The sequence below is a fragment of the Pinus tabuliformis genome, chromosome 9 (assembly GCF_031772625.1).
Source record: "Pinus tabuliformis cultivar Carrire ecotype Pingquan chromosome 9, CPIR1, whole genome shotgun sequence".
Taxonomy (NCBI): domain Eukaryota; kingdom Viridiplantae; phylum Streptophyta; class Pinopsida; order Pinales; family Pinaceae; genus Pinus; species Pinus tabuliformis.
In genome coordinates, this window is record NC_142307.1 from 181378709 (window position 1) to 181522887 (window position 144179).

Here is a 144179-nt window from a genome sequence, read left to right on the forward strand (position 1 = left end):
TCATGGAGATAGATGTTGTGGTCCCCGACAATCTCCAAGAAATAATTTCACAAGAAGAAATCATGAATTCTTATTCATGAATAAAGTTGAATGCTTCAAGTGTCATAACATTGGGCATATGGCACGTGACTGTAACTTAACATGGGCTCTTACACAAGCTAGACCCATGCAAAAGAAGAAAGTTACACAAGTATGGAGAAGGAAGGAAATGCAACCTGAAAGCTCCTTGAACTCCCCAGTGGATCTAAATTTGTTTTGAGAAGAGTCTGCCAAAAGAAGACAAGCACACATTAAAGGGGAGCTTGAATTTTTTTTTTGCTGAACTGTATTAACAGTCACTCTTTGATGAAGACCTTTTCATAAGGGAAAGATATGAAGTTAAATCTGCCATAGAAGCAGAGAAGAAAAGTATGCAAAGCATGGATACCCTCACAGCAGTGGGAAGATAGAACATAAAACAACAGTTTTGAATTTTTTGTTATGGAGCACATGCATTGAAATGCATAGCAATGGAAGGTAGTTTCCTTCTATGTAATGTGAGAGAACATACTCACAGCAGAGTGAGTACAATACACAGCAAAAAAAATATAATGTTTTTCTTCATATGCAATGCAACATGCAAAGAAATGCATAAAGAAAAATAGGGACAACAGATTTTTAATGCACATGGGTGAATGATAATGTGTGTGGCAGCAGAAAAATGAAAGGAATTGCACAACAGTGCATTGTGTAAATAAAAAAAAATGAATGAAGACTAAGATTGTGTGAAGCAAGGGTGTAAAAAGAAAAGGCAACAGCCCGTGTTAATTTTTTTTGTTGTGTGGAGAATGCAGTGCAAAACAGCGTGAGGATGATTTCTCTCTATGTGCAAGTAATGGAGAGTAAAGAGTTAGTGTATGGGCACACAACAGTATGATGAAACAAAAAGCAGCCACAGTGCAAATTGCAGAGGCAACGCAGCAGCGAATAAAAACCCGGGGATGACAAAGTTTATGGTTATGGGTATGGACAACAGTGCATAAGAAAAGGCAGCAACGTGATGGCAAGAAGGAGAAGCACAGTAGTGCGAAGAAAATGAAACCAGAACTAAGAGAGAATGAAGAAATGTGTTTTTACACAGCAATGCAAATAAGAAAATGCAGCAGCATGAAGTTTTTGTTGAAGAAATGAAAGGTAATGGACAACAACAGAGGTAAAAGATTTTTTTCTTTACAGCCGTAAATGTATGTGTAATGAATGTGTTGTTCATTGAATTGAAATGCAACATATGCAACAGAAGTGAATGTAAGAAATGTTTACACACAGCAGTGTAAATTTGTAAGGTGGGACAGAGTAATTGTTCCAGAAAAAACAGAGTATTATGTCTTTGAAGAATGCACAGCAATGCAGAGTTTGTAAAGAAATGTAAGAGCAGTGCAGGTGTAGACGCAGTAGCGTGGAGCAGACACAGCAGTGTGGGGTAGACGCAGCAAAGAAGATGGCACAACAGTGCAGCAGAGAATATGCAGCAGCATAAAAGAACAATGTAATGAGTATGCACAACAGTGCAATGAATTTTTATTGTTTTGAAACTGCATCTAAGGCAGTGTTTGGCAGTAATCCCTCCGTGAGAGGAAGTGAAGTTCTTGGAGAATCCCTCTATCAAGAGGATGATGCTTTTCAGCATAGTTATTGGTGAATCCCTCAGTTAAGAGGAAGATGCTCTTTAGCATAGTTTGGTAAATCCCTTCGTCAAGAGGAAGATGTCTTTGTAACAGCAGTGTTGGTGAATCCCTCTATGTGAGGAAGTGTTTGGGTATGACAGAATGCCCAGCAGTTGAAATTAAAGGGGAGTGTTGGAATGTTAATTCCAACTGCAGGCTGCAGACACCGTGCAGGCAGACGTGGGCAGCCGACTCAGCAGGCTCGTACAGCGCTTGAAACCGCTCCTCCAAAACCACCTATCGATCTCGGACCGCCTTCCTGCAGAGAGTGGTTTCCGTACACAAGGGCCCGAGAAAATTTTGTGCAGACGCGTGGCTCTCAGCATACGTAAGCAGAAGTCACTTTCTCGGGCATTAAAGTTCGGTAGCAAACTGGCTTCCGATATTCTTGTCAACCGTCCGATTTTCTCCATCTACCTCCGCCGTCGATCTCCAAAGCTGCATACGGCCTGCGGCAAATCAATGGTTTGCGTGGTGTGTTTGGTTTTCCTTGTTTGACCGCCACTCCTGTCTGCAAAATGATTTAAATGGAATTTATTATGGTTCATAAGTTTTGGCAGAACATTAATTTTCAACTACACGGCGGTATGGGCATACATTATATGTGTCATATTTTTTAAAAGAAGCGTTGACCATTATAAAATAATAAAAAAAACATATCAAATGAAACTGGTAGTGTGTTGTGGTTGTATTGTTGCACACGGGAAAATTGTAAAAACGCAGCAGAGAATGTCAAGGTTATATAGCAGTGCATATATGTAAAAGAACAGGAAGCAGCAACAAAAAAAAGGTCAAGGATAAATGCACAACAGTGCAATGTGTAAGTGTGCAACACCATGAAAGAGCAGGGAGTAGCATAGAATTTTTTTTTGTGTTGGCCATCGTAAAAAGGAAGGAGGAGCGAAAAAAAACCATGTATTAATGCACAACAGTGCATAAAGAAAAATGGTGGAGTGCATGAGTTTTAAGTAAGTTTTTTTTTTATTGGATTTGTATTGAAATGCAAAAGAAAAGAGGCGCAGAGGTATTTTTGAAATTGTGAATGTAATGTAAAAGTTTATTGCATATGTAAAAGTTTGTTTTACATCAGTATGTGTAACAATAATTTTACACCAACAAAGTGAAAAAGGGTTTTACTGCAGTAAACCCAGCACAGTGAATTCTCAGGTGGAGACATAGTTTTTTTTTGATGGGTGAAAGTAATTTTGGTGAATCCCTCTCAGCAAAGATGATGAATATGTATCAGAGTTGGCTGAATGTATTTTTGGTAAATCCCTCTGAGTGAAAGATGATGAAGTTTGTATCAGGCTTTATATTTTAATCAATAGAAATTTTTTTATGGTTGTGTAAAACTCTGTTCTGAGAATTTTTATTAAAAGCTTCCCTGTGCAAAAAGATCCTGTGGAAAGGTAGAAAGAGAGCATTGCCTCTGTGGTGTTTGTTTGTTTGGTTTTTGGTATTTTCCCATTTGAAAAATATCCAACATACAGTTCGTGGCAATCTAAAAACCACTTTCTATTTGCAGTGTCGGTTTGCGGTAAGCCAGAAACCACATGTAAGAGTGAAGTGGGACAGAGATTCATGTTGGCATGGTTTAGGGTTAGCTAAGAAAACACTCCGCCTGGTTGAGTCGGGTCTTTGGTGAGCCTTAGTGGCTGGAGTGCCCTAGTGGCAAGTTTGTAGCCCATAGTGGCTGGAGTGCCTTAGTGGCAGATTTGTGGCGCAGAGCGGTTGTGGTGAGCCTTGGTGGCTGTGTTTAGCCTTGGTGGCTGAGAGCCTTGGGTGGCATGATTGAGGGTGATCTGATAAAACCCAAATCATGGTTACGGGTAATCCGATAAAACCCATGATTATATTGGAGGGGGATTTACAAGTACAAGTATAGTTGTGCAGTTATAATGGTTGGAAGAACCATGTATGCGAAGGACATATTACAAGACTAGCGATTGCAGTGGTTAGTACCCATGCATTCGGTGGATGGTTGCTTCTTTATATGGACATCAACATATTCTTTTTGGTATATTTGACCACAACTAGATTTTACAGATTGATATGGAGACAAGTACTCATTAAGGGGGAGTGTTGGAATATCTAATTCCTACTTGTCTCAGTTGTGATTCTTACTAAGTAAAGGAGTATGTTCCTAGTAGTTAGGATCTATTTCCTAGATTGGTGTGTGGTTGAGATAATCTCTCAACCAACAGATTGTGTGTCCAAGATAGTGTACCTATCTTGAGACAACACTTCTTGTATATATGTAATTGCATTTGATTAATAAATTAATCTGGATTCTCATATTTTATAAGTTGGGAATATAAGAGGACATCTATCTAGTAAATTTAGACTCCCACATGGAAGTAGTAAATATCAAACACTATTCACTCATTTCATAATTAAGTAGTCTTTAAGTGCCATTTTTTGTAAAGTGTTCCCGTCTAATTTGTTAAATTACAAGTTAATTCATTGAAATCACAAATTAATTTTTCACCATCCAAATGTCCTTGGGTTTTTGAGGGTGCTGAATCCATATACAGTCAAAAAATCCTTTCAAATACACAAATCATGACCACAAAATGTTTTCTCCTAATTTCAACCATAAATCCACCAAAAACTCCAAAAAATATACTTAAAAACTACGCCCTTAATAATTCAGTTACTACTTTTACACTTTATATATTAAATAATATAAATCCACCAAAAACTCCCAAAAATATACTTAAAAACTACTCACCTAATAATTCACTTGCTACTTTTTCATTTTGTATTTTAAATAATATTTTATTCATATTACATGCTTCACGATTTTCTTACATACATGACAGCATTGTTATCAATACTACCTTTTCATTTTGTATATTAAATAATATTCTATTCATATGGCATCCTTCACGATTTTCTTAGATACATGACAGCATTGTTATCAATACTTTGGTATGAGTGTTGATCTATCTTTTTCTTAAATATATGACATAATGACATACTTACCTGTGCAGGGTCAATTGATGATCAAGAAGGTCGATGGCCCAGGAATGCCACCTCCATTGCACTAGGGACGGAGTTTACCTAGCATTTCTCACTAAAGAAAGTGAACGTCAAAATTTGTGGCAGCGGAGGCTCGCCTTCGCGTCGTCGCCCTGATCTTTTATCAATTGTTTGAGATGAATGTTGGATCTATCTTTCTCTAAAAGAGAAAGAAGTTGTTCCAATTTCTATTTATTTCTTATATATATGACGGCGTCGTCGCCCTAATCTTTTATCAATTGTTTGACATGAATTGGATCTCTCTCTCATAAAGAGAAAGAAGTCGTTTGAAAATAGAAAGGAAGTGCTGTGCATGTGCCAAATGCACCTAGACGGCATTTCGGAGATGTAAGTCCACTGGATTGGCAAGTGTTTGAACCTATTACGTAGCATTCAACTTTTGTTTATCTTTAAGTTCTTGGAATGCAGAAAATCCGAATTTTCTTGGTGCAATTTTCAATTTGAAAAGAAACAAAAAGGAAATAAGAAAAACGAAAGTACAACAAACTATGAAGGATGATCAATGGAATATTTATGGATAAGGCATACGAATATTGGTTAGATCAACGCGTTACCATTTTTATACAAGAGTTTTAATTTGAGATAAATTTGAACGATAAGTATATTAACAGTAACATGTTGCGTTGTCAATTAATCAAAGCATGGAAATAAATATGGAAACAAATATATAATATGTTGTCAATTAATCAAAGCATGGAAATAAATATGGAAACAAATATATAATATGTTATAAATCATTAAATAAATCAAACAATAAACCTATACATATATAATATGCTATAAAACATTAAATGAATCAAAGCGTCCCTTCAAAATTTGATTAATGATGAATATATTAACACTGAATGTTACGCTGCCAACTAGTCAAACTAGTTAAAGAATCATTGCTGATAAGGCATTTGTATGTTTCGTCAATCAACACGGGAATGTTGGGATAACTGGAATTGTCTCTTTTCATAATAATGATAATTAATAAATTACCATTTACCTAAAAATAAATTAATAATTTACCTTGACTAAAACCTAAAACCTAAAAGATGTTAAGCTCTCAATTATAAAGCTAGAGATTAACCACTGCTAAATGCATTATAAAGTTAGAGATTTACCACTGCTAAATGCATTATAAAGCGAGAGGTTAACCATTGTAGCGTAGCGAGAGGTGTAGTTTCGAACATTTCCTTTTATAATAAAACGAACTATACGGGGGTTATACAATTTTTTGAAATAATAAAACACATATAGATATATACTTTCTTTATTAATTCTCTCTATTTCTACTTTGACGGTGAAGTGAGGTGAGGGGCATTTAATGAAAGTAAAAAAAGTAATCGATAAGCTTTGATTAAATTTGGAATTTAATGAAAGTAATACAAGTAATCGATAAGCTTTGATTATATTTCCATTTTGACCGTGAGGTGAGGTGGATTTAATGAAAATTGTTGAGCTTAATCCTCTCTATTTCCACTTTGACGGTGACGTGAGGGGAATTTAATGAAAGTACTAATAAGCTTTGATCATATTTGTATGGCACATGCTCCTTTTTCCTAAAGTCGGGCGATTAATGGAGGTAGTCATATTATATTTATGAGTATTTACCAAATATTGAACCGATTCATCTTCGAAATAATTTCAAATTGTAATTTGAAGAATGTAAACCGATACTTCAGCATCCTTCACCCACCCGATAAGATAGGATTTGAGTGGCCGTTACCCTCACATGAGGCCATATAAATTCAACAAACAACGATAAAATTTCCTGGGGTCTCTTTTTTCATGTATAGAGTGCATTCTATAATAGGTATTCTGTTTTAAAATTTTATATTTTCGATTAAACATTTTTTTAATTTTTGAGAAGATTTTTCAGCTAAAATTTTATATTTTCGATTAAACATTTTTTTAATTTTTGAGAAGATTTTTCAGCTCAAATTATAAATTATATTGGAATGTAAAATTTTTATTTATTTTTTTATAATAAAATTTTAGATTTTAAAAAATTTCGTTTAATTATATTGGAGAAAATATAGTTAACCTGTTTCAAACTAACTAATACGGAACAAGATAAAAAACCAGATTTAAATATATACATAATATAATAAAGTATTTAATTTATTTAAATTAAAAAATATATCTAACTTTTAATAATAAATAATCGTTAGATTTTCCACCATAAATCTACAGAACAAGATAAAAAACTCGATTTAAATATATAAATGATATAATAAAATATTTAATTTATTTAAATTCAAAATATATCTAACTTCTAATAATAAATAATGGTTAGATTTCCCACCATAAATCTAGGAAATGATCCACAAAATACATCATTTAATAATTTAAATGCTTATAAATACACTAAATAAATAAAATAGAATTTTCTACTTTCGTTTTATAATTTTAATTTTTTAATTATTATATTAAATAATAAATTAATATTATTAAAAAAAATTATATTATAACTAATTTAAATTTTAAATAAATTTAATTTTAAAATTATAATACATAAATTAATAAACTATTACATCATTCAAAGGTTCTATTAGGTCACACCATATGCAGCTTGATAAAATTTGATACGTGCACAAAGTTTAAAGCTGTCCTCCACTAAACTTTAGTGTGGACAATCTATTTTTGAAAAGCATTCAGGTGATACAAGGCTCCAATAATAATCTATTGACAACTTTAAGTAAAAAAATTGTATGTCACAAGCATTCAAACCGGATTAAGGCAGCTCAAAGGGACCCGAGAGCGAGCAAACTATAAATTACAAAATTTAAAGTAACTAAGTAACTCAATTTACCATTTGCTAACGAATGTAATTACATTGAAATTTCAGTCAAGTAGAATTGACAGTTTGCTTCCCAAGAAGAATTGACAGTTTCAGGCTACATACATTGCACCCAACAAGCAATAGAAACGATCACCACTTACATGTCCACAATCTATACTTTGCTTCCCACTAAAAGAGCCTTCAAATGACCCATTGTCTCTGTCCTGATCGGAAGTTGTTTATGTTATATTTGGTTTTTTTGGACTAAATATTAACTAATACGTTATTAATTGGTTCGCTATTTTTTCATTTTATTTATTAATACTGTATTATTTCTATCAAATAAATAAACAAAATGTAAATGTAATAAATTAATGATTATCAGAATATCAGAGATTCAAACCTTCCCGCGCATAAACCGCTGGTCTCATCTAGGCTTCCTTGCGAAGATTAATTTCACTGGCAGTGCAATTCATGTGTTCTCTCATAGTTACTTCACTGCTAAAACACCCAGTAAAAATCGAACAAAAAGAAACTTGTGGAGTATTATTAAAATCAAAATAGTTTACAAGTATCACTAAGACTAAAAGACCAGAAATTTTCAACTCTGCCCTGTTGTCGATGCGAAAACCAAACAAAACACGACGCTGTTAAAGTAGCTATTATTATATACACAGTCATTTACTAATGGGCGGCCATGAGTGATATCTAATCATGCCGAGATATCTGACTTTAAACTGTGAGATGACCCCACGGGTTTTGAAGGAACGAAATTAACATTACGATTTCCCACCGCCACTCTCTCGAAGCCCTTCTCGATCACCTATAAATACGAGACCTATGAAATCATTTCATACCTACGCGGTACCTCTCTCCCGCAAAGATGGACGTTCAATTCATTTCCAAGCTATTCTTGCTTTTCATTGCTGGCAGCATTTGTGCTGCAAATCCATCAGTTGCCTCATACTATAAATCCCCACCTCCGAAACCATACCCTTACAAATCACCTCCCCCTCCATCTCACATTCCATCTCCAGTACATTATAAGCCGCCCCCTGCACCCACACCCGTTCCCAAGCCCCCAGTAGTGGAGAAACCACCGCCCGTGCATAGCAAACCTCCTCCTAAGGCGGTGCCAGTTTCTCCTCCATACAAGTACAAATCTCCACCTCCTCCCAAGGTGGAGATTTCTCCGCCAAAACCAACTCCTGCTCCATATGCTAAGCCTCCCCCAGTTGAGAAGCCCCTTCCTCCTCCTTCACCACCAAAATCATGGCCAACTCCTCTTCCTCCCCACCACGAACACCATAAACCTTCTCCAGTGACCAAACCACCAAAAGCTGCTCCAACCCCACCAGAAAAACCATACGGATACAAATCTCCTCCTCCTCCCCCAACTCATGTAGTAAGTCCTACTACCCCCAAACCAGTACCTACTTTGCCTCCTCCCCATCCCAAAGCACCCGTCTATCCCTCACCACCTGCACATCACTACTCTTACAAGTCTCCTCCTCCTCCGTATTAGTTTCTATGATGCAACTTCTGAATTATATTCGGCTATTAAGGTAAGAAGCTTACTGGAAATGAAATGCCAGCGGCAGTTTACTTTTTGGTTTGTCTTGTTTAAACGATCCATCAGATTCTTCAAAAATCTGTTTATGATATTTAATAGGGACCTAATTTGTCATCAATGTTATGCTTTATCTGTCTCATTCTTGGGTTCTCTTTATTTGCCGTAAAGTACATCATTTGCATTGGTCTTTTCTATCAGGAAAACCAGTCCACTTACAAAGAACATACATATTGCAGGTCCGATGTATGCTATTTAAAGTGAAGACTTCTGGAGGAGAAGAGGCTGAAGATAATGCTCTTTTATGTGTAGTAACGCATAAGTTAGCTTAGTGAAAAATTAATGGATAGACAGAGCAACCAGATGATCTGAATGTTCTGAATTCTGCTATGATTGTACTAGCTGTTACATTATTATGATAATAATAAAGGCGAGTAATGTTGTGCTATTTCGTTTGTTTAGTAACCTAAAAACAATCCTGGGGTAAAGCCTTAAAGCAGTTATGTTTACCGAGTGCTTATGTCATTTGTCTACGTCAATCTGTTGTCATATCATATCCAAAATACGTTTATCAGATGGCATATAATTGGCAGATCCGAGTTTATTATGGAGGCTAAAAGTGTTTTTTAATTGAATCATAACTAAACGCATCTTATACAAATATGTATACAAATATTTTCACATTGCTCCATTAGGTCATGAGAATGGATTTATTTTTTTATTTTTTTTATTTATCATTATTTTCAAAGATTTCAATCGACAAATCTATTCAACATTTAAAAATAATTATTGGCAAAGATGGATTCATGACATTTTATCCTTTAGTAACAGTTTATTATTGTTTTTTTCATTTGTTTTCTCTTTGTTGTGTTTAGTTAACTAATAAATTGGATTTGGATGTTGTTTTCTTGTTTCTTATTGTCCATTACAATGATGGTATTTAGTTTTTAATTGGTATTCCGTTTTTTAATGAGTTTGTGCTGATAGTGTTAACAAAATTTTGAAGAGATTTGTGCTATGTTTGGATCATCTTTTGTAATTATAACAAATTAAGGGGGAAAATTGTACTATATAATTGGTTTTTTTCTAAATTAAGTTTATGAGTTTGGTATATTTTCTATTTTGACATTTAATGAATATATTTTTTATTGATATTTTGATATTTTGATATTCAATGTATACATTTATCATTGATTTTTATTGGTTGATGATGGTAATTTATGTTTGAAGTCTTTATTTTGGTTCTTTAACAACATGTATCTCAAGAATTTATGAAGTAATTGTTAGAATTGGTCTTTTTTTATAGTGTTTGTACTTCATTGTTTAACGGAGTATTTCTTGGCTCTCATCTTCAAATTTTCAGTCCTTCCTAATTGAGTCTAGCTTCCATTTAATGGATCATTTTGAGGTCTACAGTTTTAGCTTCCATGTTTACCTCAGGAGTGTCATCTTTCTTCATTTAGGATTTTCTCATAAGTCTTTCAATGTGTTTAATGTCTTGCTTTGTGTTTACTTCCAACTTTTCACTTAAACAAATGTTATTATTTATATTATCTAATATTTATTTTCTTGATGTGCCAATTATTGTGAGTTGTAAAAGTTCATTTAGGAGTTTTAATTGTTATAGTTATTTTTAGTTAACTCTAACCCTTTTCCATTGTTATAAATAAAAGTCTTTTTTATCTATTTTACAATTTGAATAATACAAAATACTCCTATTTTCTAAAGTTACTTTTATTTATAATATGGTTAAATAAGGTAAGGCATGAAATAATCATATTACGGTTCATTTGAAGATCGGAAATTTACATACATCGATACAACTCGAAATTCAACTCCCACATTATTTCAAATTATAATTTGAAAAATATAAATCGATACATCAACAATTCTTCATCCACCCCATTAGACGATTTGAGTGCCCCTTCCCCTCACTTTGTAACTAACTACTTGATAACATTTAAATTTAACCTACAATGCCAAAAATCATTTCCAATGGGCTTTCTTTTTTTATTCCCTATAAAGAAATCAATTATATATATTTTAACTTGTGTAACATATAATATAATTTTAAATTTTATAAATTGGAAAAAAAATTGTTAAAAAATAATAATATTTATATTGTATTTTCATTATATTTAAATATATAAATAATATAATGATTTATTAATTTATTTTTTATTATTTCATAATATTTGAAACAAAAGAGCATTCAATTTTTAAATGAAATTTATGTGGTATTTGTTAATTTTCTGCAATAAATTTCAAAAATGATAAATAAGATACATCATTTAATGTCTATGTTATATATATATATATATAATTTAAATGATTTAACTAGAAATTGTATTAGATGCTATATATATATATATATATATAATTTAAATGATCTAACTAGCAATTGTATTAGATGCAAAAGAAACCCTTTAAGTAAGTAGCATATGGAAGAAGAACGTAGATGAAGCTAGATGTGATACCTTATGTGATCTAAAGGTGCATAAAGTTTATTCTAAAAGAGCTATCGACACTATGCCTAGCTGTGAAAATATCCATTCAAGAAGTATATGTATGTTTTTTTAATTATGTGAAATAAGAATTTAGTTTTTTTGAAATGATCAATTGTGTTTTAGGTTTTAGAAGTAATAGTAATTTTTTTGTACATTTCAACCTAGAAACATGTGTATGTGTGTGTACTCACGGGTGCAATAAGAATTTAGATTGATAGGTTATATTAGGCTTTAGAAGTTAACAATACTTTTATGTACATTTCAACCTAGATGGTTTTTAGATCCATGTACCTCATTTTTACTTTGGTTTAATTTTATTGAATTTTTAAGTTCAGAGAAAATTGGCATCAATTTTATAGCATATTTATACACAAAGACAAGTGTGTTTAGTGCAACATATGTGATAATTGGCTTTTTAACTATTAATCTCCAACTTGTTGATTGGAGAATCATTTTGAGGTTGGAGGAGATAATCACAACCCAAGAAAAAGCACAAAATCTCATACTATGGACTACTACCAAGAAGAGAGTGTTTCAAAATTAGCTCAACACCCAGGCTGGCCAACATTGCATCTTGTTGAACTCCTTTTGCAAAAATATAGAAGATATGTCGACCCTATTCAAGATATTAATACAATATACAAGCCTTCGACTGCATACTTGTCTGAACCAGTATACTTCATTGTATTGGAGGATGTATGGATACCATCTTAGGCTTAGCCCCACATCGGAAGGTTAATACAAATCAAATGACAACACACTATTGAAATTGTTTCTAAAGGGATCTAACAAGTGTTCACCATAAGATATGAACCAACATTCAAATGGAAGAGGCAACAAAAATATGGTTGGTGAATCAACAAATGTTACAAAGAAATGTCAACATATTAAGCTAAGTGAGAGTCCAAGGCATCTCGCATAAATAAAAGTCTACCCCTTTAGATATCATTAATAGTTTATTATTTAAGATTTTCCTTAAATAATGAAAAATACCATTCATAAATAGCATCCAAAAAGAACTATTCTCATTACCAATTGAAATCCAAATTCACTATGCAACTCTAAGGACACTAAACATTTCAATAAATAGTTTCACTCAGAAAATTAAAACCAATATTAATCCTTTGAAAAAAATGGTTTCAATAAATGTTATATGATTCACAATCACTTTCTCAAATAACAAAACCATGTTTCAAAATAAGTATGGCAAGAGGAGCCATTAAGTTAGTAATTACATTACATTTTCATGTTAGTTTAGTATCCTTTCATTCCAAATGACAAAGACACAGAAGTGTGGAGGACCAATATCACAAGAGGCTCTGAATAATATCACATGTGAACGTTAATTTTAAAGAAAATTATACCCCAAAGTGTGTGAATTCAATATTCAATATCTAAAGTATACAATAGAAACCAAACATTGCTTGTTTTCCTCTACAAACACATCAAAAATGCATACACTGGCTAAAATATTTTCCTTTCTGTTGATGGTGCTAGATACTGCCAACATATAGGGGGTATCCCTAATGTGGAGTTCGCATTAGATCTCACACTGTTTGGAGTAGGAGCCCCATTTGGAGCATCGACATGACCTCCATAACACAAAAGTTCGTCTTGGTTTCAATGTATAACAAAATACGTTATATACGAAAACATTGAATAAGCAAGTAAGTTGACATTGTGAAGCACCAATTACAGGATGTAAAAGGAAACCTTCATGAGGGGCCATAACAAGTGAGTCTCTAAGAGGAAATTAATAGTACTATCTATTAGTATCCTATAATTATAGTAGTGATAAAACAAGTTTTGTCTTTTGAATTATTTTGGCAAGTGTACATAGGTATTGCTATGATCTTGTAGAGATTAAGTTATTTGTCTTAGTATAGAATAAAAGTTTCACTATTGAATGTAATTATGTCAAAAAGTGTGAAGGATCATGAAGATAATCACTAATATCCTTAGAGGTCGAGTTAATTAAGTCTAGGTTCATGTTTCACAAAAAAATCAAGAGTAAGGTCATGGTGTCATGTCTTGTCATCATTGGCATAGATTTGTAGGGTCACTTGAGTCAGTTAGAATGTCAAACCAAAACTTGTCCTAACATCACATTGGTACAACAGTTAGGAGCATAGTGTTGTGCTTCAGACAGATGTTGCATTTTATGATTGAAGTTTAAATTTTGTCATCATCAGTCTTGAAATTCGAATTTAGCCACCTTGGGAATTCAAGTGCTTGGGTAACTTCCATATACATCATATAATCATTCATGTTTCCATCGAGAGGGTGTTGAGCATCACTAATGGTTCGCTGCGCAAAGGAGGCAGGGGAAGCCCTACACTCACAGACATGTGCTGCATTTTTCTAAGTTAGTGGTTAAATCACTTATCTAGGAAATTCATCATATTTTTAATGAGTGGAGGTTTGAAAAGAAGTATCAATGATGTTAACATCATCGGAAGGTTGTACATATTGTTCAGAGAGCTCAATGTTGTTCAAGACCATGAAGAACAGGTCACGCTGCTCTTTCTCACTCACGTTGCGCTTTTGTTGTAAGTGAAAATTTGGGGTTGGGAGCTTGGCGTGATGAAAGAAAGTTTATAAGAAGGAATTTGATGATTTCTAGGCCATTTCACACATGAAAAAGTCATCAAGAAACTTAGGGAGTGATTGGAGCAACATCAACCATCAATGCGCTATGAAATTGTGTTGTGGTTTTGCTGCAAGAAGAGATTTTGAAGTTTGAAGGTTTTTGTACAACCTAGAAGATTCCTCATGGGTTTAAAAAGTTGTATGGAACATTCCATGCCATCCAAATAATGTCAGGATGTCATATGATGGCTGAAAGATAGTAAAATCTTGGAGTGATGTGCTTATGAATTGCACTTTCACATAGTCACCATATTTTCACCATATCTCTTAAACCTTGTACCTACTTTCCATGAAATTTTTACAGTAGATGAATGGGGGTGAGATTAATAAGCTCACTTAATTTGAGGTCAAAATGATTCATAGTTCTCAAGAAATTAGCCACCATCATCCACATACTTATTTAGATATTTTCAAGATCAGTGACTTGGGTTTGGCTCAAAATTTTTAGAATGGTTACATTGACATTAACATGTTGTCAAAAAATTAGCTCAAAATGACTTACCATTTAGGAGATATTAAAAAAAGACAATTGCTGCACTTTTACGTTGTGCTTTTGGACAGTCAATTGTTTAATCATTAGATTCGACTTCAAAGCTTCTGTTGACAGTTCTGGACTCGCCAAAATTCAAGGAAATATCTCTGGTAAGAAGTCCAAACTAGACCCCAGCCCGTATGGAGTAGGAGTCCCAACAGTGGGTGGTAACGTAGTGCCTTGACCACAATAGCGTGCAGAGATAAGTGTGGTGAATTTGGTCGGAAGCAAGTGTGTGACCTTGCAACGAGTCAAGTGAGATGAATGGGTGTTCTAACACATGGAGGGGAAAAGGAAGTGTGCCCCTTAAAAGCCCGTAATAGTACATAGCCTAAAATAAACACACGAGAGGAATGACATCACAAGCTGGAAATCAAAATATTCCACAAACCAAAGTGATAGGTTAATCCAACAACACGCATTTAACAAGATTCATACAATTACATACAAAGTAGTTCATAAGAAAATGTGTAATTTAAACATCATACATTGCTAAAGCAACCAGAATAATCCAACTACAATAACAACATATGCATGAAAACATGTTGGCTCAGTTTTTATTATTATAAGTGGAAGTTTCGTCCATATATAAACCATTGATAGCCACTAGCCCCAATAGTGGAACATTACAATCAAGAACACCTCCTTCTCCAAAGAAGTATACTCGACCTACGTTGTGGAGAATCCAGGGCTCATCACAACACTCCCAAACCATTTCTACGCCTAATCCTAGCCAAAAAATTGGCTCCCAAAAGCTCGTTCTATGAGTTATGAGGTTTTATTTATAACAAAGGGCGGGGTGACCCTTGACATTGCCCTTTGACTCTTTCACTACCCTCATGACTCTTCAACTTCTTTACAAATAACTCATTACAGTACATATTTATTGTTCACATTCCACTAATGACACTTGGAATTTCACTTACAACATATTTACAAATAATATACATTTTCCACATTTGCCCATGTGAGACAAAATAGGCTAGAGATAACGTAACAAGACAAAACACTATGACTCAGAAGTTTAGGGACAAACCAACTCAGCAACATCCACTTGATGACTCTTGTTGATGTATTGATACCAAGCTTGGTACTATGCAATGGTGTCCCCATACTGCTTGATAGTGTCTTTCTGATAACAAACTCTTGCCTCCATAGCTTGTGTGTATATGGTCTTGGAACCCTTTTCCAACTCATCCTGAAGCATGTGCAACATGGTCTTGACTATTGTAGGACCACCAATGTACTTCTGAATTTTCTATGCGCTCAGATCCATGTCATCGTTGGTGGGCTCTCACCTTAGCTACTACATGTACTTGTCGATCTCTAGTCAGACTTGGTTCTTCTCCTTGGCTACCATGAGTGAATCGAGTGACAGGATCCCATGTTTTCTCACCATGACATCCAAACCCTTAAATAATCATGCATATGAAGCCTGTATGTTATTGATGAAAGGCCCAAGCTGCTCATAGTTTTTGATCTGCATCTAGATCTTTGCTTTATCTGGCTCTGCCTATAGCTTCATCATTTTGGGCAAGTGAAACAAGGCTCCCTTGTACCACATTTTCCATTATTGCACATCAGTGATAACATGTATGCCCCTGAGATTTTGGAAAATATTTCTGCTCTGCCGCATGAAACCAAATAGAAGGATATCTGCCTTATTCATGGTGATAAATCCGTCATAGAGTTTTCACATGGTGGCCTTAAGAGTTGATACTTCAGCCAGTATTGCTTTCCTCATCTCTGCCATTGCGGATCCTATAGATTTCTCTGCCTTCTACCTAACCACTTGCAAGTTCTTTTGCATTTTTTCATTTTATACTAATAATAACTTAACATTTGAGCACATGTCTCCTTAATAATCCATAGTGGCATCAGCCATGGCGACTAGATGCTTTATGACATCTAGAACTATCACCCTTTCCTTCATAAATGTGGGTGACGTGTGATCATCTGAGAAATGATTTCTCCATGCTTGTATAATCTTCTGTTGCAAATCATCAAATGATAGATTGTAAACATCCATCACTGGATTGCCATCAAGGAAAACAACCTCTCCTTTCTCACTCAGGATTGGTTCTGATACTGGAGGTGGCAAACTGACAGGCGACCTCAGATGCTCATGGCATGAGGTCAATATCTTAGTCTTGTGGCTCTTGTCCTAACTCCAGGTCCATTTCTTCAACCATTTGCTCAATATATTGAGCAAGCCCTTGATCCTACATCTGCTCACCCTCTTCTTCATCTACTAGTTTTTTTGACTCGTCAACCTGTATGGGCACATTTTGCTATATCATCGCGTGTTGACCTTATTCTTTTTCTTGTTTATGCTTCTCTTCCCTCTCTCTCCTTCTTAGCTCATGTTCTTCCTTCAACTTCTTCTTCGTTTCCTACAACTTCCTTTCTGCTTCCTCCAACCTTTTCTTCTCTCTCTCCCTTCCCTCTGCTCTTTTCATGTGTTGTTGCCTCTTTTCCTTCACTGCCAAAGTTGCTTTCTCAATGAGAGGATCTTCTTTGAAATTGTTGCTTTGCTAAGCCTCTGGGTTCTCAACAATTTTCCTCTTACCCTTGTCCTGCATCGGTCTGCTGCTTATTGCTATTGTTGTTGTTGCTTCCTATGGTGCTGCTTTCTACAGAGAAGCTTTCCATGTTGTGGCTATACTGACTGGTTAATTGAGCTTGGATTAGTTGTGACAATATTTCCAAGAGTCCTCCTCTGCCCAATGTCATGTCCCATGGATCCATGGATAACACACCCTCACATGGTGGTTCTTTCATATCTCGTGGGGATCATACAGATTGTAATATCTAGTGCCAAACTAAAACTTCGCTATCTCCTTAGATTCGACCTCTACATCTTTCAAGCTCTTAATCTCATAAAATCTAATCCGCAAAGGAAGAAGAAGCCATGGTGCCTTCTTCCTCATATGTAGCCCCGTTGATAACCCTATGGAGATGTGATATGCGACCTCTTGCATGACCAACTTGTCTATGGCATATCTTGATAGAACATATGGAGGCTTCTCTCTGCCAAACATCCTAATGAAGTTGTCACTGGGTGATGCATATCAATTTTCAATGTTAAGTATTACCTCCATCACTTCTTGGGGCATACAATGTGGATCCTACTCAAAGATCAACTTGAACATCAGGATGATGAAATGGTCAACTAGCCTTGCCATAACTCCTCGGTAGTTGCACTCAGAAAGCAACTTGAAATAAATATTGATGACATTCTCCTGTGGTGTCCATGTCCAACCCATGCCAGGAAACTAATGTTGGGCATAGATTGCATCAAGTAAATACATGTACATGTAGAATCTCGCTTGCTCATCCTTGGATGGATTTTGGGCATTAGTCACATGGATTTTCAACTGATGAGCCAACAGATCTGACCACTTGAATGGGTTTCCATCATTCACCAACTTGTCTAACACAACCACCCAATTTTGTGGAAAAGTATCCGTGCTCTCTTGACCGTAAAATCGGCATGCAAAGAGGATCAAGAATGGGTAGGCCTTTCTAAGTGACTTCATCTTGTAAACATTATTGGGTGTTGATCTAAACTTCGATGGTTATTTCACCCAGTGATTTATAATATCTTTGGTGTTTATAAAGTTGTTGGTGGCATAGAAAAGTGTGTCCATGTGGTTCACCAGCTGAGGTAAGTGATACATCTGATGATAGTCCTCTGTCCTAAAGGTAGAAAGCTATATCCTAGAAGCACTGCTCAATGTCATAGTCTCGGATCTATGTGTGAGACAATCCAGTGGATGATGTCCGCACATGAGAAGGAAGAGTACCTGCATGCAACCTGATATAAGCCTAACCGATGGATATTGACATACACCTGTCGATCCTCTAGATCTTCCTTGAAGTCCCCTGCAAATATATCATTGATTTCCTACCATGTTAACTTCATACCCTTCTCAATGAAAAACTGAGTGTCTGCATAAACTGGAAAATTCACTGACACCTGCTCAATTGCTTCCCAGTACTACTCTCGACAGTATCCTTTGATGCAACTCTCTTGAAATACATGTTACTTGTAACTATCAGAGAGTTGCTCAACAACTGATGTACCTAGAGATAGAGGACACTCATGGCAAGAAAATATTAGTGTGAAACCAAAATCACTTCAAGAACATACCAAACACAAACTAGGCAATTGTTGGAAGAGTTATGTAATCCTGGTTCTCAGTGGTGATTGACTACCAGCTGGTTATGTGCATTCTGTAGTCCCAACTGCCAATGGGGAGGGCTTGCTGACTAGAATTACACAATGCGCAGTTCAGTCAGGCTTAGGCCCGCTGAGGCTGTGCATTGTGCAATCCCAGTGGCCAAGGCTCAGGATTGAAACCTAGAACTACACAGTTGGACCCAGTCCTTGATAGCCTCTGTACAATTCTTGGAGCCAAGGCAAATCCTTTAGATCTAGAAATGCGCAGTGCATGCCAAGGAGAAGTAAGGTTCGGGGAAAGGAAGCCTAGATCTTCCCAATGGGAACATGAAAATGAGAATATTTGAAGGTAGAAGTGAAGGTAGATGCAGATCTGAGTGAATGATCATCCATGAAAATAAAACAAGTGTTGGAATCAATTAGGCTGAAGAACAATGAAGCATGTGGAGAGAGTCGCCGCAATAGTGATCGTTAGTGTAAAAACTGGGTAATGCATGTGACACTTGAGAAAGGCAATGAAAAACTTAAAACAACACTTCTACAAGATAAAACAAATCAAAACTTCGGTGATCATTCAATAAAATGGGTAAAACAACACTCTCATAAGCCAAGCAAACAAAAGCGACAGAAAAAGTAGCAAAAGACTAGAAAAGCTAGACTTACATGGAAAAGTTGTGATGATTATGCCGAAGGTTCCTAGATCTCCTCAGGAATGTCAAAGCTCCAAGATCGAATGTGCAAATTAACTCTAGTAGCATCCATTAAATATATTTGGTTGATTTATGGTTTATGACGTGAAGGCCAAAAATATAGGAAAAAGTGATACTTGGTGGCAATTTCCAAACATAACTCAAGTACCACGTTTGACTGCTAAAATAGATCCATATTTTCTAGGGATGCTTTTTCACTTTTTCATTTTTTGGGAAAAATCTACCATGCATGCTCGAAGAGATTGCACAGTTCCAGGGAGAACTGGACATCTCACTATCTCATGCACTCGACAGCTGATGAGGGAAAGCTTCTACACAATTTCTAGGTTGAGCAGCTCAGGATGCCTCTCATGCTCTACACAGTTTTCCAGCTGAAGGATGGTTATCCACTGGCTCTACGCAATTCTGGAGTTGAGGGCTCACTGCTCACTCAGACTGTGCAATTCCTAAGAGCAAGGCTATTTTCGCTCAAGGATTGCACAGTTCACTAAGGCAAGCCTAGAACCAGGTTGAAACCAAGTGAAGAGATTGACTTGTGGGTTAGATAGTAAAGCAAGTAAGAAAACACAAGTCGTAAGAAGAAGTTAAAGCTAAATCAAAGCACAAGTATCTAGTTTAGTGTAAGATGCATTGTTGTGATTTTAGTTAGGGGGATCCAAAATGAAGCATAGGCAAAATTTTAGGGGGAGGTTGTAGCCTCTACAACATTGGAGACACAATGGTAGAACTCCAACTCTTTTTATGGACCTTGTATCATATAAAGAGATTATAACTCATCTGGAAGTATTATTTGATTCTTTAATCGTCATGGCTTCTTCACTGTGTTTGAAAATGATATATTACAGAGTAATGGGGCACATAACATATATTGCATAAATATAAACACAGATAACGCATAAAACAAGAGAGATACAAATATATGTGGTTCACCCAATTTGGGCTACATCCACGGAGAAATAGCCAATCCTTCCTTTTATATTATCTAAAAAATGAAGAGATACAACCTACATCAGATCCGTTGTAATACCCTCTTCACTCTCAATCTCCTCTCTCTCCCTCGCTCAAAATGCATATCTACATAGTTGCAATACAATTCCCCCATATATAGCAAGGGGTTTCCTTCTAGGGAAAAAAACCCTAAATTAAAAATAACTTCTATCGTCAGATCTCCGCCTAATGAACAACCCAAATTGACTACGAAATTACAACATTTTACAAGGCTATTTTACATCTATGTTTAGTCGTTGCCCTATCATTGGACCCCCTAGGTGGTGTTCATTTTACAAGCAGCGTTGCCGCCACATTAAGAAATGGGGTCCAATGTGGCGATACCTCTGAATAAAGAAGATAATCAGGCTCCACAACCAACACACTAGCTTAAGTTAAAGATGTAATCCCTACCATTCTCTTTATCAGTAGCACACATACCAATCCAAATCAACTAAGTTGTTTCGATTGGGTATGAGGGGTATATTGATGCACAAGTAATATAGACTGTCAAAGTTTTAGTTTCATCTCTCCTGTTACTCCACTTCCAGTAGGCTTGGACAGTAACCCAGCGGAGTCACTTCAGGAACACAAGCATTTATCCCCTACCAGCAAGCCTAGATAGTACCCTAGTGGAGTTACTTGCTTCACCTCTCTGCGTAGGAATCCTTTCTCTTCTTTCACCTTTATTTTATTTTTCATTTTTCAAAGAACTATGCATAGGCAATTATTTATTTTATCGGGTAGAAAAGGGATCTTGACTTATTAAGAGCAGAAGAGGTTGTCCCTTTAGATAAGGATTTTTTTATATACCTCTAACATACTTGTTAGGGTTTTCCCCTTCACCTTACTCTACTTGGCTAAGTTGATAAGGGTTAAACCAAAGATATAAAACCGATTAGAGTAAGTGGTACTAGTTAAAATTGCAAGCGTTGTGATTTCCCCAAGAATCACTCTGAAAGGAACGCATTTCACATCAAGGTCTCATCGACTAGAAGAAACACAAGATCTTCATAAAGGGAGGGAATAGACAGATAACCAAATGTTGATAGTTGTACAAGTCCTCTTTTATTTCACCCTTCTTGTCTCAAAAAACCAAACACAGTTTCACGGGGAAACTAAAACTAAGGTTGCATAAAACAAACAAACAAACGAGCAAAGGAAGGAGGAATAACAAAGCAAGCAAACAAAATAGAAAGAAAACACTACTCCTATTCCTAAGCTAAGCAGAACATGGGCCAACTCACGTGAAGTGATATTTCCAATGTAGCTACCAACACATTGGTTGACCCATGTAAGTGATGGCATGACTAACAAGAAAGATATTCAAGAAAACCAATAAATAAGAAACATAAAGCAATGAAAACCAAAAAGTTTGAAGTTTGAGTGCGTCTATAGAGAATAAACGATTGAAAGCACATGATAGGCACCTTGCAAACGTATTATGGTGTTGTGTCACATTGCGCATGGACGACAAGGATGTACACTCTTTCGAATGTGACAAATGAGCAAACATGAAGAAGGAAGAAAATTTTCATTTCGCAACAGTGCTTACTACGTATGACTCCTCCACTTCATGAGCGATAGGATCATGTGATTTTGGTGGAGGATATGAAAAATGTAAACTAAATTGATTTTCAATGTAAACAAGAGAGTGATGAGGAGCATAGAGAGATTCAACAGATTTCTGATTGGAAGTGGAACTGACCTCAATGCTATGAGAAACTGGCATAACCATCAGTTAGGGATGAAGTGCCTTGATAGCTTGAGGGGTTTCCACTTCATCAGAAGATGGATCATCAAATATTGGTGGCTTAGAAATATCAACAGTAGGTGAATTACAATTGTGATTAGATGAATGAGTGAAAATATCATGACATCTATGACCAAAAAATTCAAGATAGAAATAAGCATCCTCATGATCAAACAAATCATACATATGGGTAGATGAGAAACAAAAATTTTCACCCTCTAAATTTCCATAAATTAAAGATGAGAGGTCAAGTGGATTTTGGGAGATAGATTTTCCTCTCTGAAATCAAATGACAGACTGACATTTCGCATGTTCAGTGAATGATCAGAAGTGGAAACATCCAGGGATAAATATTCACAATCAAAAATGTTAGAATTGTGGAAGATGTCGGGATAAAGCAAACAAGGTGTAGACAGAAGGAGTTCATCCTTCACCACAACTTCTTGCTCATATTCCCACACATACTCATAAAAATGATAGCACGAGTTGGCTTCTCAACACCAAATCTGTCCATAACTTGATCCTCATGAGCATCACATGTAGAATCTCGAATGAATGAACACAACACACCAAAATCCAGAGGATCAACAGAACCAATGGACAGAGATCAAAGGGATGAGACCACGTGAAAATCATCAGGCTTGCAGTCCAATTCTTTGTAGAAATCTAGAGAAAGTGGGGTGGGAGGAGGTGACAATTCAACAAGTAGGTTCACAACTTCTCCCACATCATCCTACGGAACTAGAGTTGTTTGATGAGAAGAGGACAGAGAGTCACTTGTGACAACAACATTATCCGTCTAAGATTTAGAAGCTCTAATACCGAGGTATGCTGGGATGAGCTCAAAATATTCTCACTCGTGTGTATTTTTCGAGATATGAAGAAGATATTAAAATCTTTCAGTCAAAAATTTCCAATCAAATTCATCTTCTGGAAATTAAAAATAGTAATGATGGAAGCGTTCATAAAAGTGCGCAATAGATTCGTCAAGTGCTTTTTGTAATTTTAAGATTTTGTGATTAAGTGCTTTACAATCATAAATGAAAAAAGCATGACCTAACTCTCTAAACATATGGTTGAAATAGAGGTTGTGGGCAATGTGAGACACCATTTCTTAACACACCCTTCGAACATGTAAGCGAACAACCCATAGGAAATGTCATCCGAGGGGACTTCATTCCTGTCACAGAAACCCAAAAAGGAAATTTTGTGAGTTAACATGGATGTTCCATTTTCACCGTCATATTTAAAACATGACAATTCATCTATGACATCCATCGACACATCGAAATCATGAGCGTGAGAAAAACATGTCGAGGTTGAGATTGTGATGTAAGTCATGAATGATGTGCAAAGATTCAAAATAGACTTTAAGGGATCACATTTTCATCTAGCCCTCCTTCTAGCACCAGAAATGTTGACGGTGTTGGACATGTCAACATTCAAGGGGATGCCCCTGGTAAGAAGTCCCAACTAGACCTCAGAACATTTGGAGTAAGAGTCCTAGCAGTGGCTGATAATGTAGTCCTTGAGCGCAGTAGCGCACAGAGATAAGTATGATGACTTTGGTCGAAAGCAAGTGTGTGACCTTGTAGTGAGTCAAGTGAGATGCATGGGGGTTATACTTCTAAAACACAAAGGGGAAGAGGAAGTGTGCCCCTTAAGCCTTTAATAGTGTGCAACATAAAAGGAACACATGAGTGGAATGACATCATAATTTGGAAAGAGGAATAGTCCACAACCAAAGTAACCTGTTAATCCAACAACATGCATTCAACAAGATTCATACAATTGCATACAAAGTAGTTCATAAGAAAATGTGTAATTTAAACATCATACATTGCTAAAGAAACCATAATATTCCAACTACAATAACAACATATGCATGAAAACATGTTGGCTCAATTATTATTATTATAAGTGAAAGCTCCATCCATACATACACCATTTACAACCAATAGCCCCAATAGTCGAACATTACATTCAAGAACACCTTCTCCTCCAAAGAAATATACTCGCTCTACATTGTGGAGAAGACAAGGCTCGTCACAATGCTCCCAATCCTTTTCTAATCCTAAGCCTAGCCAAAATCTTGGCTCCTAAAAGCTTGTTCTATGAGTTACGAGGTTTTATTTATAACAAAGGGTGTGGTGACCCTTGACATTCCCCTTTGACTCTTTGACTACTCTCATGACTCTTCAACTTCTTCACAAATAAATCATTACATTACATAGTGATTATTCACATTCCACTAATGACACTTGGAATTTCACTTACAACATATTTAAAAATAATATACATTTTCCACATGTGCCCGTGTGAGACAAAATAGGCTAGACATAACCTAACAAGACAAAACACTATGACTCAAAAGTTTGGGGAAAGACCAACTTGGCAACATCCACTTCATGACCCTCAGTGACGTACTGATACCAAGCTTAGTATTGTGCTATGGTGTCCCCATATTGCTTGATAGTGTCTTTTTGATAGCGGACTCTTACCTCCATAGCTTGTGGGTATATGGTCTTGGAACCCTTGTCCAACTCATCCTAAAGCATGCGTAGCATGGTCTTGACTACGACAGGACCACCAATGTACTTTTGCATGTTTTTTGTGCTCAGATCCAAGTCATCACTGGTGGCCTCTTGCCTTAGCTACTCCATGTAATTTTCGATCTCCAGACTTCAAGATTGGTTCTTCTCCTTGGCTATGGTGAGTGAACCGATTGAAGGAATTCTATGCATTCTCACCATGACATCCAAACTCTTAAAAAACGTTGCATATGAAGCTTGTATGCCATTGACGGGGCGAGTTTCTCATAGTTTTGGATCTCATTATCTATTCTTGCACATGGGCAATAGCGACACATATGTCCCTAAGAGTTTGGATAGTATTTCTGCTTCTCCGCTAGACACCATATAGATGGACAACATCCTTGTGTATGGTGACAAATCTGTCATAGAGTTTTCACATGGTAGCCTCAAGAGTTGATACTTTAGCAACTATCACTTTCCTCATCTTTGCCATTTCAGGTCCTATAGATTTCTCTACCTTCTTCCTGGCCACTTACAATTTCTTTACCATGCATTCATTTTCTACTAATAAGAACCTTACATTTGAGCTCGTGGCTCCTGCATAATCCATAGTGGCATCGACCATGGTGACTAGATGATTTCTGACATCTGGAACTATCACCCTTTCCTTCATAAATGTAGGTGACGCATGTTCATGAGGGAAATTCTTTCTCCACGCCTGTTCAATATTCTGTTGCAACTCATCAAATGAAAGATTGTACACATCCATCACCGTATCATCATCAAGGAGATCAACCTCTCCTTACTCACTCAAGATTGGTTCTAATACTGGAGGTGGTAGAGACTGAGAGGCGACCTCGAATTCTCTTGGCATGAGTTTTGCATCTTGGTATTGTGGCTCTTGTCCCAACTCCATGTCCATTTCTTCAACCATTTTCTCAATCTGTTGAGTAAGCTCACGATCCTTCATCTACTCCTCAACCTGTATGGGCGCAATATGATAGGTTATCATGCATGGTCCTTCTTCTTGTTCCTGTTTCTGCTTATTTTCCCTCTCTCTCCTTCTTAGTTCTTGTTCTTCCTTCAACTTCTTCTCTATTTCCTACAACTTCCTTTTTGCTTCCTCCAACCTTTGCTTCTCTCTCTTCCTCTGCTTTTCTCTCTTTATGCGTCGTTGCCTCTTTGCCTCTGTTGCCAAAGATTCTTTCTCAATGAGAGAATCTTCTTTGAACTTGTAGCTTTACTCAGCGTTTAGGTTCTCAACAATATTCCTCTTACCCTTGTCCTACGTTGGTTTGCCATTTATTGTTGTTGTTGTTGGTGCTTCTTATGGTGTTGCTTCTTGGAGAGAAGCTTTCCATGTTGTGGCTATATTGACTGGTTCATTAGGATTGGAGTAGTTGTAACAATATCTCCAAGGTTCCTCCTCTTTCCAATGACATGCCCCGTGGATCCACAGATAATACAACCTCGCACAATAGTTCATGAAAATATCATGGGGATCATATGGATTGTAATCTCTAGGGTTGAATGCAAACTTCACTATATCCTTAACTTCAACATATGCATCTTTCAAGCTCTTAATCTCATACAATCCAAACCACAAAGGAAGAGCAGGCCATGGTGCCTTCTTTCTCCTATGCAGCCCTACTGATAACCCTATGGAGATGTGATATGTGACCTCTTGCATGACCAACTTGTCCATGGCATGCCTTGGTAGAAGATGTGGATGCTTCTCTCTACCAAACATCCCGATGAAGGTGCTACCAGCTAATGTACACCAATATTCAATGTTAAGTATTGCTTCCATCACTTCTTGGGACATGCAAGGTGGATCCATTTCAAAGATCCACTTGAAAATTGAGATGATCCCTTGATGCAGCTCTCTTAAAAGCCATGCTACCTGTAACTATTGGAGAGTTTCACAACAATTTTTGTACCTAGAGACAGAGAGGATAGTCATGGCGAGAAAATTTTAGTGTGAAACCAAAAGAACTTCAAGAATATACCAGACAACAAATTCGACAACTGCTAGGAAGATTTTCACAATCCTGGTTCTTAGAGGTGACTAACTACTAGTTGGTTTTGTGCATTGCGCAGTCCCAGCTGCCAGTGGGGAGGGCTTGCTGATTGGAACCGCGTAATGCATGGTTCAGTTAGGCTTAGGCTAGCTTAGACTGTGCATTGTGCAATCCCAGTAGCCAAGGCTCAAGACTGGCTCCTGGAACTATGCAATACGTAGTTGGAGCGAGGCTTTGGAAGCCTCTGTACAATTCCTCGAGCCAAGGCAGAGCCTTGAGATCCATAAATGCATAGTGGATGCTAGGGAGAAGTAACATCCAGGCTGAGGAAGCCCATATCTGCCCAATGGGAACACGAAAATTAGCATATTTGAAGGTGGAAGTGAAGGTGGGTGCAAATCTAAGTGAATGATGATGCATGAAAATAAAACAAGTGCAGGAATCAATAATACTTAACAACAATTAAGTGTGTGGAGAGAGTTAAGGCAATGTGACCATTGGTGAAAAAATAGGGTAATGCATGCGACACTTGGGTAAGGCAATGAAAAACTTAAAACAACACTTCTACAAGACAAAAAAAATCAAAAAACCAGTGGTCATTCAATAAAATGGGTAAAATAACACTCTCACAAGCCAAGCAAACAAAAGCGACAAAAAAGCATTAAAAGACTAGAAAAGCAAGATTTACCTAGAAAAGCTATGATCATTGTGCCAAAGGTTCCTAGATCTCCTGGGGAATTCCATAGCTCCAAGATAAAATGTTAAAATGAGCTCTAGTGGCATCCATTAAACAAATTTGGTCGATTTAGGGTTTATGACCTGAAGGCCAAAAATCTAGGAAAAAGTGACACTTGGCGAAAGTTTCAAAAAATAACTCAAGTGCCACCTCCGACTGTTAAAAATAGGTCCCTGTTTTCTAAGGATGCTTTTTCACTTTTTTCTTTTTTGAGAAAAAATTGCCATGCATGCCCGGAGTGTTTGTGCAGTTCCCAAGAGAACTGAACAACTCACTAGCTTATGCACCAAGGAGTTGTTGAGGGAAAGCTTTTGTGCAATTTCTGGGTTGAGTGGCTCAGGATGCCTCTCATTCTTTGCATAGTTTCCCAGCTAAAGGCTAGTTTTCATCTGGCTCTATGTAATTTTGGAGCTGAAGGCTCACTGTTGGCTCAGACTACGCAATTCTCAAGAGCAAGGCTAGTTGCCCTCAAGGATTTTGCAGTTCACTAATGCAAGCCTCGAACTAGGTTGCAACCAAGTGAAGAGATCGTCTTGTGGGTTAGACAGTAAATCAAGTAAGAAAACACAAGTCATAAGCAAAAGATAAAGCTCAATCAAAGCACAAGTACATGGGTCAGTGTAAGATGAATTGCTATGATTTTAGGAGGGGGGTCCAAAACGAAACATAGGAAAAATTTTGGAGGGTGGTTGTAGCCGCTACAACAGCTTCCAAAACTGATTTTAAAGATGTTGATAAGTGCCTTGGATCCTTAGGATGTTGAATATATATATCATTTTAAATATTTAAGGTTTTGGTTATGCATTAAGTTGAGGCTTACAGTAGGTAAACTGCTTCCTAGTTTTTAGCATAGTAGGTCTACATTAGTTGCATATAGCTTATTACCATTTCTCCTTTGGGAAATTCAATTATGCTAGGTGGAATATTAATTATTTTGATGTATATATTTTGTAAATATCATAGTTCAAAGGGTTGGTTAGGTTTAGAAGGAGAGACATTGTCACTGCACTTTCTAATATATTTTTTAGTGAATGAAAAGACAGAAGTCTAATTTTATAGGGATTCTTGTGTCAGTTTTCTTTGGAGTGTGCTTATTTGTTGGGAATGTGTTGTAACGATTGTAACTATTGTCTCATCTTTGTGAACTATTCCAGATGATACTAGATAGACCTATCCTTACTTATCAGTTATAACAAATGTCACATCCTTTTTGGACTATTCCGCTGGATATTAGACGGTTATTCCCATGTTCATTGGTTGTAACAATAGTCACATTCGTTATGGACTATTCCACTGGATGTTGGATAGTCGTTTCTCACTCATGTGTGTCTCTTCCTGGGTGGTACTATTACCTCTCACTTTGAGGCTCACTTCCCCCCCCCTCTTGTTGCAGTAAGAGAACCTAGACAAAATTGCGTTGCACACTCACCCAACACACTCACCTTTTTGTTCGAAGACACCATTTCATTACTCTCTTGTGTCAACAACTACAACTAAGGTATATATCTGAGAACTTGGAAACCGGGCCTTTATACCAAATGAGACTCCTACGCCAAACAGTGTGAGGTCTAATTGGGACTTCGTATCAGGGAGATCCCCTTGGTTGACGAATTTTTAGCACCGTCAACAAAATGGCACTGGCTAGAGGACAAGTTATGCCCATAGATTTTAGTTTGAGTCTCTTATTTAAAATGGCTCTTCCCCAAATAATAATCCCAGGATGTTTTTCTAAAGAGATTAATTTTACCATCCTTGTAGAAGTTATTCATGACCTGTCGAAATTTAAGTTTGATGGTGAGGGAAAATCAACTTTTCATGAACATCTGTTTCAAGTGCTATGGCTTTCTGTTTGTCTCAGAATATGTTCCAAAGATGTCATCGCTAGATTACTCACCCTCACATTCGAAGGTCGTGTTAATCAATGGTGTCATACATTACCCATTTCTTCTATCCATTCATTCGATCAGCTTGGCAAGATGTTGTATAAAGCTTTTAATAAGTATAACCACCAAGATGTTTGTGAAAGAATCCATCATTTAAGAATGAAGCCCGATGAATCAATTGAGGATTTTTCTCATCAGTTTCTTCACCTCTGTTGTGAAATTATTAAAAATAATTGAACTCGCTGTTACACTAAAATTTGTCACCATGACTATTTGCAGTCAGTATGGCTCCATCAATTGTCATATTGTCCTCCTTGGCAAGTCTTATACCTCTGCTACTCATGTCAAACTCCAAGAAAGAGAGAAAGTATTTAAAAAATCATTATAACTCTGGTTACGCAGTTTCTCTTATCCTTACCTGCGTGTACGCACCTCAAGTTCATAACACATGCATACTTGTACGCTCTATCTGTAAAGGGGTGGGTGCGTACTCCTGTAAAGGTCAAAAGGCACAAGTTTTACTTCAAAAAACTTACTTGTGGTCGATTCTAGAGCATTCTAGAAGATGGTTTGATGTGGATTGAGCGCCTCCAGATGGTTCATGCATCCCAATGAAAGAGGAACTTATCCCATCAAGAGGGGAGCTATCCCATTGAAAGAGGGGCTTATCCCATTGATGGTGGACCTGATTAACTTCCTCCAAAGCACTATAAATACAGGCATTGGGCCAGAGGGAGGAGAGGTTGAAAGCTGAACATTCCTAAGGGTAGATGCTGCTGAAATTAGGACTCCCTTTCAGAGCTTGAGAGGAGAGATTCCAATCCTTTCTTAGCTTCATTTGGAAGTGGGTGAGCTGATCAAAGTAAAGGAGAACTCTTGCTGGACCCTGGGAGGGACCTGCACAACACCAAGGCACTGGTTGTAATGGTTTCTTATATTTCCAATTAATACAATTAAGTTCATTTTTCTCAACAAGTTGTTATATATAATTTGTTTCATAAACTCCTTGGTCTTTATGATGAATATGTTTTATTATATGAGTTATTCAGGTGCTATGTAATCGTTTGCTTGTTAGTGAATGCAGGCTTCAAGGAGAAGGAGCTCATCTGGATCGGAGAGGCTGGACTACAAAAAACAAGCGTTGGACTAAAGGTAAGCCTTAAACACCTGGTTTATTTTATTTTAAATGCATATTTAGGGAAAGATAGTGCTTGATTGTTTTGTTTGTCACTAGAAAGCCTTAGCTTCTAGGGAGGTCGGTTTTGTCCACAAAATTGACTCTTTCCGTATGACAAAATGGCGACCATACTGGGGAATCCATGGATTTGATTGACTTCTCTTTTGATTGATACTTTGATTTGAGAAAATCTGATTTCTTTCTAGTTTTTGACTGATTGACTGTGAATTTGGGTGGAATAGCTTAGGGTTGAGTTAGTTTTTATTTTTCTTGATTTTGAGAGCAGTACGCACCCTCTGCGTTAAGCACAGTGCGTACCAGTACGCACTTTTGCTTTGTACACAGAGCATGGCCGCACCTGTGCAAACAGGTTGCCTGCGTACCCTGTCAAAAGTCTAGAAAATTTCAATTTTTTCCTTTTTTCCCATTAGATTTTGTTTATAGCTTGTTAATTGCTGCCCAGATCCACTCGTTACCTATCAAAAGTTTTCATCTAAGCTTGTTTCATTAGCGTCAAGGGTTTTAGTGAAATTCATAGAAGTTCTAGCCCTAGGTTTGATTTTTGCGTTGGTCTTGTAGTGACTTTGGCTTTAGAAGTTATAAAAACCTTGGATATCCCTAGTCTTTCCAGTCTTCTTAGGAGTCAGACCTTTCGTAAAATCCACCTTTGTGAGAAACCTACCGTTGTGTTGTCTCTTTGCGGAATTTCGAGAATGCTTGTTGGTTAAGCTGCGAATTTCATTCTTAAGAAAAAGAACAAAAACTTTTTATTTTTGTTTTTGACTAGTTTATGATTCTGCATGAATTAGTCCTTGGTTGGATTGTAATTGAGTAAAACATCCTGGAATTATATTTTGTAGGCTTTTACCTCATTAGATTTGTTTTTTAGGTAAATTTCTCTTAGATTTTCATAGATCTTAAAATTGATTTGATTGTCATAGATCTTGAAATTGATTTTTGTTAAGTAGTTTTACATGCTTTGTTAAAATAGGAAAAAATACAAAATCTCTTTTGAGGAAAGTTTGTTTTAGTAGCGTTTGAAGTCTTTGAAAAGAGAAAGGAAGTTTTCGTGAAATAATTAGTGGTCATGTGTTGTGTGCTTTGGAAAAGATAAAGAGACTGTTTCTTTGATTTTCATTGCCAAGAAAGTTGTCTTTATAAATTTTGCATTCTCCAACTCTCTTAGCTAGGGAATTCATTGAAAAGGAAAGATTGTTTTGCTTCATCCTAGGTGCATCTTTTTAGTGGATATGAGTCGAGTCTACATGCCATCAGTTTCATCTCCGCTACCTTTTGTCCTAAAGAAAAGCCATAAAAATTAATGCTTAAAGTAAAATCAACTTAGTAACTTTTTATTTACTAGGGCTCTGAAACACCAATATAGATCAGGCTAGTGTCTTGGAGTAGGAGAGTAATTAGCTCTCCAAGACGGTAAAACCAAACAATTAGCTTATCTTGTGGTAGGATAAATCCAACTGTTTCATTTGTACTCTGGGAAAGCTCCTCTTAAAGGAGAAGCACGAGATCGTGTCCGAACTAGTGAGGGAATCAATCCTCCTTCATTGGGAACGACGCCAGATACGCACGTACTACAAACGGTAAACCTCAGATTAACCATTGTCGAGGAGCCTGGGGTCACTTGTTGGTAAACCTTGGATTATTGTCAAGGAGCTGACAAGGGGATTGAGCTTGTTACTCTGCCCTTGCGTGCTATCGGATCGTAGACTGTTCCCCCAGGTATATTTGTTGCTGTTGGTGACCTTAGTGACTATTATCTTTAGGATTCTTCCTAAGGTGACGGTGGAGGGAAGATCCCACTGTACCTGGAGCAGACGTCGGCTAGACTCACTTGGATTTTCTGGGGGGTTCACTTCACTCGAGACGGTTAAAGTGGAGGAACTTGGTCTAGTCTATTCATTAAGTAGGTTGCCGGGGTAACTGTTCCACCCACCACTTCTGTACTGAATTCGGCGATGTTGGTTTTCATCACGAACTAGTGTTTTCGGTCCGGAAGGTTACTGTTTGTGTGTGGTTTGACGCCCTAGATTCTTTAGGCGTGTGATTCGAATTTGTTTGGTTCTTTAGAGACTTTAGGCAGTTTGCTTTGAGATTTTACTTTGTTTGCGTGTGCAGTAGTTAAAAGTTTTTAGCTGTGGCTGAATTACCAAGAGAGTCCCGTAGACTTCGGGGCCAGTCTCCTGAGCTTGTAACCGTGGCTGATTTGTTGAGGAAGTCTTGTAGACTTCGGGGCCAACCACCTGAAGACGTCCCGGGCCATTACAAATGTTTGAAAGTCCTCGTAACTCCTAGTGGCGGCAGTAAAGTAGGGTCACATGAAGAAGGAGAGTCTTCGTTGGTTGTTCATCCTGATTACCAAACTCTAGAAACAGGTTATAATCCTGAATTTGTTTCGATTTCCGAACTTGCTAGTAGTTTTTCATCTACTAGTGATATAGGTGAAGAACCCGAGATATCTGAACCTGTTACTCCAACATCGGGGTTAGTCTCTCCAACTTCTAGTGCTCCTAATTCACCTAGGGTAGAAAGAGTCATCACCGAAAATCTTCCTTCTGGTTTGATAGCTATTGAAGAGCTTGCTCTGGAAGAAGAAATAGGCATCCCTATCCCTGAGAATCAACCTACTATTGATCTAAGGGAGCGTGAATCCATTTTTTACAGTCCACCTAGAAGTACTACTTGGTATCTTTCTTTAACTAATTATTTGGACAACTCAGTGTCAAGTTTTTCACCACCTCGTGTTTCTTATCCACCTAGGGGTATTTATACTCCCGTAAATATGTCAGGTCAGTCGTCCATGTTTACTCAATCGCCTGAATCTTTCTTGTACGACGGTCCTTCTGTTCCTGTTGGGTATCAGTCTCTGTCTGGTACTTTTTCGGGAGCATCTCCTCAACCCATTGAACAAAGGATGTTCACTGGAAGCAATGGTGCAAAGCCGTTGAGTGTAGAAGACATTCTTATGATGTTAGGGTCTATTCCCACTTCTCAACCTCAAGGTGGCCAGTTACCGCCTAGGGGGCAGCCTCAATTAACGCCTGGGGGGCAACCTCAAGGTACACAATTTGCATCTGGGGGGCAACCTCAAGGACAGTACGTGCCTACGGTACATTACATTCCTCAAGCTCAACCCCAGACTCAATATGTACCCCAAGGTCAACCCCAGTATCAATTTATACCTCAAGGTCAACCCTAATATCAGTACATGCCTCAAGGGTATCTACCTCAAGTTCAGTACTCGAGTCAAGGTTTCCAACCACCCCAAGGTCAATCTTATGTTCAAGGTATGGGAAATGTACCTTTCACTTATCAATCCTACCCTCAACCCGGTTATGGATCTCAATATCCTCAACCTGTTATGGGTCAATACCCTAGAATAAACATAGTGTGGGATCCATGACAAGTTCAACCGGTGTTGCAGCCAAGTGTACAGTTGTCATCTCAAACTGGACAACCCTTAGTTTCTGGTTCACCCCAGCAACCAGTCCAGTCTAATATTCAAACTTCTGTACCTTCGGTAGTTTCTCAGTCTGGGCCTATTTCGCCTCGTACTCCATCTCAAACGACTGCTGCAACTGCCGCAACATTTGTTCCATCTACCACACTTACTTCTGGAGTATCGACAGCTCCGGTTTCTACTGTCCCTGTAACTACTCCTCAGACATCTTTACCATCGTCTGGATCCACGATTCAAACTACGGTTCAGATGCCTGTAGGACAACCTGGTTTAAGTACGGTTGTCACAAGTCAACCACAGTTCACTTATCAACCGTACCAGGGTCAGTACCAATTCGGTCCTGCTGTCCAACAACCAGTTTACCAGTATCAACCGTATCCTGGGTACACTTATCAACAACCACAACAACCCCAGTACGGTCCGGTTAATCCTGGTTTTCCAGGAGGATACAATATCCCGAATGCGATTCCTATTCCTAGTTATCTTGGATATCCTCCTCCTAGGGCTGGTATTGTGACCCAGAGTTTTAGGGGTCCTAATCGGCAGCTACCGTTTATCGCAACTTTGGATTTACCAGACTTGTCGCGCCTAACGAACGATCCAATCAATTATCTTCCGTTTTGGCCGCCAATGCCGAATAAGTTGCCCAGTGACATTCCCAAGTTCGAAGGTAAGTCTGGAGAGGACCCGTCAAATCATGTGATGACTTACCACCTCTGGTGTGCCTCTAATTCCATCTCGGATGATTCGATCCGCTTACGTCTTTTCCAGTGCACTCTCATTGGTCTTGCGGCCAAGCGGTACATTGAGTTACCATGGGCCTCTTTTTATAATTTTAGCCAGTTAGCTACCTCGTTCTTAACTCATTTTCAGTTGCCGGTCAGATATGATAATGGCACGGAGTTACTAACTTCATTAAAACAATCGACGTCCACTTATATTTCCGATCATATTCATGAATGGAGACGTCGAAGGCGGTTAGTGAAATTTTTTATCCCGGACCAGATCTTAGCTGAATGGTTTGTTAAATCATTGTTACCGAAGATTATTGAAGGCGTAGCTAAGGCCAGAGTAGTTACTGAGGAGCAAGTGATTGCTCAAGCGCAGTACCTTGACTTAGTTTATACTCAGTCAGGTACGTTACACGAAAAGATCCCAGATCTTCCTAAGTCAAATCAAATCGCTGCTGCTCCGTCAGGGTCTCATGCTGCTGATGGCATGATTGGTACGGTGAACACTAAAAGCAAGAAGAAATCTTCCAAGAATTCTTCTCCTATTATAACCTTACCAGACTCCCCGACGGGAGATTCTTCTGCTGAACTCTCCGCCGACATTCACGCTGTAGAGTCATCTACGGCTAAATCAAAATCCGGTGGGAAGAAGAAAGGCAAGAAGAAGAATAAAGCAGACAAGACTCCAAAGGAGAAAATTGAAAAGGCGGAATCCAATGATGAAAAGCGCAAGCCTCGTTATCCATGTCTCATTTGTGAAGAAGAACACTTTACAAGAGACTGCCCTCATCGAGCAGAGGTTGCGAAGATCGTCAAGGGTTCCCAAATTCCTGCTGTCTTGAAGGATCCATTTCCAAAAGATAGCAAAATGATAGGTTCTTCCTCGAGTGCCACTGAAGAACCCATTTTGATGATGTCTCATGTAAGGATTGCGACTCGATCGCAAGATTATGGTAGTAAAAGTCCTGTTGATGGCAAAGAAGAAGAATCTTCTCATTCTAATCCATCAACCTCAGCTCCCGGTTCCGATCCACTACAGATCGAGAAACCTAACCTAGACTTAGTAATCAAGCCGCCCGCCAAGGGTGTACTTCGAAGGTCTGCTTTCAATCCACATGCGAGGGCGGCCCAGAATTATAACATTGTTGAGGACTTAGCTCTTTCACCCTCAGCAATGTCGGCTTTGGAAGTGCTGCAATCGTGCCCAGTACAGCGAAAATTAATTCTCTCGGCTATAGGAGCTGTTGATGTTCAGGACCCAAATCTAATAATCTTTGATCTAGAAAATAGTACACCGCGTTTGCCTCATCAAATGGCTTTCCAGATCCTAGTGATAGTCAAAAACAGGCCTATTCATCGGACTGTAATTGATGAGGGAGCTTCCATGTGTATTATGTCGATGCAGTGTTGGAGATCGCTTGGTTCTCCTTCACTAAATCAATCCCCGACAATTCTTAAGGCCTTTGATGGCCATGGGTTCCATCCTTTTGGCATTCTACAGGATTTGCCTATAGGGGTTGAAGGAAAAACCGTTAGTCTAGATGTGGAGGTGGTTGATGCCCCTCTAGACTACAACCTTCTCTTGGGTTGAAGTTGGACTTACGCTATGACAGTGGTCGTTTCATCGGTCTTCCGAGTAATAAAGCTTCCACATAATGGCAAGATCGTAACCATAGACCAGCTGACTTACTTTTCATCCGACCCAACCTCTTCAGAGAGTATCCAGCATGTCAGTAAAACGACTATCCCATATAAGGATGTTGGTGTAGGATTAGTTAAAGATGTCGGTTTACTGGGAACTTTTCCTTTTCCTCCACTCAACGCATCATCTTCATTTGCGACCGTTCATATGATTACATCTTACACTATTTATTACGACGATCCTTGGATCGTTCCTTCTGAATCTGAAATAGACTCATTTGGTAATTCTATGCCGTTGAGTCCATATGAAATTGCCTATGAAGCCGTGCAGTCTTTTACCGACCCGTGTTCAACCAAAGTCGACCAAATGAATGTGGTCCATGAGGAATCACTTTTCACATCAACCTCAGAGTTAATAGCGTTTCCCAAAGTTGTGTCATCTGACGAACAACTTCGTGAAGTCCTGTGTATAGATGACTTACCATGGGACGATCTCCATCATAGATCTTCGTTTTTACCCGAGGATGATCGTTTTGAAAATGATTTCTCATCAATTTTTACAGCTGAATATGTCAAGGAAGCTCAAAATCCCATGCAACATCCTGATTCAGAGTTGAATTTAGGAAATATCTCTCGAACTATTCCCATTGACATTTCGGTTAAGCCTGGAATTGTTGAAAACATTCATATAGGTGCCTCGTGTACAGATGACGAAATTCAAACATACAAGGCCCTATTTCAAGAATTCTGCGACATGTTTGCCTGGTCCTACGAGGAAATTCCAGGAATTGATCCCGCGATTGTTGTTCATGAGATCAAGACTTACCCGGACGCTAAACCCATCCGGCAACGTTTGCGTCAGATTCACCCACGAAAAGCTGCTGCAATGAAAGCAGAAGTTGAAAAACTGTTGAAAGCAAGTTTCATTTATCTGATCCCGTTAACGGATTGGGTATCGAATATTGTTCCGGTTAACAAAAAATAGGGAACAATAAGAATATGCATTGACTACAGGGACATTAATCGAGCTTGTCCAAAGGACACCTACCCAACACCCTATATCGATCAAATCATTGATGATTGTGCCGGCAGTGAAATATTTTCCTTTATGGACGGTTTTTTCGGTTACAATCAAATCAATATTCTACCTGCCGATCAACCAAAAACGGCTTTTCAAAGGGCGATGTCTTATGTGTTTCATGACATCAAACACATTGTGCAATCGTATCTCGATGATTTTCCCGCTGATTCATTACATCGAGCTGACCACCTTGTCCATTTACAAGCAATCTTCATGAGGTGTAGGCATTATCGTATTCAGTTGAACCCACACAAATGTGTCTTCTGTATAGAAGTGGGACGATTGCTAGGATTTGTAGTTTCGAAAGCCGGCATTCGCGTCGATCCCTCGAAGGTAGAAGCTATCATAAAATTGCCTCCTCCTTCGAGTCTTCGCCAACTCCAAAGTTTGCAGGGGAAAGCAAACTTTTTACGACGATTCATTCCTAACAATGCCGAGGTTACAAAGGGTTTTACACGGTTGTTGAAATAGAACGCTCAATTCTCTTGGGATGAGATAGCTCAAAAATCTTTTGATGCACTCAAACACGCGTTAACCCATGCACCGTTGTTGCATCCTCCCAACTACAACCAGGATTACTTTTTGTACCTCGCCGCCGCTCATTCCACCATTGGAATGGTCTTAGTTTAGGAAGATGAATTCGGAACGGAACATGTGATATATTACCTTAGTAGGACGTTAAATCCCACTGAGCTAAAATACTCACATGTGGAGAAATTGGCATTGGCAGCCGTTCAAGCTGTCCAACGTTTTCGTCACTACATTTTACTCCGTAAAACTACAGTCATTTCGGATTGCAACCCTATGATCTACATTTTGACTAAACAATTGCTAGGGGGCAAGTACTCCAAATGGATTGTTATCCTGCAGGAGTTCGACTTGGAGTTTGAGAAGTCTAAGTCTAAGAAATCTTTAGTTTTTACAGAGTTAATGTGTGACTTCCCGCGTGCTGACACAGAAACTGTGGCAGAGGAGCCCATTGCAGACGAATCTTTGTTTCTCATCAGCACTTTAGATCCGTGGTTTGGGGATATCATCATCTATCTCCAGACCCAATCCTTTCGGCCCGAAGCTTCAAAGTCGGAACGTCGGAAAATTTGATTCCAGTCCCAACAATACAAAATTATTGGAGATACTCTCTATCGATGTGGGGCGGACTCTATTTTTCGACGTTGCTTAACTCACGAAGAGGCTGAAAGGGTTCTAAATTACTGTCACTCTAGAGCGTGTGGCGGTCATATGTCTGGGTATGCCACAACCCAAAAGATATTGCGCGCTGGCTACTTCTGGCCGTCCTTGTTTAAAGATTGTATTACTACGGTCCAAAAATGCCACAACTGTCAAGTGTTTGATCGAAAGATGCGTGCTCCACCTGCTCCTCTCCACCCTATAATTTCCGTTGGTCCTTTTGCCAAATGGGGTATCGAGTTTATTACACGTAACCCTCACTCGGCCGGGGGGCATGTGTATATCATCCTTGCGGTAGATTATTTTACTAAGTGGGCCGAGGCGATGCCTACATTCGAGGTAGACGGCAAGACAGCTGCAATTTTCGTATTCAATCATATAATTGCTAGGTTTGGTTTCCCATAAGCGATAATCACTGACCATGGGCGCCATTTTCGAAACATTATGATGATAGAACTTACAGGCCAGCTTGGTTTGCGTGACGATAGTTCAACTCATTATTCTCCACAAGCAAATGGTCTGGTTGAGTCCATCAACAAAGTTTTAGTTATCATGATCCGACGAATTTGTCACTGCAAATGGCCATCGAGTTACTTCCAGCTACTTCCGAAGAGGAGAAGCGTTTATTATACTTAGCTCAATTAAATGAGAATCGATGTGATGTCGCATTGGCGATCGAGACTCACGCAAAACGGATGAAAGCTCAGTATGATCGAAATGTGACCCATCGAAATTTTTCGGAAGGAGACCTACTGTTATTATATGATCAAGATAATGATAAATTAGGTGCTGGAAAATTCGTTCCTATGTGGCATGGGCCCTATATTGTCAAGCGAAAGCTAGCAAAAGGGGCCTATGAGCTGGTAGACTTTGACGGGGACTCTTTGGGTAAACCCAGAAATGGACTTTACCTAAAGAGGTATTATGCTTAAAAGATGGATATGGAGATTTAAGTTAGGTTAGTTTCTCTTTCTAGCTGGTGTGTTTGTTAGTTTAGACAGTGTGCTTAGCTTAGAAAGCGTGTTTTCGTCGTTATTTTGGCTTATCTTGGTTTTACTCTTGATGATGCAGATGTCGATGCCTCTCCAAACATACATTGGTTTCGCTGATGGTGCTTGTCGTAGTATACAGAATATCTCTTCCGCAACTTGGGTTATCTATTCGCCCTCCGACGAGTTAGTTTCTATGCATGGGGTGAGCCTCGGTCAAACAACAAACAACATTGCCGAATACAGTGCAGTGATTGAGTTATTGTCTGAATCTATTTCATTTGGGATTCGGAGTTTGATAGTGAGGTTAGATTCTGAACTCGTTGTATTACAACTTAATAGAGTATATGCCATTAGAAATCCAGTGTTATTAAGGTTATTTTTGAGAGTGCGTCTCTTGGAACGTGAGTTTGATTACATTGAATATCAACATATTCCAAGGTCTTTAAATACATTGGCAGATGCAATTGCTTCTCGAATGTTAGATAGACATTTGCAATAATCATACATGTAAATTTAAAACCATTCCATAACATGATTTACAAAATAAGCCGGTAATAATGATATATATAGATAGAAGTGTGTCAAAAATACGTCGTCTTCGATCATAGGTTGAAAAACACCTTATGATCGGTAAAAATGATAAGTACAAAAAACCAAAATGTCACATGTGTCTACAAAAACGACCATCCAATCACTGGTGATGATCTCTATATGACACCACTGCACGGGCTACCCTACACAAGAACCTCCTAAAAGGTCCTGGGACCCCGACTACATAGCGTTGAAGCCTGATAGGAATATCATCTATGGTAGTCTCCGGTATGTCTGCTGTAAGACGCTCTAGGTCATGCTCCAACTCAGCTAAAGTCTCTGTGGCCTCGTCCTGTGGGGCCGGTGCCGCTGCAACTGGTAGTCTCCTCTCGAAAGGCCGGAGATTGGCTGGACGACATGGGCCTACATCTGCATTTTGAAAATTACTACTATCAGTTTTGAGACGATATAAAAACAAACAAAAAAAAAAATAGATAGTTTAAAAACTTGTGGAAAATGAATTACCTGTATCATCCCATTGTTCTCTCGGTGGAAGAATCATGTCCGGATCTCCACGAAAGTCAACTCCGGCATAAGGAAAATCCTGTATAGAAAAGACCTGGTCCTCTAACCAGTGAAAGTACTCTGCAGTAAATCGAACAACCTCCGTTCCCTCATCAGGATGACGGGCCATAACCGCAACCCATCACATCAATTTGGGCTCTCGAGGAAGCCCAGCACCAACAGTGAGCTGTTGTGGGATCAGCATCGGAACCCTCTCTAAGCCAAAATTCACAACTAAAGGCCCATAACCAAAAGTCTTCAGCTGTCCGTTTTTGGCTCGAGTCAGTTGGCATTTTACGTTGGCCAACACGGCATCACACCAGTTGAAAATGGTACCTCGATAGCAATCAATCGCCATCCGCATCTGGGATCCAGTGGCAATGTGAAAAGCGGCAGCCCCGCAAAGTTTGCTAACTGTAAAGGCAATCACCATAAGTTCAGGGCGGGATATAGTTTTGATCTCTATCCCCTTCTCCTGGTTCTGAGTGTTACACCACTCTAGTCAAAGACTAGCGATGGACTGGCCACCCGGCCTAGTCCCGAATAGAGTCAAGTGTTCGCCTCTCTTGGGCAAACCAGTGAGAAAGTAAATATCTGAGGGCTCTATCTCGAGCTGGTGCCCTCCAATATAAAAAAATTGGTCCTGAACGTTCCACCTTTCTACCAGCCACTCTAGAAATCTCACTTGGGCCCTCATGCCAGGTATGGCCCAGTATTTATAAAGGCTGCATGCCTTCAGAGCATCAATTGACGGTTGATGATTAATGGCAGCCAAATCAACATCTTCGTGCTCTCTCTCGCGCCAATCAAGCATGGTGAACAATCTACACACCAGAAAACATCCATTAGAATCCATGAAATCAAAAAAATTTGGTTCATTTTGGAGAAATTGGGGTTTGAAAACTCGTTTTGCGGGGTACGCACCTCGCCTTTAGGAACAGAGCGTGGGTACGCGGGTTCCCTTAAGGAAAGGTGCGTACGCCCGACATTTTCCCAACTGAGAAAATGTCGGGGTACGCAGGTCCCTAGTGTGACACCTGCGTACCCCAAGGAGCGGTTCTTGAAACCCCAAAGCCTCCAAAAAAATAAATTAGGGCCTAAAAAAGAATTCTAAACGGATGAAAATGAAGAGGAGGATGTTGTAGAATACCTGAAAGAGACGACGTTCAGTTTCGACAGTTGGATTCTCCGCAATGTCCATGGGAAGTTTCTTGCCAAAAGCCCTTTTACTCTCCTCAACAGTAAAATGGTAAAAATGAATTGGTAAAATCCCTTTTTATAGGTTTTTTGGGTAAATAAATGGTAAATTTGTTTATTTTTCACCATGAAAAGGTATTTTTCAAAGTATTTTTATCTATCGTCAACAGGTATGAGTAATGTGTTGGTTTTTGTGCAGGATAAAGGATTTTCAGGGAAAATTTTAATTTTTTACAAACAAAAACATCAGAGTCATCTTTAAGCCCTTTTCTGACTCCTAAAACATGAAAAGATTGCTGAGCGTTTCTTTTACACTCGTTAAAACGGAATTAAAAGACGGTCCTCTTATAGCCCTTTTCTGACCGTAAAAACATGAAAAGATTGCCGGATTTTTGTCGTTTCAAATTCGATATTGGAAATAAAACGACGTGTCTTTGATCGCTTTTTACTTTTCAGGTCAGAGACACTAATCATGAAAGTACTCCTTGGTCGTAAAGATCAAGCGGTTCTCTCAAGTATTATTTTATACTTTTTCAGGCTTGGGAGACACAAACTTACGAAAAAGGTCAACCCTGGAGTCTTCTTAAGTTTTTCAAACTCTCTAAAATTGAAAAACGCCGAGTTTCTCCTATACTGGACTCGTTAAAATTTCACAGTAAAGGACTTGTTCGATTACAAACAGGAACAGACCACTCCTTCTTAGGGTTCGAATCTAAACTAAGTTGGACTCATCCGAAGGATGAGCTTACAATCAAGCAAATGTTATCCTCCTTAAGCTTGTTAAAAAATAAAGAGGCACTTGCCAGAAATGGTGGGCGAAAAGAGAGAAAAATGAGCCTATTTTTTATCCTTTGTCTCAGAGAAACCTTATCACCGCTCTTGAACACGACACTTTTCATTCACCTGGGTTGGGAAATCCTTTGCCTCACAGTTGATCAAACCACATTGAAAGTCTTCAGCCGGGTTCCGGGTATTAACTTTGGGTCAATTGTCACCAAGCCATCTATTGTGTCGTTATGTGTTCAAGAGGTCACTGCAAATAAAACATTCATCTGCAAAATACCTGTCATCCATCTTGACCATCCCTGAGTCAGTCCTTACAGCTACATTTCTTCAACTTGATCTATGATTTCGTGTTGTGGGCTTGCCTACGACGGATCGCTTTCTATCGACATCAGCACATTATCTAGAAAGATGATCTAGGAATTGTCAGTACCTTGGAATCTGTATGCATCAATGGCAGGTTTCCTGCCTTTAACGACAGTTTACATCATTGACTTTCGATCGAAGGATTCCGTGACATGTTCGACATCAACACATTCATTCACATCTCATGGATTGTACTGGGTACTTTGAGAACCATTGACATCACTGGTGGTCTCTCTCACACTTGTTAACAGTTTACATCATTGACTGGTAATCAAGTGGTTTCTACCATGTTCGACATCAACTCATTTATTCACATGGATAGAATCGTACTATTTCGGGAAGTAGAAATGAAGACCCTGGATCTAGTTTCCGCCATCCAGGCTGCGAGGAGTTTTGTATTCATTATATAGTAGACTAATTATAAACAGATGGCTACGTCCATACTGTGTCTACATGAGTCTATGATTATGATGTACTGCGAAATCATTCCTATATCAGAGCAGTAGTTAGTTTGTTAATTAAAGTTTTTGATCTGAGTATGGGAATGCCTACCTCAACGATGATATGATCTCATACATGTATTTTTTGTTGAATATTTGCAGGTTCCGACTGGGCTCTCCACAAGATAATCCTTGAAATGATAAAGTACTTCACCCTTCCTAGATGATATAAAACCCTAATCTACTACAGGCATCGCGCTTTAGGGGGCAATCTGTTACACTAAAATTTGTCACCATGACTATTTGCAGTCAGTATGGCTCCATCAATTGTCATACTGTCCTCCTTGGAAAGTCTTATACCTCTGCTACTCATGTCAAACTCCAAGAAAGAGAGAAAGTCTTTAAAAAATCATTATAACTCTGGTTACGCAGTTTCTCTTATCCTTACCTGCGTGTACGCACCTCAAGTTCATAACACCTGCGTACTTGTACGCTCTGTCTGTAAAGGAGTGGGTGCGCACTCCTATAAAGGTTAAAAGGCGCAAGTTTTACTTCAAAAAACTTACTTGTGGTCGATTCTAGAGCATTCTAGAAGATGGTTTGACATGGATTGAGCGCCTCCAGATGGTTCAAGCATCCCAATGAAAGAGGAACGTATCCCATCAAAAGGGGAGCTATCCCATTGAAAGAGGGGCTTATCCCATTGATGGTGGACCCGATTAAATTCCTCCAAAACACTATAAATACAGGCATTGGGCCAGAGGGAGGAGATGTTGAAAGCTGAACATTCCTAAGGGTAGCTGCTGCTGAAATTAGGACTCCCTTTTAGAGCTTGAGAGGAGAGATTCCAATCCTTTATTAGCTTCATTTGGAAGTGGGTGAGTTGATCAAAGTAAAGGAGAACTCTTGCTGGACCCTGGGAGGGACCTGCAAAACACCAAGGCACTAGTTGTAATGGTTTCTTTTGTTTCCAATTAATACAATTAAGTTCATTTTTCTCAACAAGTTGTTATATATAATTTGTTTCATAAACTCCTTGGTCTTTATGATGAATATGTTTTATTATATGAGTTATTCAGGTGCTATGTAATCGTTTGCTTGTTAGTGAATGCAGGCTTCAAGGAGAAGGAGCTCATCTGGATCGGAGAGGCTGGACTACAACAAACAAGCGTTGGACTAAAGGTAAGCCTTAAACACCTGGTTGCTTTTATTTTAAATGCATATTTAGGGAAAGATAGTGCTTGATTGTTTTGTTTGTCACTAGAAAGCCTTAGCTTCTAGGGAGGTCGGTTTTGTCTGCAAAATTGACTCTTTCCGCATGACACTCGCATTTCATCTCTCCTTATATGGTGAGTCTGAACCTCCTATTTTCCCTTCTTCCCCAAATCTTGTGGATCATGAGGCACCTTAAATCATAGAGGAGGAGCCTCTTAACCCTTTTGTTCCTTGTCCTCCTCCTTTTTCAGTCCCAATGTGGGTGCTTCCTTGCGGTGGTCATAAAACTCGGAAATCTGTGAATCAAATCTCCAGCCCATCTTCTCATTCTTCTCCCACTTTAATGGAGGAAATTCCATAATGGCTTATGAAGCCTAAAATGAATACTCACTCCTCTGTTCTGCAAAATGATGTCATCATTCACAACTCTAATATCAAGGTTGATCCATATCTCTATTATCCATTATCTTCTTCACATCCTGACTCTTTGTAACATGACCCACTTGATCAATTTTCTTCACCCGCTAGTTCTTCACATTCTATTGATTCTCAAATTGCTTTCTTAAATTGCGATTAGGTACAAGGTAGTCACATTACGCATGTAAATGAGAAGAAGGGTGAGGACACTTTCAATTTTTTCTCTCTGCTTCGAAATATTTCGTGTCAAAATAATGAGTTTCCATTCTTGAATGACTCTCAATCTGCTAATCTTGGTGGAAAATCTAGTACAATCAATCCTTTCAACCAACCCCCAACCTTGGGCATTAATCATTCCAGTGATGATAACTTTGTTTCCGTATTTTTTGACGAATGCCCAAGCACATCATATGATCTTTCAGTTCCTCATGAAGATTTTAATTTAGATCTAGAATCTGCTTCGGTCAAAGAAGATGTTCATATTGAAACTTCCATTTCACCTCACTATACCTTGTGTCCTGTCATTCATAACACATCCACTTGCAATGGAGATACTACGTGTTCTTTAGTTTCTTCATCTGAGGAGTTATCCCCTCGATTGACACAAGGCGGTGAGGTTGTCCATGATGAAATTGAAAATAGTCAAATCATAGATAAAACTTCCCACCCCTCATCATCTCCTCTTTTGCATGAATACAACTCTTCAAATCAGCTTGCTCATGAGATCTCACCAATTCATTTATCTTCGAAAGTGTTATCAGAAGAGCTTCTTCATTTGAGAAATCTAGTTGTTGAAGTTGAAACATCCAGTAAAATCTGTGACAGAGATGATTGTTATCTTATGATCAATGGTCATACTGAAATAAATGATAGTAGTTATCCTCAAACCATGCATGATCTGGTTCAAGCTTCAAAATTTGATTCTACAATCGTAGAAAGTTTCGGGACCTGCTAGGGAGTCAAGGCACTTCAACATCCATTGATGGCTATGACAGGATCTCGTGACTCTGGTAAGCCCCTTGAACTGAATCATATATGGTTTCTCTCACACAACCCATCTATCTGCATGGTTTCACTCAATATGCATTTCTGTGTGAAAAATGTTTGGTATTTCTGGTGTAATCTTTCGAATTTTCAAGATTTTACTTCTAACCAAATTCAAGAATCTATTACAGTTCATTTGTCTTCATGAAATATCTCACATCAAACTCGGGTTGGGAATCCCAATCTCTCATAAAGTCATGGAATTGTGAAGTTGATCATCTCAAGGACTATCTTTTCCCGCAAGAATCATACTTATCGAATTTATCCCTTAATGGTAAACTTCTCAGTCTTCTTGTGAATATTATATTGAAAATTTGTCCTCTCATCATACTAGAAATCTCTTGGAGTGATAATGAACGTACAAGTTCTCACACGAATCAAGTTCTTCTCAATTCACCATGTCTCAACTAGTCTCATGCATTCGTGGTACTAGCATCCCATTTAAACTCTTTTGATGACTATGATTCTTGTACAATTTATCACCAGTTACTGAAAAATGGTATGTCATATATGGCTTGTAAGGAACTTGGTTCGATTGTTTAGAGCATTCATAAGATTTTTCAAATTGTTTTTTCTTTATTTATTGCAAACTGGGAATCTGATGCTTCAAACAACTCATCTAACCAATTCTCTGTCTTTAGTTGTTGTCATTCATCTTGTCATTTTCCCATCAATGCATCCAACAACAGATGTTTCACACCCTTTGGTATTCATTGTTCAACATCTCTCTATTCAAATTTGTGTAAGGCAAGAGAGGCACTTCAGCCTTTGTTGTTGGTTATGGTAAGTCCTCACTATCTTGGCATGACTGCTGAGAATGATCAGATCTATTTTCCCTTACAAGATTCCCATTGTGATCCTGCTTCTTGAATCAAAAATTCATCTTTTCAAAGTTTGTGAGGTTTTCAAGAGGGCCATCATGAATTTTATGATCCAATCACTGAATGGTTGGAACAATCTTACCTGACAAGCTCTATAGCAAACAACAAGTTTCGATCTTTCCTCACACCTGCCAAGGAGCTCAATGTATATGAAGACATATCCTCAAGAAGCTTATGAGGTTTGTTGAGAAATGGTATTCATCGAAAAGGTAAACATGTGAATTGGATAAGGGCAATGGGTGTGACACACCTTTCAACCCATAGGCAAGGCCTTCCTTTTCTTGTGCAAGTTTTTCAAGTTTTTGTATTTTTCGTTGCACATCACTTTATATATGTTTTAATCAATCATATCTTTGTGGATGCAGGTCGAGAACGACTACAGTGGCCTCATTGGAAATTTCATTACACGTAACCCCAACCTTCTAGCTGTTAGGTTAGAAGTAGGATTAGTTGCATCATTAGTATTCCCTTTCTTGCACTCAGTTTCCATACTATGTCATCATTTTCTTATTTTGATTCTACATCATGTCTGATTTAGCCATTTTGTTTTCTTATCTTCTAGTTTTGTTTCCTTGTTGTGTGTTTATTTCATCTAGTCTTGTTTTCCCTTCTTGCTGATTTTTCCTTTCTCTTTCTACACGCAAATAAGTGTTGTGCCTGGACCTATTTTGGCTTCTTATTATGTGTGTGGCTGAACTATAAAGAGCCTTGTGACAATTCAACATTTGGCCAGTCCTGTGTATAATTTCCTTGTAATTGGTTGTATCTTTTGGCTGATGAAATTCTTATGGAAAATGTGATCCATCCATAAGGAGATCTTTGGTCCAACCATGAACCTATGTCTAGTATGGGAACCTCATGCCTATACTCAGTTTTCTGCTTTGGTGTTTTCAAGCTTATCCAACTAATAGAAATGGGGAAAGGGAAAATCTGAACCCAAAAACCTAAACCAAACGTATTTATATGCTTTTCTAAAGGTAAAACCTCTCCTACTCTCAATAAGTTGGGATCCCTCTTTCGCCCAAAAATAAATAAGTGTCGATGCATAGTTCTCTTAAATAAATAAATAAAGGTGAAAGAAGAGAAAGGCTTCCTGCGTAGAGAGGTGAAGGAGTAAACTCCACGAGGGTACTATCCATGCTTTCTAGAAGTGGATAAATGCATGTGTTCCTACGTGACTCCACTGGGGTACTCTCCAGAAATGTTGGTAGCGGAGCAACACCAGAGATGAAAAACTATACTCTGAAAATATGAAGCTCATGAGCTAAACTAGCCTCCCCAGTTTGAAACATTGTGATCTGGTTGAATATTATGTTGTGTTTAACTTAGAAGGTCCAAATGGGACCATGTCTTCCCATGGAGTAAGTGGAGAAGCCAAAGTAATCTGAATGATGAATCAATTCTCCCTGAAAGACTAAGGCCATGCACTAAAACAGACCAAGACAAAGAAGTTGGACTCAACAAGTGTGTCACCAAGTGTTGTAGCAGTCACAACACCCTCTAAAATTTTGGCCTACACTTGAATTTTGGAGCCTAATATGGATCCTATGATTGTTCATTCCTTACTCACTTATTGGTAAGCTCATGATTTCAAACTCCCTTCCTAAGTCTTAAGATTCATTCGCACTTTCATCCTTATATAGCATGTGTCATCTTCGAGCATGAGGATTATCGCTTGTCTTCCAAAGGGAAGTGTGTTTTACTTCAAGGGAAAATCTTTGTGAGAATGAATTGTTCTCATCACATAGACATGTTTCGCACTCATTTCCAAAGTTTCATGCACTATTACACAAGTGTTGCCATTATCCTCACAAAGTCCATCATCGAAGTTGCACTTGTCGTAAGATTCTACAAAGTTTGTTTCATTAAGAGAAGTATGTTTTCATATACTCTGGATGGTATATATTGTATGCCTAAGTGTTCAGTGTGTGATTGTAGTCAAGTTCCATCGATGTTCGCATTGGTTCCACTGATCCCACACTTAGCCAAATTTTGGAGTTTTCCTAGCAACCTAGCCTCATCCAGATTTCCTAAACTCTGCACTTTGCATCTGCAACCCTCATTATTTCCCCTTACCTTTTGGAACTGCATAATGCGCAGAAACCCCAGCCTCCTTTGGCATCCAAAACTGCACAGTGTCTTCCTCTAGTGTCCTTCCCTCAGCCGAAACCCAGTGTCTCCAGAAATTGCATAGTTTTTATCCCTCAACCATCTCAGCTGTCTAGTCCACCTTGCCTCTTGAAACTATGTAGATTTTTTCTCCCATGGCCTTACACTGCAACAATCACTTCCTACTTAAACTTCACAATTTTGTCTCTCAGTGGCCACTACGCAATTCATTCCCTCAATGAAGACTATGAAGAAATTTCCCTCAGTCTGGCCTGAGCTACGTACTGCACAGTCTAAGTGATCAAGCTTGACCCTTGGCTACTTGAACTGTGCAATTGTGCAGTCACTAGGCTTTCTCCCTTTGCCTGTCACTCATTCCTGGCCCAAATTATCAATCCAAGTGCAACATCTTAGACTAGGAGTTTATTAGACTAATGCCATCTTGTCATGAGTGGATTACAAATATAAGAATCCTACCAGACTATGACAAGATGGTGAATACGGATATTAAGAAGGATGACATGGTAGATGACTCTCAAGGAGTTGAGGAGAAAAGATAGCTATCAGATAAGAGGACCAAGGAACCTAGGGTATGATAGAAGATCGGGACCACATGAAGACTCCATCTCATGCATAGCCCTTTGGAGGGTAGGTATGGAAAAGAACGCACATATTTTTTAAATACACCTCTTAGTGTAGCATGAAGGATTTATTATCATTTTCATATCATTATGTCTTCAATGACATGTATGGTTGCAAGCACTGAAATTCATTCCATGTGTTTCCTCTAAGTGTCTTGCTCCCTTTTGCTTGTTCAACCAACGGTCATCTTTTGGCATGTTTGACTGTTATGTCATGTTTTCGAACCTTTCCTGGTGGTTTTGAAGTTTGATCTTTGTGTATACGAGTTTTCCTAGCCATGTAAACACTTGTCATAGTCATACACAACGTCTTGAGCATTGTCGCAAAAGTGTCATCACGGTCGTCCTAAGTCCATATCAAGTGTCACAATTGTCGCTTTTCGTTTTAGGACAATCTCACAGAGGGTAATGCTTTCTCTTGTTGTTCTAGTGGTCTATGTTTATGTGTCATTGAGGTATGCTAAGTGTGAGACCACAATTTAAAGTTCATCACAAGTTCACTTTCCTCTTGCACTTAGCCATTTCTACGAAATCCTTTTGACCAAGCAATTCACTTTCACCAGACCCCGACTGAACTACACATTATGAAGTCTCAGCCCTTAGTGATGCAACCTTGCTACCTGGAACTACGCAATGCACGTTCACTATCCCCAGGGCAGTTTCACTACACTATTCCAAAGTTGAGAAACCTCCCTTCATCCCCATAATTACGCAGTAACTTCTCCCAGTTTGACCTGAACTATGCATTTTGCAAGACCAGTCATCAAGCTTCTTCCTTGCCTATTGGAACCCCGCAACGAACAGATTACCAAGCCTTCATTTCCCCCCCAGAACTATGCAAAAGTGTCTCCCTAGGGTTCCCCCTTAGTCGGGAGTCACTGATCTCAAGAACTATGTAGACATGTCCCCCTAGCCCCTCTGTTTCCCAATCCTACATTGCCTCTAAAAGCTATGCAGACCTACCTCCCAGGGTCCCATCCTGCATCAACCATTGACTGTCTCAACTACAATATCCTGTCTCCCAGTGGCTTCTGTGCAATTTTTCCCCACAGTGAGGATTGTGCTCAGGAGTTCCTTAGCCAAGCCTAAGATGCACTCTGTGCAGTCTTAGTGACAAACCTCCCTCCTTGTCACCTGGAATTATGCAATATGCAGTTACTGTGCCCTCTTTACTAGCCTATCACCTGTCCTGGGCCCAATCCATGGATAACAACACATCATATTAGACTAGGGATTTTTTGGATTTGATGTCATCCCATCATGAGTGAATTGGAGGAATAGGTACACTGTTAGATCATGGAAAGATGATGAAGAAGGAGAAAACATGCTAGAAGACTCACTCACGGCTGGACGGACAAAGAAGTTTATCAAGAAAAAGCAAAGGGAACACATGCATGCAACCACCTCTCCAGAACAAATATCATTGAAGACCCCGCATCATAAAGCTATGTGGAGGAGAAGAAAAAGCACATCCAAGAACACATCTATCACTCAGCAGCAATAATGGTTTGACATTTCCACCTCAACAAGCTAGTCCATGTCAACAGTGTCATGTCAAGTTGTGTCATGAGTTGTCAAAGGCCACATCACTATAATGAGCAATGTATATTGTAAATAAAATGTAACGTAATGGACACACATGAATATGAAGAGTCACGTCAAATGAAAAGTCATAGGAAATTGAACAGTCATGAGGGTAGTCAAAAAGTCACAAGGGTCAAGCATTACCCCTTGGCTATATATACCCCCTCATTGTATGAGCATAGGATTTTTTCACCTTGGCTCCTCCCGCAAATCATATAGAGTTTCAGTCAGTTCTTTGAGGAACAATGAGTGGCTCCAATGTCCCACTATTGAGGCTAGCAATGTAGAATGTAAATATATGTCTTGGAACTTTTTCTTAATTACGTAAGCCTTTTTAGGCCAGCACATTTCCATGCATGACTTATGGATGTTTGTAAGACCATTTTGTGAGCATTTCTATTTCATGTTTTTTTTCACATGTACTAATATAGTTGAACTATTTCAGTTGTTTTAGTGCTTATCTTGTTGGGAATGTGTTGTAACGGTTGTCATTGTTGTCTCATGCTGGTGGACTATTCCATAGGATACTAGATAGACCTTCCTTACTTATCGGTGATAGCGACTCTCACGTTCATTGTGGACTATTTTACTGGATGTTAGACGGATCTTCCATTGTCCATTGGTTTTAATGACTATCACATCCGTTGTGGACTATTCCGCCAAATGTTGGATAGGACTTTCTGGTTCATGTGTGTCTCTTCCTAGGTGGTACTATTACCCCTCACTTAAAGGATCACATTTACCCCCCCCCCCCCCCCCCCCCTTTGTTGTAGTAATAGAACCTAGACATAATTACACTTCACACTCACTAAGCACACTCACCTTGTTGTTCGAAGACACCATTGCATTACTCTCCTGTTCTGATAGCTAGAGCCAAGGCAGATCTTTGAGAACTTGGCAACTCGGCCTTTATACCGGATAAGACTCCTACACCAAACAGTGTGAGGTCTAATTGGGACATCATATGGAGGAGATCCCCTTGGTTGACGTATTTCTAGCACTGTTAACAAGTCTCAACACCTTAACCATAGTCAAAAGGAGAAAAAAATGGTATTACGACGTAAATAGATCTCTAAGGCTCATTGGCCATAAACATGACCTCAAAACATAACATGATCCCTTTTAAGGTGAACCTTGGCCTCCATGTAAAATATTAATACCATTATGAGTACTTTTGTTTGAGGGATTAATCTTATGGTACTAGCAATGCTCAAGCGAGGAAAATAAGGTACCTGTGCCAAATATGAAAAATTTTGGGCTTAAGGTACATTTCTAGTATAGTGGATCATCATCCCCTAAGATGTTTTGAGCACCAAGGATGTACCTTGAGCCCTTAGTGACAATTGGGGAGAAAATCTATGAAGAAGGATATGTGCCCATATCTCTCTCACTACATGGTCAATAAAGAAAAATAAGAGATGTGGGATCTAAATTAATGTTTTACTTCTTATAATCCGTTAATGAAACTTTTAACACCATGAAACCCCTCTAAATGGAATGTTTGGCCTTCGAGTGAGATATGGCAACTATTAGAAAGTCTTAGGCATAATGTATGTGTCCTAATATCTTAACCAAATTCATGGGATAAAATAATTATTCTCAATATCTGAATAAAGTTCTTAATTCTCATGATCCATGAATAAGTTATTGAGATACTATCGAGGCCATTAAGAGACTTCATTATTGTTAATGTCTCAAGAGCCATCCATTATGTCTAAAACTTTCTAATAGTGACCATATCTCATTTGGAAGCCAAATATTAATCTTCTTAAGGGTTTGTGTTGTTGCTTAACGTGTCAATGATGGATTAGAAGCCCTAGAATTGTAATTTAGATCCTAAATCCTTGCTTTTATTCATTGACTATGGTTAAGGCCTATGGTTAGTATGCAAAGTATCTTAATGTTGCCCATATACCACTAAGACATTAATGATTCAAGTATGTTTGGTACTTTAAGGCCTAGTTTATGGATCAATGCTAGAAGATTCATTTTGGGCAAAAGTATTGAGATTCATATCTTATGTGTAAAACCTAATAATAGTTTTTATATCCTATTCAAGGATAAAGGTGTTTTCGAGAAGTTTTATTGTGGTTTTTCAAGGAATCATTCAAATCCCATAATACCTATACAATTCATTCAAGGTTTAACAACATTATTTTCCTCCCCAAACCATGGTTAAGGTCATAAGACCCAACCATTCTATATAAGAATCCTAATGGCGACTATATCCACTCGTAGAAAAAAAAAAAAAAAAAAAAAACTTTAAGAAGGCTCATGTTATAGTTTAAGGCCTTGATCATTACTCATTATCCCGAGAATCATCATCGGGGTATAATTCCATGGATTTATCTCACAACCTTGGTTAAGGCCACATCACTCGTCCTTAATGAACAAAATGTTGTAATTCCATCCATATATTAATTGGAGTATAATGATCCCCAATAGAGGGCATGTTATGTGGTTGTTGGTGTCCTTTATGACCCTTGATCCTTAAATGTTTCATCTAGGGATGATTCACATTATATTCCCCCCTTGATCATGGTCAATACCTTAAGACTCATCACTAGCATGAAAGGCCTCATAATAGTACCCATGTAGAATGTTCTACATGGAGGCCAAATATCACTCGTAAAGCAACTATGTTGTAGTTTGAGTCATCATAAGGTGGTTATTTTCCTCATTTGATTATGGTAAAGGTCTTGAGAATCATCCCTATTATGCAAAAACCCCTGATAGCATCTGTGTCCCATTTTTAGGCTAGATATGCACTCAAAAGTATCTATGTTTTCCTGCAAAGCCTTAATCATGACCCATTAGCTCAATAATCTTAATTTAAAGCATAAATACATCAATTTCTCCCTTATCCATGATCTAATACCCATCCCTCATGAATAATACATCACATTGGCATTGATATACCAATGTGAGGACATTGATCTCCTATATAGGGAACTTTCTATCGTGTATGGCTTGTTCATGGCCTCTTGTCCATTTTGGCTATCTAAAATTAAATATTACATATCGAAAGTCAGTTGTGTTGAGAGCCACTTTGTTTTTTCAAAATGGTAAAACTTCTCCTAACTTAGTTATCAACTAATAATGAGATGAATAATAAATTATGGTAATCTTATATTCAAAATAAAATATTTTTCAATTTTTTTAGAATTGCTTTTTCAATTTGTGAAGTCTTAAAAAAATTCCTTCTTACATTGATGTGTTATTTTATTATAAATTTTATGATAATTTCTTTTTTTAGCGTGAGTATGTTTGTTTATATTTTCCTCTTACAAATGAAAACATTTAAATTTATTTTATTTAAATCTTTTAACTCATAATTAATATTTTTTAAAATTAAAATTAATTTTTAAAAAACTTATTATAATTATTTTTTTAATTATAATAACATTGATATGGGACTCTGACATTAATGTGTGATGTGGGGCTAGTCTGATTATACATTTATCAAAGGAAAAGCTTGTTAAAGCATCTGTTGGTCTTGGTCAGGGATCCAATAACTTTGCTGAACTAAAAGCCTTACACTACCTCTTATGTTGGCTTATCCTTAGGAATGTGAGAGAAGTCCAGATCTTTGGGGATTCAATGAACATTGTCAAATGGTTTAATGGGACTCAACATTGCAAAAATTTCATTTTGCATCCTCTACTTCAAGAAGTTTAAATGTTGTTTCACAGAGATATCTCTTTGCCATATTTATAGGGAAAGGAACCATGATGCAGACCACCTATCTAAAGAGGGTGTTGAGCAAGATATGGGGTCATGGATAGCTATGGAGGAAGAAAATGGGGTGTTTCGACCACTCGAACAGCCCATTTTTGTTTAAGATTTTGATTATTAGATAACTGCTCTTTTTATTGTACATATTATGCAACTGTTTCTTTTTGTTACTGCTACAAATTTTGAAAAAAACTTCAACAGGGTACCAGGGTTGTTTTCCTTTAAAAAGGAGGTCCTGGCTCTCTGTTTTAAAACAATGTTTTTTTTGGTACGAGAATCCGTATAGTGTTTACTGTGGATTCTCAAGGTTCTTGGTTGCCTCGTTGATTTCTCATACTCACAATTTCTCTTTCACTACACATCTCTGTTTTGGACTGTTATCCATTAAAGGATCCTGGGAGGTGTGCAAGGACAGGACTGGTCTATTTTTCTTGGTTTGATGGATGGGACTGTTGAGCAAATACTTTGCAAGTATTTTCAAACAATTGAGACTGCTTTTTCCCTAATAATGGGCAAAAAAGGAGTCTATCAGAAATGTTCAGCATATGCTATGTAACTTTCTATATATAATAGATGGTTCGATTTTTTTAGTGTGGAAAAAAAACAATGATATGGGAATGCATTTTTTTATTATAATTTTTAACTTATAAAATAATGATTATATTTTATTAAAAAATAATAGTCCCAAAAGCATTTTAATTGGCCATGGTCATGAAAATGAACTCTTATATACCAAGAGGTTTGAGATTCAAATCCCAATGATTTACTAGTGTTTTCCAAAAAAACATACATAGAACCTAAAAATTATAGTGACAACAGTAGAAATTAACTCAATATTTCTACTCCCTATGTAACTTTCTATATACAATAGATGGTTCGATTTTTTTCTTATGAAAAAAAAAAAAAAAAAAAAACAAAACAAAACAAAACATTGATATGGGAATGTATTTTTTTATTATCATTTTTAACTTATAAAATAATGATTATATTAACTTATAAAATAATGATTATATTTTATTAAAAATATAATAGTCCCAAAAGCATTTTAATTGGCCATGGTCATGAGAATGAACTCTTATATACCAAGAGATTTGAGATTCAAATCCCTGTGATTTAATAGTGTTTTCCAAAAAACATATATAGAACCTAAAAATTATAATGACAACAGTAGAAATTAACTCAATATTTCTACTCCCTATCATGTTAGCACGAAACAGACCTAATTGTCCATTCCCATAATTGAAAAAAACAAAATACATAATAATTTATCCTTTTAAGTTTTAAATAATTTCTTTAATAATAAATAATAATTTTAAAGAGGACATTTATTTTATAAATTTAGATTTATGCATAGAAATGGTAAATATTAATTACTATTCACTCAATTAAGTAGTGTTTAAATGTTATTTTTTGGAAAGCCTTCCCTTCTAATTTGTTAAATTACAAGTTAATTTATTGAAATTATAGATTAATTTTTCCCATCCAAGAATCCTTGTGTTTTTGAAAATGTTAAATCTATATCTATATATATATAATCAAAATCCCTGTTTCAAATACAGAAATCATAATTTAACCACAAAATCCCAGTTTCAAAACTAGAAATCATGATTTTTCGCCATCCAATTTCTATTTTTTTCTTACATATATTACGGCGTCATCGCCCTAATCTTTTATCAATTGTTTGAGATGAATGTTGGATGTAAGTTGTTTGAAAATAGAAAGTGAGTGTTGTGCATGTGCCAAATGCACCTAGTCAACATTTCTAGGCCTCTTCCATTGTTATAAATGGAAAATTTCTTTGTGTATTTTAATATGTGAGTAAATACAAGATACTCTTTCATACATATGCCATTCTATTGGAGAAAAGTTTATTAACTCTTATGAATTTTCCACACTAATCTAAAGTTGTGTAGTACATCATTGTAGTATAGAGAAGTTCATTGACATAAGTTTATGATGTTGTCTAACTATTCTATGTTTTAATTTTTTTTTAGTTGAAATTGACAATAAGTCTTCACAAGATTATAATCTTTCATTAGTTAAATTGCGTTTTTGAATGAATAAATAAATTCAACTTCCCTCGAAAACCCTTCATTCCCTAAAAAAACCCTTCTAATTATTCTAAATGGAAAAGATACACATTCAATTATGAAAACAACACTCTTGGCATTCAACAACGCCAACTCAATGTCTGAAATCTGCACAAAACAACTTTTGAAAGCTACCCTTGTAAAGCCGAAGGCCATTCATTCATCACTGACTCATCATTTAGCAACCAAAAACTCTTAAAAATGACACTTAAAACTGCTCCCTTAATAATTAGCTTACTACTTTTCATTGTGTATATTTAATAATATTTTATTCATATGACATCCTTCATTCTGCACACTCTTTTTTCTTAGATACATCACAGCGTTGTTATCAATTCTTTGATATGAGTGTTGATCTATCTTTTTCTTACATATACGACGTACTTACGTCATAATTTGTGGCGGCGGAGGTTCGCGTTCGCGCGGCCTCCAATTTCTATTTATTTCTTACGTATATTACGGCGTCGTCGCCCTAATCTTTTATCAATTGCGTCGTCGCCCTAATCTTTTATCAATTGTTTGAGATGAATGTTGGATCTATCTTTCTCAAGTTGTTTGAAAATGGAAAGAAAGTGCTGTGCATGTGCCAAATGCACCTCGACGGCATTTCGGAGATGTAAGTCCACTGGATTGGCAAGTTTTTGATGCTATCACGTCACAAGACTTATAGCATTCAACTTTTGTGTATTTCTACGTACATGGAATGGAGAAAATCCGTATTCTCTTGCTGCAATTTTCAATTTGAAAAGAAACAAAGGGAAATAAAAAAAAATGAGAGTACATGGAATGGAGAAAATCCGGATTATCTGGCTGCAATTTTCAATTTGAAAAGATTCAAAGGGAAATAAAAAAAATGAGAGTACAACAAACTATGGAGAATAGATCAATGGAAGATTTGTGGATAAGGCATGCGAATATTTGGTAGATCAACACGTCACTATTTTCATATAATTAGGGTTTTAGTTTGAGATAAAATTGACCGATGAGTATATTAACAGTGACATGTTAATTTGATTAATGATGAATCTATTAAAAGTGAGATGTTAAGCCGCCAACTAGTCAAATGATGTTAATGCTGATAAGGCATTCGAATGTTTCCTTAATCAACACGTCAACCTTGGAATGAATGAATGTAAAATTATCGTTTTCAGGTTCAGGATAATAATTATGGCTAAAATAATGATTAACACTTGCTAGAATCTAAAAGATATTAATGATTAATCTCCACTAAAATAAAATAAAAAAATTAATGATTAATCTCCACTAAAACCTAAAAGATGTTAAGCTATCTACCGCTGAAAACATCACTGCTAAATGCATTATAAAGCGAGAGGTTAATGATTGTAAAGTAGCTAGAGGTGTAGTTTCGGACGATTCCTTTTACAACAAAACGAGCTGTATAGAGGTTATAGAATTTTTTAAAATAATAAAAAGGGAAGTTGATAAACGAAGTAAAACATATATATATACTTTCTTCATTAATCCTCTTTATTTCCACTTTGACGGTGACGTGAGGGGAGGGGAATTTACGAAAATAATGGATGAGCATTGATTATGTTTGTATGGCACATGCTCCTATTTTCTAAAGTCGCTATAATTTACAGGGCGATTACGTAATGGAGGTAATCAGAATCAGACATGAGACCATATAAATTCAGAAAACAATGATAAAATTTCCTATGGGCTCTATTTCATGTATAGGGTGCATTCTGTATTATCAATTTATTCAATTTTATATTTTAAAATAAATATTTTTTTAATTATAATTTTGATAGGTTAAAGATTATGTTTTAAATATTTTATTTATTTATTTTAACTTTTTATAATAAAATTTTGGATTTTATTAAATTATATAATTTTATAAACGATTAATATTTATATTTTATTTTCATAATATTTAAATATATAAATAATATTGTAAATTATTTAATTTATTTAAATTTAAAGAATATCCAATTTCTAATAATAAATATATGTATTGTGCTATTGAAATTTCCACCATAAATCTAAAAAATAATAGATAAAATACATCATTTAATAATTTATAAGGATAGATAAAATATATTAATTAAATTTTTAAATGTCTATGGATACTAAATAAATAGAATGGATTTTTCTCTTTTTTACTCCATAATTTTAATATTTTTTATTATTATATTAAATGAAAACTTAATATTATATATATATATATAATTTTAAAATTATAATAAATATGACGTCATTCAAAGGTTCTATTAATAAAATTTTATATGTGCACAAAGTTTAAAGCTGTCCTCCACTAAACTTTAACCTGACAATCTATTTTTGAAAAGGATTTAGGTGATACAAGGCTCTGAAAATGATCTATTCAATAATCTATTGACAAATTTAGGTAAAAAAATGGTACTATCACAAGCATTCAAACAGGATTAAGGCAACTCAAAGGGACCCGAGAGCAACTCTAAATTACAAAATTTAAAGTAACAACTCAATTTACCAGTTGCTAACGAATGTAATTACGTTGAAATTTCAGTCAAGTACATCGCACCCTGAACAAAAATGCGAAATGCATAGTTCAGCAATAATGTTGAGGTTATGAGGCTAAATACATTGCACCCAAGAAGAAAGCACCGTTTAATAACATTAAAATTTTAATCGTTGTACGTTGCATCATAACCAATAAGAACCCATCACTACTTACACGTCCACAATATATATATACTCTGCTTCCCACTAAAATTAACATGCCTTCAAATGATCCATTGTCACTGTGCTGATTGGTAGTTGTTTATGTTATATTTGGTTTTATTTTGGGAATAAATATTAACTAATACGTTATTGATTGGTTTGCTATTTTTCCATTTTATTTATTAATACTATATTATTTCTAGAAAATAAATAAATAAAATGTAAATGTAATAAATCATTTACTATCATCACATCAGGGATTCAAAAATGCCTGGCATAAACCACTGGTCTCATATCGGCTTCCTTGCAAAGAAACTGTGGAATATTTATTAAAATCAAAATAGTTTACAAGTATCACTAAGACTAAAAGACCAGAAATGTTCAATGGAGTTTTCAAAACGACCGTAACGTGAACTCTGCCATGTTGTCATGCGAAAACCAAATAAAACACGACGCTGTTAAAGTAGCTATTATTATATACATAGTGATTTAGTAATGGGCTGCCATGTCTAATCATATTATATTTCATGCCGAGATTGTTGGGTATTTTTTAATGGACAAATACCAAAAACCAAATAAAATTCACCACAGAGACAATGCTCTGTTTACTCTGTCCAGGATCTTTTGACAGGGATCCTCTTAAAACCAAAATGACTCACAAGACAGCATTACACAGTCACAAAGCATTTCCATTAATTAAAAACAAACATTCTGTTACATATTTCTTCCTCTGTTCTAAGAGGGAATCACAAAAGCTCTGCTGCACTCACAGATTTTCCACTGCTGTGGATTTTACAAAACAGCTCTGTGTTCTTCAATGGCAGAAATCAAAATATTACAGTTCCATTTCTATAACGCACTGCTGTGCAATTACAAAATAAAAAAAACACACGCTCTCGTGCGTAGCCACTCCACTCACTACTAAAAAAAATATCGCGCGCATGCACCTTATGTATAAACTACAACACACAAAACCATTTTAACATATGACGTGTATATAAAAAAAACGTATGACATATGGGACATATGCCCATAATAGAAATTAAAGACATGCCCATATCTATATTAAAAGCCTTCACCATAATATTAAAGCCCGCCACCAAACACACTACGACAAACATTAAAATCATAAATTCCTCCTACGGCGGTCAACGCAAACGAGACTTCCACTTCACTCAAAATCTGACTTGTCGGGGGCCCGTGCACCTTCCGGAGATCGACGGCGAAGGACATTCAACCAAATCGGACGGTGGAGAGGATATCGGAAGGCACTTAACTGCTGAGCTTTACCTTCCGATGGGTCAAAGTTGCCTACGTCAGGCAAGAGCCACGTGCCAGCACCAAATTGCATCGGAGCAGATAGTACGGAAACAGCTTTTCGTTTGATAGCGGTGCGATATGCCCTGGCCGGTTTGTGGTTTCATGCTGGCGGTTTTGGGCTGCGTACGTAGGGCGTTGAAATTACATTTTCAACACTCCCCTTTAATTTCAACTGCTGGGCATTCGGTCATACCCAAACACTTCCTCAAAAATTCAAAGCTTTTCTGATCCAGCGGCTTTGTCAAGATGTCCGCAACCTGTTCTTGAGTCCTGCAGTGTTCTAGGACAATTTCTCCATTGTTCACCAATTCTCTGATGTAGTGAAACCTTGTATCAATGTGCTTCGTTCTCTTGTGAAACACTGAATTCTTTGACAATGCAATAGCAGAGCTATTGTCACAAAATATCACTGTCGCTTTTGCATGCTCTTGGCCTAAGCTTCTCAACATTCTTCTCATCCACACTTCCTGACATGCTGCTGCTGTAGCTGCCACATATTCAGCCTCTGCTGTAGACAATGCTACAATGGACTGCTTCTTAGAAGCCCATGAAATGGCTCCTGAACCCATGTTAAAAACATAACCGGAAGTGCTCTTCCGATCATCTACACTTCCAGCCCAATCGCTGTCAGTGTATCCAACCAAATCTGAATGTTCTGAGGCATGATATAAAATTCCAAACATTTTGGTACCTTTCACATACCTCAAAATTCTCTTTGCTGCCTGCCAATGTGCCTCCTTCGGCCTCTCCATGAACCTGGAAATTAAACTAACAGCATACATTAAATCAGGCCTAGTTGCTGTTAAATACATAAGGCTGCCTACAATGCTTTTGTAAAGGCTAGGATCAAAATCCTTGCTGCTGTCCTCTCTGCTGAGCTTTAATCCCATTACTGTGGGAGTGATTGCTGCCTTGCATTCTTCCATCTTAAATCTGCCCAAAACTTGATTTACATATCTTGCTTGAGATATAAAAATTCCTTTTTCATTTTGATCTACTTCTATGCCTAAGAAGTATCTCAACAAACCCATGTCAGTCATTTCAAATTCATTCTTCATGACTGATTTAAAATTCTCAATAAGATAAATATCATTTCCAGTGAAAATAACATCATCTACATACAAGACAACAATTAAAATTTTACCATCCTTTTCCTTGATGTAGACTGTGGGTTCTCCTTCACATTTGTCAAATTCATTATCCAATAGATATGAGTCTATCCTGCTGTACCATGCTCTTGGCGCTTGCTTCAGCCCATAAAGAGCTTTCTTCAACTTGCACACTTTGTGCTCTTCACCTTTCTTCTCATATCCGAGAGGCTGTTCCACATAGACCTCTTCCATTAACACTCCATTTAGGAATGCTGATTTCACATCCATTTGGTAGACTTTCCATTTGTTTTGTGCTGCTATGGACAGCACTGCTCTCACGGTTTCCATCCTTGCAACCGGTGCGAAAGTCTCCTCATAATCTCTCCCATACTGCTGCTTGTAGCCTTTAACAACCAGCCTTGCTTTATGCCTTTCTATCTTGCCTTCAGCATTGCTCTTGGTCTTATAAACCCATTTCACACCAATGACTTCTTTGCCTTTTGGTAACTCAACCAAATCCCATGTTTTGTTTCTCTCTATGGCATTCATCTCCTCATCCATAGCTTCTATCCATTTCCTATCTTTGATTGCATCCTCGAAATGAATAGGATCATCAACATGACAATACAAGGCAAATAAGGAATTCATTCCTTCATTATAAATGTCACTTAGATTTCTAAATTTCTTACCTCTTTCACTTGGTGTGCAAGTGCTTGAAGATGCACTTGAATTTCCTCCTTGTGGTGTACTTGGAGAAGCACTCTCATTGATCCTCAATGGTGTACCTTGCTGTCCTTGTGTTGGCGCTGCTGTTTGGGGATTCATTTCAGCCACTTCCTCTTCATCTTCATCGTGAGACAAACAGTTTTTGACATTCACTGTTTTCTCTATGCTTCCATCCCAAGCTTCCTCCTCAATGAATTGAACATCCCTGCTGACAAAGAACTTCTTGGTAGATGGAATGTACAGCCTGTAGGCTTTGGATTCATCACTGTATCCAATGAAGATGCATTTCTCCCCTTTGCTGTCCAACTTCCTCCTTAGCTGATCTGGTATGTGTGCATAGGCCACACACCCAAAAACTCTCATGTGGGTGACTCCTTGCTTTCTCCCACTCCATGCCTCTTCTGGCACCTTGTTCATCACTGCTTTTGTAGGACACCTGTTCAATATATAAACTGCACAATGTACAGCTTCAGCCCAATACTCATTTGGCAAATGCTTTGCCTTCAACATGCTCCTTGCCATATCCATGATGGTCCTGTTCTTCCTTTCAGCAACTCCATTTTGCTGTGGGGTGTACCGAGTTGTAAACTGTTTATGAATTCCATTTTCTCTACAAAATCTTAGGAATTCCTTGGAGATATACTCACCTCCTCTATCAGTTCTCAATACTTTTATGTGCAGCCCGCTTTGGTTCTCCACAAGTGCTTTGAAATTTTGGAATTTCTCAAACACTTCACTTTTGTTTTTAAGGAAATATATCCAAGTCTTTCTTGTACAGTCATCAATGAATGTCAAGAAATATAGGCTGCCAGCTAATGATGGAGCTTGCATTGGCCCACACAAATCTGAGTGGATGATTTCTAAGGGTGCTTTTGCCCTTATGCTCTTCCCTGATGGAAAACTTTCTCTATGTTGTTTTCCCAAAATGCAGCCTTCACATAGGCTGTCCGGTTTCTCTATCAATGGTAATCCCTTTACCATTCCTTTCCTACTCAACAAATTTAGGCCTCCAAAATTTAGATGACCAAATCTCAAGTGCCACAACCAATTCTCATCCTTTGGCACGCTTTGGAAAGCCTCTTGGGTAACTGCTGCAATTTCATTTTTGTTTTTCAAATCTGCCCTGATCCTCAAGGGGAACATCCTGTTCCTTGTCATCTTCACTTCAGCAATGCATCTTTTGCTGGGTGGTATATCCATGATGGTGCATACATCATTTTTAAAGAAAACATTGTACCCCTTATGGACAAGCTGTCCAACACTCAAGAGGTTACATCTCATTCCGGGGACATAGTATACATCTGCTATGGTTTTCTTTTCTCCTTGCTTTGAAAGTATTTTTATTTCTCCTTTTCCCATAACAGACACTTTACTATCAGTTCCTAGTGTGACTTCTGATTTCACATTTTTATCTAGGGCAGAAAAGAAGGCTATGTTTCCGGTCATATGGTTGCTGCAACCTGAGTCTAAAAACCATATGTCCTCACTATGTGTTTCAGCCATGTTACAAGCTAATAGGACATTTTCTTGACTGTTGTTTTCTCTTGTAACATTTGCATTTTGTCTGCTGTTCATATCATGTTGTTTCTTTCTACAATCACTAGCATAATGTCCATACTTTTTGCAATAATAGCATTGAACATTAGATTTATCATACCTTTGTCCTTGAGCATGATGTTGATCTCTTTGTTGGCTGTTGCCTTGACCTTGGTTCTGATTTGGATTGCTGCCTCTTCCTTGTGCATTTGATGAGCTGTTCCTTCCTCCTCTGTTCTGGCTTCTGCCTCTTCCTCTTCTGTTTCCTCTTCCTTGACCTCTTCCTCTTCCAAAGGACATCTGGGTCTTGAAGGCTTGCTCTAGAGATGAGTTTTCATTCCTACTCAACCTCTGCTCATGTGTTATCAGTGATGCATGTAGCTCATCAACTGAATATTTTGAGAGATCCTTTGTCTCTTCAATGGTTGTGACTATGGCATCGAACCTTGAGGGTAAGACTCTCAATATTTTCTCCACTATTCTTCTATCTTCAATTGTTTCTCCATGAGTTCTCATTTGTGTGACTACTCCAATCATATGAGTGAAGAATGAGTCAATGTTATCTGACTCCTTCATGTTCAAGTTTTCAAAATCCTTTCTCAGCATTTGCAATTTTGCTGTCTTCACTCTCTCCATGCCTTGATAGGCTGTCTTGAGAGTTTGCCATGCTTCATGTGATGTTGTAGCTGCTGCTATCCTTGGGAATATACTCTGGTCCACTCCTTGATACAACAAGACAATGGCCTTTGCATCCTTCTTCCTATTGAGCTTCAACTGATCCTTCTCTCCCTGAGTTAATGCATTGAACTCAGTTTCATCTGCTGGTTCCTCAAACCCATATTCTACTAGTTCCCATATATCTTGAGCGATGAACAAAGCTCTCATGGTTATAGACCAGTAGTCATAGTTCTTCCCATTAAAGTGTGGGAGCTGGGTGTTGAACATACCCATGCTTGTGCTTGCCATTCCTTGCATCTTGAACTATGGTTTTAAATCCTTGACTGTGTTTTTTTTAAAACTGACTGTCTTCAGCAATAACAAGAGAAATGCTTTTGGGGAATACCTGAATCCTTCGCTGTCTGAGTCTTCTATCTGCCTGAGAGGTTTTGCTGCAGCTACAAACCTTCTCCCTTCAGCTTCTTTAACTTCTTTAAAGAGCCTGGGCCTGCTCTGATACCAATGTTGGGTATTTTTTAATGGACAAATACCAAAAACCAAATAAAATTCACCACAGAGACAATGCTCTGTTTACTCTGTCCAGGATCTTTTGACAGGGATCCTCTTAAAACCAAAATGACTCACAAGACAGCATTACACAGTCACAAAGCATTTCCATTAATTAAAAACAAACATTCTGTTACATATTTCTTCCTCTGTTCTAAGAGGGAATCACAAAAGCTCTGCTGCACTCACAGATTTTCCACTGCTGTGGATTTTACAAAACAGCTCTGTGTTCTTCAATGGCAAAAATCAAAATATTACAGTTCCATTTCTATAACGCACTGCTGTGCAATTACAAAATAAAAAAAACACACGCTCTCGTGCGTAGCCACTCCACTCACTACTAAAAAAAAATATCGCGCGCATGCACCTTATGTATAAACTACAACACACAAAACCATTTTAACATATGACGTGTATATAAAAAAACGTATGACATATGGGACATATGCCCATAATAGAAATTAAAGACATGCCCATATCTATATTAAAAGCCTTCACCATAATATTAAAGCCCGCCACCAAACACACTACGACAAACATTAAAATCATAAATTCCTCCTACGGCGGTCAACGCAAACGAGACTTCCACTTCACTCAAAATCTGACTTGTCGGGGGCCCGTGCACCTTCCGGAGATCGACGGCGAAGGACATTCAACCAAATCGGACGGTGGAGAGGATATCGAAAGGCACTTAACTGCTGAGCTTTACCTTCCGATGGGTCAAAGTTGCCTACGTCAGGCAAGAGCCACGTGCCAGCACCAAATTGCATCGGAGCAGATAGTACGGAAACAGCTTTTCGTTTGATAGCGGTGCGATATGCCCTGGCCGGTTTGTGGTTTCATGCTGGCGGTTTTGGGCTGCGTACGTAGGGCGTTGAAATTACATTTTCAACAGAGATATCTGACTTTAAACTACGAGATGACCCCACGGGCTTTGAATGAACAAATTTAACATTACGATTTCCCACCGCCACTCCCTCGAAGCCCTTCTCGATCACCTATAAATATGAGACCTATGAAATCATTTCATACCAACGCGGTATCTCTTTCCTGCAAACATGGACGTTCAATTCATTTCCAAGCTATTCCTGCTTTTCATTGCTGGCAGCATTTGTGCTGCAAATCCATCAGTTGCCTCATACTATAAATCCCCACCTCCGAAACCATACCCTTACAAATCACCTCCTCCTCCATCCCACATTCCATCTCCAGTACATTATAAGCCGCCCCCTGCACCCACACCCGTTCCCAAGCCCCCAGTAGTGGAGAAACCGCCGCCCGTGCATAGCAAGCCTCCTCCTAAGGAGGTGCCAGTTTCTCCTCCATACAAGTACAAATCTCCACCTCCTCCCAAACCAACTCCTGCTCCATATGCCAAGCCACCACCAGTCCACAAGCCCCTACCTCCTCCTTCACCACCAAAATCATGGCCAACTCCTCTTCCTCCCCACCATGAACACCATGAGCACCACGAGCACCATGAACACCATAAACCTTCTCCAGTGACCAAACCACCAAAAGCTGCTCCAACCCCACCAGCAAAACCATACGGATACAAATCTCCTCCTCCCCCAACCCATGTCATAAGTCCTGCTCACCCCAAACCAGTACCTACCTTCCCGCTTCCCCATCCCAAACCACCAGTCTATCCCTCACCACCTGCACATCACTACTCTTACAAATCTCCTCCTCCTCCTCCGTATTAGTTTCTATGATGCAACTTCGGAATTACATTCGGCTATTAATGTAAGAAGGTTACTGGAAATGAAATGCCAGCAGCAGTTTACTTTTTGGTTTGTCTTGTTTAAATGATGGATCATATTCTTCAAAAATCTGTTTATGATATTTAATAGGGACCTAATTTGTCATCAATGTTATGCTTTATCAGTCTCATTCTTGTGTTCCCTTTATTTGCAGTAAAGTACATCATTTGCATTGGTCTTTTCTATCAGGAAAACAAGTCCACTGATTACCAGGAACATACATATTGCAGGTCCGATGTATGCTATTTAAAGTGAAGACTTCTGCAAGAGAAGAGGCTGGAGATAATGTTCTTGATGTGTAGTAACGCATAAGCTAGCTTAGTGCAAAATTAATGGATAGACAGAACAACCAGATGATATGAATGTTCTGAATTCTGCTATGATTGTACTAGCTGTTACATTATAATGATAATAATAAAGGCGAGTAATGTTGTGCTATTTCGTTTGTTTGGTAACCTGAAAACAATCCTGGTGTAAAGCCTTAAAGAAGTTATGTTTAACAAGTGCTTATGTCATTTGTCTACGTCAATCTGTTGTCATCTCATATCCAAAATACGTTTATCAAATGGCATATAATTTGGCAGATCCGAGTTTATTAGGGAGGCAGAACGTGTTTTGTTTTAATTAATCATAACTAAACGCATATTATACAAATATTTTCACATTGCTCCATTAGGTCATGAGAATGGATCGATATTTTTTTTTAATTTTTCAATTATTTTTAAATCTAATTTTAATAACCTTTCAATCGACAAGTCTATTCCACATTTAAAAATAATTATTCAACATTTAAAAATAATTATCGGCAACGATGGATTCATGACATTTTATCCTTTAGGTAACAGTTTACCCCTTAGGGAAGTTTGACGATGACAAGGACTATTTATTGTTTTCTCTTTGTTGTATAGTTAACTGATCAATTGGATTTGGATGTTGTTTGTCCTGTTATCTTATTGCCCATTACCATAATGGTATTAATTGATTAATTGGATTTGGATGTTGTTGTCTTGTTATCTTATTGTCCATTACCATGATGGATGGTATTTCGTTTTTTTTAATGGTATTTGGTTTTTTTAAGAGTTTGTGGTGATAGTGTTAATAAAATTTTGGAGAGTTCTTCTGCTATGATTTGATCATCTTTTGTAGTGATAACAAATTAAGTGGAAAAATTGCATTGTATAATTTGGTTTTTTCCAAACGAAGTTTATGAGTTTGGTATACTTTCTATTTTGACATATATATTCATCATTGATATTTTGACATTCACTGTATACATTTATTATTGATTTTGTATTTGTTGATTGTGGTAGTCTATGTTTGAAGCCTTTATTTTGGTTCTTTACCAACATGTATCTCAAGAATTTATGAAGTAATTGTTAAAATTTGTCTTTCTTATGGTGTTTTCTACTTATCTTGGCTTTCATCTTCACATTTTTAGTCCTTCCATTTAATGGATCATTTTGAGGTCTACCCTTCCATGTTTACATGAGTAGTGTCATCTTTCTCCATTTAGGTTTTTCTTTGTGTTTACTTCTAACTTTTTAGTTAATGGGGGTGTTATTGTTAGTATTATCTAATGTTTATTTTCTAGATGTGTCAACTATTGTGAGTTCATGTAGGGGTTCTCATTGTTATAGTTATCTTTAGTTTACTCTAGGTCTCTTCCATTGTTATAAATGGAAGTCTTTTTTGTGTATTTTACAATGTGAGTAATACAAGATACTCTTTCATCCAAGTCTTGTATATGCCACTCCATTAGAGGAAAGTTCATCAAATATTTATGAATCTAACTCTAGGCCTCTTCCATTGTTATAAATGGAAAACTTCTTTGTGTATTTCAATATGTGAGTAAATACAAGATACTCTTTCATCCATATTTCAATATGTGAGTAAATACAAGATACTCTTTCATCCATATGCCACTCCATTAGAGAAAAGTTCATTAACTGTTATGAATTTTCCACACTAACCTAAAGTTGTGTAGTACATCATTGTGGTATGGAGAAGTTCATTGACATAAGTCTACGACGTTGTCTAACTATTCTATGTTTTAATTTTTTTTAGTTGGAATTGACAATTCAAGTCTTCACAAGATTATAATCTTTCATTGGTTAAATTGTGTTTTTGAATGCATAAATGGATTCAACTTCCCTCAAAAACCCTTCATTCACTCAAATTTTGTAAACTAAATAATTAGAAAATGCAAATTGCACAAATCCTTGCCAAATTTTCAAAAAATTGATTGAAAAATATGCCAAAAAAATAAAGAAATTAAAATGCATGTAAATTTAAAAAAAATTTACCTGAGAAATTCATCCCTAACGCAACTTGTCTAACAAAAATTATAAATGTATATTCTATTGCAAGAAAAATTGATAATCAACACAATATATAGATTACATAATTTTTAATATAAATTAAAGATAAATATTTATTTATATAATTTTAAATATTTTATATATTAAAATATTTCACTCTCCACTCTAATATCGTAGAGATGTTGTATAGTAATTATATAAATATTTGACTTTTTTAAATAAAATTAAAACAACAAATAAATATAATTATTAATAAAATATTTTGACTAAATCATATCATATAAAATTAAAAATAAAACCTAACATAAAATTATTAATAATATTTATAATTATAATAATAATTAAAAGCAATTTAAATTCCTCTTAAATTGATAATCTACTCAGCAAAAAAAATCAAATTTCAAAATATATATACACTGGACTACTTGGCAGCCCTTCTATAGTGAGACATTGGAAAGCAAAGTCGTGGGGAAGTTTGGTACACAAATTATCATTCGAGTAATCTCGCATCGGTCATGGGTTTTGTTACATCACACGTCTATTGCAAAATGGAGATACAATATATGTTCGAGTAAAAACTTCAACAAAACACGACAAATTAATTCGGCTCCATGAAGAATATATAAAGGCGGACAAAAGTTTGGTCGACACATTCCACAAGATTTGAGTCAATTTCAGGAGAATTGAGAAGTGACCGGCAATCCAGTATACCATTTAGCAATGAACATAATTATGCGGAAACTGTGGTCTCTGTAAATATAATACGATATTGCAACTCTCAATGAACTCATCCTGCTTACTATATACTTTGCCAGGACCCAGAGCAACTATCAATTACAGATTTTAGAAGTAACAAGCAACTCAACTTACTATTTAGTAATAATGAATGTAATAGGGTTTAAATTTCAATCCAAGTACATCGCGCAGGAGGAAAATTGTGAAATGAATAGTGCAGCAATAATGCTCAGATTTCGGGCTAAATACATTGCACCCAAGAGGAATGAACAGTTTAGTACGTTGCACCATAAGCAATACGGACCCACCAATACTTCCACGTCCACACAATATACTTTGCTTTTCACTAAAAAAGGGTCTTCAAATGATCTCGATCCCATCATAATTTTGTCGTTTATTTGATTATTTGCGGTATATGCCAAGTATGACTTAATAAGCTCATAATTGGTTTATATTTTTCCTTTTCATCGATTAAAAATCATATTATCTGGATTAAATAAATAAATAAAAATTGCGTTTTAATTAAAGGGTTTAATATTTATTATTATTATTATATTTTAGTTTTGTTTTTGCGTTGGTATTAATGTGTTTTTACCAAAAATTATGGTATTTTATTTATAGTTTAATTTTAGGAATTCAATTTTTATTATTTTTTTTATTATTTAAAATTATTTATTTTTAGGGTGATTGATTTTTCATGAATTATAATGTTTTTACAATATTTTCAATTTAAGATGACTTATTATTATATTAAAAACATATTTTAATAAATTTAATTAAAATATATATATATATATATATAAAAACATACGCACAAATATATGTATGTTAATATAAATAATATTAATTAATTATAATTCTTAATTTTAAGTAATGACATTTAACAATACAATATTTTATTAATTGTTTTATTTTTATGATAACATTTTTATTGTTATTATGTTTTTATTTAATTAAATTATATTTAAACTAAACTACCTTTACCAGATATTATATAGCCCTTATTTAATAATAATATCTAATATTTGGAACAACATAATTAATAGTTTGTTTAATAAATTTTCATATATTATTCAAATTGACTGATATCCTATTTCAATTACAAAATGCATCTTAATAATCATTTTAATACTAAAATTTTAAAAATAAAATTTATATCAACGATCAATTTCAACAACTCACACGATACATATCTTCGATGCAAATCATTATATCTACAAAATTAATAGACACAGGTCTCACCGCCATTTTTTATATTTATACCATTATTGTACAGGAAAAAAAATAACTGTATAAACACCAAGTTAACAGAATATCAATAATTCAAACAATGCCTATTATAAACCACCGGTCTCATCTCGGTTTCCTTGAGAACATGGGTTTCACTTGCGGCTATCAAACTGCAATTCATGTGTTCTATATAGTTATTTGACTTCCAAAACACCCAGTAAAAGAGATGGAAAAGGAAAATCGAACAGAAACAAATTTCTGTAGTATTATTAAAATCAACATAGATGTGTTGGAAAACAATGATAATTCTAACTACTGTCATTAATGTAGTAGTTGAATATCTCTAGAGAATTCAGTAGGTAGCTTTTTTTAGAATTCTGCAGTCACATTGACAAATGGATAAGTTTCTTGAAGAAGCCATCATCCCACCGAACTCCAGAAAGATCTCTGCTATGTATAAATACCTATTCACCATCAAATAAAAGCGAGTGTTTTGAATTCTGTGTTTTGATGCATGATCTATGATTTGGTATCAGAGCAGGTGTGAGGTTGAGTTGTGAAGCGCTATGAGACAACTCAGTGAGTACTGGTAAAGAGCCATGAACAACTCAGTGAGTGCTGATAAAGAGCAGTGAGCGTAGGCGACAGAGTTCTGTTTTCTGGTATGTGTGAATATTGGTGAGGCTGCTTTGTGCTGGTTGGCCGTCAGATTGGTCCGTTGGATAAAGAACTGGAAACTGCAGACTGTGTGTAAGTTTTTTTTGCTGCCATAAAATCTTTTGCTGCCGTAATGTTGCGGGTGTTTTTCTGTTTTGATGTTAAGAAAACATTAAAGGAAGCAAGGTGTTGAACGGTGATTGTCTCAGACCTTGAGGGGCACGCTGTGGGTGATATTCCTGGAGTTGGGTAATATTCCTGGAGTGAGAAGGCAGTGGGTGATATTCCTGGAGTGAGAAGGCAGTTACAATTCTGGATATTTTTTTTCCTTCTTGAATTTTTGAATCGAGGTTTTACATTTTTTTCTTATTTTGTATCAAGTTTGGATAACAATTTTTTATATTTGGCAGCTATTTAAGAATTCAGGGCTGAGCAAAAAGAAGTCAGGTCCCTAAGATTCGAAAGTTATGGTGCAGGCTTTTGAATCTGTTACCAGCAAATGCGATGAGAATAATATATTTTATAGTTAGAGAGTAGCCTGCTGATAGGGGAGACCAGAGATATGTCAGCATGTATGCTATGATGTTATGATGTTGTATGGTGTTTGGAATGTTGTTATATTAATAACATAAATATTTGTTCTGTGTTAAAAAAAGAAAAAGAAAAAAAGAGAGAGAAAGTGTTATTATTGGTGATATTAAAAAAAGAAAAGAGAAGGTTGTTATTATTGATTAAGGAAATTAATTATTAGAGTCGTGAAAAAGTTTTATCTTGGTGGAAAAGGATTTATAAGCTTATTTGACAATGGCTAATATATTGGCAGAATCTTATTTATTTGAATCTAACAAGTTAGATGGTGAAAATTATGCAAATTGGAAGTTTAAGTTGAAAACTTTGATGGAAGGCAACAATACATGGGCAATTGTGTCTGGAGCTGAAGTTAAGCTAGTGTCCCCTCAAGCCACAGATGCTGCAATTCAAGATTGGGAGCGACGGGAAAACAAAGTAAAGGTGCATCTGCGGATGACGGTTAAGGACAACATTATTCCACATAGTAGAGAGTGCAAAGCATCCAAGGAGACATGTGACACTCTCAAAAATTTGTATGAAACAAAGACTACAAATCGAATATTGTATTTAAAAAGTAAGCTTCTTTCAATTAAGATGGAAGAAAATGAAAGTGTTAGTGATTTCATTTCTAGAATTAAAGATCTAAAGGATAAACTAAGTGACATTGGTGAATCAGTATCTAGTACAGACTTGGTCACTGTGACATTAAGTGGAATGCTTGATGAATATCAAATGTTTATAACGGGTCTTTCAACTAAAGAGAAGGCTCCTACTTTTGATCAGTTGGCAGGTATACTTATGCAGAAAGAAGAGTGGAGAAGAAGCATTAAACAGAAATCTCCTAATTCAGATTTGGCATTAATGGCCAAAAGGAAGCAGTGCTTCAAAGGTAAACAGTGGGAGAAAAATAAAGGCAAAAAGCCACAAGTAAAATCATTTCAAGGTACCCCTTTACCAAGGACAAATGCCAAATCAAGTAGAGATGATGTGTGTTATTACTGTGGAAAACCTGGTCATTTTGCTAAGAATTGCATAAAAAGGAGGTCTAATCAATTTAAATAAAGAAGGCATTCAGGAAATTATTTTGATAGAGCTGAAGCAATTAGTCAAGATGTTAGCAATCTTAAATTGTTTGTGTTCAATGCTGCTTTATCAGCAGAAACTGATGATGATAATGCTTGGTTTATAGATTCTAGTGCATCAATCCATATGTCATGCAAAAGAGATTGGTTTGATACTTATCATGAGATTGATAATGGTGGACACATCTATTTAGGAGATAATAGATCACATGAAATTAAAGGATATGGTAATATAAGTGTTATGATGCCTAATGGACAAGAAAAACAAATTCAAAATGTGGTGTATGTTCCAGGATTAAAGAAGAACTTAATTTCAGTATCGACTATCACAGATCAACATTTAAAAGTTGAATTTGTGAAATCACATTGCCTAGTAAGGATGTGCAGGACAACTACAAGGTTGTTGCAAAAGGAATGAGAGTTGGAGGCTTATACAAGTTGGATGTAATGAAGAATGGGCATCAAGCTTTGGCATCAACAGGCATGTCAACTATAGAACTTTGCAATCAAAGGTATGGACACTTAAATCATAATGACCTAATGTTACTACAAAATGGTAGAAGGTCTTCCAATTATAAAGGGTGAACACTAGTGCATACTGATGTATGTGGTCCAATGCAAACTAAGTCACTTGGTGGAGCGTATTACTTTCTTATATTTATTGATAATAGCACTATATACACCTGGGTATACTTTATAAGGAACAAAAGTGATGTGTTTGAATAGTTTAAAGAATTCAAGAATATGGTTGAAAAGCAAACAGGAAAGAACATTAAAATTCTTCGATCAAATAAAGGTGGTGAATACACTTCAGGAGCTTTTATCAAATATTGCAAACAAAATGGAATTATGCAACAATTTACAGTACTACATACACCTCAACAAAATGGAGTAGCTGAAAGAAAAAATAGAACATTAGTTGAATGTGCTCGAAGTATGTTAAAAAGTAAAGGACTTACTAATAGTTTTTGGGCTGAAGCCATTAATACAAATGTATATCTTAAAATAGAAGCCCTACTAAATATCTTGAGCACAAAACACCATTTGAAGCACTGTATGGTTTTAAACCTAAAGTTAATCATTTAAGGATATTTGGATGCAAGGCCTTTGCTCATATTCCGAAAGAAGATAGGAGAAAGTTAGATGCCAAAGCCATCAAATGTATCCTTATTGGATATTGCACTGATCAAAAAGCATATAAAATGTATGATCCAAGTACTCACAAGGTCTTTGCAAGTAGAGATGTTATATTTCATGAGCATGTAAATAACCAAATAAAAAAAGATGAACATAATACATGGTAGTCTTCTTATGAAATCTTTAAGGAAGAAGAAGAAGTTGTGGAATCAACTCAAGAACCAGAACACAAGGACATTCCAAAAGACACATCAAGGAATGAAAGTCCACAAAGAAGTGATGAAGGCACTCCACAGAGAAGAAAAGGAGAAGGTACTCCACAAAATAATGAACCTCTAAGAAGGTCAACACGATAGATTCAAGCCCCCATCAAGTATAAAGATTATGCTTTAATGTCTCAAGTAATGACTGTTTTTGAGCCCTTAAATTATGAACAAGCCAAAAATCATAAAGAATGGATGGAAGCTATGAAAGAAGAGTATGACTCTATAATGAAAAATGAAACTTTGGAATTAATAGAATTACCTGAAAATAAAGTCCCTATAGGATCAAAATGGTTGTACAAAACAAAATTTAATGCAGATGGTAGCATAAACAAGTATAAGGCAAGATTGGTTGCAAAAGGTTATTCATGAAAAGAAGGTATAGATTATGAAGATACCTTTGCTCCGGTTGCAAAAATGAATACAATCAGAATAATGATAGCATTCGCAACTAAATATGATTGGAAGCTACATCAATTAGATGTAAAGTCAGCTTTTCTAAATGGTGACTTAAAAGAAGAGATTTATCTTGTTCAACCAGAAGGAATTGTAAAGAAGGGTCAAGAACATTTTGTATGCAAGTTAAAAAAGGCCTTATATGGACTAAAAAACAGGCTCCCAGATATTGGTATGAGAAAATCGACAAATTCTTCTTTCAACAAGGATTTAAAAAGAGTAAAAATGATCCTAATTTGTATGTCAAGACAGATAGAAATGGTGATATAGTATTACTTTTTATATATGTTGATGATCTAATAATAACAGGGAGTGCTGATAAATTAATTACAGATATAAAAATGAAGTTATCACAGGAATTTGAGATGAAGGATCTTGGTGAGATGCACTATTGTCTAGGTCTTGAAGTATGGAGAAATGATGGAAGAACCTTAATCACACAAAGCAAATATACAAATGAAGTACTAAAAATATTTCATATGAATGGATGTAAAGCAGTGAGTACTCCATTGGAACAAAATATCAAATTAAGAAGTGATGATGGAACAAAAGAGGTGAATGGAACATTGTATCGACAATTAGTGGGAAGTCTGAATTATCTCACTACCACTAGACCAGACATTGCTTATGCAGTAAGCATACTTAGTCAATTCATGGCTAAGCCTCATGAAATCCATTGGATAGCTACAAAAAGGGTCCTTCAATATTTAAAGGGAACTATCAATTTTGGTATTGAATATACTAATGCTTGTAATGTTGAATTGACAAGTCATTCTGATTCTGACTGGGCTGGAAATCCAGATGACAAGAAATCCACCACTGGATACGTCTTCAACATAGGATAGAGAGCTATATCATGGAGCAGTAAGAAACAAGCAACAATTTCCTTGTCATCAATTAAAGCAGAATATAAAGCATTATGTAGTGGCACCTGTGAAGCTATATGGCTCAGAAGAATACTTGAAGATGTTGGTGAAGGTCAACAAAAATCTACAGTGATCAGATGTGACAATCAAAGCACCATTAAACTGGGGAACAATCATGTATGTCATGCAAGGTCAAAGCATATAGACACACAATATCATTTTGTAAGAGAAAAGGTCCAATCAAAAGAAATTTCTCTAATGTACTGTAATACAAATGAGAATGTAGCTGACATATTCACTAAGCCTCTTGGGAAGGAAAATTTTTTTGTAGAAGTAAGTTATGTGTTGTAGAAAATTACGATTATATTGTAAGCCTAGCTGAGACTTAGACCAGCAGGCATGACAATTAAGAGTATATTGTCTTGTATATTGTGCTATAGTATATGGTTGGAATTAAGGGGGAGTGTTGGAAAACAATGATAATTCCAACCACTGCCATTAATGCAGTAGCTGGACACCTCTAGAGAATTCAGCAGGTAGCTTCTTCTATAATTTGGCGGTCACATTGACAAATGGACAAGATTCTTGGAGAACCCACCACCCCACCGAACTCCAGAAAGATATCTGCTATGTATAAATACCTGTTCAGTCATCAAATGGAGACAAGTTCTAAGTTCTGTTCATGTGTTAAACTGTGTGTGCTCTTTGATTAGTTTAATGTTATGCTTGATCTAGTCTCATTCTTGGCATCCCTTTATTTGCAGTAAAGTACATCATTTGCTTTGGCCTTTTCTATCAGAAAAACCAGTCCACTAATTACCAGGAACATACATATTGCAGGTCTGCTATTTAAAGTGAAGACTTCTGGAAGAGAAGAGGCTGGAGATAATGTTGTTGATGTGCAGTAACGCATAAGCTAGCTTAGTGCAAAAGTAATGATTGTACTAGCTATGAAGAATTCTGCTATGAATATTCTGAATTCTGTTATGATTGTACTAGCTGTTACATTATAATGACAATACTAAAGGCGAGTAATGTTGTGCTATATTTCGTTTGTTTAGTAACCCGAAAACAATCCTAGCGTAAAGCCTTAAAGCAGTTATGTTTTATGTCATTTGTCTACATAGCAGCTCCAAATAAAAAATATCCACTCTCAATCTGTCTTGTTGAGAACATAGATGGCATATATTATTCCTGGTAAGTACCCTAATAGAGTCAGCCGTAGACATAGCCAGAATTCAGCATGGCACTCGTATTTGAAGAAAACTCCCCGAGGAGGCAGAATTATGGCCAGCAAGATGTCTATGAAAGTTGCAGTGCCCTCCCTCATGATGATGAAATAAACTTGTACTGTGAATCTAATAGTCAAAATACACCCAAACAAACCACAGATCCACTGTGAATCTAATAGTCAGGATACACTGAAACAAACCACAGATCCAATCCCACTCTAAAGAAATTTTCTATTGAAATTTCCCGATAGTGTGTCTACGTAGCAGTTGCAACTACAAAATAGTCTGTTATCATCTCATATCCAAAATACGTTGATCAAATGGCATATAATTTGGCGGATCCGAGTTTCATGATGCAGGCAGAAAGTGATTTTATTGAATCATAACTAAACGCATCTTATGCAAATATTTACAGAATTTTGTTCACATTCCACCATTAGGTCATGACAATGGATTCATTTTTTTTTTTAATTTATCAACTATTTCTAGACGTAATTTTATTTTATTTTATTTTATACCATTTATTTTAGTATAATTTTAATATACAAATCTATTCAACATTAAAAATAATTATTGGTATGGATGGATTCATGACATTTTATCCTTTGGCTGAAAGTTTACCCAAGGAAGTTCAATGATAGTTTACATCGGGGAAGTTTACATAGAATATTTATTCTTTTCTCTTTTTTTATCAGTCAATTGATCAATTGGATGTTGTTGTCTTCTTATCTAGAATATTTATTGTTTATTTTTGTATGAATTTTGATGGTGATAGTGTTTAAAGTTCTTTGGGATTTTTTTGCCATGCATTGATCATCTCCGGGATTCTTTTGCCATGTATTAATCATCTTAACAAATTAAGGGGGAAAATTGTACTATGTAATTTGGTTTCTTTCCAGTTAAGTGTATGCATTTGATATATTTTGAATCTTGACATTTAATGTATATATTTATTATTGATTGATGGTAGTTGGTTATGTTTGAAGTTTTTGTTTTGGTTTTTATTGATTGATTGATTGTGGTTGGTTATGTTTGAAGTTTTTGTTTTGGTTTTTATTGGTTGATTGTGGTTGGATATGTTTGAAGTTTTGTTTTGGTTCTTTACCAACAAGGATTTGAAGCATTTATGAATTAATAAGTTTATCTTTCTTGTGAGTATGCAACATTTTCAACTTCAAAGTTTAACCAAGTTAACAGAGATTTTTTGGTTCTTATCTTCAAATATTTAGTACTTATAATTGAGTAGGGCTTCTATTATTACCATTTAGTGGAGGATTGTGAGGTCCATAATTTCATCTTCCATGTTTATCTGAGCCATCTTTCTCCATTTTTTGAGGATTTTTTTCCTATCTATTTTTCTCATTTTTTATCTTCTTATGAGAGTTTTTACTAGTGTATCTTTGCTAGAACCAAGTCTTCTTTTATGTTTACTTCCTAGGTTTGATTAAGAAAATGTTAGTATTGGTATTTTATAATGCTTCTTTTCAAGATGTGCCAATTGTTGTTAGTTATAAGCTAATATAGGGTTCTCATCTACTAGTTGTCATAGTTATATTTAGCTAACTCTCGGACTCTTCCATTTTTATAAATGAAAGACTTTTTTGTGTATTTCGCAATGTAAGTAATACAAGATTATCTTTCATCAAAGTCTTGTATATGCCACTCCATTAGAGGAAATTTAATCAATTTAACTCTAGGCATCTTCCATTGTTATAAATGGAAGACATCTTTGTGTATTTTACAATATGAGTAATACAAAATACTCATTCATCATAGTATTGTATATTTGACTCCATTAGAGGAAATTTCATCAAATATTTATGAATTTTCCACATTAACCTAATGTTATGTAGTACATCACTCTTGTAGAGAGAATTTCAATGGTGGTATTGTCTAACTATTCTATGTTTTATTTTTTTAGTTGGAATCTGACAATTCAATTCTTCACAAGATTGTAATTTTTTGTTGGTTTAATTGTGTTTTCTAATGCGTAAATAGATTCAACCTCCTTCAAAAAACCTTGGGTCATTCAAATTTTGTAGACTAAATGTCTCAAAAATCCAAATCTCACCAATCATTGCCAAATTTTATAAAAAAATTTGATTGAAAAATATGCTTATAAAAATAAAAATTATAAAAAAGAATATAGGCAAATCTATAAATTTTTGGAAAAAGGTCCATCCCTAACCCAGTTGGTCTAAAAAATTTTGTACATATAAATATATATTCTATGGGGAGGGAATTTGAAATGTACATTCTATTGTAGAGAAGTTGATCTTCAATACAATAGCTAGATTATATGATTTTCAATATAAATTAACAATAAATATTTAATTATAAATAATTTATGTATTAACATATTCATAATCAAATTAAAAATTATTTTAGATTTAATTATGTTGATTTTAGTATAGTGGAGATGTTGTAATTCAATGGTTTATAAATATTTGATCCAATCTAAATTAAATTAAAATTAAAAAAATAATTAATTAATCATGCTAATCCATTTATGCATTCAAAAATGCATTTTAAACAGAAAAAAATTGCATTCTTTCTTGAAATTGTTTTTCGGGATTCGTGTGAAAAAACCTATTCCGTCAACTACACCCTAAAAAAAAAAAAATCCAATTTAATTATATATATCTCCACATCCAAAACATTAAATATATTGTAATACTTCGCAACCCTTCTATAGTCACTACAACACAAAGGTGGGTTTTAAGACAATATTTGAGACACCTTTTGGTTAAATTATCTTAACTTGAGAGAAAATAAAAACTTGTATATTGTCTTAAATATTGTCTTTAAGCGGGTGTCTCAAATTATTGTCTTAAAACATTGTCTATATAAAATCAATATATAACACAAACATTATTTTCTCTTAAGAGACATTTCTTTCATTTTTGTCTCTTGGGAAACGATAGATAGGATTAAAAACATATTGTGTTTATAAAGACGATATGTCTATAATTCTAAATATCGTCTCTCTAAAGATAATAAAAAATTATATTTAAATACAATACAATACCACTTTTGTCTTTATAGAGACATATAAAACAATCAATCTAGAAAAATATTTCATTATTGAAATAAATGAATATAAAAAGTATTTAATTAAATAAACTACAATGTCATTGATTAATCCATGTTAGGGCACAGTGGAATCGAACCACTAACCTCATTCTTATAAGGCAGGTGCTCTTCCATTGAGATAGCACCCTTTAAAGAATTATGTGAGTTATAGTAATCATTGAAAGTGCATATATAGGTATTGATTTATAAAAGGAAGCTCGACAAATAATAGCATAATTGATGCAGAAGCATTCACCCCAAGTAAATCGTTGTATATTAATAGACATAGGGGGTCTTGTGTTTTAGGGAAGTTGGTTTCCCAAATGTTGAGTTAATGTAAATATTTAGGCCTTTGAGTGATTTTCAATGAGAATAGAAATTAATTAGACATATTTGTAAATGTTCTCGAAATATAGGAGAACATGAGAGGATTATGATTAGTTAGCAATTAATTTGAAGAATAGTTCCTCAACTGTAAAGGAACTACTGATAATGTATTGAAAAGGGAAAAAGAGGGAAGTTGAATAGGTTAGTTAGCCAGTTAGCCAGCAGGCCAACCAGAGCGAGAGTGTGGTTATAAGCCTTCGGGCAAGATAGGGAAAGATGCCACTGTAATCAGAAGATCAGGCTAGAGAGACAGAGTCTCGTTGTGTAATCAATTGTTAAATATGTTTATATAAAAAAGAACTCAATTATGAGTTCGAATGTGTGTTCAAGTGTTGAACAATGAGTGATGGATGAATTGTAATTCAATATGTGTGTGTGTGTGTGCAGGCAGGTCGAGGCGAATGCACAGAGAGGAAGAGAGTGAGACAGAGGCTTGTAACGGGCTGTTAATCCATTTGAAGGATCGAAGCAATGCTCTAGAATGATAGTGATTTGAAAATCCATAGAGTGAAGCCCAAGCAGAAGGGAATTGGGTAGCAGAAGAGCACAAGGGTGGAACCTTAGAAAAACCCGAAAACCACAGAAACCTGGAGAAAAGGTGCAAAATCTAAGTAAACAGGTGGACGGAGAAATGGAGTGTTAACGCTCAGCAACCATTAGATCTGGAAGATCAACGGTCGAGATTAAATCGCATTGGCAGAGAACCTTTTAAAGTTATCGAAATCAAGCCATGGAGGATTGTGATGAACGAGCGCCAATTGATTGTGGACCGTAAGATCAGGACCAGATCAACGGTCCAGATCTAATCGCAAGTCGATAGTCGGAGGTGCCAAGGGACAATGACGCAACATTGCGATATCGCCGATAACAATAAACCGGCGATCGGAGTTCGGGCTTATTGGTGTGTAGAGGAGTGCGATATGCGATCAGGCACACCCAACAACGAGTTAAATGTTGGTTATATAATATTTGAAATCCGATAGAGTTATTGCATATCGAGTGTGGAGGAGCCCTATGTTAATGCGACCCAGGAAGGGTTGGGTTTGCGATTGCAATAAAGGCAAACTTCGAGAATTGTGCCAAGACCGTACCAAGGTAGTAAAGTTATTTTTTGTGGTTAATTCCTTCACAAAGGGGTTATGAAAAGTTAAGCGCGCATATGTGAGGTCTTATATATATATATATATATATATATATATATATATATATATATATATATATATATATATATATATATATATATATATATATATATATATATATATATATATATATATATATATATATATATATATATATATATATATATAAGTCCAATGTTATAATGGATGGAAGGTTTTATACGTTAAAACCATGTATAACCAATGTTGAGAGGGAAGGTTTAGTATATATGTGCGGCCATAAGGTTTTGCAAAGAATTGACGGTTTAATAACATTCAAATTTTAATCATAGTAGATTGCACCATAAGCAATAGGAACTGTCACTACTTGCACGTCCACAATATATATTTTTCTTCCCAGTAAAAGATGCCTTCCAATGATCCATTGTCTTTGTGTTGATTGGAAGTTGTTTATAGTATATTTGGTGTTTTTTGGAGTAAATATTAACTAATATGCTATTAATTGGTTCGCTATTTTTTCATTTTATTTACTAATACTGTATTATTTCTTTTAAATAAATAAACAAAATGTAAATGTAATAAATTAATGACTATTAGAATATCAAGGATTCAAACCATGCCTGGCATAAACCGTTGGTCTCATCTCGGCTTCCTTGCGAAGATTAATTTTAATTTCATGTGTATCTCTCATAGTCATTTCACTACCAAAACACCTAGTAAAAATCGAACAAAGAGATATGTGTGGACTACTATTAAAATCAAAATAGTTTACAAGTATCATTATGACTAAAAGACTAGAAATTTTCAACTCTCCCCTGCTGTCGATGCGAAAACCAAACAAAACACGACGTTGTAAAAGTAGTTATTATTATATACACAATGATTTAGTAATGGGTTGGCATGTATAATCATATTATATTTCATGCTGATATATCTGACTTTAAAATACAAGATGACCCCACAGGCTTTGAATGAACAAAATTAACATTACGAGTTCCCACCACCACTCCCTCGAAGCCCTTCTCAATTACTTATAAATACGAGACCTATGAAATCATTTCACACCAACGCGATACCTCTCTCCAGTAAAGATGGACGTTCAATTCATTTCCAAGCTATTCCTGCTTTTCATTGTTGGCAGCGTTTGTGCTGCAAATCCATCAGTTGCCTCCTACTATAAATCCCCACCTCCGAAACAATACCATTACAAATCACCTCCTCCTCCATCTCACATTCCATCTCCAATACATTATAAGCCACCCCCTGCAACCACACCTGTTCCCAAGCCCCCAGTAGTGGAGAAACCATTGCCCATGCATAGAAAACCTCCTCCTAAGGCGGTGCCAGTTTCTCCTCCATATAAATACAAATCTCCACCTCCTCCCAAACCAACTCCTGCTCCATATGCCAAGCTTACACCAGTCCACAAGCCCCTACCTCCTCCTTCACCACCAAAATCATGGCCAACTCCTCTTCCTCCCCAACATAAACACCACGAGCACCATGAACACCACGAGCACCATAAACACCATAAAACTTCTCCCGCGACCAAACCACCAAAAGCTGCTCCAACCCCACCAGAAAAACCATACGGATACAAATCTCCTCCTCCTCCCCCAACCCATGGCATAAGTCCTGCTCCCCACAAACCAATATGATGCAGGAGCATCTAGCTCACCATGACCGGGTTCACTCTCTGTCAGGTTGGAAGGTTGATTATCTGGATTGATTTTTTATTATTATAGTTTATGAGTCATGAGACAAGAGTTTGATTTGTTTTTTGTTTTTAAGTTGTTGTAACTAATTCAAGGTTAAATAGACAGTTAGGGTTGTCATGGTCTAAACAATAATAAAGACGTAGTTACGAATTGATCTGTTAATTTAGAAGAGAAAAGACAAAACTGTCTAATGAGAATCTTGTAATGTCAACCATAGCATAACTGTCTAACCAAAATCCATGACAGTTTAACTAACTGTAATCTCAATGTATAAGAGCAGAAATGTAAGACAAATACAGGGTTCATCAATTCGAGAACAAATAGAAATAAAGAAGAGAAAAACAGATCTTATTTGCAGAAACAATCTATCTGGTTCATTCATTTGTTCCTGTAATGTAATGTTATATTCTATACATCTATTGTGTAATGTAGAATAGTTTCAGCATACTATTATCGACCACTGCAGGTCGCATTTTCAGTCATTTCCCACAAACAGAAATTCTCAAGTGCATTCACATAATACGGCAGAGCAAGAGAGTGCAAAACTGGAGAATGAAAAGAGAATAGCCAAATCACAATGAGTCCTCTAACGAATTATTGTGGAGCAGAGTATCGATGGAGATAAAAACCAACACAGGTAACCCGATAACCTTTCCAAGCTTTCACGATTTAACAAAAATATACGAAACGGTAGCCATAGTCATTGTTATTCAAACATATTTACAATACAACCGTTATAAGTAAAAGATGGGTATCAGTGTTCTAGAAGGACAAACCCCAGGTTAGGGTTTTACCACAGAGTTCAGTTCTTTTTGTTGAAGCATAACAGAAAATTCAACCAGAAGTCGAAACCAAACCAAATTACATTCTACAGACAGCATTTCAGGCAAAGCGTGACTGCCAGACAGCGAACAATAGACCTTCCAAGAAACCCTACCAAACCCCTAACAATAAACTGACAGGACTCAAGCATCAGAGCCTACCAGACAAGGTTTTGTAGCATTGGAAAGTCGAATTGTAGAAGAGTCCATGTGCCCAGGTCGAACCACAGACCTGCATGACCAAACAAAGTTCTGTTAGCCATATTCACAGTGAAACCCGAAGTAAAAAGTTGAAACAGAGGACAAAGGGAAGTCCCAACATACCTGAGCAAACCAGACCGAGAGTTGTAGAACAAAGCCACTGATAAGTCGATAAATCCTGTGACAGAAGGAGTAGTTCGTGGTTAGACTCCCCACCAGTCGAGGGAAAGATTAAATCAAGGAAAAGAGTGATTACCTGCACGCCTTTGCCGAAGTTGTTTGTCTCGTTAGCTGCATTCATAATCACCAACCAGCTTGTAAATCGAACAGTGGCCAAGGGCAATGAGAGTAACAGTAAAAAGGAAAACCACAGACGAGAAACCACATGCAAGAGACTAGTGATTGAAACAGAACCGAAAGACTTACATTCAAAGGAGAGCTTGCGCACATACATTTCCAGGACTCCGACAGACTTGCACCATAAAAGTAAACCACAAACAACCACATTGTCAAGCTTAGGAAACCAGCAGGCATTTGCAACCATAGCAGGGACAGGAATAGAGATCGCCACATGTGCTTGAGGAGGAGCCATACAGGGTAGCTCCCAAACCCTTACTAGACCGCACAGCAGCAAGGAAAGATCGCGAAAGACGAGACCGCCAAAGCATTTTGGCAAAGGGTGCATGGAGGAATCAAGCCCGAGGCTGGTAGCTGGGCAATAAATGACTCATTAACACATTCCAATTACCAACAAAAATATCTATTGCCACCCTACATACAACCACCGGCACAATAGATCAAAATCCGCCACGTCACAAAAGCCGAGACTAGGTGTAAAGCCAAACTTAAGTGTAAAGTGCGGGCCCGTGTGGGCTGGGCCACATCAGAGTGGTATCAGAGCAGTTTCTTGTTTTTTTTTCATGTTAGTAGGAGGAATGGAGAGAGGAAGATGAGGTCGTGGCAGAGGTGCTAGAAGATTGGTAGAGGAAGGATTGAGAGAGGAGATCAGAATTCTTGCTGCCCGTTTGGAGGCAGTAGAGGCAGGTAGACGAAGAGATCCAGAAATAGGTGATGACAGTGAAGAGGAAGTTGAAGTAGCAGTAGATGGACCAGAAGGTGAATCCGTAGAAGTGAGACTGTTGAGATCTGTTTTAGTAGCAAGCAGTAAACCCAAACCAGAACTCCCGACGTATGACGGCAACCTATCTATCGAAGTTTTATTAGATTGGATCAATGAGATGGATAAGTATTTTGAGTGCGAGGAAGTCAGCAAAGACCGTAGAGTTAATTTCGGTACGACAAAATTGAAGGGACACACAACCCTATGGTGGGACAGTGTTTAGAACGAGAGGAAAAGACTGAACAAGGCGCCGATTAAAACCTGGTCAAGGATGGTGTCCAAGTTAAAGGGAAAATTTCTGCCAAGGGACTATCAGATTGCATTGCACAAGCAGGTGCAAAATCTGAGACAGAAAGGATTGACGGTAAGGGAATATACGGAGGAGTTCTATCGAGTGAATTTGCGGGCTAGATATACAAAGGATACAACAGAAAGAACAGCTAGGTATGTTAATGGATTAAGGTTGGATATTTTGGATGAAATCAGTATTTTTTCACCAAATAACACTGAGGAAGCATATCAGAGTGAGATGAAGGCTGAGGAGAAAATTACCAGAAGACAGAACGCCCGGAGAGGACGAGGAGCCAGCAGAGGGAAAGGCCAGTCCTATGGAAGAGGGCGGACTGCTAGTAATAATGAGGAAGGTAGCAGTTCCAGGGCTTCTAGATCAGTGGACAGAGGTGATAGTGCAAGAGGTGGAAGGTCATCCCAGCGGGGCAGAGGTAATGGTCGAGGAAGAGGGGATGGTTACCAATGTTATCGATGTCATAAATGGGGACATAGATCGTTCGAGTGTCTAGAAGCAGAACAAGCTGGACAGTGGGGTGCATACGTGGCACAGCCAGAAGAAGCAGCAGCACCTCCCCAAGAAGCAGAGAACGCTCCAGAGACGGGAGAAGCTTTGGTGCTGCACAAGGTACTGTTGAAACCAGTCAAAGAGGTCACCGACCAGACACAATGGAAGGCTTTATTCAGAACAGTTTGTAAATTGCAAGGTAAGTTCTGTAAATTAATTATTGACAAAGGTAGTACTGACAATTTAGTGTCTATAGAGATGGTGGAAAAATTGGAGTTGAGACGCTCAAAACATCCCAACCCTTATAGAGTTTCATGGCTGCAAAAAGGCCATCAGTTGTTGGTGGATGAACAGAGTGAGGTTGAGTTTCAGATTGGCAGGTACAAGGACAAAGTCGTTTGTGACATCATGTCGATGGATGTATGTCACATACTGTTGGGCAGGCCTTGGCAGTACGATAGGAAAGTGGTCCATGATGGACTGACGAATTGTTATAAATTTGTGAAGAATGGAATCAAGCATACGCTTGTACCCATCAAAGAAGAAAGGACAATAGAGACTAGTGAACCAAGAACGTTGTTGGTTAGCGGAAAACAGTTTTTAAAACAGGTGGAAGATAGTGAGATAGGTTATGCAATTGTAAAAAAAGAAAAGACAGTATTGTTGCATACAGAGATATCATATTTACCTATAGAGATCCAGCAAATTTTGGAGGAGTTTACAGACATAGTTGTAGATGACTTACCAGACAAATTACCCCCCAAACGAAGCATAAGTCATCATATTGACTTCATACCCGAAACCAGCTTTCCGAACAAAGCGGCATACCGAATGAGCCCTAAGGACAATGAAGAAATTCGGAAGTAGGTGCAAGAATTGTTGGACAAGGGATTGATAAGGAAGAGCTTAAGCCCATGTGTTGTTCCAACGGTCCTCGCTCCCAAGAAGGGAGGATAATGGAGGATGTGCACCGACTCAAGGGCCATCAATAAAATCACCATCCGGTACAGGTTTCCCCTGCCGCAAATGGATGATATGATGGATTGTTTAAGCAGGGCAGCTTATTTCTCGAAGATAGACTTGAAAAGCGGGTACCATCAAATTCGAATACGAGAGGGGGACGAATGGAAGACAGCCTTCAAGACAAATGAGGGGCTGTACGAATGGCTGGTCATGGCATTTGGGCTGAGCAATGTGTCTAGTACGTTCATGAGGTTAATGAATGAGATGCTGAAGGAGTATATTGGGAAGTTTGTGATAGTTTACTTGGATGACATCCTTATTTTCAGCAGAACGAAAGAAGAACACCTTCAAAATGTGCGTAAGGTGCTGGAGAAATTACAGCAGAATAAACTACTAATAATTTATAAGAAATGTACTTTTCTACAAAAGGAATTGATTTATTTGGAGTTTGTAATAGTAGAGAATGAACTAAAGATGGATCCGGAGAAGGTGGCAATGATAGTAAATTGGCCATCTCCGAAAAATTTATTCGAGGTACGTAGCTTTCACGGATTAGCAAGTTTTTACAGGAAGTTCATTTAGAATTTTAGCAAAATTTGTGCGCCCATGCTAGATACCATCAAAAAGGTCAGCTAGCCTTTTCGGTGGACAGAAGCAGCGGAGAGAAGTTTCCAGTTGTTGAAGAGGAAGATTACTGAGAGGCCAATCCTGAGACTACCAGATTTCCAGAAGTTGTTTCAGGTTCACTGTGATGCCAGCGGGACAGCAATTGGAGTTGTTCTCAGTCAGGAGGATAAGCCTGTAGCATTTTTCAGCGAGAAGCTGAATGAGAGCCGACAGAAATACTCATCATATGATAAGGAGTTTTATGCGGTCATACAGGCACTAAAGCACTAGAGGCATTATCTGTTAGGAAATGAGTTCATGTTGTTTTCAGATAACTCTGCACTACAGTACATAACGCAATAGCAAAAATTGAACCACAAACACACCAAATGGGTGGAGTATCTGCATAGTTTCAATTTCGTATTGAAACATATTAGCGGGCAAGCTAATAAAGTAGTGGATGCACTGAGTAGGAAAGCTCTACTTTTGCAGGAAAGCACTGTGCAAGTGCTGGGGCTTTAGCACTTACGAGATTTGTACCAGACAGACGCAGACTTTAAGGAGGCCTATGAGGCATGCCAGAACCCCTTGGTGAGGGATAATAGCCCTTGGTTAGATTACAATTTGTAGGAAAATTTGTTGTTCAAGGGAGGAAAATTGTGCATACCTTACTGCTCGATGAGAGAGAACATTATTCGAGAAAAGCATAGCGGAGGTTTGGACAAGCATTTTAGCATGGATAAAACACTCGAGCAGCTTAGACACTTTTATTTTTGGCCAAGGATGCAGAGGGATGTGCGGCGATTCGTAGCCAGATGCAAAGTGTGCCAATTAGCAAAGGGTCACAGTCAAAACGCAAGACTGTATACACCGTTACCCATTCCAGGAAGACCATGGGACTCAGTCAGCTTGGATTTCGTCTTAGGCCTACCTAAGACACAACGAGGATATGATTCGGTAATGGTAGTGGTAGACAGATTCTCGAAAATGGCACATTTTACTTGCAAGAAGACCAGTGATGCCACCCACATGGCCCACTTGTTTTTTAATGAGATCGCCAGGTTACACGAATTACCCAAATCCATCCTGTCAGACAGGGACGTGAAGTTTACGGGACATTTTTGGCGTACCCTGTGGAAGAATATGGATACTCAACTGAGTTATAGTTTTGCTTACCATCCGTAGACGAACGGACAAACAGAAGTTGTAAACAGGAGTTTAGGGAATCTGCTACGAAGTCTAGTGGGAGAGAATTTGCGGATGTGGGATCGAGTGTTGGCACAGGCAGAATTCGCTTACAATGATTCACCTAACCGCAACACAGGCTTGAGCCCTTTCCAAATCCTATACGGCATGCATCCTCGCGGAGTGCATGAACTGCGGGATCTTGGACTGCAAGAAAGGCGAAGCGCAGATGGAGAAGATTTCGCTAACGCGATGAGGGATTTGCATGAACAGGTGAAACTTAAATTGTAGGACAGTAGCTTAAAGTATAAACAGCAAGCAGATTTGCGGAGAAGGGAGGTACAGTTCAATGTAGGATATGAAGTCCCCGCACATTTGTGCAAGGAACGTTTTCTTAAAGGTACGTACAATAAATTAAAGTACAAGAAGATAGGACCCTGCAAAATCCTTTGGAAGTTTTCAGCAAATGCCTATGAGATCCAGTTGCCACCAGGAATAGGCATTTCGCCTATTTTTAATGTAGCAGACCTGTTTCCCTACACGGCTGACCCAGAGGAGAAGGAAGAAGATGGAACCACGTGACCCACACGGAACACCCAGGACGAAGGAGAAGCTTGGAAGAGACAGATGCCTTACGTTCAACCTCCCGAGATCGAGAGCATTCTCGACACTCAGGTGGCTAAACGAACTCGGCGGAAGGAATATTTACAATACCTGGTCAAGTGGAAGAACCGTCCAATTGAGGACAGTTCGTGGCTTGATGCCAGGCAGATCGAACAGACAGGTACTTCTGTCGAGAAGCTCATGGACCGGAGCCATGATTTCTTTTTGCCCCGGGAGCCTGATGCAGGAGCATCTAGCTCACCATGACTGGGTTCAGTCTCTACCAGGTTGGAAGGTTGATTATCTAGATTGCTTTTTTTATTATTATAGTTTATGAGTCATGAGACAGGAGTTTGATTTGTTTTTCGTTTTTAAGTTGTTATGACTAATTCAAGTTTAAATAGACAGTTAGGGTTGTCATGGTCTAAACAATAATAAAGCCATAGTTACTAATTGATCTGTTAATTTAGAAGAGAAAAGACAAAATTGTCTAATCAGAATCTTGTAATGTCAACCATAGCATAATTATCTAACCGAAATCCATGACAGTTTAACTAACTGTAATCTCAATATATAAGAGAAAAAATGTAAGACAAAGATAGGGTTCATCAATTCGAGAACAAAGAGAAATAAAGAAGAGAAAAACAGATCTTATTTGCAAAAACGGTCTATCTGGTTCATTCATTTGTTCCTGTAATGTAATGTTGTATTCTGTACATCTATTGTGTAATGTAGAACAGTTCCAACATACTATTATCGACCACTGTAGGTTGCATTTTCAGTCATTTCCCACAAACAGAAATTCTCAAGTGCATTCGCATAATACGGCAGAGCAAGAGTGTGCAAAACTGGAGAACGAAAAGAGAATATCCAAATCACAATGAGTCCTCTAATGAATTATTGTGGAGCAGAGTATCGAAGGAGATAAAAAACAACACAGGTAACCCGATAACCTTTCCAAGCTTTCACGATTTAACAAAAATATACGGAACAATAGCCATAGTCATTGTTATTCAAACATATTTACAATACAGTCGTTATAAGCAAAAGACGAGTATCAGTGTCCTAGAAGGAAAAACCCCAGGTTAAGGTTTTACCACAAAGTTCAGTTCTTTTTGTTGAAGCATAACAGAAAATTCAACCAGAAGACGAAACCAAACCAAATTAAATTCTATAGACAGCGTTTCGAGCAAAGCGTGACTACCAGACAGTGAACAACAGACCTTCCAAGAAACCCTACCAAACCCCTAACAATAAACCGACGGGACTCAAGCATCAGAGCCTACCGAACAAGGTGTTGTAGCGTTGGAAAGTCGAATTGTAGAAGAGTCCATGTGCCCAGGTCGAACCACAGACCTACATGACCAAACAAAGTTTTGTTAGCCATATTCACAGTGAAACCTGAAGTAAAAAGTTGAAACAGAGGACAAAGGGAAGTCCCAACATACCTGAGCAAACCGGACCGAGAGTTGCAGAACAAAGCCACTGATAAGTCGATAAAGCCTGTGACAGAAGGAGCAGTTCATGGTTAGACTCCACGCCAGATGAGGGAAAGATTAAATCAAGGAAAAGAGTGATTACCTGCGCGCCTTTGCCGAGGTTTTTTGTCTCGTTAGCTGTGTTCATAATCACCAACCAGCTTGTAAATCGAACAATGGCCAAGGGCAATGAGAGTAACAGTAAAAAGGAAAACCACAAATGGGAAACCACATGCAAGAGACTAGTGATTGAAACAAAACCGAAAGACTTACATTCAAAGGAGAGACCACGCACATACATTTCCAGGACTTCGACCGACTCGCGACACAGAAGTAAACCACAAACAACCACATTGTCAAGCTCAGGAAACCAGCAGGCATTTGCAACCATAGCAGGGACAGGAACAGAGACCGCCACATACACTTGAGCAGGAGCCATACAGGGTAGCTCCCAAACCCTTGCCAGACCCCACAACAGCAAGGAAAGATCACGAAAGACCAAACCGCCAAAGCATTTTGGCAAAGGGTGAACGGAGGAAACAAGCCCGAGGTTGGTAGCTGGGCAATAAATGACTCATTAACACATTCCAATTACCAACGAAAATATCTATTGCCACCCTACATACAACCGCCAACACAATAGATCAAAATCCGCCACGTCACAAAAGCCGAGACCAGGTGTAAATCCAAACTTAAGTGTAAAGTGCGGGCCCATGTGGGCTGGGCCACATCACAATACCTACCTTCTTGCCTCCCCATCCCAAACCACCAGTCTATCCCTCACCACATACACATCACTACTCTTACAAATCTCCTCGTCCTTTGTATTAGTTTCTATGATGCTACTTCGGAATTACATTCGGCTATTAAGGTAAGAAGCTTACTGGAAATGAAATCCTAGCGGCAGTTTACTTTTTGGTTTGTCTTGTTAAATGATGGATCAAATTCTTCAAAAATCTGTTTATGATATTTAATAGGGACCATTGTCATCAATGTTATGCTTTATGAGTCTCATTCTTGGGTTCCCTTTATTTGAAGTAAAGTACATCATTTTCATTGGTCTTTTCTATCAAGAAAACTAGTCCACTTATAAGGAACATACATATTGCAGGTCCGATGTATGCTATTTAAAGTGAAGACTTCTGGAAGAGAAGAGGCTGGAGATAATGTTCTTTTATGTGTAGTAATGCATAAGCTAGCTTAGTGAAAAATTAATGGATAGACAGAACAACCAGATGATATGAATGTTCTGAATTCTGCTATGATTGTACTAGTTGTTACATTATAATGATAATAATAAAGGCGAGTAATGCTGTGCTAATTCGTTTGTTTAGTAACCTGAAAACAATCCTGGGGTAAAGCCTTAAAGCAGTTATGTTTGCCAAGTGCTTATGTCATTTGTCTACTTCAATCTGTTGTCATCTCATATCCAAAATACCTTTATCAGATGGCATATAATTTGGCAGATCCGAGTTTATTATGGAGGCAGAAAGTGTTTTTTTTATTGAATTATAACTAAACGTATCTTATACAAATATGTATACAAATATTTTCACATTGCTCCATTAGTTCATGAGAATGGATTGATATTTTTTTTTAATTTATCAATTATTTTTTAAAGATTTCGATCTAAAAAACTATTCAACATTTAAAATAATTATGGGCAAAGATGGATTCATGACATTTTATCCCTTAGGTAACAGTTTATTATTGTTTTTTTTACGTTGTTTTATCTTTGTTGTGTTTAATTAACTAATAAATTGGATTTGGATGTTGTTGTCTTGTTATCTTATTGTCCATTACTATGATGGTATTTAGTTTTTTTTATTGGTATTTCATTTTTTTATGAGTTTGTGGTGATAGTGTTAACAAATTTTGGAGGGTTTTGTACTATGTTTTGATCATCTTTTGTAGTCATAACAAATTAAGTGGGAAAATTGTACTACATAATTTGGTTTTTTCCAAACTAAGTTTATGAGTTTGGTATATTTTCTATTTTGACATTTAATGAATATATTCATTATTGATATTTTGATATTCAATGTACACATTTATTATTGATTTTTATTGGTTGATGGTGGTAATTTATGTTTGAAGTCTTTATTTTGGTTCTTTAACAACATGTATCTCAAGAATTTAGGAAGCAATTGTTAGAATTTGTCTTTCTTATGGTGTTTTCTACTTCATAGTTTAACCAAGTATTTCTTGGTTCTCATCTTCAAATTTTCAGTCCTTCCTAATTGAGTCCGGCTTCCATTTGATGGATCATTTTGACGTCTACAGTTTTAGCTTCCATGTTTACCTCAGTAGTTTCATCTTTCTCCATTTAGGTTTTTCTCATAAGTCTTTCTGTGTGTTTACTGAAGTGTTATTATTGATATTATCTAATATTTACTTTCTTGATGTGTCAATTATTGTGAAATGTAAAAATTCATGTAGGAGTTCTGATTGTTATAGTTATCTTTAGTTAACTCTAAGCCTTTTCCATTGTTATAAATAAAAATCTTTTTTATCTATTTCACAATGTGAATAATACAAGATACTCCTATCTTCTAAAGTCGCTATTATTTATAACATGGTTAAGGTAAGGCATGACATAATCATATTATGGTTCATTTGGAGATGAGCACTTTACATACATCAATACAACTCCGAAATTCAACAACCACATTATTTCAAATTATAATTTGAAAAATATAAATCGATACCTCAACAATTCTTCATCCACCCGATTAGACGATTTGAGTGCCCCTTCCCCTCACTTTGTAACTAACTACTTGATAACATTTAAATTCAACCTACAATGCCAAAAATCATTTCCTATGGGCTTTCTTTTTTATTCCCTATAAAAAAATTCAATTATATATATTTTAATTTGTGTAATATATAATATAATTTTAAATTTTATAAAAAATATATATATTTGTTAAAAAATAATAGTATTTTTATTGTATTTTTATTATATTTAAATAATATAATAATTTACTTAATTTATTTTTTATTATTTCATAATATTTGAAACCAAATAGAATTCAATTTTTAAATGAATATTTATGTGGTATTTGTTAGATTTTCTGCAATAAATTTCAAAAATGGTAGATAAGATATATCATTTAATTATTTAAATGCCTATTATATATATATATATATATATATATATATATATATATATATATATATATATATATATAATTTAAATGATTTAACTAGCAATTGTATTAGATGCAAAAGAAACGCCTTAAGTCAGTAGCATATGGAAGAAGAACGTAGATGAAGCTAGATGTGATATCTTATGTGATCTAAAGGTGCAAAAAGTTTATTCTAAAAGAACTATCAACACTATGCCTAGCTGTGAAAATATCCATTCAAGAAGTATATATATGTGCTTTTAATTATGTGAAATAAGAATTTAGTTTTTTCGAGATGATCAATTGTGTTTTAGGTTTTAGAAGTAATAGTATTTTTTTTGTACATTTCAACCTAGAATGTGTGTGTGTGTGTGTGTGTGTGTGTGTGTGTGCATGCACCCTCGTGCAATAAGAATTTAGATTGATATGCTATATTAGGCTTTAGAAGTTAACAGTACTTTTATGTACATTTCAACCTAGATGGTTTTTAGAGCCATGTACCTCATTTTTACTTTGGTTTAATTTTATTGAATTTTTAAGTTCAGAGAAAATTGGCATCAATTTTATAGCATATTTATACACAAAGACAAGTGCGTTCAGTGCAACATATGTGATAATTGGGCTTTTAACTAGTAATCTCCAACGTGTTGATTGGAGAATCATTTTGAGGTTGGAGGAGATAATCACAACCCAAGAAAAAGCACAAAATGCCATACTATGGACTACTACCAAGAAGAGAGTGTTTCAAAATTAGCTCAACACACAGGCTGGTCAACATTGCATCTTGTTGAACTCCTTTTGCAAAAATATATAAGATATGTCGACTCTATTCAAGAGATTAATACAACATTCAAACCTTCAACTGCATACTTGTTTGAACCAGTATACTTCATTGTATTGGAGGATGTATGGATACGATCTTAGGCTTAGCCCCACATCGAAAGGTTAATACAAATCAAATGACAACACACTATTGAAATTGTTTCTAAAGGGATCTAACAAGTGTTCACCATAATAAGATATGAACCAACATTCAAATGGAAGAGGCAACAAAAATATGGTTGGTGAATCAACAAATGTTACAAAGAAAATTCAACATATTAAGGTAAGCGAGAGTCCAAGGCATCTCACATAAATAAAAGTCTACCCCTTTAGATATCATTAATAGTTTATTATTTAAGATTTTCCTTAAATAATGAAAAATCACATTCATAAATAGCATCCAAAAAGAACTATTCTCATTACCAATTGAAATCCAATTTCACTATGCAACTGTAAGGACACTAAACGCTTCAATAATAGTTTCACTTAGAAAATTAAAACCAATATTAATCCTTTGAAAAAAATGGTTTCAATAAATGTTATATGATTCACAGTCACTTTTTCAAATAACAAACCATGTTTCAAAATAAGTATGGCAACCAAGTATGGCAAGAGGAGCCATTAAGTTAGTAATTACATTACATTTTCATGTTAGTTTTGTATCCTTTCATTCCAAATGACAAAGACACATAAGTGTGGAGGACCAATATCACAAGAAGCTATGAATAATATCACATTTAAACATTAATTTTAAAGAAAATTAAACCCCAAAGTGTGTGAATTCAATATTCAATATCTAAAGTATACAATAGAAACCAAACATTGCTTGTTTTCCTCTACAAACACATCAAAAATGCATACACTGGCTAAAATATTTTCCTTTGTGTTGATGGTGCTAGATATTGCCAACATATAGGGGGTCTCCCTAACATGGAGTTTCAATTAGATCTCACACTGTTTGGAGTAGGAGACCCATCTGGAGCATCGACCTAAACTCCATAACACAAAAGTTCGTCTTGGTTTCAATGGATAACAAAAGACATTATATACAAAAACATTGAATAAGCAAGTAAGTTGACATTGTGAAGCACCAATTACAAGATGTAAAAGGAAACCTTCATGAGGGGGGATAACAAGTGAGTCTCTAAGAGGAAAGTAATAGTACTATCTGTTAGTATCCTATTATTATAGTAGTAATAAAACAAGTTTTGTCTTTTGAATTATTTTGGCAAGTGTACATAGGTATTGTTATGATCTTGTAGAGATTAATTTATTGGTCTTAGTAACTCTATTGAATGTAATTATGTCAAAAAGTGTGAAGGATCATAAAGATAATCACTAATATCCTTAGAGGTCAAGTTAATTGAGTCTAGGTTCATGTTTCACCAAAAAATCAAGAGTAAGGTCATGGTGTCATGTCTTTTCATCATTGGCATAGATTTGTAGGGTCACTTGAGCCAGTTAGAATGTCAAATCAAAACTTGTCATGACATCACATTGGTACAACAATTAGGAGGATAGCATTGCGCTTCAAACAGATGTTTCATTTTATGATTGAAGTTTAAATTTTGTCATCATCATTCTTGAAATTCGAATTTAGCCACCTTGGGAGTTCAAATGCTTGGTTAACTTCCATATACATCATATAACCATTCATTTTTCCATCGAGAGGGTGTTGAGCATCACTTATGGTTCACTGCGCAAAGGAGGCAAGGGAGGCCCTACGCTCATAAACATGTGCTGCATTTTTCTAAGTTAGTGGTTAAATCACTTATCTAGGAAATTTGTCATATTTTTAGTGAGTGGAGGTTTGAAAATAAGTATCAGTAATGTTAACATCATCGGAAGGTTGCACATATTGTTCAGAGACCTCAGTGTTGCTCAAGACCATGAAGAACAGGTCATGCTGCTCTTTCTCACTCGCGTTGCGCTTTTGTTGTAAGTGAAAATTTGGGGTTGGGAGCTTGGTGTGATTAAAGAAAGTTTATAAGGAGGAATTTGATGATTTCCAGGCCATTTCACACGTGAAAAAGTCATCAGGAAACTTAGGGAGTTATTGGAGCAACATCAACCATCAATGCGCTACCAATTGTGTTGCGGTTTTGTTGCAAGAAGAGATTTTGAAGTTTGAAGGTTTTTGTACAACCTAGAAGTTTCCTCATGGGTTTAAAAAGTTGTATGGAACATTCCATGCCATCTAAATAATGTTAGAATGTCATATGATGGCTGAAAGATAGTAAAATCTTCAAGCGATGTGCTTATGCATTGCGCTTTCACATAGTCACCATATTTTCACCATATCTCTTAAACCTTGTACCTACTTTCCATGAAATTTTTACACTAGATTAATGGGGGTGAGATTAATAAGCTCACTTGATATTTTCGAGACCAGTGACTTGGGTTTGGCTCAAAATTTGTGTGGAGAAGGTTTATAATGACATTAACATGTTGTCAAAAAATCAGCTCAATATGGCTTACCATTTAGGAGATATTAAAAAATACAGTTGTTGCACTTTTACGTTGCGCTTTTGGACAGTCACTTGTTTGATCATTAGCTTTGACTCTGTTCAAAATTCTGGACCCGCCAACATTCAAGTCAATCTCCGCGGTAAGAATTCCCAACTAGACCTCAGACCGTTTGGAGTAGGAGTCCGAGCAATGGGTGGTAATGTAGTGCCTTAACTGCAGTAGCGTGCAAAGATAAGTATGGTGAATTTGGTCAGAAGCAAGTGTGTGACCTTGCAGCGAGTTAAGTGAGATGAATGGGTGTTCTAACACACAGAGGGGAAAAGGAAGTGTGCCCCTTAGAAGCATGTAATAGTACGCAGCCTAAAAGGAACACACAAGCAGAATGACATCACAAGCTGGAAATCGAAATAGTCCACAAACCAAAGTGACAGGTTAATCCAAAAACACACATTTAACAAGATTCATACAATTACATACAAAGTAGTTCATAAGAAAATGTGTAAGTTAAACATCATACATTGCTAAAGCAACTAGAATAGTCCAACTACAATAAAAACATATGCATGAAAACATGTTGGCTCAGTTTTTATTATTATAAGTGAAAGTTCCATCCATATATAAATCATTGATAGCCACTAGCCCCAATAATGGAACATTATAGTCAAGAACACCTCTTCCTCCAAAGAAGTATACTCGATCTACGCTGTGGAGAATTGAGGGCTCGTCACAATACCCCCAAGCCATTTCTAAGCCTAAGCCTAGCCAAAAAATTGGCTCCCAAAATCTCATTCATAAGTTATGAGGTTCTATTTATAACAAAGGGTGGGGTGACCCTTGACATTCCATTTTGACTACACTCAGGACTCTTCAACTTCTTTAAAAATAACACATTACATCACATATTGACTGTTCACATTCCACTAGTGACACTTGGAATTTCACTTACAACATATTTACAAATAATATACATTTTCCATATGTACCCATGGGAGACAAAATAGGCTAGAGATAGCCTAACAAGACAAAACACTGTGACTCAGAAGTTTGGGGATAGACCAACTTAGCAACATCCACTTGATGACTTAATGACTCTTGTTGATGTATTGATACCAAGCTTGGTACTATGTTATGGTGTCCCCACACTGCTTGATAGTGTATTTCTGATAACAAACTCTTGCCTCCATAGCTTTTTAGTATATGCTCTTGGAACCATTTTCCAACTCATCCTAAAGCATGTGCAACATGGTCTTGACTACAACAGGACCACTAATGTACTTCTGCATGTTTTATGCACTTAGATCCAAGTCATCATTGGTGGGCTCTCGCCTTAGCTACTCCATGTACTTGTCGATCTCTAGTTGGACTTGGTTCTTCTCCTTGGCTACCGTGAGTGAACCGATTGACAGGATCTCGTGCTTTCTCACCATGACATCCAAACCCTTAAACAATTATACATATGAAGCCTGTATTTTATTGATGAACGGGGCGAGTTGCTCATATTTTTGGATCTGCATCTGGATCTTTGCTTTATCTAGCTTTGCCTGCAGCTTCATCATTTTGGGCAAGTGAAACGAGGCTCCCTTGTACCTCATTTTCCATTCTTGCACATCGGTGATAACAACATGTATGTCCCTGAGTAGGGCTTATATTCTTGCCATTTAGTGGATGATTGTGAGGTCTATAATTTCATCTTCCATGTTTATCTGAGCACTGCCATCTTTCTCCATTTTTGAGGATTCTTTTCCTATTCAATTTTCTCATTTTTTTATCTTCTTATGACTTTTTACTAGGGTATTTTTGCTAGAACCAAGTCCCTTTTAATGTTTACTTCCTAGGTTTGATTAAGAAAATGTTAGTGTTGGCATTTTCTAATGCTTCTTTTCAAGATGTGCCAATTGTTGTTAGTTATAAGCTAATATAGGGTTCTCATCTACTAGTTGTCATAGTTCTATTTAGCTAACCCTCGGACTCTTCCATTTTTATAAATGAAAGAATTTTTTTGTGTATTTCCCAATGTAAGTAATACAAGATACCCTTTCATCAAAGTCTTGTATATGCCACTCCATTAGAGGAAAATTCATCAATTTAACTCTAGGCATCTTCCATTGTTATAAATGGAAGACATCTTTGTGTATTTTACAATATGAGTAATACAAAATACTCATTCATCATAGTATTGTATATTTGACTCCATTAGAGGAAATTTTATCAAATATTTATGAATATTCCACATTAACCTAAAGATATGTAGTACATCACTTTCGTAGAGAGAAGTTCATTGGCATAAATCTATGGTATTGTCTAACTATTCTATGTTTTTTTTAGTTGGAATCTGACAATTCAATTCTTCACAAGATTGTATTTTTTCATTAGTTTAATTGTGTTTTTTAATGCGTAAATAGATTCAACCTCGCTCAAAAACCCTTGGGTCATTCAAATTTTGTAGACTAAATATCTCAAAAATCCAAATCTCACCAATCCTTGCCAAATTTTCTAAAAAGAATTGTTTGAAAAATATGTTTAAAAAAAATAAAAATTATAAAAAAAGAATATAGGCAAATCTATAAATTTTCGGAAAAAGGTTTGTCCCTACCCAATTGGTCTAAAAACGTTTGTACATATAAATGTATATTCTATGGCGAGGGAAGTTGAAATGTATATTCTATCGTAGAGAAGTTGATCGTCAATACAATAGCTAGATTATATCATTTTCAATATACATTAACAATAAATATTTAATTATAAATAATTTATGTATAACATGTTTATAATCAAATTAAAAATTATTTTAGATTTAATTATGTTGATTTTAGTATAGTGGAGATGTTGTAATTTAATGGTTTATAAATATTTGATTCAATCTAAATTAAATTAAAATTAAAAAATAAATAAATAATTAATCATGCTAATCCATTTATGTATTCAAAAATGCATTTTAAACGGAAAAATCACATTCTTTCTTGAAATTGTTTTTCGGGATTCGTGTGAAAAAAACTATTTCGTTAACTATACCCTAAAAAAACACAAATTTAATTTAGTTATATATATCTCCACATCCAAAACATTAAATATAGTGTAATACTTCGCAACCCTTCTATAGTCACTACAACACAAAGGTAGGTTTTAAGACAATATTTGAGACAATTTTTGGGTAAATTATCTTAACTTGAGAGAAAATAAAAACTTGTATATTGTCTTAAATATTGTGTTTAAGCGGGTGTCTCAAATTATTGTCTTAAAAAATTGTCTCTATAAAGATAATATATAACACAAACATTATTGTCTCTTACGAGACATTTATTTCATTTTTGTCTCTTGGGAAACGATAGATGGGATTAAAGACATATTGTGTTTATCGAGACAATATGTCTATAATTCTAACTATCGTCTCTCTAGAGACAATAAAAAATTATATTTAAATACAATACAATATCACTTTTGTCTTTATATAGACATATAAAACAAACAACCTAGAAAAATATTTCATTATTGAAATAAATGAATATAAAAAGTATTTAATTAAATAAACTACAATGTCATTGATTAATCCATGTTAGGGCACAGTGGAATCGAACCACTAACCTCATTCTTATAAGGCAGGTGCTCTTCCGTTGAGATAGCACCCTTTAAAGAATTATGTGAGTTATAGTAATCATTGAAATTGCATATATAGGTATTGATTTATAAAAAGAAGCTCGACAAATAATAGCATAATCAATTTAAAATCTATAAAATCATTCATCCACTACATACTCCCTCTGCACAGGTATGAGAAGGCACCCCTAACTGACTCAACCAGAGCTAAGTGAGCTATCAAATCTAGTAAAGCCAATTCATTATATTACCTCGCTTTCATTAGGGATTTCAGATTTTTTGCCTTATGGGTGGAATATACTCCATATAATAAGATAGGTAATGAACTATCTTCCATTCTTATTTTATTGCAATAGATGACTATGATCGGCTAGTTGATTCATTCGAAAATTATTATATAGGTCGGCTCAGGCTCATTTCGTCAAGAATTCTCTATCGAAAAGAATGAGGATTATAGCTCCAGTAGGGATTATATTAGTAAAGGTAGGGTTGGGGATGATACGAAGTCATAGTTGATTCTCTACTTGTGCATCTCTTTTGAAATCCAATCTCAATAAGAGGATTTTTTCAAGAGTAGGTAATAAAAAAATTGTTAACTACAGCTATAGCAGTTTCTAAGGAACTCACTTGACCTATCTTTCTTTTAATAAAATTACCAAACCTACAAGAGAAAGTAGAAACACTAGCATTGTTAGTGTTAGTATTCAAGTTTTGAGGGCAATTTACAAATTCTGGGTAAATTATGGGTTCATGAATGTTGTAGCCTGTATGTAGCCAAAATCCTTCCTTTGTTCATGCATATTTGTTGGCAGTTCTATAACATTTTTCTTTGATATGAACTTTCAATGGGTACCTACAACTTTAAGGAGGAAGGCAATACCAACATTATCATCACTAGTATACACAAGGGTACTAGAACAAGAAACTCATTTTTCCTTTGAGTTTAGGCAGTAGGGATGAGGATTCTTTCATTTTTATCACCATATTCTTGAATAATGGTCCTTGGTAATGACCCCATATATCTATCGAGTCAACATATTGAAGTCCTATGCCTGAAAACAAATGGAGTATGTTCTCTTGCTTGTTTTCCACAAGGGAAATGTAATGAATATGCTATGGAATTGGTCATCTTATGTTCATCATGGTTAGCATCATCATCAAAGATGGGAGGGACATCAAAATTTATGGCTAGAAAAAGTCCTGAAACCATAAAAATGTTGTGCCAATAGATAATTCCTATAATATTTTGGCAGCAAAATGCCATGGCACCCGTCGTCCCTCGGATCAATTGTGCACAGCTAATCTCAATTGTTGAACCTATATATGCCATGATAAGTTCTCTCCATTTTGAATTTCTCCAGTAAGTTACATAGCGTAAAATGACTTGAAGAAAACAAAACCCAAAATTTAAATATTGCAACATAATGAATCATAATTCAAATTCCCTTGGAGGGGAGAAAGTTGGCTCATAAATGAGGGAGATCTCATACTTCATTAAATGAATCGAACTGAGGAACTTGAACAATGAATTTACCTAAAAGGATACCAAACAATTTAGGGACAAGCTTATGGAAGGATTTTTGCAGGCTTATCTAGGTTGTTGAAGCATTGAGAGGAGTTGCTTGAGTTTGCAAGGAATTTAAGTGAGAGGACCAGCCTCATCCAATGTCACTATGAAATAACACCTTGTTGGTCCTGAAAATATTGCACTACACCTTAATATAGAATCGTTATGAGAAAAACTGAATTTAGAAGTTGTAAGATGATTACTCCATTTTTTTTGGCACCATAATCTAATGTACTGGGTGTGCTAGCTTCTTAATTTTAATTTGTAGACCAGCCATGAAAGGTTCTACCTTTTTATTATGTAAAATGTAGCCCAGATTAAGTGGAAAAGGTTCCAAATTGATCACAATGGATGACTAGGCTAGAATTGAGTCACATTCATGAAAAAATAATAAAAACGAGAGACAAGTTTGATTGCATTCATTGTAGAAGATAATAGATCTTGCACATTTGCCCTTGTAAAGATCTGTATGGATTAGAAGGTTGTATACTTCTCTCTTTTGTAGTAGAATATTGCAATCTAAGAGGGAATGGAGGATTTTATAAATGATGTCTGCTGATAGTGTGAGACTGGTGATCTACACTCACATTAATCCTAGAGAAAGGTATAAATTGAGACCAATTGTGCGATAAGAGGAATTTCCTTATGGTTGTGCAACCTTATCTTGTAAGGGCTCTAGATTATACCTCAGAATGAAAGTAATTTAAATGAGTGAGACAAAGGTGATATATATACATTTGAGCATTGAAATGAGTTATAAAGGGTTGACCTTTGGATGGTAACAATTTTCAAATTATATCTAGGGCCTACCTTGCAATGTCGAATTTAAATGTAAGTGAGCCAACTCAATCTGTTGTATTTATTACATCCATGGGTGAAGTGTCTGTCAAGTCGGCCTGTAGGGGTGGAAATATATTAAGAAGGGGTTGATTTTTGAAAACATGACATTTAAGGGGATTTATAGTGTGATCATAGGGCTTATCAAGTTATGAACTAATCGATGTTGGAAGGTTATGTTGCTTCAATTGCAATGTTCACTTGGAAACAATTTGAAGGTGTGCCAATATTCCAATGGAAAAAATCTAGCGTTTGAAGAGCTTTGGAGGCTGCGCGAAGAATTGTGAAAGCTTTTGCACCCACCTTGGAGGCCACTTGAGGTCTTGTGTGCCCATGATGGAGGATGCTTAGATGGCTAAGTAATTTCTTGAAGAATTTAATATTATCATTAATTATATAACATTTTTAGGGTCTTAGGGTTGACTATTAGGCTGCCCACTCATAACTTATTGATTTATAAAACAAGTTTAAGATTCATGGGTTCTTAGTCAAATTGTAGGAAGTTGTACAGAACTATCTGGTTCAATGAAAAAAGCTTGGTTTTTCACTGAACTAGCCTTTTCTGGTTCAGAGCCACTGGTCGGAATGATTTGGCACTCAAAATGGCCTCACTAGATTTTCTCTCAAAATGGTCAGACTTGTTAGTTCAATTGGTTCCAGTCCAGTCCAATAACATCAGTGCTACTATTTAAAACATCTCATAGTTACCTTTTGCAGAACAAGGGAGGAGTCTGGAAACATGTGACACATAACTCTTATTGGTGAAGCAAATAAATATACCATGCTACGGTTGTTAAAAACAAGTTTTGATTCATGGAATTGTAGGTATGGCTAACATTTTCATGTTACGTCTTAGGGAGTGTAAACAGTCATAGGGGGCTGGTTGAAATAGTACAAAAACATATTCCTAGAAATGTTGACTTTCTCTTTAGTTAAATATCAACATTTCTAGGAAGGTGTTTTTGAAGAATAAGTTGTCACAAAGATTCAAGTGATTCAATCATTGTGACAAGTTACATCTTGAATATTACGAAGTTTAGATATCATCTCTTTTCTATTGGCATGAAGATAGAAGTGTCTATGACACTAAATGGTTTTTCCATGTTTGGGAAGCCTTTGTTCAAAGTTTTTGCATGTGGGGTACCCTCCCAACTTATGAGAGGCTTTAGGATGTATTTTCCCAAGAAGGAACAAGATAAGAATCAGTTGTTTCCCAAAAATAAAAAATGTGTGAGATTGTGTTCTCATCAGGAAAATGAAGAAAGGATGGAAAAAGAAGAAATATGCAAAAGCTAAGACGGAGGCATCTTCCCTCAACTCTGGTTATCGGAAACAGACTCAAGTTATTTTTGTGAGTGTGACAAGAAACAATACTATGCTAATGAATTCTCAAAGAAGAAAGTATTTAGAAAAGGTAATGGTAACTAGTTAGTACAAATAGCTCAACTGAAGTGAATGGGTTGGCATCCACATTAAACACTGCAATTTCCACAATTTCATCCATTTCTACATATTATCACTTGGAAATACTTTTCATATTTCAACTAAAGAAACCAATGTTGTCTGGATAACTATTAGGAACTAAGCCCCTCTAACTGATAAAGCTTCCTATGAATTCAAAATTGGTGATATTAATTTGAGGGGAGTCTCTCTGGATGCTTTAAGGCTTCAAATTTTGATTCCCAAGGGAAATTGGCAACCCAAATCTGCAATAAAACTTGTTGATATGCAACAAGATTTTCAAAATTTGTAGTTTTTCTCTTCAAATCAGTGATAACAAACTTTAGAGTGATTAGACATGTCAAAATAACGCAGAAAATTCACAAATTTTCTATAAAATCCCTTTGTTTATGGGATAAAAGTTGTAGAACAACTAACAAAATTGACTAGAAACACAATGAAAACTCTCCAAGTCATTGTTTTATTGCTAATATGAGATATACCTCTATTAGAACTTGAAATTGACCAAGTTTTTTGTAACAAAATCAACAAAGAAACTTAATGTAACATTAGGAAATATACTCATGTTGTCACCTTGGTTGTTTCATCTCACTATGGGCTGGTCATTTTCCAGCGTTTTGGGGGGGGGGGGGGGGGGGGTTCTAGGGGCTCTAACTCTTAGATACACATTTTTGTTCATAAATTAGACCTTAGATTAATGGAATAATTCATTGATGTTTCTAATTAGGAAATGAAAATCATCAAGCTAGGTTGCTGACAAACATTAAGATAATTTTGAAGAACTGAGTTCTCATTTAAATCTGTTACAATGAAGTTTAAATTTGCAACGGTATGTTGCAGATATGAATTGATCATACTAAACAATAAAATGATAGAAAAATTGATAAAGTGGTAACACTCTCCTATCACCTATGTGGACTGGTGCCTTGATGGATTGGAATGATGGAGAAAAAAGAGTGGAAATGTGCTACACAAACTTATTAAGTTCTATTCTTGTAAATGAATACGAAAATAATAATGATACGTAAATAATAAGAAGAGCACCATAATGTCACATGCTCAACATAAAACATTGAAATTGATAACCACAAGGATATCTAAGCATTACCAGCATAAAAAATACATCCAAAAAATTGATAAAATAAAGATCAACTCTACAAATTTGATAATACCACTTCTCTGCACTCTTGCTCACTCCTTAATGACACATATGATATAATGGAAAAGAAGAGAAATCATAAATGATCAAGGATCTCCAACTTTGGATATTGAAAATATCCCAGGACACCTAAATAGGCACCATCCTAACTATGGAAAGGATCTTCAAGAGTTTGGAGGGAACTCTTTTAATGATGTTCCACATGTCCTGGCATTTATGAGGTATATCTCAGAATTGGAAGAAAGACATGAAGATTTCATGATCAAATTATTTATACTTTCTTTGGGATAATAACATAATGGCTGGCTCAAACATTCTTGCAACCCAAAGAGCATACATTCTCTCAAAAATCTAATTGAAATCTTCCTCAAACATTGTCACCCAAGATTTCAGAAATTTGATGATCATGACCAGCACTTATTGGTAGCCTTGCACTAGGAAGGCCACCTTTGTCTTTTTGTAGGAAATGATGGCATCCATGAAGATAATGATGGAGATTTGTGGAGGAAGAAGACCTTGTGGTGCTAAGTGAAGGAATGGATGAAGATGAAAAGGTATTGTAAGAAGATCTTCCTCATCTCCTTCAACATGATGATCATCTAGATAAGGAAGACAATTTAGAGGGTGAATATCTATACTGTGATGATATTTCTATTGACATGAATAAAGTGTTGTGCTCAAAATTTGAGGAAGTTAGCAATGTTGGCATAATTTAAGAGGATACTAGCCTACTATAGATCTAGAAGAAGAATGACACATTAGCCCTAATACAAACTTGATCTAGATTCATTATTTGTGCAAAGCAAAGAAATATCATGTGTTGTGTGTTTTGAATCCATACCTATCTATGATGAATATGACCATACAAATGACATTACAGAACATTTCTCAGATTCCGTTGTGAACCGTTTTTTCCCCAAAACTCAATGTCAACACAGCTAATGTGATGTGTGATCAATCCAACCCCAAGGAAGAGAATTAAAGGGTTGTTTACGAAGAGGATAATGAAGCAATTGCTAAAGAGAGCATACCGGATCAGCCTCTTGATGAGGGCCTAATTCTACCTTTATATTTTGTAATGATGAAATTATTACCTCTCCATTTGATGACAACTATGAAAAATATGAAGAAAATCTAGATTTGGATACCTCAAAGGACATGCATCAGGGAAATTGCAGAAGTGCAAAGCACTATAAAAACATGTAATGATAGGATTTTTCTTGTTCTAGAAAGTGCGAGAAAGGTTTTATCACAACAAACAGTAAGGTAAAATGAGAGGATGAAGGGGATTAATTTGTTTTTGTTCAGTTATCATATATCATAGATAGCTTGACAAAAAATATTACTAGAAATTTTAGTGAAGAGCATATTGTGTTTAATCAAATAGTCCATTGAAATTGCTCAAAGAGACCCTAAAATATTAGTTGTCGTCTCTCCTTTTTGTTAGGAATGATGACATGAAATTGTTAGGAATACGAGAGTTGTTGAAAATGGACCATTTATTCCAGAGGTGATGGGGATCCCAACATATTTTCATTTGTATTTTCATGTTTCTATTTTCAACAATGATCCAACACAGGGGAAATGGATATTGCAGTTTGGAGATGATGAATTGGTTACTTTGCATTATGTACTTCACTTTGGCACCTTTATCTTGAGGTTTTGGGTTCTCAAGTGATCCCAAGAAAGACATGCATGCCTAATAGGAGAAATATGTTACCCCCTAGTTTGCATGAGGGTACCAGAAGAAATTTTTCCCTCAAAATTATCCCGCAATTTATGGGAAAAGGAGATCTATGAAATGTTTGAAATTCTATTACTATGATCAGCCTCTACCAACTCCGATGGTAGTTATGACAGTCTGTGGGATTTCTTCTAAATTAGAGACAATGCTATGGTTTGACAGACACTTATGGGTAGTTGGATTTCGTATAAAAGAAGATAACTAAGACAATTAATCCCATGGCTGGAACATCACCTAGTATAACTGATGACCCTAAAACAAAGTGAAACCTAGTGTGAAGAGTAGCCAGGGTATTGTATTGAGAAACTTTAGGTGGTTGTTTGAAATGTATAATCCTACAATAGTGTTTTCCATATGGATGATGGAGATATTAGACAGTTGCAAAAACTAGGCAACATTTGAAGTAGAACTTCCATGACTTATAAGGCACTAGATGGCTACTAGTTCTGTACAATTATTGTGGGGCATGTATATGAAAAGCCTAGTCAAGTGAGAACGTAATATTGAAACTTAATCTAAATCCATCATAGTGTTGTGTCCTCAGAATGAGAAATACATCTGTATAACTATCTCATTACTTGAAGTTGTTTACATGGTATACATGTGTTTGGAGATAACTGAAAAATACCAACATGTAATAAATATGTAACAACAAAGGGATGAATTTCAACAAGTTCTAAAGCACAATGAGTTTAAAAATCCAAATAACACTACTCAAGACTTTGGTCTGACTATAAATAAAATGTTCTAAGAAAGCTACATCGAGTTAAAGTATAAAGGGAGGTTTAAAAATAAAGTAATGGAAACATACACACATGCCATCAGTGAACCTTTCACTCCTTGGACCTATAACAGAATCAGATTATTTTTGTTTCACTTTCTTTGGAAGGTATTTAAAAACAATTTCAATTGTGGGCCAAAATTGTAGGAGTTGTTTTCTTGATGGAATTTCATTTGTTTGAAGATTCATGTTCATGTATCAAAGAGAGAATGGGGTTGTTTGATGGGTCTTCCTATTGTTTGGAAACCTTAGCAATCATTCTCAGAAGCCCCAAACATTCACCTTAAAGAGACTTCAGAATCATGGTGTGTGGCATGTTGGAAGGTCACATGGAAGGCTAGAAATCCCACATTGTCCTCATGGAGGAGGATTTGGGGGTATAAATTCCATGTTTGGCAAGCCTTTTAAGGTTAGATAGTCCACTTCAAAACATCACCTATACATTTGGTGAGCCTTCGAAGGCTGGAAAGTACCATGTTTTCATGCTTGGAAGGTTACTTGTGGAATGGTACATTGTGGAAGGGCCTTTGGAGGCTAGACGCCTAACATGAACTACACAAAATTGAAATATCAATTCCAAGAAGAGGACAAGGTCTACATTTACATTCAAAAAGTGTGCTTCAAGTAGAAGGATCAAAAGCTAAAACCTCTCAAATATATCCATCCACCATTTTAAAGAAAATACAACATAGTAAGTTTTGGCTAGCCTTGTCACAATACATGAGCATTCATCTTGTGTTCAATGCAATTTGTCTAAATCTCTTTCAATCATAGGTATTAAATTGGGACCAAAATGAAATTATTACTACATTTCTTGAGGGGATCACTACAAAGGTTGACACTGAGTTGAGGGAAAATAATTTTGAAGAGCAAAGGCAGTAAACAATTGGGTATAGTTCATCTTTCTCAAATTAAGAGAAATTTTGCTAGCAAAAAAATGGAATACTGCATAATCGAATAAGATGTAGTTTCCCTTACTGAATTTTCAGTTGAAGGGGACCAACAAATCCTAAGTAAGGAATTTTTATCATAGGATCAAGTATTTGACCAAGTCAAAAGGTCGTTGATATGTGCATAATGTTAGAGTCCTATATTTTATAGGATTACTTGATTTTAGCTGTAATTTCTGTATATGATGATATTGTAAATAATGTTTTATCCTACAAATTATTTCTAATAAAAAAAATGAGAGTAGATTAATCATGCTTAGGATAAATTAATTAGGTTTAGAATAGTTAATCGTGTTATTTAATCATGATTAACAATTTGTAATAAGGCATCTCGCGCTAAATTTTTGGTTTTTTAATAAAGGTGAAAACAACAAAATGGTTTGTCGGCTTGTGATATTGTGGGCGCATTTTTCAATGTCCACGATCTATCTCACCCAGATCAATGGTGGGGAATCGATTTCGTCCCCATGCTACATGGTGCGTGCTCATCATCACTTTGCACCCCCCTCACTCAATACCCCTTACCATCTATCTCCCCTCTGAAAACCACTCCTATCTCCCGCCAATATAAACTCCCACCATTTCATTCTAATTGCCACGTCCCTGCATCACATCCACTCCCCTACTACCACGTACCTCCTCCCGCTTGACCTCACTCTCACTTACCGCTCCATTCCCGTGCCTTCCTTCTGCGCTCACATGTCAACTATTTCCGCCAACCATGTGCCTCCACATTATCCCCCACCTCCATGTCACCTCCCGCCTCCACGTCATATATCCATTTCATCCCATTCCCGCTAGATCAATAGTGAACATTGGCAATTACAGTTAGCACCAAGTTGAAAAGATGGTCAGTTAAAACTATGTTTTTTTCCTATACAACACAGTCATTTAGAGCATGGTTTTCAAACAAATGAGAACGAATTTGTCAAAACTGAAAGAGTTGTTTGTCCAGAACGGACCCATTTCAAAAATACTGTCTATATTTTCTAACAGTTATTATGGTTTAGGATATTTGCATGAATCTTTGAAGGCATATTTTACCGAAATTTCTTATTTTAAGTCATTGTTTTCAAATGTGGTTTCCGAACAGATAAAAATGAATTTTCCAAAACTGAAATAGGTTTTTGTTGGTAACATACTTCTATACAAAAACCTCTCTCACTGTGTGCACATATATCATGGGTTGAGATATTCAAATGTATCATTGGACACTACTTTTCATAATTTCATGAGGAAAAAGCTCATGGGCAGTTAGTGACTTGGATGCCACCTCATCAAATAAGACTTGCTATCAAATATGAATTTTTGTTCCTTACCACTAGAAATCATCAAAGATAGTGCCAAGAAGGTTCATTAGTTTTAAATGTCCTATATTTTAGTTCTATTTTTTTAAACAGTTTTAAGATATTTGTAATGAATCTTGATATTTTGAATCAAGATATTTTGTGAAGAATTTGTATAAATACTTCATCAGCTGAAGCAATGGGCATTGGGACTTGTTTGAAGAAAAGGACTTATATTGTAAAGAAACTCACAGAGCCACCATTGATCATATTTTCAGTAATACAGTGCAATCATTACAGGATTCTTACATCATTTTTATTGGTGAAGTGCATCTCTCTTTGTCAATTTGTTTTCTTTTTATTCTCATATGTGATTCTAATATCTGAATTATTATAATAAGATAAAGAATAGAATTTGTTTGAATGTACACTCTATCTCTCGCTTAAGAACAATTTTTATGTTTTCCACTGAAGATTAAAATCATAATTATTAACTACTTTGTTTTAATTGTATTTCTAAATCTTTCCCTCTCCCTCACACCATAGATCTTAAAGGATCCAGTGAATTTGCCTAACCTTCCATGTAAGTTTAGCATGTAAACTCTGTATTTGATCACCTCAAACCTGTGACTCCATTTTGCCAATGGCCTTTCTTCCCAGTTTCAACCCAACAACACAAAAAACCAAAACCTAAACTTAATAGCTAGCCTAATTCCTTCAATCAAACAAAACTAAATCATAAAGAGAGATCCCTCTCTGAAACTAGAAGAGCCAGATTCCCAGTTTCCAAAGTGGTTATGTGGTTGCCTTTGCAATTTCTTTCACAGCCTTAAGAAATTATAAAGTTCTAACACACAACTTCAAAAAATTAGGGGAGGAAAATTCTACACCCTCTACACCAACACAAGAATAGTTTCTGTATAAATTACATGCTTAACACTAGCACCAAGATCCAACACTTGCATCGGGGTGCAACAACACCTACACAATGCCAACATCCCTAATGTGTGTTACAATAGTAGATGGAGGTTTGCTAATAGTCAAATAATGGATCACTCACATGACTATTCAAGTGTAATTGCAGCACTGCATTTCTTGCAGAAAAGACGTGCATTGCAAGTTGCATTCATATAAAGCATGCAAAATACTAGCAATCACACAGTGAAATGCAAAATTTACTAACAAAATAAAACATCAACAATATATTGTCATATATGAATCGTTTCTCTTTTACATTACACTTTGTAACATTAATCTTGTAATTGGAAGTTAGATAGTCAGGAAGGTAAACTAATTTACCTCCATTAGATTGTATAATTGTTACTTCCATTATACCAAGGTTACTAACTTGATTGAGACCTTTACTTCTACATCATGTTAACACAAAATTCAGATTTCACAAATGCCAAATATATTGTGTGAATTCTCTATCCATGTTATTATTCATTAGTTCTTCAATGAAGCTTGTTGGGTGCAATTCTGTTGCACCACTCTTAATAGTGTGGATAGGGACCAATGGAAATGAGGTAATAATGACCTATCCTAGGGAAGGGAAACCTATTGAGACCTCCAACAGTAAAAGAACAAGATGTTCATTATGAGGAAAACCCATGTATATGGATGATGGAATGTTGGGAAGTCCTAAAATAGATAATGATGTTTCTACAAGAACAACCTGCACAGATGAAGAACAACCTATGAGTAGATCATACTATCAAATTAGTGATGTTTCACAAATGTTGAGAGAATTGTGGGGTAAGTTTTGTGGTAGTTGTAGAGACCCGCCAAAACTCAAGAGACAACACTGACAATGACAGGGATCAAGACCTCTAAATATGTATATATAAAGAGAGAGAAAGAGTACCAAAAAGACAAAGACTTATTATAAATTATTAAATCCCAAATAAACATAATGCAACAAGCAATTATATATTTTGAAATTGAAACAGGTGAATTACTGTTTTTCTAAGGGATCACTTGTCCAAGGTACCAAACAACTGACAATAATAAAATGAATGGACCTTGTCATAAAATATATTGAGTTAAATAATGAAAAAATTGGGATAAATAAAAGGGAGGCAATCAAGCATGTAGGAAATGCCAAAAAGGCTTTCTCCTTTTGTAGGTAAATGGGTGTTGTAGGCCAATTGTTTCTGTATCAACTCTAGAAATGACATTGTAAATTGGGAACACGTGCTTGCAATCTCAATTCCAAGCCTGCAAGTACCATGAGTACATTGGGCTTATTGTATACCATAAGATACTTTTTAAAGAATATCAATTTTTCTTACCATAAGATACTCTTTAAAGGATATCATTTTTTCTTTCTTTGGTTTAAAAGAGACATTTTGTCAAAGAGAAAAGCTTACCAAGTTCAAATTAGGAGGCATTTCTTAGACCTTATAAACCATTTTTTTTACCAATAAAGAAATCCTATTGTTGTATCATATCCAATGTTTTGTGTAGTACAAGAAGAAACATTTCAAAAATAAAAGAGTTTGCATAAGTTGTAACAAAAGGGGCATGAACAACATTGTAAAACCTATTGATTAGGTCAATATGAAACCCTATCAAACCTTGATGTATTTTGTAAACCTAATAAATTTCTAGAGTTGAAAACCCTAGATTCAACAAATAATAAATCTTACAGTTCAAAATTCAACAAACAAGGGCATTCTCATGTGAACCTCATCATGCTCCCATAGAAAAGTGAGTTCTTGATGTCTTCTTCCTAAGCTTAGCATGACACTGACAAAAATACTGGAACTAACAACTATGAGACATGTTAATGAATATAATAAGATGATAGAAAAATATTCAAACCTAAAAAGAAAATTTGAACCTTGAGACATGAATTTTAGAAAAAAAGCCCTTGTTAATGTGAACATCTGTAAATAAAAAAGATTACTATTAAGCTACCAGAATTTCACATACCAGGGCTAGGAATATTTAAGATAGAATGACCATGTACCTTCTTTGAAGTGAAGACCATCTACACCTCTATCCGAAAGACATGACAAATGGCAACAAAAATTTAGCAGGTAAAGATATCATGTAGACGATAAATAGTGTCCATGAGTTGAGAATTTAAGGGCTACATTCTTTCTCAAATTTCATTTTCACCTCTTGCTTCCTTTGTGTCTTGAAGAATTATTTTAAGTTTTGTTGTGTGATACATGTGTCTAGAAAAATCAAGCACAAGATCAGCATGGGCCATTTTAACACAGCTGCATTGATTAACTAGAATTCATCAAGCCATGATCAACATAAGCAAAAATGTTCATTTATCCCCCAAAAAGGATCAACATGGAATCCTTCCATTAAATCCAAAAGTGCTTCTATCATGCACATTCATTTCAGGAAAGATCAATCTAATGAGATTTTGCACATCAAAATTGTTCAAGCATAAAATAATCACAACATAAATATTTTTCATGAACTAATACTTACAGTCTAGGTTCAGGTAACATTCACACTTCAAACATAATAGTTAATTGACAATCATAATTCTAGATCAACTTAGACATATCATACATGTACATTGTCTAAAATTTTCTTCATAGTCGCTTGCAAGAAAGACTTGTACTTATCTCTCAACATAACAGTAATCCCATTCATTTGCTCTCCACAAAAATAATATGACCACAATGATTCTCAAAAGAAACATGCTCAGTTCAACATTCTATTCTTAGCAAATTTCTAGGCAAATATTTTGGTAAATATATAAAAGAAAATCTAGCAAAAATACTCTATATGTGAAAAAAAGAGATAAAAGTGCCATAAATTCCATTTCTCTAGAATGAGAGCTTGAACCATGGCATGTAGGAGTAGGATGAACTTGGAGAATGGCGTGGAATGCTGCAAATTTGATGTCCTTAATTTTGATTATCATAACAAATTCTTGTCCATAAATGGATAAAGTTTAGCATACAACTATGTCTTTGGCATTAGAGGCAGCTAACAGTTCCCTATGGAGGATTTCTATAGAGGAAAGGATAAGAAAAAATTGTATAATCCATGCACTCTTCACCTCCAATGTTAATTTTCACTCCACTCACTTAGGGCCTTCACTCTTTTCACTTTCCTTTTCCTTCTATGTAGTTTTCCTCCCCATGTTTTGCATGGCACTTTACACAATACATTTTTGTTTGATATTCTTGTGGGAAGGATTGTTTGATTGTAGTTTTCTCAAAGTATTAAAGAGTTTCAAAACTTCGATCAATTTTGGAGAAGCGTACCATGGTTAATACTCTGAGAAACCTGAAATCAAGTCATTTGTGTGTTTGATTTTGTAATTTTACTTCTATTGTATTAGCTCCTGGTTTCAAATCTTTGGATTGGGAAGAAGGTACTTAATACTATCCCTTTAGTTCCCATGTTATTTAAACCCTATTAGATGCTATCAAAGGAGTTCTAGAGAGAATAAGAAAAATGGTATTTAGATTTCTTTAGTCAAGGAAAAATCAAAATGTTCCACTAGTTCAGTTGAAGACATTAGCCAAACAAAAATATGAGGAAGGATGGTGATTATAAAAAATAACTATTTTGGGAAGTCTTTGGTAGCTAAAATATTATGGAGAGTCATCTCCATAGATTGGTGGAGTCAAAGGAAGATAAGCAAAATTATAGAGAAGGAAATGGGGAACAAGTAACAATAGAGATGGATCCATGTGTTGGGTGCCAAAATGAATTTGGGCTGCCAGGACTGATAGAATTGGTGCAGGGAAGTGGAATTTTGAATTTTCACTCTTGATCACATAGTGGACCAAGCCAATACTTCTATTTGGCAGCAAAGGTGGAAGAAGGAAAAAGCTCTAGTGTTTGTAGCAGATGAAGCCATCAAGTGGGATGATTTTATAGAGAAGTCATGTCAAAATTTCAGAGGAGGAAGATATAACGGTGTGATAAAAAAATAAACATTAGGTTATTATTCTGCCACGTTGAGTATCAAGTAAATTTCTCATCTAATCCTGAAAACAAAGGTTGGTGGTGGAAGCAGTTATGAAAGGTTAAGGCACTGAAAAAATTCCCAAAAAAATTGTGGCTAATATTAATGAAGAAAGTACTAATATGGAATAATTTGCAGAAACAATCTAAACATGAGCCTAGAATATGTCATTCTTTGTAGGGAATATGATAAAAATGTAACTCATTTGATCATAAAATTTCCTTATGTAAAGTAGTTATGAGAAAAAGTGGATCAGTTCATAAGTTTTAAGAATGGTTGGGAGGGAGTCTTTATGAAGCAATGCTTGAAAATTATGTTATCACCACTCTCCTTTGTATAAAGGCATAGCCCATTTACTGACCACATAGATTTTCCCTTTAGGCTTGGAAAAATATCAAAGAAGATCCTTGAAGCTTAAGGCTGCTAGATACTATGTTGTAGGTACTTAATTGCAGTGGATAAATCCTGAGGGACTAAAGCTAAAATGCATGATGGAATATGAGGTTGAATATCTGATCCAGGGCATGTACCAGGGGATCTATGGAGGTCATTTTGTAGCAAGGGATACAACTCGTTAAATTAGAACATTTGGGTACTACTAGCCTACCATGTTTTTTGATGTTCATAAATTTGTTAGGGCTGACGTAAAATGCTAGACCTTTGTTGGAAGACAGAAGCTCCCTACATTACCTTTGAATCATGTCCAAGTAGTAGCCCCTTGCAATAGTGGGGCCTTTACTTCATAGGATAAATACATTACCCCCTTCCAGTGGCCAACATAGATGAATCCTTACAACTATTTATTACTTCACCAAATATGCCACTGACCACATTATCATTAGATTAGTGGAAGAGAACATCTTGTCTAGGTTTGGTTGTCCTAAAAAAATAGTAATTAAAAACGCTAAAGCCTTTAGCTCCTTTAGGATGCTATCTTTCTATCAAAAATAAAAAATCATCCTAAACTATTTATCTCAATACTACCCCCATGGGAATGGACAAGTTGAGTCTTCAAACAAAAATCTCATGAAAATTGTCAATAATACTTTAGCAAAGAACAAGAAGGCATGGGACTCATAGCTTAGGTATGCACTATGGGCGGACATGATCAACACAAAGAGAGCCACAGGGAAATCTCCTTTTCAGCTAGTATGGCATGGAGGTAGTGTTACCTATTCAACTTGAGCTACTTGTGATGAAGCTTCTACAAGATTTAGTAGCAGAACTAGATAAGATCCAAAGGAGAAGAAATTAGTTGGTCAAGGTCCAAGAGAAGATAAGTCAAGTGCACAACAAGAGAAAAGAATATCAACAAAGGATGGAAGGACGTGTTTGAAAAAAGGTCAAGCCAAGTGACTTCCAAAAATGAGACCTAGACTTACTGTGGGACAAGAGACATGAGGACTTATGTAAGCATATGGTTAGGAGTCAAGACCCTATGCCATTAACAATAAATGCAACAAGCTCTCTAACACTTTCCATTTGGCTAACCTCAGGGGATAATGGTTTGACTTTCCTATCAATGGAAAGCACCTAAAGAACTTCATTTCACTTTTAAGGGGAAGCCATATCATAATTTCCCTACTTTCATTCATTTCCTTCAATTTATAGTTGGTGGGACATCAATCATTTTCTCCTAGTGGCATGATTGTAAGAGAAACTATGAGGTAGATATGAGTTCCAACTACTTCAATATGATTCCCATTCCCTCCATCTAAATGACCACTTATATATTTGAATGTGCTAGTTTTATTTTCAACTTATTGAAGTTCACTTTCTGCATCAAGGATTGGTATTAGATTCTTAGGATTTTTTCTCATAGGATCCTAAGTGTTCTTGCCATCATTCCACATTGAACTAACTCTCTTCATCAAGCCTCTGAACTAGTTAAGTAGATATTTCATCATCAATACTAATGGGTTGACACGATCTACCACTAGTGATCCTCTCCTAGTTTCCATGTCATGTTGAATATGACCTCATTATCTCCTTGTCTTAGCTTTGTACTTACTACAAAGAGCCTTGAAGAAATCAAGTTGAAGGAAATTCCTTCCCCTCCTTTGTCAGGAAAGAGCTACACACCTTAACAAATTGAGAAAATATCTTTCCAACTCTAATATCCAAAAACCAAGGGGGTTTATCCAGGAAAGGAAAGGAATTGAAAATATTATATTGGTGTAGGAGGTGTTCCAAACAAGCAAAAGCAATAAAGAAAAAGGAATGGTTATGAAAATGTACCTGGCTAATGCCTTTGAGCGATTTAGACACTCTTGTATTTATGTTTCCATACATCAATTTGGTTTTGCATATTCCTTTATTCATTGGATTCATGCTTGCATAGGATCCCCTTAGATCCCCCCCCCCCCCCTTAGTCAATGGAAGATCGACATCCATCGTGAACCAATTGCTACTAGAAAAACCATTATCACGTGAATCAATAGTCATAGGAACAACATTTGTGAATTGAACCAAGAGCCAATCATGGGAACAAAAGAACCATTGCTCCCCTACATGAACATATACTTTCAAGACGAAAACTACCTCTACTTCCATGTCATCATCATCCTGCCTATATTGACTGATTCTACTGAATGAATGAAGCAAGTAGTTCACATCCAATCAGTGATCTAACCTAATAATTTTGGTTGCCACCTCTACCTCTTAACTATGGGGTTATAAGCCCCACATCCATACTAAATTTTCATCCTTGTGTGTGGTACCACAATTTTTTTTGTTTATGATAGGTGGATATTGAGAACTAAGTGTAATTGCTCGATCAAGATGCATGCTGGTAGATCAACTCCCTCAGGATCAAAGCCATGTGTAATTTTAAGGACGAAAGGACTAGAAGGTGACGAAGCCACCACCCTTGCACGTATGGTAAATATCTCAGGGTGGTAGTGCGCATGCACAAAGTTAATGTTGATGGAAACAGCCTGAGAGACACCTTATTGTAGTGGTTAAGGGTCTACCTTTTCTCATTCTCAAACGTTAATTTACTAGATTTTGTCTCTGATATTGGTTTCGTGGTCTTGGGTTGCTCGGGGTTGCTCCAGAGGGAAGCTACGCAGGTGGGCTACTTAGGTGCAGTTGGCTCCCTTTGTGTCATGTCCTCAGACCTCGGGTATGTTATTTCTCTCCATCCTTTTCATTGCATGCTCTCGGCGTCCTTCATGCATGTGTCAATTCGAAAAGGAAGGTTTCATTATATGGGTGTTGCAAGCCAGTGGACTATCTATCATGAATTATGGAAAGATCTCGAAGGGTTGTATTATGAACTGTCTGCATTCCATCTCATTGTCTCTGTTCTCTATGGAATTTTACTCTCCTGCATGGGAATGTATGGTCTTTTTAGAGCTTGGATTTCTCAATATGATACATATTTGGTTTTCTGTGTTCGCCATATCCTTCATTTGTTGTCTATGAAATTGTGGACGAAACAGGGTTTTATGCATTTGTTTCTTTGTATTTTATCCTTGTGTTTGGTCTTAAGTAGGCTCAGGGAGCCTGAGTCTGCAGTTCCTTTCCTTGGGAAATAGACCCATCTTATTTTCTTTGAAGTGGTTGGGTTAGGGCCTAATGTTTAGTGTTCGATGTCACTATTTTATGTACACCTTCCAAGTATTTATTGTCTGTGTAACAACTAGGACCTGAGAATTCCTGGTTCCTTCACACTCGGGGTCTAGGTTATCTGTTTCAAGAGTCTATCCCCACCATTCCTTTACAAACAGGCTTCATGGATTGCCCCACCTCAGGTTCTGGCTCTCTGGAGAGAGGTGGATGTGGCCACGAAAAGAACGTGGGATGGTGCAACGTCAATATTCCAGCCCAAACCTATCAACAGAGAGGTCAGGGTTGTAAATATACAACTTGAATAATCTAAGATTTCATCCATGCTTACCAAACAGGAACTCCTTCTCAAGTTCAACAGTTGATATTGAATTGGGGATCATAGCTTAATCAATAGGCATAAATGGAGATTCACTTAGAAGATTGAAGAGACCCGGTCTTGAACCCTAGTGACTCCAAAGGTTTCACCTCTCAATATAAGTAGACTATGCACTAGTATTGGTTAATGAAGAACATTGCAGCTAAGGCCATCATGAACCCTGCAACTAGTCCCTCTAAGCCTAACCCTGGTTTTCAATATCTTCAGAAGGAATTTCATCTAATTCAATTCCAACTTTAGCAACATAATTCATGCCTCAGCCGCATTGAGAAACAAATTTCGTGTCTTCCCCATTCTAAGTTGTCAGGTTCAAGTGCGAAAGATCCAACCCTTGTGCATTCATGGAATGAATAACATTATGCTTAGTTTAGTTTGATTTTAAATTTTGTTTAACTAGATATGGTAAATCTATCAATTAGAATTTTATGTTTGAGTTACTTAGATCGTAGAAGTTTACAAGAAATTCAGCCATATAAGGCTCTGTTAGACAAACTCAAACTTTTATATCTTTGGATTGCATACAATGTTGTTCAATGGATGGCATACCTAATTTCCCTATGTGCAGGTTGAGACCACTAAACTCCTTGATTACTGGTTGTAACCTGCTTTTTGAAGATGAATGAAAAGTTACCGCCAAGCTTACTAAAAAAACAGTAATGTAATTATAATGGTATTGTTAGTAAGTAAAAAGTGCAGTTAGTAGCCAAAATCTATGTGCAAAAGGAAGGATAAATCATGAATAATTTGTTTTACCTGTAGCTAATATTTCAAGCATAAGAGTTGTACTAGATATTGCAATGTTTTATAAATTGCCTGCTCATAAGATGGATGTAAAATTTTCTTTTTTGAATGGGTGATAGATGAAGAATGGATCAACCACATGGATTCATGTGACCTAGCAAAGAGAAACATGTTTATAAGTTGCAAAAAGCATTTTATATTGCATAAAATTCAATATTTCACAAATGCAAGCAATATAGAGGTGAAGACCTACATATCGTGTAAATTCAAGATCTAGAAAAAAGTAACTTGCTTCAATTGTAGAGATAACTAACCATAGTTATAAGACACTTGAAATAAGATTTTTTTATGAAATATATATATCTCTACAAATATAAATTAGTTTAGGCTTGGTCTAGAAAATAATGGGTGACCAATGGGAAAACTCTCAAAATATTACTCTCAATTGTGATTAGACTAGGGGACCTGATATTGTGCAAATTCAAGCAATATATAAGTGGTTGGAACAGTACAAGAAAACATTATAGGGTTGTAATATTTATAAACATTTTGGTGCGATTATAATCTACCTACAACTTTTAAAAATAAATTAAAATACTAAGAAAATAAAAAGGAGTAGCGAGTAAGATTTTGAGAGTGCTCCCATTGATCACCCACTATTTTCTAGACCAAACCTAAACGTATAGTTTTCATAAAAAAAGTATTATTTGAGGAATCTTATAAATTTGGTTAGTTATCTCTACAACTGAAGCAAGTACCTATATCTTGGTATGCATAGATCAATTATTATTTAAGATAAGCATGATTCTAAAAATGTGATGTATACTCCAATGTGTATGTATAAACCACTACAAGTGGAGGATTTTTATTTTTTGAACAAGAGAAAAATATATATTTGAATTTAAAAAATGATGTGGACAAGCTGAGCAGTAAGAGAGTACAAAAGGTGGAACAACTGTAAAACTATCTCTTTCTAAAGAATACCTGTAAGTTCAAAAACATTGCCAAGTATTGGGCTACACTTGTTGTTTGATGTACAAAATTAAAGATTATATAAGTATAGGCATTAACAAACTGGAAAAGAAAACATACTACATTGAAATGAATTTAAAAAACTTGTAAAATCTCATTACCACCAAGGGATCCTATTTTATTCCATTCGTGGTCAGGGAGTTGGACATTCCATTTCCTTTCTCAGTATGATGGGACTATTCTTGGACTAAATATCTCTCGTCCAAGGAGTGTTTTTTCTCTGGTAACTGTTCCACGAGCCAATCCCAAGGCCAATTAATAGAGAATATTGCAATGAGTGTAACAGTCATCCTATTTTTTTATTTTATTTTAGAAAAGAAAATTCATTGTTTTCCTTGAATATACCATAAGTAGCATATGAATGGTGTTGCTAATAATCAACAGTTTAAAAGCAATTGAGCCTTGGTTTATGGGAAAAATATACATGAATGTGCATAGAACCCTTACATCTTACCATGATTCCCAACAAGCAGGGGACATCAATTCCATCTCTTAAGGTAGTTCGTTGTTACTATTGTTGCCAGTATTTTTATTGTAGTTGTGCCATACCCAACTCCACTAGTAGTCATTTGTGGTGTTTGACTCAAGTTTGATGTAATTAGGATTATACTCAAGTCCTAGCCAGATTTGGTAAAATAGATACTCGACCATATTAGAAAGGCAGTAATATGAAGCGGGTTTTGTTGTCTCTTTTAATGGCACCTACAGCACGAGTGCTTCGGGAGACATAGAAAGCTTCCTAGAGACAGCCTCTGGGTTGATTGTAGACCAATGCTTAGGACATATTAGATAGAGGAGTGCATGGAAGATATATCAATGGGGGCTTTCAGTTGCACTCCAATTGTCACGAAGTTTTAAAATATAATAAAAGGAGGCTTGGGTCAATAGCCCTTCATTAAGGTAGACTCAAGCTAATACATGGATCAAAATGCTCAGGGGGTAAATCGGGCCAACCTCAAAGAGAAATTTCTTGTTCTGGTGGCCAACACACAACAACAGGAAACTTCTTATTGACGTTACAGTAAAGTGAATAGGAGGAAAGGGAGGAGTGAAATCAGTGCATATAGCTAATTTCAATGCAGAATCCTAAGCCATGATGTTCCAAAAGAAATATGGAAGAGGGAGGAGATGAAAGAGCGGAAGGAGTGGCGCGCTAATTAGGGTTTTAGGTCATATACTCATGGGCACATTTTTATCCAAAATCTTAAGAAAATATGTGCATATTACAGGTACTTAAGTAAATCCATAGTTAAAACAGGTACTGTTGCTTCTTGGTAACAAATATACAATCATGAACAAGGGAGAAACCGACAGCTTCATCACACTATTTCAAAGAAGGAAAAATATATATGGAATGAGATTACAAAGGGGAAAACATATTGCACATTGATCTACTTGGAATCACTGGAATAGTTTCATTAATACTTGGAGGATCCAAATAACCAGTCCATAACATTCAGCATTGTATCACTCAAGTCCCTCATGAACAGGCAAGTAGAATCAAAAGTGGAATCGCAGAATTCATACCCTTAGGTGTAGAATTATGGAACCTATATTAAGTGTTTCTTCCCCCTATTTATAGAGAGAAGGGGGGCTTTGAATCAACAGTTTACAAAAATATCTTCTCCTGAGCTCCAGTTGTCTCACAGACTAGTTGTCTCGGCGTGCAAGGCTCTGCTGCCCCAAAATGATTTCATCGGGATTTGATTCCCTTCTTTAAAATACATAGAAATTACAGGAATAAAAGAAAAAGGAAAAACTAAAATATGATGGAGGAAGTGTCCCTCTGTTGTTCCTGTGAAGTCCCTCGATCAGGCCACGTCTTTGCCGCAATATGTCTCTCCTCTGCTCGGTCGGTTTCTGTTGCTTTCGCCTTAACTGCCTGAATTCACCAATGTCTGGAGTTGATAGTGATCGACTGTGGTTTCCTGTTACATAGTAGAAGTGGATAATGTCCTAGCAGTCCTTCATTGTGTATCTAAGTGGAGCCCCTTGTTGATCCATTAAGTCTTTCTGAGCCCCCCATGCTGATTTACGGTTGCACCATACTTCATTCAATGCTTCAACTACCGACCCATCCTCCTTCAAAGCCATGTACCATACTATCGGGGCTTTATGGCAGTGGGACTTTTACTCTAAAAGGCACTACAGAACAGTGAGTTCCGATGCTCCTTGGCCCCCTTTGGTTTAGCTCATGTCTGCATTTCTTCTCATATGACCGCAGGCTATGACTGAGTGCTTAGCCCAATGTCGAAGGCTTCTTATCAGTAGCTTGCAATCAAGGATTTTTAACTTGGAGTTGAGACATTTTAGCTTCATCGATCGTCAATCGTCGATACCCCTTTAGTGCTTAGATCATGGTTCTTCAACCCTTTATGTGATCGTGGGCTAGCCCCTTTATGGCATGATCGCAATTGAAGTTTTAACTTGGACGTAACAACATGCCTCATCCTGAAATTTGATATTGTCGATGTGACATCATCCACTGCCACGTGTCACCTTGTGAGTGGTGACACGTGTCACCCTGTTTTGGCCCCTTATGACCCCTCGAAACATTGAATCTGCATGCCATGTGTCCTCCGTACTACCACATCATGATGTCGTCAGATGCCCTGGGTCTTTATCGGATCCAATAGTGTTCTACCATGTGGCCCCACTGGAGGAGAGAGAAAGGGCCTACATGCCCTTGGTTTTTCATTGAATTTCTTTGTTAAATTATTTTCGGCCTTCCCTAGTGATTTACACTATCATATCGCAACTCATGATATTGACATATTTTAGTGTTGTCACCCCGTTGGTGGGCTGATTCACCAATTTGCAATATGCTCATGGACCTCCTATCATCGATCATCCTGAACCTTTGATTGCCTCGTCGCTACCAAGGCCTCCGATCATTGATTCACCTCGGAGCTATGAAATTGGCGATCGCCGATATCGGCGATCGTTGATCGTAATTTTTCTCTATCCTCCCCTACTTTCTGCTTTGAAAAAATTTGATTATGATTTGCGATGAGCCTTACCCTTGGTCCTTTTCTCTTTGTTTTCTGGCTTTCAAGGGTAGCTTTAATCTGCTCTATCTTCGGATCCAGAAGTCCATTTTTGAACTTCCATATACCGTTGGAAAGCTAGTTCTAAGAACTATGCAATGGAGAGGCTCTGATTTAGCTTTGAGATAATTTTTGGCTTTGGAGATGGATTCAAACTTCACTGCTCCTTTTCACCCTTTTCACAGCTGAAAACACATTTAGCAGTGAGTGACAACAAGTTCATTCTATGAAATGATTGAATTTGGCATGTGAATCTAACATCTAAGGACCATTAAAAATCCCATGGATGGAGATTGATCAAGATTCAACCTGTCATCATGGATGGAGACTGACCTAGGTTCAAAATGTTGTTTTCCTTATGACAAGTATCTTGTAACATACCCCCATATATCTCTTATTCTCTCCCTATCTCTTTTCCAAAGTTTTGGATAAGCATGTTAACGAAATCAATGATAGAAACATCTAAGGTCATGGATCAATGGGGGAGATAATTGGAGCATGTATCTTTGAGAAGAACATTTAATGGAATTTAGAGCTTAGGGTACTACTTGAAATTGACAAGGTTACTCTACCTAAGCTTGTAGGGAATTTTAGTTATAGAATGGGATGTAGATAGTTTTGAGAAAAATATTACCCTAGAGTTTCTCATGGTTGAATTGTAAATCACAACTATGTCTAATGAGAGTGTTGTAACCACATGTATGCCAGAAAAACTGAGTGAGAGCCCCAGTTGAGCAATTTTATCTTGGTAATGCATGTGACACAACAACGATGAATACAAAAAAATAGGTCTCTGTTAATAATGCATCTACTTCCATGCTGAAGGGTTCTAGTGTTTATTGAAAATATGGGTCTACTTTCAGTGTCCTATCTTCAAGCATGAGCTACTTTGTCTTCCCATATTGTCTCAACACTATTGTACTCAGTTATCCCATTGACCTACTTTATGGTCAATAGTTGGACCTAAATAATATCATCTTATCACCACACCTCCACCCTATTGAATTTGGAGTGTGTACTATATGACAGAACATCCCCAGTGAAAAATTATCTAAACCATGGAAAGCGAATTCTGCACTGTAAAATAATTACTGCAGGAAACTAAACAACCTCTCAAAACATCTATCTGTAATGAATTTATAAACACATACTATAGAAAACAAATAACATAACTCAACAACTGCTTATCAAAACCTATCACTAATTGTCATTAATTCTGCACATGAAAATCTGCTACAGAAAAACCACTAAATTGTTGAATGTCAAATCTCTATTGTTGATCCATACCCTCACATTTCTTTTATAGAAATGAAAAGGGCAGACTAGGGTATACAAAATTAGATCTAAATCATAGATATATGGATATGCAAGAGGATGATGTGGTGCACTCCAAGCCAAGAGTTCATATTACCTTGGGATCTACACCATAACTAAAGGTCGAACTCCAAGACAAAAAAAATTCTAAAAATAAAATTGTACTATCCTCAACATGCTATCTACTTTAACTAGAGATTAAGGACATGGATAACCTTATCTTGTCCTTACCCTACCTAAAATTGGTGCACGCATGCACACTAACTGATAGAAGGCAAATTTAGGGTTGCATCCTCTGGTCTTTTAATCATGGTTGTCATCATCTACAGATTAGATCTGTTGCTGATGTAACAAAGAGCACCAAATCTGTTGTACGTACTCCAACACATAGAATATTATCATAGGCACACACTCTAATAGGTTGTTGAACATGTAATTTTAGGCATATGTGGTTATAAGTTGTGATTCCCTAATAGAAGTTATAAGGATCAAGCCTTGTAGTAACATGCATACTTGCATGTATATTGTAACCACTAGAAGAAACCCATAACAAGATGTTAAAAGCATATTCCATGTGGTTACAAAGATAGACACATGTAACTGATATTACAACCCCTGGCTCCAAAATGGTATGATATTGAGCAAACAATAAAAATTCCTCCTTCAAGTGACAGAGAGGCCATGAAGAGTTTCATGACAACAATGAAGAAGATTTATGGTTTAGATTAAGAAGAAGCACCCATTGTCTGAACTCAATTTTCCCTTCTTTTTTTTTCACATGGATAATGTGAATTTGGCACAATTGAGGCTTTGTGCGATGGGCATTGTGGAAAAGATCCAATAGGCTAGTGGAAAATTCATGGTGTACTTTCCCAGGTGCTACAAGGATTTGTTATATAATTTCTCACACAATTAGCCAGTTCCCATCCCCTAAGAAAGGAGTTGGAGTACTTATCATTCAGTGAAGAGGAAAAATTTGGATTTGCATAAAACTTTATTTATATTCACAGTATCTGTCATCCTCTTTCTTAGGAAGACATTGGGTACAAGAAAGCTACTTCTCAAAAATAGGACCAATAGAAGTTCCACACATAGTACTGCAATATTATAATCATGCACAGATAGGTACGTTGTGATCAATCCAGGCATAGTTTGGGCATCACAGTTAATAAGGCACTAAGAACTATGTAACTCAGAGATGGGTATTGGGGAAAAATCAACAATTATCCTCCCAACCTTTGACATGCTTCCAACGCTAAAGTTGTCACCCCTACCTTGTGTAACTTACCTCATTCCCCATACCTCCAAGGATTCCAGAGGTTTAATATGACCTCCACCCTCATGGCATAAGGTATTTAGTTATAGGCTGGTGTAGGGGTTCCAAAGGCAAGCTTCCTCCACCCTGCAACCCACGTGGGACTCTAGAGATATGTATCTCCACCCACTAGTCAGTAAGGGATTCCAGGGAGCAATGTCTCCACCCTTTGATGAAAAAGGGACTCCAGAGATCAACATCTCCACCCTTTAGACAACAGGGATTCCATAGGTGTTGTCTCCACCCTAACTATGCTCAAGGTTTCCAGAGACCCATCCCCACCCTATGTACCAAGTTGGAATGATATGGGATTAGCCAACCTCTTATCAAAAACCTCTTCCCTCTAATGTGACCACTACAGTTAATTTCATCCCATAGAACCTACAAGGTTTATTCAGGAAGGTTTCCAGAGGATGATACTTCCCATTCCTTGAATCTGGTCACAAGCTTGGTGCCCAAAACAATGTTTAGCTAGCACAAACTCAAAGAGAAGATCAAATATAATTATATTAAAATCAATATCAAAATAAAAGGTCTCATTGATTAAGCTAATTAACTAAGAGAAACCTCTTTGCAACACGAATTTTCCTCAAAATCATTACACACAGAAATGCCAATTCAAAATCCTAAACTTCGAGCCAATGTATCCCCTTTATTTTGTGGCTCCTACTGAACTAAAACTATATGTAATTGTCTCAAACTAACATACAACTGCCTCTTTCCCTCAGTGTGTAAATTAAGCAATAACAATTAGGGTTCATGTTCATGAACCACGCATATAATTTTTCTATGGATATTCATAGGAGCTTTCCACGAGGATACATATTGTCGTTATCCACGGGTGTTGTTGGCGTACATTTTTCTGAACTGAATCCAAATGTGAAGATGTTGGTGTAACCAAAGCATATGACAGAACATAAGATAACTTCCTAAGATGGACAACTTAACATGTGTCTCATTGAGTGGGGACCTTTCTAAACTTTGTAAGAGTGATGGTCAAAGGGAAAATGTGCTTTAGCAACATGAATATTGTTATGCAGATGCAAGCCAATTATTTTAGGAAATTTGTCAAATAGTTTTCATTCAACACTCAAAAGCATAAGGGTTATGAATATCGAGTCATAATTTGGAGGGATTGTGATTTGCAGACACATCAGACCCTTAACAGTGAGTTATAACCAGTGAGCTCATGAGAAACACAGACAACATACAGTAAGCAAACTCGATAGACTGAAATAAACTTATTTCCAATGTCTTTGCAAAGAAAATGATAGCAAGGGTCTAAGACCATAATATTTCCTAAGGATTTTGATACTAACCTGTCACGTTGCAAGCTCCCTTATGCCCCTATCTCAGCAAGGTTAGGCTGCCACTCCTGTGTGGCCAATGTTGCAATCTCGCACCTTAGCTACTAAATTGTTTCCTTCTTTTTTCTTCCTGCATTGCCCAAACTCTTGTTTTTCCTCCTTTCTCGTGCTCTCCCTATTTCTTCCTTATTTCACACCATCTCCTCCTCATCCTCACCTCCTTCCTTTTCTATTGTTTCCCTGCACCTCCAGTTAGTTAGGTCGGTACCCTGTCTCCTTGATTTTTTCTGCCATTTGGCCCCCTTAGTCTTCCTAGTGTTTTCACTATTCGTCACCTTCGCAGGCCTCCTTCTAGAATCTTCCAGCATGCCCCTTCTCCACTTCTCCATGTGCTCTAAAGTCTGCCAAAAATATCTCCATTCCTCCTCTCTTGAAGTCTCTCTTCAATTTTTCTCCCTCTCTGACCTCGACCATGTGTAATTCACTTCTGAAATATCTGCTAGCCCTCAAAGAATCATTTTGATGCCCACATTCTTTTGTTATATGGTAGTAAGAAAATGAATGATAATGAGGAATATTCATTTTTTTTAATTTGTATGTTACCCCATGGCATTTATGGTCATTTTAAGAGTTAAGTTGGGTCAACAAACTTAACTATGTATCAAGTGTGAAAATTAGTATGTAGATCTTGTATTTCCTTTTTTTATATACTTTCATGTAAACCAACCTCGTATTTATTAGTCATACCCTCTTACTTACTCAAGTTTGGGTAAGGACATTTAATTGGGTAGGTAGGGGTGTTACAATGAGCATCAATATTATCAATATGTTGCCTCTTCTTGGCCATAGTTTCCATCATTTTTCACTATGAGAGGTCACTCAAGATTTGAAGGAGGAGAGCTCTATGATTATGAATCTAATTACCCATTCACTATAGCTTTGAGCCCCATGGACCTCACACACACATTGGAAATGGAAACCTTTTGCTACCATTTTCACCTGAAAGACAGCAGTGTATACAGAAGGGCCAGGGACCCCCATAATGGAGGAGGGAAAGGAGCAGGGAGAATTCCCTCGAGTTGAATATGGGAGGACCCAAAGCTAGCACACACCACCTAGAAATGTTGAGCACAATACAAGTTGATGCAGGAGCATCTTGCCTCCAAGAAAATATACCTTTGATCAGGCATAATGGGTCTTTGCTTACTAAGGGAGTTGGTTCCCTAAATGAGAGTGATAGGTTAATTATTTTTATTTCCATGTTTTGAATAAGTATATAAAATTATGTATATAGAATCGAGATTGTAACCAAACTCAAGAATATTTGAATAAGTTAGATAAGGTGTAGGACAGATAGCTTGAGAGGATTTTGTGGAGAAAATTATGGATCTGAACTAATTCTAGTTTGGATTCCTTTCCAAAGTACATGTATGTAAGTCTAAAAAAAATTGAGTAATGTGTGATAGGAATAGAGTGAAGTAAGGCTAATATGGCCAAAGCCAAGGCCACTTAATGTAAATCAGGCCAAGATTATGTCTTTGTAAAATTTTGTACAGTTGTATGGATGTTTAGAAGAAAAGTAATTTCATTATGAATATGAGGACCATGTAAATCTATGTTGAATTCGAGTTGAAATTAATTGTTGCAGGTGGCTACAGGAATCCTTAGGAGTAATGGAAAATTATAATGTTGATCCAAGAGGAAGAGAGCTTGGATCAAAACTTGAAATCTTTTTTTCTAGTCATCTTGATTGATATACGCTAATGCATAATATTGGGATTTATGTATACAGGAGTTGTTAGATAGAGTCCTCACACTTGATCATAGTCCATATCCTTGCATAGAAGACAAAGGAATTTAGCAATAGAACAATATTTTTTCATCTTGTTTGAGGAAGCTCTCTGAAGAGCATGAAATTCAGTTTAGGGATGCACACAAAGTATACAGAGGTGAAGGTGAGGGTACTTATGTGTATCGTCATCATAATCATTAGGAGGAATGAGATGATTGATACAGTGAAATTGATTACCTGAATCCATTCTTAATGTAATTAAAACTCCTGTTGGAGAGGCTCAGTTCTTATATTAGGGTCACATATTCACTAGAGTTGTTGGAAATTATTCCATCACAATGACACGAGGGAAATGTGCAATGAAGAAACAATGATAACTAAAAGGGAGCATTGTGATGGAGCAGACTAGATCTATTGCATCGCAATTTAATTAGAGCACCCTACACTTGATGTCTTCGATGTTTAAATATTGGAGAGCTTAAAGGAATCTTCCATGATTGAATTGAATTGCACATAATGAAGGGATTTTGTGATGGATATAACTATTGCGATGGTACAACATATACAATTCCTTTAGGAATGGATCACTCATTATAAAATTCCATGAATTGTTGTAGAATAAAAAGGTACTTCTATGATATTAGAAAACAAGAGGAAGAACACCTGAAGCAAGGATGCTTGCATGGAATGGAAACAAGAAGGAAGCGAATTGATTTGCACCGCATATGGCCAAGAACAGGACAAGGGTAAATATTGGCATCATAATATCGGCTGATGCAATTGATAATTAAATTCCTGCACTGGTTTTAAGGAGGTGTGGTTGGAACCTTAAATTCTTGCACTAGTTTGAAGGAGGTGCGATTGGAAGCTTTAAATAATGGAATCACATGAAAACATAAGGGAAGGAATTTTTTGAAGACAATATATGCATGTAATGTTAGGAAGAAGTGTGATGGTTGTGAATAATCCAAGGCCGAAATCCTGATTCTGCACTAAAAAGAAGTTGTTTGGAGAAAAGTGCACTTACAACAAATCGAAATGCATTGAGTGTGTTTTTTCATGCATTGAAGGAAGAGTTAATTCTCCCCTTTGAGGGTTTGAGAAGAAATCAATTATGAGTATGAAAATAAGGGAGAGATCCATGTTGGGAAGATTTGTGCTTCTACAACCAGCCAAAGGTAATGAACCACAAAACAGGGGCATCACTTGTGGTCCAAAAATTATGAAGCATTGAAGAGGTGTGCACCTGCACCACAAACTAGACCCCAAACAAAAATGAAATCTTGAGACAATGCTGATGAAATAGAGTTATCCACAAAGTAATGGAGCGTTAAAGAACTCACCTTAAACTAGAAGACGCTTGTCACTTCCAAAATAATCCCACAAAGCATTGAACGGATTGTCATGTTAAGCCAGTGGTTTACGACGAGCTCCATGTTGAATTAATATAAGTATTCTTCATCGGTTAAAAACCCTCATATTGAACCTGAACCCTGAAATTGAAAGGAGAATAGGTTAGAAAACCCTTTTATTTAAGAAGAAAATCAATGTAAAAATCTTGAATAATTATTAGACCATGAATTACCCTTATAAAAATATTAAGAGATTGTTATTATAGTTCATCACCTAATATAAATTTTCTCGTGTCCATGGCTATCCCCTTATGTGAAGTAGACCAATATTTTTCCTCAACTGGTGATGTCTTCGTTGAAAATTTTGTAGGGGAAAATCCTTATATTGAAATTTCTAGAAGAGTCAAAACAACAAAAACCTCAAAAGTTTAACTTCAGAGAAATTAAATGGAAACTAAAATCCTACATAGAGTAAATTGATCTTCGATTGTCTCGACACTACCTTTACTATGAGGGGTTTTGATGTGTTGTTCCATCGCAGAATTCACAGGGTATGAACATGGTTGGATGTGTTGGTCCATCGCAGGGTTCACAGAGTATGAAGATGTGCTAGTGTGAAGTTTCTTTTAAGAGAAGGCCACAAAAAAATTAATTTATAGAAATAACAAGTTAATATAAAATAATAGTTTAATATAGAAATTTAATTTAAGGCAAAAACATAATTTCATCTTAAATTAATGTCTTAAAACCCCCTTTCTGTAGTAGTGAAATAATATACATTTTCATTAGTATAAAGATGGGTGCAAGTATATAAATATCCTAGGAATCATGTGAAGTCTATAGGTAAGGTGCAAAAATCAGGTTGAATCCTAGCACTACCATTAAAATCAATCCATAGCCAAAAATAGCTAAAAATGCCAATTTATCATTTTTGGGGTTTGGCTTTTGACATCTATAGTTGGCTAGCTTTGACATTGATGGTTAGCTAGATTTCGACACTAAAATTTAGTTAGTTTCAACACTCTCAATCACTTAGCTTCTTATACTAATAAGAAACTAACTTCTTACACCAACAATTAACTATATTCAACAAAAAAAATCAACTAGCTTCAACATTGATAGTGAGCTAGCTTTTGACATCAATACTCGACTAGCTTTTATGCTAATAAGAAACTATGAGTATGAACAAAACTAGTAAGTTAGAAAATTATGCGGAAACAAAATGATTCCAACATATTGATATTACATTTTCTTACATTCATGTAATTTGATGGTCTCTCGACAAAAATGAAATTCCATAGCTTCAACAACCTTTATGACAGAATCTACTACATTTTATTTAGTCTCACACTTTACCAGTTACGCCAAACTATGCTTAATCATGTCTCTAAGAAAAGGAAACTAAACTATAATATGTTTATTCCTTGTATGATATGTCAATGATCTACTAAATGTAATGGCACTTTGATTGTAGCAAAAAATTCCCACATAATATTCTTTATAGATTCCTTGGTAGTCCCAATAGTAGAAATGTCTTCATCCTCTGCACTTGACAAAGTATTGCTTGGACTACTTCTTAGCCATCTAGTTGATGGCTCCACCAAAAAAATTCAAATACACCTATAGACTTTCCGCTATCTACATCTCTAGCCTAATCAAGATCTATAAAATATCATAAATAGAATTATTCATTTTGATTTTTCTTCTAACATAAAACATAGTCCTTAGTCTCCTTCAAATACAAAAAAATGATTTTCACAGTGACCCAATGCTCCTTCCTTGGATTAGACATAAATAGACTAACAACTCCCATTAAATGTGTAATTTCAGGCCTACATAAGAAACCCTACAACTTCAACATATGGCATATTGGTCATCTATTCCCTTTCTATTTCAATCTTAAAACATATCTCCGGGGATACAGAGACAATTGAAGAACCATATTTTCCAAAGATAGATATAGATGTACCACTAGCAAAGGCAGGTGTATCTACGGGTTGACTTTTGATGCCTACAGTTGAGGTGAAGGTAAAGAAGGTAGGGCAACTAGTAAAGCAAATAGAATTTGTGTCCATCAAAAGTGTTTACTAGGGGTGAGTTGGAAAGTTTGTTGATATTAGTCTCTTTGGATTGGCTATGGGACATGCTAATGGAGAGGGATATACCTACAATTGATAGTTTGAGAGGTGATGATGAGGCTGGTAGATAGGAGGACAAGCCAGTAAAGGATACAATTGAGAGCACAAGAGAGGTCACAAAGACACTACCTCTTTTTCCATTGATCTCAGAGAAACCATGTAGAGAGGTAATGCCATCTTGGCTAGTGGCTATATATAAAGAGTATATTGATCTTAGGGGGGAAATTGATTAGGATCACACAATGATGGATGAGACAAAATATAGGCTAGGAGAGGACGATCCAAGTAAAAATTATCTATACATTCCATATGTAGTTAGTATAGGTAATGTCATATTGGAATCTTAGTAAACACACATTTGCGTTCCTGCTAGGAAAGTTGACACCTACATTAGAGGATTTAGACTATATCATGGGTATCCTTATAGTTGGTGCCATCATAGAGGTTGAGATGTTTAACTGAGAAGAATAGCTTTCGCGTGAATTAGAGGTAATCTATTGTCTCTCTCCCCCCCAACAACAAACGATATATCTTCTCATTTCATAACTTTCCTTGAAACCCTATGGTGACTAGGTCAAGACTTGAACAAGCCTCTAGTGGAACACCATCTCTATGGAATTTGTGAAGTCCAAGCTTATCTAAGATAAATTCCAAGCCTATTTTTTTTATGGAGTTTAAACCCATTATGAGGGTGAAGTTCAAACCTTATCTGTGATAATATCTGAACCCATTCAGAGTTGAAATCAAAGTTTATTATGTGGTGAAGATTGAGCTTTTTGGGATAGTAAAGAAGGCCTAAATTTGGCCCTAGTACAAATCTAAGTCAAGACTTTGATCGAGTTCATTGTGGACAGTTGAAAGACAATTTGTGGACAACTTTTGGAGGGTTGACTTGGTACTTGTTGGACACTTTTCTATCTCACATTAGGAGAGAGAAGAAAGTTATGTGTGTCTTTCATGTTATAGATTTGCATGCAACATCCTATTAAATGTTTCAACATGTTGTTTTGACACCCATAAAATGTAGATTTCTTATCATTCTCTTAGGAAGGATATGATGTCTTACATCCTTATAAGTATAGATATTTTCATTGGAATGTGGCCAGGGAAATGGAACAATATTCTACTTTGTAGAAGTTCTTTTGTTCCATCTTCTACTTTGTAGAAGTCCTTTTCCCAAGCTAGTTGGACTCATTAGCATTGTAGAAGTTCCAAACTTTAGTGATACCATATTTGACTAGTATTCTCTACAAATTATCGATGTCAGGATTATCACTTATTGATCCTTGGACCTCTTCACCTAGTATTCTATAAATTTACTCATTTATCAACCTCACCATTATTGAAAGTGAAATTTGACATCACTCTTTTTCATCTTTTTCATGCAAATTTCACTAGATTCCAAGAGAGGTGTCTATAAAAGGATGACAAGGACTAGACAAGTATTTCTTCATGTTCAAAACACCCAATTATGTTCATAACATTAGTTTTTCAATGAACTTTGATTCCATATTGCTTCACATGGGTTCATATGATAGCCCAACAGATGGAAAATGCTTATTCCAGTTAAGGGAATTGTATGGATTTGATCCATAAACAAATTTTGAAATATAATTGTCCCAATTGAGAAGAAGCCTTGACCACTGTAGGGCTCATTCCAGTTAAGGGAATTGTATGGACTTGATCCATAAAAAAAAAAATTGAAATTAAATTATCCAATTTGAGAAGAAGCCTAAACCACTCTACCTTAGAACTACTTCTCATATATTTGTCATTCCTGCTAATGGAATTCATAGCTTATTGAAACTTGCATTGCTTCCTAGCTTGTTGAAACTTGCATTGCTTCCACTAGACATTATCAGTCTTTGTGCAATGTAACTTATATATTTTTTACTTAATCATCCTCCTTATCAAATTACTTCATTTATCCAGGTTGCATGCTGGCTAATGAACAATGTAACACATGCAAATTCCAAATTTTGCATGTGTCCCATTTCTAAAGCTTATGAAGTCGATTGGAACTAATGAGGAAAATTACATGGAATTTTTGAGAATTTGGAATATGACCAAGTATAAATTGTGTATGTATGAAAAACATGTCCTTGGTCTGATCATTGAGAAATAATTGGATCCAACATGGATGGCAACTAGATTGAAATTTGATACAAAAACATTGTTTTGAATGCTCACTTCAAATTCAGAAGATTTGTAGAAGAATTTATGTGGAATCATATTGTATCAAGCTTTGCATCGATATATTGCTATAATTCACATTCATTGTCCTATGCTTCTTACTTATTTTGGTTCTCTAATAGAATGGAAAAAGTGTATGGGATTGTTAATTTTGGTAAATTGCAATAACATTCTAATAAACAAGATAAAAAAAACTTGAATCTTTGATCTTCTCATCTTTGAGATGCTTCACAATGGTAGATTTTATTATAGATTTAATTTAATGGCCTTGGCCATCATCTTCAATCCATTGAAATTATGGACATTAGATTATAGAGTAAGGTTTTGTCCTACTTTGTGGACCTCTTATGATACTATGAAATTGTATCATAAGAATATCCCAAAACCTCAAATTGGAGAGTGCAAGATACTGGGCATAGTTGGATAAAACGATGATAGTCCAAATGGAAAATTAGAAGTTCCTTTAAATCTTATATTCTAGGATAAATGACTCTTAACCATAGCTTAGTGGTTAAATCTTATCTTCATTCTTCTTAATTAACTGATGTCTTGTCTAGTTGCAAGAAAGAGTACAATGATGGTTAAATATTATCTTCATTCTTCTTAATTAACTGATGTCTTGTCTAGTTGCAAGAAAGAGGACAATGAAGTAAATGGATGCAAGGTGGCTTGGTACTTCAGAGAATACATTTCAAGATAATTTTCATTGCTTTTTGTTGGTTAGATTTGATGGAATGGGGCATTGCTAAGATACATTTAGATGATCAAAAAAAAGGAAAAGGACTTTGTAGTATCATTTGGCTTATACATATTTCTTCTTGTAGAGAAGAAAGTATAAATCTACATTCAAATGAGGACTCCACCAAGCTACAATTTGGAGAGAGAATGCCATATCAGCTACACATGAGCCCATGGATGTAACAATTGATGAAATCATGTTGAATATTTAATGTAATATCAGATGCATTATAATCAAAACAAATGGAACATCCAACACCATGGTTAAAAGTTCTTTCTCCACATGGAATAATACTTTAGAATTATGAAAACCTTTTTGAATCAACCATTGTGTTTCATGAAATTCCTCAAGAACCATTGCATAAACAACATCCTAAGAAAAATTTGGTTATAATTTTTTTTACCAAACACAATAGTGTAATGAGGACAAACCCCTCACTACATTGCTAACTCATGCCACATCCAAACTTTAAAGAATGAGAGAAAATCCACTAATGATTTTGGGCGTGTACCATATACGAATATAGTGCTTTTTAAAATAAAATATTTAGTTTCTCTATACATTTTTAGTTTTAAATATTGCAAATGATATCTTGGGAAACTTATATAAATTTGGGTCACAACATTGTTTGATCACAATTGCAACCTAAAAAAGTTTTAAAATGCAGTAAATTTCCCAACATTCACAAATATTTATGCTTATTACTTCATCTCGTAATTGAAATCTCACAAGAAAACTTGACACGTATGTATCTAACTTGGAGTAAGAGGAAATAAATAAATTGGATTAGCGAAGACTAAAAAAATTAGAACACCATAGTACCAATAAAAGTTATTCAGTGAACAATATAGTACCAATACCAACATAATTCAGAATTTACTTTGCAATCACCATCCACATGTATCTCGTCACAGTGGGATTCACCATCATCTTCACCATTCATGTTACAATGGGGTTCTCGAGCATCTATATGCTCTTTCTCTACTTCACACATAGACACTTCAACTTCTCACTCTGTAATCTTTTTTGTGTCTTTTTCACCCATATGCATGTCTACATGATGGGTTTCACTTTTATAGTATTTATGACCATCATCCACATTTGAGTGGGATTCTCCAAGCTTTGTTTTCCTCCTACATTCTTGCTCATTTACCCTCAGACCCATAGTTGACTTTCTATTGATTCTTCAACATACTGTGATAGAATTTGTTGCTTTATGTCACTTTCCTTTATACCAAATTCTACTTCCAAGGTCTTCCATGCTTCCTAGGAAGATGTAGCTTTTTCTACCTTGCACAAGGACTTCTCATAAAATGCATGTTTTATAAGATCCAATACTGAGATATCACATACTTCATCATATGGGTTATTAGACCGATACTCAATCAACTCTTTACAACGAAGAAAAGTTTTCATTTTGACAGTTCCCAAAAATTAATATTTTTACCAGTAAATTTTGGAAGTGTTACCAGATCTATCCTAATCCATTCATCCTCAAATTGTTCTACTTCATCTACTTGTCTTTTATATGCCCCAACTATGGCAAGAACCTCTATGAGATCTTTGAAATAATTTGGCTCTTCCTTTCAATTTATTTTCTCAGTTTGCTTCAGTCTTGCTTTGTGACCCATGACTATCATCTTTATTTTTTCTTTTGTCTTCTTTCCTTATTATGTCATCCTTCTAGAAATGAACGTCACATACACTTGATTATCTTTAAAACTAAACATTTTAACCTTCACTTTAACAGTGGCTCCCAATAACTACTAGAAACTTTGCTAAGTTCTTCTATGTAGATTCTTATGGAGGCTCATGGCTACAACTTACAATGGAGAATCCTTCTTTGGTCAATGGTGGTCTCTCTTTCCTCTTGATATGGTGATGGCTATGTAGGCTACTCACCCTAATCTTTTAGAAGTTGGGTTTACAAACTCTCAATGAGCTCTAATTTCTACTTATGGACCAACGGATACAAACTTCAATTTGCAAGCTACTCACAATAGCCAAGGCTCTTAGTGGAAGTAGTTCATGGCCTTCTCAATTCCTTTGGTTCTTTGAAACCTTGCTAAACCTTGATCTGATACCACTTGTTATTTAGATGCAAATATAAACATGCAAACACAAGACAAATAAGTACACAAGCTTCTGCTTGAATAAAGAAGTTCTATTCATTAATTATTCTCTCATATACATCCATTGAGTTGTTGTTATTCTCTCGTTGTACTTCACATTACAATGACCCAACCATGAGTATATAAGCACTAAACTTTCTAAATGTGGAATCATGAAAACTCTAACTTTCTTTTCCTCATCAAAATTATGACTTGACACTTTAACTAAACTTTTCTAACTTCACTTTAACATAAAATGACATTTTTCTTTTCCTTAACTTGCTTTTCTTGACAATGCATTAAATTTTTAACTCTGACTCACTTGACTTCTAATATTAGACTTAACTTGTTTTCCTTCACTTAACTTAACTCTTCATACATTGCATACATATGAGAGTACTTACTATTTCTATCAAGTGAAACATTTTTTATTTGTGACAAAATTGTGATCCGTGGTAGTAAATCAAATAGGAAATTTGGGGATAGGTTTGTATGAATTGTGTGCTCTTATATTATTTAAATTACTATAAGAGGCTAGAGTTCACTTCATTGTAACATTTGAATATTTGAAAATTGTTAGGCTAGTTGGGTTGTTAATTCTATAATATTACTTTCATTCATATCATTTGCATATTATTTATGTTAAGGCATAATTGTATGGAATAATTATCTACATACTTCAATAAGTGTTAAACTTATGAATTTTAATAATAGTGAAATATAAAAGTGAGGTGTAGTATGGAATCACGTAGTTTCAGATTGAAAAAATCGATGAGATGAAATGAGTCACAATGCACCACAAACCTATAGTGATGGGCCATCTGGGTGCACTAAGTTAGCCTCAGATGTGGGTGATTATAGGGGCATGACAATGGATTTTTAGGTTAAATTAAAGTTTATGCTAAAGCTACTCTTTCAAGCTCCTTCATAATTTATTTATATATATCTCTATTAAGTGAGGAAGATAATTCACATAGTGGTTATTCCCTAGTCTGAAATGATACCAATTACTAATTTTACTTGGTTTCTCAATAATGCATTCATGGTTTTCTAATTACTAGATGAAAATCTTTACCAAAATCTTAATAGCTAACAATAAGTTAATATCAAAAATATAAAACTACATCATCATTATTATTATTATTATTATTATTATTATTATATATGTGTGCGGGTGTTACAATATTAGTAGACTTTTTTTTACAATAAGGAAAAAAAAATACTAAAATATAATCTAAGAAATAATTAAATTATTGTTATTTATCTCTTTGATATATTTGTTCAATAGTGAATTGAGATGTGAATATAAGACATGCAAGAATCAAATTTCTAACTTTTCACTTAGAACGAAAAAATGAAGGTTTAAAGTGCAAATATTGATGTATCTGTATTTAAATTTTTTTGGATTTCTTTATCTTTATATATATATATATATATATGGTTATATTGTATTTAGTTGAAGTAATTTAAAAAATTTCACATATTAAAAAACAAATATCCCATGGAACTCAATTTACAATCACCTTGTTATGAAATATTATGTAAAAGGATGATATTCAAAGTTCAAATTCCCGTGAGTAAGGTCAAACCAAAAAATGATATTTTTTATTTATTTATTTATTATATTTTTAGAATATGGTAGGTATATTTTCATTGTTTTGAAATCAAATTATCTTTAATTTTTTCTTTTATGTAATTTTTAATATAATTTTCAAATAAATATACATTAAATTAAATACTTAAAAATTAGTTAAATTATTTTAACTTTTCAAAATATTATATTTTAATTTTATAATTAATTTTAAAAATTATATAATTAGCATATTCTAATTTTATATTTAATTAAAAATGCTTAATGAAAAAGGAAAAATATAATATAAAAGAAATAAATTGATATGATTAAATTTCATGTGGTTTAAGTAACTATTTTCAAAAATTAAAAATATAATTATCCCCTTTCCACTTATGGAATCGTTATGCAAACTTCTTGAATGCAAAGGCAGACAAGTTGTCTCTAATCATATTTGCAAGCTCACAAACTTAGGGCACATTGTCAAGTCAATTTTGCACTTGTGAGATAATATTGTCTTAAATTGATATGATTTTGTTTTAATTGTTAACTGTCTTAAATGAGTTTTGTCTTAATTGTCATCCTATTAAGTGACCATTGTCTTAAATACTAGTACAACCACATTAAAAATATTATTAATGTGGTTGATATAGCCCAAGGCTTCATAAATATAACACAAAAAACTATTGTAACAAAAAAATTATTGCAACACTAAGAATGTCTATTAATGCACACATTTACCAGATTAGTCATGTATAAAAAGGTTATGGGTCAACTTTAACTTCAAAAAAAATAAATATATAAATAAATTATACATCATATTATAAAATGGATTATTTTGCTAAATAAAATTTTCTTATATATAAATGAATTATACATGAAGGAACGTATTAGAATTGGAATAATCTCAAATCGCTAGGAAATTGGTGGGCACAGAGCCGGTTGGCAAGAATCTAATTTTTTAAACTTATTAAAAGTAATGGACCATTTTTCTAAATAAAATTTGTTTATATATAAATGAATGTTATAAATAATAATGAGGAACTTATTAGAATTGGAATAATCTCAAATACCTAGAAAATTGGTGGGCTAGGAGCCGCTTGCCACGAATCTAATTTTTTAAATTTATTAAAAGTTGATATAACCTAAAAAACTCTGTAACCCACTACATCTCTCGATAAAAATTAGGACTAAGCATATGCTGAGCATATTCATCTAGGTTCTCAATTAAAAAATTAAAATAAAAGAGTCAACAGATTCCCATTCACCTTAAGTTGAAATACGAAACCTTGTGTAATAAAGCTATCTTTAAATATTGTCCTATGTTATAAAATTTTGTCTTAAAATATTTTTATCAAAAAAATAAAATAAAAAATCAATAAATCTTCATCCACTTTAAAACAAAATAACAAAAAAAATTTGGTACATCGATTATCATTAGATTACTCCGTGAGAATCGGTCATGGGGTTTGTTACGTAACAGTCAATAATGAGTAATTTCAACAAAACACAACAAATGAAGAATTTATAAACCCTGACAAAAATGTGGTCGACACATTCCACAAGATTTGAGTCATAGAAAATAGTCATGGGAGATCTATCAATTTCAGTAGAATTCAGAAGTGACAGGTAAACCAATGAACATAATTCTAGGAGTCAAAAACCCTAATATTCATATGACGGTGCCCACGGATTTCATTAAAATAAACATTGTGAACGACTTCAAAGCGGCATAAACCGCTCTAAACACCATGACGGTCAGTGTATTACAGAGTTAAGACTACTTGCAAATCCATTCCCGATACCATTAATTTTGTTATTTATTTTATTATTTCCCGTAATTGCTAACTATCACTTAATAAGTTAATAATCGGTTTATTATTTTTGCTGTGTATCTATTAAATATCATATTATCTGCATTAAATAAACAAAATAAAAATGTAATAAATTTGTGCAAAATGATAATAAATATTATTATTTAATAATAATTTTTAATTTATTATAGGACATCAAAATAAAATAATTAATAATCTGTTAAATAAATTTCCATATATATTCAAATTGTATAATATTTGTGACATTTTATCCTTTGGTCATAGTTTCCTCGTTATTTTATTTTAACTTAGGATGAGATAATGATAATTCTTTCTCTAAAGTAAGTTTGGTGTATAAAATTTTAAAATTTCAGAAAAGTAATAAATTATTTAATTCATTTTAAAATTTTATCTTTTCTGGTCTTGAAAATAGATTAATTGCTGATCAATACAATATGAAATTGTGTAAAGAAAAAAGGCAAAGTTCAATACCCAATAATAATCCAGTTTACAATAAGTGGAACTCCAAAATCAAATACATAGTGGTAATAGACGAAATCTGCTGAAATAAAAATGACCCAATTACTTATTATATATATATTAAAAATAAATAAAT

The 144179-nt window shown here is 36.0% G+C and overlaps 2 protein-coding genes and 2 pseudogenes across 6 annotated transcripts; 3 read left to right on the forward strand and 1 right to left on the reverse strand.

Moving 5' to 3' along the window:
- The first annotated feature begins 4680 nt into the window (after positions 1–4680).
- Positions 4681–4828, forward strand: LOC149147731 (U1 spliceosomal RNA; annotated as a pseudogene).
- A 3527-nt stretch (positions 4829–8355) lies between these two features.
- Positions 8356–93536, forward strand: LOC149147732 (uncharacterized). 3 transcript variants are annotated; one of them, XM_089439198.1, is made up of 2 exons: positions 8356–9077; positions 93515–93536. In XM_089439198.1, the coding sequence occupies exon 1, from the start codon at positions 8396–8398 to the stop codon at positions 9035–9037; it is 642 nt and encodes a 213-aa protein (XP_089295324.1). In that variant the 5' UTR covers positions 8356–8395; the 3' UTR covers positions 9038–9077; positions 93515–93536. The 3 variants fall into 3 exon arrangements, with proteins under 3 accessions (XP_089295324.1, XP_089295323.1, XP_089295322.1); XM_089439197.1 differs by lacking the exon at positions 93515–93536 and adding an exon at positions 9284–9530; XM_089439196.1 differs by lacking the exon at positions 93515–93536 and adding an exon at positions 9322–9530.
- Positions 67041–68224, forward strand: LOC149147733 (uncharacterized). Of its 3 annotated transcripts, none has more exons than XM_089439741.1 (2): positions 67041–67769; positions 67941–68224. In XM_089439741.1, exon 1 carries the CDS (start codon positions 67082–67084, stop codon positions 67727–67729), a length of 648 nt encoding a protein of 215 aa, XP_089295867.1. In that variant the 5' UTR covers positions 67041–67081; the 3' UTR covers positions 67730–67769; positions 67941–68224. The 3 variants fall into 3 exon arrangements, with proteins under 3 accessions (XP_089295867.1, XP_089295868.1, XP_089295866.1); XM_089439742.1 differs by having other exon boundaries at positions 67976–68224; XM_089439740.1 differs by having other exon boundaries at positions 68017–68224.
- On the reverse strand, positions 78254–78438 carry LOC149147734 (hydrophobic protein RCI2A pseudogene; annotated as a pseudogene).
- Positions 93537–144179: the final 50643 nt, after the last annotated feature.

Excerpts from the sequence above, each read along its gene's own strand:
- LOC149147733 (XM_089439741.1), top strand. The coding sequence starts at position 67,082 with ATGGACGTTCAATTCATTTCCAAGCTATTCCTGCTTTTCATTGCTGGC.
- LOC149147732 (XM_089439198.1), top strand. The coding sequence starts at position 8,396 with ATGGACGTTCAATTCATTTCCAAGCTATTCTTGCTTTTCATTGCTGGC.